Here is a 144,179-nt window from a genome sequence, read left to right on the forward strand (position 1 = left end):
AAAATTCCAGTGCCGGTCCCCAGCGACCGACGCGGACCATACGGAAAGTTCACTGCCGGTCTCCAGAGACCGACGCCGGCCACACGAAAAGTTCACTGCTGGTCTCCAGGAACCGGCGCCGAGCTCAACGTGTTAACCGTTTCGCTCCCGTTACCTATATGATCTTCAGGTTGTAGCTTTCCCGCTATCAGTAGAAATCATGCACGTGGATATCAGTAAGGAATTTATATTTGAATTTTTCAAAAAATAAATATTAATAATTCTACACGGTTTTAATTTTAAAATCATGTCATCTGTCTTACAGTTTATTTCGCTTTCTTGCTTTCCCCGCTAACAATTCTTACTAAAGCCGTTAGCTGTCGCCGTGTTCGGTTGTAGGGTTTATATTTATTTTAACTAACATTTATTTTAAGCTATCTTTCCTGTCAAGCCTTTACTTTCCCCTGGAATTGCCAATGCCAGAGTACGTAAATTTTAGTAGAACGCGCAGAGTATTCAAATTTTCAGCAGAAGTAATTTGAGTTAAATAGAAGGGAAACGAGATTTGTAAGTGTGTGCTTCTAGATTCACGAGCGTGAAGGTTGCTAGGTAGAAATTTAAGAACCGCGCGTTTCGGCCTGTGTGCCTAGCATATTCATAAAGCCTACAGACCATTTCTCTACGGGCTGCTCTCATTGGAGGAAACATCTGCTTGGCGGTCATATTTGGAATGGCGAGTTATCGCCCTGTAGGCGTGGTAATTAACGCAAAACAAACGTTATTTCATTCGAAATTTTTTTAGTTTATGAATGAAAGTTTAGATGAATTGTGTGGAATATATTTTAAATAACCTACTGATCTTATTAATAGTTTATTTGCATTTGAATTTACACTTTTAAAAGTACGTAATTGTTTTACAAGAAAAAGGTATTTACATGGAGATAGCATATGCACGTTTTCGTCATTTCTGTTGTGTAAATTTCCATAGCGCATTAATTTACACAAATAAAGGATTATTAAAAAATTAACCAAAGGAAAACATTCAGAAAACATTTAAGGGCGTCGGATACCTATTCTTTTTGTATAAATTATGAGTAAGTTTAACTAAAATTATATTTTATTCCATTATGCGCTATTTCTATTGAAATGCTTTTCGAGATCTTGGATAGTAATCTTGCTACTGGTACCTACTACAAAGAGTACAAACCAGTAAATAAAACTAAGAAAAATTAAAATTAACAAAAAAATAGAAATATTAAAGGCGTTTAATTTTTAACACCACACCCGAAGGCGAAAAGACAAAGTTATTCAATAAAGTTAAAATAAAAATAGATCTGTGCAAAGCAGAGTTTACGAAAGCTACGAGCGGGGATAAAACCGGCGATCTAGAAATCTGAGATTTTTTCTCGCGCTCGTTACCGCTGAGCTGCGGCTTCTCCAATGGATTATGCCCACTTTTTGATACACGACGCTCAAATACAAATTGTAAAGGCGACGAAGCAAAAGTCGCCAGCCAAGCACTAGATTTTGTAACCCTACGTTTCCTGTTTTAACCACTCGGAGCAAACAGCAGCAGAAACGGTCTGTAGGCTTTGTGAATAAGCGTGTGCCTACTTCAGCAGTTAGTTGAATCTTTCAACTTCTTAATCAGAAAGTTTGCTGACTCTCAGCTGTATCTTAGAACGCGGTTAAGATAGTTACAGTTATAGAGCCTCGTAGATAGTGACTTCGTTAGTTATTCATCCTGTCATTCATTTTTAGTTGTACTTTCCTATTTTTGTTTAACCGCCGGGTCGGCGTAGTTTGTGAGCGTCGAGTGAACGCAACTGTGACTTCTAAAGTGAAATAAAAAGGGAGTTAAACCCTTCTTAAGAGTCTGTAAATTTTCAGTTCATAGCAGTCACTACTACTGTTGCGGACAAGTTGGAGCCACGCAACATCACACGGTTACTACTTAGAAAGTATAGAAGTTTCCTGTACAATATAAGAACATATAAAACATAATTTAAGTGCTCTCTCTATCAGTTTTTGACGAGTGTTTCGAAAACGGTGAAGAAATAGATCAAAGTAAATACTTATTTTCCAAAACAGAATTTCCGAAAAATGAAAGAATGGATGACAAAGCAAGTAGTAGGTCATACCAAAACCATATCGCGATGCATTAATTCTTATTTATCTGCTGATTTATTCGAGCTTGGTGGGTTTTTTTTTTTTTTACTTTAACAATAAACCAAATTAAGACGAAAATTATTGTCTACCTCGCTTCAGTCTCCATCGCTTCAAATGAAGCTCCTTCACTCTCGGTAAAGGCTGGACAAAGCCTGGTAATTCGGCTAGGGCTGCATAGTATAATATAGCGTGGTAGGTATATTGTTGTGTCATCGGTCATCAACAAACTGCTTTACAGAGATGGGTATAGAGTGGATGAGAAAAAATAGGTGTTGGGGCAATAACTGCTTGCTATTCCATGAGTAAGGATGCGATGAGGTGCGTTTGAAGAGAGCAACTGGACGCGCCAGTATGCCCTGGCAGTTTCTATGTTTAAGATGTGACTTTGGAGTCAAGAAAGGACTTTTAAGAGTTTAAAACAATGCTTGGCTGCAAGTATAGAATGGTTACTTTTTTCTAGTCTTGCATAAAAGCAGAATGTTTACCCATAAGACTAGAGAACACTTGCAGTTTGTCTTGCATAATGGCCACACAAGTTTGCTTATGGAGAACATGAAAGGTTTCTCCTTCTCGCTTTCAAATGGCAAGAAATTTGCTACCTGTATTGATAGTTTGAATGGGTGAGAAACTACTCTTTTCTAACATCTATCAAAATCTTGAGGAGATTTAAATAACTTCTGGTTAAAGATAATGGCTAGATATCTTAACCTCTAGAATGTAACTGACATTCGCCAGTAATCCTATAATATATGTCCTTCTTAATATCAGTTTATATCAGTGCACTGTACAATCCAACCAGGTAAGTTATTTTCAGATGTCCACAATCCATTGTTCGGACCTGCGCATCCATTTATATCTCAAAACCTTTGCAAACAGCTTTCAACAAGGAATCATCTTTTAAGATATCATCTTCTAAGATATGTTTCCCTAGATTCTTAGATATGTACTGTCGTTTGAAAAGGAATGTGTTTTAATCTCTATCGACATTTCGCTAATCTTGTCTCGTTGTAAAACTGTCTGCCATTACAATGCATGCCACATTTTGATATCACCTATCTGGGGACGTCATATTTGAGAACATCTTTGACTCTCGTCGGTTAGGGGTTAAATGTTGAATGTTGTGTCTTCAGAATTCCTTGAACGACCCACTTCTAAGTCTAATACCCACTATATCCAAACTTTAGTATTTTTCTTAAGATGAAGATTTCTTAGCTGAATTCAGGAATCTAGAGCCGCCTAACTGGGATAGAGGTTAACCACGCTGACTGCAGTAACGAAGGTCCCCACTTCGGATCCCGGAGAACGCCAGGTTGTTGTAAATGCATAGTGTCTGTGCGGCATGGAGTCACTGTAAATATGCGGTGAGCTGAAAGTACTCTCGAGAAGCTGTTGGTAGGGAAAGAGGGATGGAAGACCTCGGATCCGTCCCGTCGAGATGCTTTCCATCAAAATCGGGGGGCGGAACTGAGCAACGTCATACTTTCGCCTGTATAGTGCTCAAAGCTTTTGCCTACGACAGGCGCAGTCTTGCATTCCTTGCCACTATGAATTTCATGGGCTAATTAGCCTAATGTTACTCTCAGACAAGTATGACAAGTCACAGCGACAACAGTAATCTAGTGTTTTGATAATAAAAGTTTTTTTACGGAGCAAAAAAAAAATCAAGTAGTCAATTTTTACTTTTCATAATTCTTTAGTTCTCTTAAATGCCTGACACGTTTGTTTAAGGTGTGCTATTCACCCTAAACTGAAGTATATTCTATACTGAATATAGTCTATACGGAATTATACTCGTATTTAGTCTGCTGAATAATAAATGACGTCATTTATTATTCAGCAGCAGGCTAATTTTTTTGAGTGAACGAGTTCATTTCTGTAAAGAAATAAAATTTTAGCTTTGAATTCTAGCTCTAAATTCAATCTTTCATTAATGTGAACTGCAACTATTTATGACGCATTTTAGCATTTCTTAGTTTAAAGCTGCAGCGAGGGGGAGTTAATTACAATATCTATACACATTTTGAATTTTAATTGTTTATTAATTTGTAACTTCGCAAAATTTCGCAATTACGGCTAAGATTTTGAAGAAACCAAAAAATTTTAGATATCCGATTTGCAATGTTGATAAATAAATCAGTAGTTCTCAAAGTATCTTTTATGTTTGAATCAAAATCTGCAATATCCCTGAGGAAAATGTTTTAAGATAACAAACTGAATTTTGCGACTTTTATTTGTCTACCGGAAAATACATTTTAATAAGCAGATTTTAAATAATATAGGGTTATTTTAGAAATAATACGTTTATTGTTTAACAATGTTACCTTTTTAGGAATTTCAAATTATAAGGTATTCTCTCTATCCTTTCTGTATGTCTTCGTAGCACACTCGGCGCGTATTCGAGGGACCCAGGTTCGAGTCACGGCGAGGCCAGTGCTCATTTTTCATGTCTCCTGTTCCAAAATAAAATTAATGCATCTACAGTGGCACTCGATCTAAAAGAAGTTGGATGATGATTTTTCACGTCCAGGATTTGGCGACTGAGTCTCTTAATTCCCAATCCGCCTTTAAACGGCTACGGACCTCCATCAGAGTTTCCTCTGGCCTAGTGAGTGAGTGAGTGAGTGCACCGCTATGATGACTTCCGACCACGGACATAAACCAAACGGAATTATATATACCATCACGGCGGGAAAGACTCCAAAGTAACAAGGTTGAATATTACATACGAATAACAGTTTCTACAGTTTGATAATTGCAGTTATCTGTTTTAACTAACATTTATCTGGTCACTAAGCGTGGTTATCTGTTTTAAGTTCAGAACATTTGAAACATAAATACTATTCACGGTTGTTTCTGCTTACGCAGTGTCTTGAGATTTTCTCTATTTTACCAAGAGCTACTCTGTTTTTGAGTGTCTTAGACGTCCACATTGCCCAGGCACAGTCCGGTGGTTTCTTCAAATGCGAGGTTCTTGTATGTACACAATAAAAGTAATAATGGTTCGGGTAGCCTTCCTCTCCACATTCGCAGAAAGGAGTATCCCTAATTCTGAATCTGTTGAGGTTTACTGGGAAGGATCCGTTATCTATCAAGAAATGTGTTAGGCTAGCACAGTGGGTCTTTATTTCCATGTTAACCTTTGGAAGTAAGCGAAATGTCCTTTGTTCTACCTCTGCCTCTGACCATCTACTTTGCCAATTTTGTATCAGACTTGTCAAGGTTGTTCGCTTAATGTGAGACCAAGGAAATTTTGTTGGTCTTTCTAATATATCCGTGCAGTTGGCTGCCTGATTGGCCTGTAGTTCAGTGGCTTGATTGCCATCAATCCCTGTGTGAGCGGGAACCTTTTTTAAATTGGGTCTTTTCGAAGTAGGCTTTGCCAGAAGCTGTTCCTGAATTCGGTATACTAAAGGACTCCGGCTGTTTTGACCTGCGACAGCCGCCAGACTTGATGCCGAATCACTGAGTATGGATAATTTCTCCTGTTGACATGTGTTCGCATATCTAATTGCAGCACTGTTAGCTAGAAGCTCTGTTTGGTATATCGAGTTATTCAAGCCTTGACTTCTTTTCCACTCGAATGTTACAACTCCATTTTCCAGTCTACAGAAGGCGCTGCCCGTTCCGATTTCCGTTCTGGAGCTACCTGTGAAAAGGTTAATGCTGTAGCTCTGAATTGGTTGGTCGTTTACGCTGATACCGTTGGAGAGATTAAAAGCTGCTGGATGAAAGTTATTGCAGATGTTTTGCTCTTCGTAGTTCGAGTGGTAATAATTATAACCCCAGAGTGTTGAAGTTTGACCCAACACTGGTAACCCTTACGATAGCTGCCTCCCTTTCTACTCTCAAATCTAGGGAAGGAATTCCTGCCAGTTTTTGTAGGGTTAGTGTTGACGTGGCACGGTAGGCCCTGCATTCATAAAGTAGCTGCTGTCTCTGAATAGAGTGCAGGGATCTTCTCATATGAGAAGTTCACCACCTCAGATTGCTGTTCCGTAAGTTAGTACTCTTTCTGTAATGGTTCTATGCCAAATTTTTAGTAGCTTATAAGATGAGATATCCCATTTATGTGGAGTCATGCTTCTCATATTGTTACTTTGGATGCTAATTCGAGGAAAGTCTGTTGTCGAGTAATAGCCCAAGATATTTCAATTGGGAGAAACATTTTACAGGTATAACACGGAGTTTAATGTTTGGGTTGCATCTAAGCTGCTTACTGCGTCCTATGAGTAAATCTTTAGTTTTCTCTGCCGAATCTAAAGCTTATGTGTTCTCGCCCATCGAGAAAACAGATCAAAACAGTACAAAGATCTCATTTCGAGGTTGCTCCTTCCTGCCACAACTAGCATATAATCGTTCGCATAGACTATGATTCGAACATATTCTACGCTCTCGAACTGATGAAATGCCAAGTTTGCCAATATATTCCACATGATTGGTCCAAGGAATGACCCCCGTGGGCACCCTCCAAAGACATTTTTGACATAAATGCCGCTGTCTGATGTTTCTTGTACACTTCGATCTTGAAGGTACGAGCGAAGGATGGTAATAATGGCTGTTGGGCAGGCCATGTTGTGCAGCAAATTTATTACATCTGGCCACCAAAGGGCGTCACATGCTCCCTTGACGTCAATGGCTATTGCCATTGAGTGCAAATTGTTGCGCAGGAGTTTTGCCAGATTTCAGGATAACGCCATTTCTGCCAAATTCATATTTTTAGGAAAGTGCTGATGTTTTCAGCAAGTTGAATTTACCGCAAAGAATAGTTTTGAGAATTCCCGGTGTATCTCTCTAATGATGATATTGTCAATTCCATCCTGACCTGGAGCTTTTTTGGGTGCCAAAGTACGCATGATGTTATCGACTTCCATTTGAGTAGGAGGGGGTTCGTTTCTTCTGGTAACTTGGCGAAATTTTATACTGTAGGTTTTTCTCGCTTCCTCTTGCTCCTCTAAAATATCCTCTTCATCATAATCAGGAGAAACTGCATTAATGATCTCAGTGATCACTCAGATGTTGGATGAAGCAGTGCTATTCACCATAGGCGTAAGGGTCGTAGGACGAAACACCTTGTTATCTTTTGAGCAGGTCCAAAGGCTTTTGTGACATTAATACAGTAGGTACTCCAAGAAATTAACATGGCCTCTTTAATTCATCTTTTATATAAAGCTCAGGCTTTGTTGTATGTTATCATTCTGAGTTTCCGTAGATATGGATCTACCATGGATTGTGCTTTTCTGCGAATTGCCCGAACTCTGCTTCTCTCTGTGTTAAGCTCTGGTGACTACCAGGATATAGAGTGTCTTGCCTTTACAGATTTCAAACGATATGTTTGTGAATGGCATGCACTACCTCTGGCCTAGTATTCTCTCCCTCCTGTCTGCATTCCTTCATGGTGTAATGGTTAGCTCACTCGGCGCGTATTCGAAAGGTCGAGGGTATTGCTCATTTTTCCCACCTCCTGCTTAAATTAACCCACTGACACTGTAAAATGAGTTAAATCAAGTAATATAAAAACATTTAAAGTCAGTTCCTACTTAGGTCGGTGGTTTTTATATTACTTGTATTAATACAAGTAATATAAAAAATGTATTTACTTGTTTTATATTACTTGTATTATACAAATACCAAAATATATTACCTTTAAAATATACATTAATATATACTTTTATAGATAAAATGTTTTTATATTAATTAAATTTTATAGCACGGGAGAATTGCTAATAAACGGTCATTATTTTAAGTCTTATAATATATTTAAAAACAGCATATCTTTAGTTCCGATAAACAGGAATAAATAAGTAGGAATTGACTTTAATATGTGAAGAAACTGTATTAAAATCAAGTGTCATCTACTACAAGTTAAAAAAAATGTATTTGAACTTTAGTGGATAAATAAAATGTATTTGAAAATTTGAACGAGATATAGATAGAGAGAGTGTAAGCTAATAGTAGGAATAAAAAACTAGGAAGAAAAGTTTGCATTCGCATTATTGCTCCCTAGAGAACTGCTTTGTTGACATCACGAAAAATAATAATTTATTTTGGATACGCAAGGAAAAGTAGCCAAAAATAATTTTGAAGATTCCCAGCGTAACTATAAGTAGTTTAGTCTAATATTTTGGCAATTTTTTAGTTTGATTGTTAAAGTCTGTTAGTTGTTTACTTGTGTTAAAAGAAAAACATTGATAAATTTTGTATCGTAAAATAATGTAATTATTTAAGGATTTTCAAACCCTTAAATAATTACATTATTTTACGATACATTTGATGTTTGATTAACAAATTTTATATCCGCATGTTCATTAAAACGATTTAGTAAATAAATTTCGAAAACTAAATTATTTGAAATGTTTGCAAATATTTCATATCTTAGATGCGACTGATTATGTTTGTACACGTGTAAGTTTAATAATTATGAAGTTAAGCTAAATTTAATAAACCGCGCATACTTTAGGATAAAAATATTTTCAGGGCTAAATGCGTGCTAGCTATGATAATAATCATGTATTGTTTTTATAGTTATAGTGCTTTTGCACTAAACAGAATAGAAAGAAGTTGGCCAGACACCATGGCTTTGCAAATGGGTTATAAATACAGACCTGCAGCTCTTGTACATTTCTGTCCCAGCTGTTTATGTACAACAAGACTCTAGAAACTTTGCAACGATTAGTAATGAACGACAAGGGACGTTCTCTTCTGGCAACATTTATGGATTATATTTACCATAATGAATCAGAATTGTATTTCTAAATTGTATCTTTCCTTTGAAATATCACTGTTCTCATTTAATGTATTTCTTAATTCAATTAATGATGTATCATTCCTATATTATTGATTGTAACGATCAATGTTCAATTATTTCTAGAATGTACATTTAAATATTTGATATTTGTCCTAATACTTTATATATATATATATATTTTGTATTATGATTCAATATACTCTGTAATGTAAACTTAAATAAAGATGTTGGCGAGGCCAACACATCTCTTAGTCAGAGGACCTAAAAATTCATACTAGGTATTTTTAAATTTATGATTTGGCTATAGTATATTTATTGAGCTTTTGCTTTTAATAGGAAAATTTCTTAGCCTATGGCTCTGGTGATACCTCTGCTTAAGAGGTGCGGACCAGATACTCCATTTTCATGTTGATGTACAACACGCCAACCTTACTACTACTGAACCTCTTGATAAGTCTTTCTCCGGGTCAGTATTTTAAGTGTTTCTGTGTCGCAAAGATATTAAACAGGTGCAAGCATCCAAATCTTCCCTGGGGAATGAACTCTGCCCAAGGATACAGCAGCCAGCGTCTCTAACCGCTCTACCAATAACGGCGGCAACACACAAAGAGAGAAAAAACTTTAAACACTTAATTGAAAAAGCAATATTTACCACACAAATTATCTAGCAGAAGGATATTTGAGTTCGCTTCTGATAAAAAACATTAATGTAATTAGAGATATTTTCTTAGTTAATGCTCAGTGTTACCTTCAGGAATACGTTTCAAAAAACATGGTTGAATTGTAATTCATAATCCTAATTCTTGACAGGACAGAGAATTGTACCTCTCTTCTTACATGACTTTCTGCTTAAGATCATTCAATTACTAGGAGACATCGGTAAAGAAAATTAACCTGATCGGTCCTGGAACTCATACATTCTATCCAAAAAATAAGCTTAATCATTTTAGCTCAACTGTAAAAGCAAGAAAACGAGACTTTATTTTACAAAGCCAAATAATTAAGAAAGAGATTTCGTGTTAATTGTTCCTCTGTTTCGTATAATAAAACCGAAAGTAATTTGTAATTCCAATACTTTGATTTTATGAAACAAACTTATCTTCACGTCTTTTGCCAATACTACGTTCATACTGTTTTAACCTTTCGTAGAAAGTCTTCCTTTAAAGAATTTTATTAAAGCAAGACAGAAAATATCAAGAAATAAAAGGATTTTTTTATTTGAGGAGAAAACACCTTGATCTTAAAATTTTCACCATCGAATTTGCAAGTCACAGCTTCTGCAACATCAGTGCAAACATCAATGCACTTTTCAATTCTTTATCACTATTTCCGAACTTAATAAACTGCAAATAAGAAAATAGTTTAAATCCTGTTATTCAACCTCAGAAATAGGAAATCGTGGTATTTATCTAATTTTATGGAAAATAACATAAGCTTAATAGTGTGGAATTTTGATTTGTGACCTAAGCAGAATTTTGACCTCTGTGTTGCTGCTTGTCTGAAGAGCCAATAGTTTGAACGCTTGGCAATAGCCGTGCTCGGTAAGTGTAGAAAATTAGTTGTATGTCTCCATCCAACTCGTTCTAGAGAGTTTAGTTAGAATTATAAGTCACACCATTTACTATAAATAAGACAAATGTTGTCCTCAATGAGAAGACAAAATATGCATACTTCCTGTTATTTTAGGTATAATACTGTAACACATGGAAAATTTTGTATTATGTTTATCTTTTGATATGTAATGTTTTTCCGTAGTAAGTATTAGGAGTGGAGGTAAACCGCTTGACGTTAGATTTAACATCTGAAAGTCACTTTTTAGGTGCATAGTTAAGTAGCTTAATTTTATGTACTGGATAATTCGGGGTGTACATTATTTCCTTAACCCTTTCCGGCACGCTAATCTTTAAAGTTGGAATTTTACCAAAAATTTTTGTAGGCAGTCTATTTAGGCCTTTGTGTACATAATATTAAACTTGGAATTACCGGGGCCTAGGAGTGTATAATTTTACAAAGATTGCACAAACCATTTCCATTTTGTGGGTGTGTCCGAAGCAAACACACTGAGACGCACTAGCTGCGATAGGTGAGCATACTGTGAAGCATGTATAACAGTAAAATACTTTGTCTATGATTTAAAAACAGTAGAATCTGATCTGTGTAGCATATTTAGCATAACCCAGTGTGCACCACGGCGAGGCCTATTACTCTAGACCCCCCCAAAAAAACCGGGTAAAAAAAGGAAATCGTCATTGCTTCGGCAATGCGGAGGCCTCTCCGAGCCATTTACACAATTTTAAAATTTATAAGAAAAATAATTAAACCATTATAATATTTACAATTAATTATTGACTAGAAAAAATAATTATTAAATATACATACAAATAAAAATCTACAGAAATCAAAACTAAGGAAACTAAGCACGATGAAAGCAAGAGAAAAAAAGGGTCTGCTTTCGCTGAAAATTAAATAGCTAAGTGAAAAGAAAGCACCGGGGTCTTCAAAACCAAAAACAGAAAAGAATAAAAACAAATATAAATAAATCTGAGCTCTCAGCCTCCTCGTGTTTGAAGCACGAGACCAGACTCTGTGACTCACTCCCACGTGACAGGCGCTACCAGTACAGTGGGTTCAGTCCGAACACACCATACACTGAAAGCTTCACTATACGCAATATTTCAAAGCTAAAATTAAAAGTAATACAGAATAGGCAGATTAGCATACGAACAGCAAAATTATATTAAGATTTTTTTATTGATAATCTTTATATTTAAAAAAATCTGAAACATTTCTTTGAAAAATCAGTGTTTTTAAAAAACAGAATACATCTCAACGTTAATGATTTGCTTGTGTGGTGCTGACATCTATTATTCATAAAAGAGATTATAAAAGTAACCATTAGTGTAGCTTTCGTGATGTTTATCAATTATTTTCAGTCTCTAAAGTGGGAATATTTTTGGTGTTTTCACACCGAACACACTGCGCCGGAGAGGGGCAGTGAAAATCCCTGATTTCTTCCAATACAAAAATAAGCGTTTCTGGCATTACCTTATAGAATCATTAGGTTATTTTGAAGCATGAGATGTGATAAATGTGCAATGCCTTGGCCGAGACTCGAACCTGGATCTCCCCAAAACGCGCCGAGTCTGCTACCGTTATACCAAGAAGGCATTCTGGAAGGAGGGGAAAATACCTTATATACTCTCCCCCTTTTAATGGGCAACCCAGTCTCCAAAACCTGGTGGTGACGAATTATTGTCCATCACCTTTTGGTTTGGACTCCATTTTAGAGTCATTTTGGTTATTTTAAAACAGGAGGCATGAAAAATGAACGAAGCTGTCGACGGAACTCGTACCTGGATCTGTCGAACTCGCGGAGAGTGTTACTGTGACACCACAAAGACGTGCTGAAAGGAGGGCAACATTACCTTATAACCTCTCAAAATGTGTTAGCATCGTTTTTATTTACTTATATTATGATTCCTACAGATGACGGAATAACATTTCTGCTTGCAATATGTTTCTTAAATGAAAACAAATAGAACCCTTGAGCAAATTCATTGTTTAAAAGACTTATACTTTGCTATCGTGTTTAGCGAGTTCCTACAAATTATTACAGGCTTAATAAAACCATAATACAATACTAGATCTTAAGGTCAACACTTTCAGTGTTCATGATATGTGAAATCTGCCGCGCCTCCATCTGGAAACGAAAATAATTTGGGACAAATGTTTAAAATGGACATATTTAAAATGGGAGCCAAAAGAGCTCACAAATAATACCTATGTTGAATACATCTTTAAAGTAAATGAGGGGCAGCAATGCGTTAAGTACAAATGGAAGAATATAGACAACGACAGAAGAACAATAATTGTGAACCTCACAAGAAAGAAAATATACATTAACATAAATGGAAATTCTATTTCACCTGCACCCGATAATCTGACAAACACAAAGATGTGGATATTTTAAGAAATACAGAAAATAATAGATTTTGTTTTCGACCAAACAACTCAGGAAACACCTCTTGAAAAAACTTAAAAGGAAGTATAAAAATGTGACATACTATTCTGAACAACCTGTGAGAAGGAAATTAAAACTTTTGCTTTTACAGCAAATGAGACAGCTACTGCAGAAGCTGAAATTCGTCTTCCTGTATACAAGAAAAATCGATTAATATAAAAAAAGCGCACATAATTACAGGGAATCTAACAACTACATTTTCAGGAAACGAGAGGCAATGAACATAGTTACTAAAATGAATAAAACTTCATAGGCATAACTTTCTCTTAAGCAAAAGAATCTTCTACTGCGAAAACTCAAATCCTTTGATTTCTGTTGCAATATGATGTTGAAAATAACATTGGTCGTTGAAAAACGTGTTTACTCATAAAGGTCTTTGCTGATGTAAGAAGACTTAATTTTTGTCCCTCGACAAATTGTAAAAGCATTTTTACCCTCACTTAGTATGTGTGTGCTCAATTAAAATAGGCCTTTGATTAATCTTTTTGTTTAATCTCATAGTTTTCGATATCATAAATTATACGAAAATAATTTACATTATTATGCACTTGTTGAAAGAAATTCTTAATTTATATGGTATTTTCTCTCTTTTTCCAGCAGCACTTCGTGGTGTAACGGTAGCATACTCGGCGCGTATTTGAACCAAAGGTCCCGGGTTCAAATCTTGCCGAGTGCAAGTGCACATTTCTTCAGTTTCATGACATGAAAATAATTCTAATGTCTTTGCAAGAGGCGCCCGGATTAAAAAAAATAGTGGTGGACGGTAATTCATCACTACCAGGATTTGGCAATTGGATGTTCCAAGTCGCCGTTTTAAAGTAGAAGTGTATAGGATAATTTCTCCCTCTTTTGCGCATGTCTTCGTGGTGTAATTGGAAGCATACTCGACGCGTATTATAGAGGTCCCGAATTCGAGTCCCGGAGAGCATACTGCTCGTTTTTATGTATCCTCTTCAAAGGAACCTTATGATTCTACAGTGGCGCCAGAACTAAAAAGGGGATGGACAATAATTCGTCACTCCCAAGATTTGACGATTAGGTCCCATCATGCACAGTCTCAATTTAAAAGGGAAATTATATAAGCTAAGTTCTCTCTCCTTCCCCCCTATGGCTTTGCCCTTTTCCCTAATTGCAGTGTAAGTGGAAGCATACTGGATGCGTATTCGAGAGGTCCAATTCTAACCTTCTTGCTCCAGACGGGCCGAGAAGGACAGACCAGAGGAGACTGTCATGCACCCTGTAATTTATCAAATCTCATCACATTTTTCCTCATTTCTTTCTAGTTTTCAAGGACCTTCATTAAGAAAGGGTTTCGTTCCAGTCCCTTCCTCGTCTCTGCGTTGCATTCTACTTTTCCCTTTGCATCCCTCCGAGCTGTAACAGGGTACAATAGGTTTACTTCCTAGCCTAGTGCAAACACTGAGAAAAATGTAAATTTATTTGGTTAATAATAATTTGAAGTGTTTAAATATGCTGACTGACTAAAGTTTTGTTGAATGATTTGGTATTCATACAGTTACCTGTGAATGAGGACGAAAGAGTACTTTATAACAATGCTAATTTTGTTACCTCATAAATTCCTAATTTAAACTGTGGCTGAAATTATAAAAGGTTTTAATTCTTCGGAACTTTTATTAATGTTACTAAAAATTGATTTATTTATGTTTTTCAGAAAATTATAATTTAAACTTGTAAGGATTTTAAGTTTTACTAACTTTTATTTTATTTTGAAACTTCGCTATCCTCTCTTATTATCCATTTCCGGCCAAAATAAGCGCAAGTAGAATTGTTTATGCTAATGAGGTTACAAACATTGTAGGTATTTAGGATGTGGCTTTTAGCCAAGAAAGGAGAGAGAGACTTCATGTTGCCTTACTAGGCGCGTGCTTTTCAGACAGTTCCTGTCTGCCTTTAAGGCCAGAACATATTTTCTGCTGATATTTGTAGTTTTGCATTTCGCTCACTGCATACGTAGTGTTAAAAGGCCAATCTTCGCGTTACTAGTCTCTATAAAGCATCTAAGTTTAGTTCTTATTCAGTTTAGTTAGTTTAAAGAGACATTAGGATATTTGGAAGCAAGAGAGATAGAAAAATATGCAACCACCTTCGCCGGAAATCGAACCACGGACCTCTGGTATACCGGCCCAGCGTGCTACCGTTACACCATGAAGGCACTCTAGGGAAGTGGGAGAAATACCTTATATACTCCCCTTTTTAAAGAGCGACTAGGGTTTTAGGTGACCTAGTCGCCAAATCTTAGGTGAGGAGAATCATCATCCAAAACCATTTTAGTTCGGGCGCCATTTGTACAGTCATTAGGTTAATTGGAAGCAGAAAAGATGAAAAATTAGCAAAGTCTTCGCCGGGAATCGAACCACGGACCTCTGGAATACCGGCCCAGCGTGCTACCGTTACGCCACGAAGGCACGCTAGGGAAGTGGGAGAAATACCTTATAAGTTTATTTCTTATTTTCTCGTCTTAGATTATATGTGCTGGTCTCTGTATCTCGAAGTGCGGGAACGGCTGTACGCTGTGAGAAGAAAAGGGTAAAGTTAACCCTTCTTAGTGGTGTTGCATCTCCTCCATACACACGAGCATAGTTTCAGTAAGCTCCCTGCTCCCATCCAGGATTAGTGAATGTTTCCAAAGGCAATTAGAAGGGTCAGCAGTCCTACAATGGCGCCCGAACTGAGAGAAGTGGTGAATGATGATTCTTCACCACCAGGATTTGGCGATTGGGTCACCTAAAACCCCAGTCGCCCTTTAAAAGGGGGGAGTATATAAGGTACTTCTCCCCGCCTTCTTAGTATGCCTTCGTAGTGTAGTGGTCAGCACGCTCAACGCGTATTCGAGAGGTCCGTGGTTCTAGTCTCGGTGAGGGTATTGCTCAATTTTCCTGTCTCCTGCTTCGAAATAACCTAATGTCTCTACAAACTTATATAATTTCAAGAAGGGGGCACCCTTTTATCCCATTTGGTTTTTGTCTGTACTTTGTTGGAAAAAAAAAGTACGTTATTTACTCATTCTACAACCAAAATATGATAGAATCATGCCACCGAACCATGTAAATCCCATCTGTAACCTTGATGAAATAATTGACGTTTTAATAAACGTTAGATATTTAATTTTACTTAATTTGTTTGCTTTATTTACACTGGGTAAACTGGACTAAATTAATTTATACTTGGTTTATATTTTTTCACAACACAAATGCATTTAGTTGTTGGTATATAGAATAATCTGGTTCCATCTAGGATATCATTGTATTGCAACACCATTTGCAAATTTCTGATTATGTACTTTATGACAAATTATACAGCATTTTTATTGATCATGAATTTGATTTACTTTAGTGGGACCTATACGGAATTTTTTATTTATGTATATAGATAATGGATAATAGATATAAACATAATGGATAATAGTTTATATCAGGGATAAGTAAAAACTTTTCAAACTTTTAAATACAGAGATAAGCTGAAATGAAACGGCTGAGATAGCCAAGTCTTGATCTCGAGCCTAGTTGATGTGAAAAATATTTCATTCAAAAATAACTGATACACACTGATGATTTTGGTTTATCTGACAGGAACCAAAATTTTATTTTATACATTTTCTGTATTTAAATATTAGTACTATCAAAAACCAATCTGAGTGTTATAAAGTATGCAGCATATTTTTAGAAGCATATTCAGACTCATAAACCATCGAGAAATGGGCATGAAACTGTAAAAGGTTTAATCGTAAGACAAAAAGTGTTGAAAAGGAAGTGGATGTCAGATATAAACCGTTTTGGATCGCTGCTTATATATTATATTTATAAAGAAACCGCGGCCCGATTTCATTATGAATGATATCATATTCCATAACGTGTGTCTGCTTAAAATGTCTTCAACATAGTTTCGATCAATTTAAATAATTAAGGCAGAAGCTTATTTCTATATATGATAAATGGCAATATTGACATCTTCCTTAAGACTCTCATAGTATGAATGAACAGTTCCCTAATTATCTAAACCCACACTGTTAAAAAGAATTAAATGAAGTTGTTACTATTGTTCGGAAATTTTAAGGTGCAAGATTTCTTTTCAGGATATCAAAACAGCGTATTACAATATGGCAACAACTGTTCTATAACTGTTCGAAGAAAATTAATTTCTATCGTATTTACTTCGTGCCTTATGTTCAATTTGAACCTGATTTAAGCTAAATGCTTTTAATGCTGATGAAAAAGTTCAAATCGACTTAAACAGTAAATATGGAACCGTGTATATTTAAATTACTAAACGGCAGAGGAGTCAAATTCTGTTAACTACTTAGCCTTTTACTACTTTTTGTAGCGAACGAAAATTATGGGCCTATGCTTTGATCAACGAGGAGAAAAACTTACATTAGTGTTTTCTTGGGCAGGATATATTGCATAATGCTAGAAATTGGCATGTTCCGGACAATTTCGAGCACTCTCATTTTTCTACGATTTGAGCTAGCGGAGATATTAATTTAAAAACTCTGAAAATGCTAATTTCCGCATTCATTTTTTCCGAGTGGCAACAGTCTTGCGCTCTGGGCATTAAAAAAAAATCTGTCATATTTCAAAAAGCGTTTCCACTGCTCGCTTTCAAATCGTACAGCGAGTTATAAAAACTGTTTTCAGTTTTACAAAATATGAAATAAAAATAGCATTGCCAAACATTAAACCTGTGTTATATAAAGTCATATTCTGACGTTGAAGAAAGCACGCGATTGCATGAGACGTCATTGTATGTCGAAAATGTTTCGTTAATGTCAGCATTTTAAGTGAATAGCTTCTGTTGACAACTTTTCTGTTTCATGTTATGACAGCTGACAAGACGTGTTATTGACACGTCCATTATTTTAATGATATTGGGAAAATTATTATATTAAATTTAAAAAAATCTTGACGTCATCCGTGTACCTAAAGTGTTATAAATTTTTCTTTCCTTGCTTTCAGACAAAAAAAAAAAAAAAAAAAAAAATACGAATTGGTTATAGCTTGGAAAGAATGAACTGATTTCGTTCCTACTGAAAAGATTTCATGCATTTTCTTTTCAGGTCTCAACAGAATATATAAATTTTTCTTTGGCCGCAGCCCACTTATCTAGCGGTGTTGCCCGCTGGTATTAATTGTAAGGCGCACATTCCAGACATTAAAAGTGAAATCTCAAGTTTTTTTTTTTTTTACTCTGTTTACATAAATACCAATGCCTAGATGATTTCTTCGTAGATATTTTACTTTTTAATTGATTGAAAAATTGTGCTAAATTGCAATAAATTATAGTTTGGCGTTTATGTGAAACATACTTTTGTAGGAGCGGGCTAAATTTTTATTCAATTCTTGAAACGGCTGCATTCCGTCTTGGATATTTGACAACAGATTATGAAACAACAAGTAATTCAACAAAATATGTTAAATGTTATATATGTTCGATATTTATATATAATATATTATTTCGATACTTACATTATATTATATTGTTCGATTCATTATATTATATTATATTGTTAGAATTTTTTTTTATATATTATATTCGATATTTGTATATATTGTATTCGATATTTATATATATTATATTCGACATTTATATATATATATTTATATATATATATTTATATATATATATTTATATATATATATTTATATATATATATTTATATATATATATTTATATATATATATTTATATATATATATTTATATATATATATTTATATATATATATTTATTATTTCTATTTTACAAATATGTTCGATATTTAAATAAAAAAAAATCCCTTAAAACCATTCTTGTAAAATATTACCAACATTTTGAATTCTTTACTTTGAAAATTGATTTGAAATTATTGATTTCTTATGAAATTTGACAGTGATTGTAATTCGAATATTCTATATAAAAACAGTATTTTTCCTTCCATAAAATATGAATGCCCGAAACCAATACTTACTAATTAAGAAAACCGTGTAACTCTGGAGTTAGCATGGGAAATAAAAGCCTGAGAAAGAAAATGGAGAAATGTCTTATATAAAAAAAACCCTTAATCTGAATGAGAAAATAATTATGAAAGTGAAAAATAATCTATTTTAGGGAAAGGAAAAAAAATTAAAACAGAAATGCCTGTATAGAGAAAGTGATGAAAAAAACTGAGCTTTGAGAAATGATTAGGGACATGGAATAAAAAAAGAAGGTCATTAAAATTTCGTTTTTTGATAGTAATTACGTTTAGCGTATATAAATTTATCTCCTCTGGACAGGTTAAAAAACTTTAGTTCGCGCATGTATTGCCATTTTTCTCTGTTTTCATAATAGTGTAAAAGGATAAAGTTATAATAATATCATAAGTAAATTAAATTTTGTCTCGTTCTAGGTGGCATAAATATCCTAAATGTCTCAGATAAAATGCATATTAGATTTCAACACTGATTTATTACAACATATCTAATGATCATTTTTTTTTTCTATTTCATGTGTGCTTAAACCTTTAGATATATTTAGAATTATATGTTCGCTTTAATTTTTTGTCCGAAATAATGAAAATGGTGCAACTCCTTTCTAAAAAGAATTATGAATATATTAAAGATTGTGATTATTGCATAGTTGCTCCTTCAGAAATTAGATAAAAGGACCACCAATATCCGAGCGGTAAATTCGCTGAATACTGGTAGTTCGATTTGGGTTCGAATCCCAGGCGAAATCCCTGGCTGCATGGTCATTTTCGCGATTTTACCCATGTGTAACGTGTATGCGAATCAGTTTCTATTAAGAAGTCCTTCCCGAAGGCATCCATCCTCTTAGGCAGATAGCCCTTGTGTTCTTTACAGTAATTAAATAAGTAAGTAAGTAAGCAATTCGTAAAAGAAAGAGATAATATTTCATATTTTACTTTTTTAGCAGTTCTCTACAGGAAAAATGGAATCTTATGGTTTGAAAGGTGAAAGTTACTTCCATGCTTCAACAAAATCTATGCAGTAAATGTATTACATCAGTTGTGTTAATTAATATATAAATATATTCAAGCACTTAAAAAAACCTGCTGTGAAATGAAAATTTAAATTATTATTGGCCTATTATTGGCAGGAATATTGTGCTAAAATTCTTGCATATTTTGTCTGTGTATTTTCTCTATGTAATACTTTGTCTGTACCTATGATTTTTAAAGAGCATAACCATGATACCATACAAGCATAAGAGCAATATTTATTTCCACAATAGTTATTTAAGAGAAATAAAAGACATCATTAATTAAATGCAAAAGTACTTGAACACCAGATGTCACTTCTTTTGATACTTGAGTGGAGGCAGCGTCTTCTAGACAGCAAATCTTGCTTCTATGTGCTAACCTGAAATATTTTTCATAATAAAATTAATACGAATAGATTTGTAAAAGTAAAATAGCTGATAAATTGTAACGCAGCATTCAAAACAGAATTTAAAAAGCTCACCGAAAGGAAGAATGCAAAATAGATGTAATTTACATGTAAATATGTAATCTGAAAGTGATAAAAAAAGTTCGGAAATATTTTGCTATTCCACGTAATTTATTATGTTTATTATGATATTATTTCTAATTGTAAATAATGTTCGTAGATTACGAGGAAATTCTTAAGAGTATCTACTTAAAAAAATTTTGATTTTCTTAAACTGCAACAGTAACCATATTTTACGACTCTCTTATACTAGTGAGACTAAAGCCTAAAGTCCTGATTATAATGTAAAATGTAAATTTCCTGTTACACATTTTTCAGCATTGTCACTGATAGCAAATTTGCAAAAAATCGTAAAATCTCTCAACACAATTTCCAAGCAATCAGTCTTTTTACTTCCTTGTACGAAGTAAAAAGGAAGTATTGTAATCGCGAAAAGTTTCAGGCAGCATATTTCAACGAAAATATCCATTTTGACCGCTATCGAATGCAATTTAACGATGTTTTTGCGTGATATCTGTACGTAAGGACAAAATAAAAACTCGTTTCCTCCAAAAAAATTATAAAACTGCTTTAAAATTAATTCTGAAGAGAATTTTTCGTGCCGTCTGTACGAAAGTATGTACGTACGTGCCTACGTACGTACGTATCTCGCATAACTCAAAAACGAGTAGGCTCAGAACGTTGAAATTTTGTATATAGGACTGCTATAACATGTAGATGTGCACCTCGTATTTTGGTTGCAATCGGCCGCACCAAACGTATATAAATACTATATTTATATATATATCCACTCTGTTACTCGGCACAGTGATCTTAGTTTCTTTACTTTTATATGTTTGTAAATTGTACATTTTTTTGCTTTAAAAATGATTGAATTATGTTGTCCTTATCTTCCGGTTAAGTAAGCAAAGTAAGTAAGGGTAAGTTAACAAAGTAAAGTAACAAAGTAAAGTAAGGTTTTTATGCCTTTCGTAATTCTGGAAGCAATATTTGTACAATTATCAACAATTTAAAAGCTGTTTAAGTGCGGTTAAGTTTTAAATAACATGGCGGACATATTTGTTTACATTTGAAACAGCAGAATTGTAGATTTGTTGCCAATCTAGAGAGACTAAGCTTCGCAACAACAAAAATAACGCCTTCATTTATTATTGCGAATTCAATCATGCTTAATCCTTTCTGGAATTTTTTCGAGGAAATAAGTATTTAAGATTTACTTAATTTTTAATAATTAGTAACTAAATTTTTAATAATTAATAATTTTAATACAGATATTTTGAGCTTTTATGTATTTTTGTCTTGTCGCGAAGTGAAATCTGAATTAATTGAATGAGAAATACTCAATCGTCTGTGAAAAACTGTTTCTTTTTTGTTTTGTTTGCTTAATTTCTTTTTTACATCGTTCTAGCTTTATTATAGTATTTGAAAAGAACATGTGGCAACGATTAGATAATTCTTTAAATGATATACATTTTGTGCATTCTGAGTTATAATATGAATGAAATATAATACTGTTAAGTGAACCTAGTGCCAGAGTGTCGCTATGTTAAACAAATACAGTGAATTTTAAAGAATGCCTTTATTCTATTGTGGTTTATGCGATGTCGGCGAAGTAGATTTAATTAAATCGAATAAGTTTAAAAGAAATGCAAGAAACAAATGCGTATAATTTAATATTCCGTACAAGGAAATCATGTGGTGTACACATCAGATTTTTTAAATATAAAATAATTTCTTTCTTTATTGCACAGGTATAATCATTTAACTAATCTTATATACTTGAAAATTTCTTTATATTAAGCAATTGTGGAACTTGGCTGTAGTAGCTATTCCCTTTTTAAGAGTATAGTAAGCAAGTATTTTTTAATTCTTGTTAAACTCTTCATTAACATTAACTAGTTATGCTTAAGTTATCGAAGTACTCTTTTATTTTATTTGCCAAAAGAAAATAAATATTTTTGTATCAAAATAGCGGTTTATTTTATATTAGCAAGTTACCATATAAAGCTAATTTAGCACATATAAAATGCTTTTAATGTGACGCAGTTTATAGCTGTACTTAATGTGAACCTGTTATTTAAGGATTTCCTTTTAGATCACATTTTGGTAGATTTTAGGATTGACACGAGAGCTAAAACGAAGAGGTGTATTTCACCGAGCAAACAAATAGTATTTCGTGATAAGAACAAAATAAAATCAAAAAATAACATTTGTTATCATATAAATTATACATGAAATTAAGAAAAGTTAGCTTCAAATTTGAAATAAGCACTTTTAAATAATACTGTTGGTTATGAAGTTCATGTGCAACGTTGCAAACGTACTCAAAATAAGATTCAGTAGTTTATAAATAAAGTTTGAGTACTGGAGGGAAAATAGCTCAATAAACAATGAAACATTAATTCTTTCCTTGTGGTTTCCGCTGGACAAGAAGTTTAATCATTTAAATACGCATTATGCTTACGTAAATTAAATACATTTCTATACACAGTTTGCACATTCATTTCGCGTTTCACAGGTTACTGCAAAGGTAATAACAATCTCTGCCTACCTAACATAAAAACTATTCTTCACCAAATAGGAACCAAAATAGGAACTTTTATTTTATAATTTCTTTCAGATTTAATCAAACACGTAATCACATTTATACATGAGATGTGCGGCAATGTAACCTACGTCAGTAATACGTGCTCTTTTGACCCTTAGCACTCGATGTAACCGGCTTTCTTTATACGGCAGATATCGATGCATAACTGGAAGGACTTACCAAGTCTACTTACTATATTAGAAAATTTGCTCTTGCACGAAGTCACAGAATTCTAGTCTATTAAAAGTAGCTTCTTTTCTACTCACTCCATTTTAGTCTTCGTTTTTCCCACTTTTGTAAGTAAGTGACGTCAGCACGGTCAAAAGCCTAACCTTGTTTCTTTATTGACCTTGTGATTTAATTGGACACATTAGGAAGCTAGCTAGTGTTACAGTGAATAAATACAGCGATAAATACATCTTTTAAAAAGAAAGTTGTCTGTCTCATTGCCAGAGGCTATTATTGCAGTATTTAGCGATAATACTTAGTCAAAATTTCCTAAAAAACCGATCGTATTTGTGAGAAATATCTCTATCAAAATGTGGCAGCAATATAGAAAGGAAGATCTATGAAAACAATAATTAATGCGTCACCCATTTCAGTCTTAAATTTCAACCCCATGTTACTGACATCTAACTTTAGGAGTCGTTTTATTTTGAGTCCTCTGGTTTTCGCCTGTCTCTAGACATTCGCCAAAGCTGAGTACCTTGTAAGTTTACGTTTTCAAGCATAACGAAATTGGATAACCGTTTATTTATTTGCTATGAAGTTCTAAAATAATTCAGTAAAATAATTTTATATTATTAAACTGTTGTTGACATTTTACCAATTGGATTCTTATTGTATAAGAAGCTTACAAAAGATATATTTTTGTATTAACAAAGTCATTCTGCTCTGCAGCTCAAATGCTTATTATATTCTTTATTTTTAGGAACTTTGTAATTATAAGCGTATTTCTACGGATAATATATTAAGAAATAAAGTATGTAGCTTAAGAAGTCTGCATTACGTAAACACCTGTATAATATGAGGAAGAACAACTAGAGAAAAACTATAAAGAAAATAATTATTGACGCACTTTTAGCGAACTTAAGTATTCAAGGATTAAATAAAATACAGATCTCTAATATCATAAAAATAAGCAAATTTTGCTGTTTGTCTCGATGAAGTGTACACGTTTTTCCTGTACATCTCTCACCTGTGACTATAGTAGGTATTGCAGGGCTCATTATAACTCCCGTATATGCAGCAAGCATTCTATTTAAAAGAAATCCTTAAGTAGGATATTATATTCCTAGTCCTAGATAAAACGTTTAAATCACATCTAGTATTTTAGAATATACAGTAACAAAAAATAAAACTTTAGAGACATTCTATACGATTATATCACTTAAATTGGTAAATAAATAAACATAGGATTACATACTTGAACTAAATTTGTATCCCTCTACGTTTTAATATATCATTTAATAATATTTCTTATTAGATTCTCAAACTTCATAAAAGAGATAGAGATCAAGCAAGATCGTTTACATCAGCTAAACGATCTTGCAATTAATACTTTTAAGAAGAAACTATTGCATTTTGAAAATATGAATATAGAATGCAATAAAACCACATATCAGTCAGTTGAAATACAGCCTAAATTTCTGCAAATAACTTACTGATTTTGCTCAGACCTAGTTCTTTCACACAGATGTTCCATCGTAAATAGTTACTAAGGTGACCGTTTTAAACATTCAAAATTCATTTGGAAGTGCTTTTGAATATCATAGCCGATTGTTATTCTGTTTATAAAATATATACGATCATCTACTTTCAAAATGTAACCTAAAGCAATAATTTTGCTTCAGTGATTGCGTTTCAACGCTGATTTTTTCACTTACAAACAGATATTTACAGTATAGATTTTTATTGCACAAGTAGAATATTTTCTGCTGGATTTTAGAAATGGTATTGATGTTTAGAAGAGTATGCGCTTTACTGGAAAAGGAAACTTTACTTTCTTTTACGCATCCGATATCAAACAACTCAAATAAGAAACAAAATATTATAATTAATGAATGTAATTAACCTCAGGCTTTTATTAAATGGAAACACGAACAATAAATTAAACATTTATTGGATATTCGGGGAAAAAAGGTTTGCCTTTCGATCCCAGTGAGAACATGGGAATGCTTTTGTTTCGTATTTTTATTTATGTTTTATTCGATTACGTATGCGTTTGGGTATTTACTTTTCATTGAACCATGAGTATTTTCTTATTAACTATTACTGCCCTTCTCTTGCTGTCTTCTTTCTCTCCCTGGCGGTTTTATGGAAAAGAAGCCATATGCCGTAACTTTGGGCCTACGACAAGACTCCTGAAAAGGCATGGATAAGTGAGCAATTTCTTTACAGCAAGACAGCATTTAAAATATTACTCATTTGACAGTCCTCCCAAAAAATTGAGGGTAAGGAGACGTAGAGACTCTGGAACCCAGAGTGTTCTTCAAAATATGGATGGAACATCTCTACCTTTGAGGGTATAAAATAGGTCGTCAAGTCTACAGAAATCCCGATGATATGGCGGCTGAATAGCCTAGAGGTTTGACTGTAATATTGGCGAATGATTAAACAGCGAATGTCCAGGCTTTAGAAATATTATATTCGAAAAAATTAATACCTATACGGTCAAATTATTTTGAGAGTCATTTTACTGTGAGAACATACCAGGAAACGATAACAGTTAAAAACGATTACAATCGTAAAATTTCAGATTATAGCCCAACGCACAGAATTAATTACCATAAAAATTTTAAAGGATTAAAAAATAATATTTTACTTGCTGTTGAAATGAAAATGTAAACATCATGCTCTTAAATACAGTAACAACCAAATTAGTACCATAAAAACAAAACAATGACTTACAGCGTCGCCCCATACCTATGACTGAACGCAAAAAGAGAATTTTTAATTGCAGTTCAAAGATAATTTACTTTATGCATAACACGCGGATTCAACAAAATTTCAAAAGCTGCGTTCAACATTATAGTTGGAACAACTTCTTTACACCTACAAGCAATAAATAAAACTATTTATGCAATAGCCGTGCAGTTAAAACAGAACATTTCCCTTAACGACCACCGTTACAAAACTAAATAATACGATTGTCTTCGCTCACGCTAAAATAAACATCTACTACCCGTATACAAGGATAAAATTTCAGCAAGAAAGAGCTAAGTCCTTCAACATTAAAAGCAGTACGTTTAAGCTGCATGTAATTGCTATAGTATACATTAGAGATGAATTGCAGACATTCACATGCCTCCCAGACAGTATAGTGCCAGGAAGCGGGAACAACATATTTAACTCTCGAGCGATATACTGAATTAAGAATATAAGCAAAAACGTCAGGGTGCCAGTGGTCAGAAAAATGAAGTACCTTCCTTAGCTGGGGCATCAGACATTTCATTACCACTGAGGCTAATGTGTGAAGAGATACATTGCATGTGTACTTTATGATGGTTTTAAAAGTGTAACTTGCATATAATACCAAAGGTACTCAGTAATAATACACAGGAAAGTTGAAAAATGTCATCAGATATAATGTGTATAAGTAAAGAATTATTAAGTTGCAAAAGAATGCCAGTGTACCAAATAATACTGTAGGTATGGCCAATAACACTGTATTTCATCAAATTTAAAAAAAATGTATGTCAATATCAATGGTAATGTATACGTATAAATCAATGATAATGCAATAAACAGTGATGGGTTGTAAATCTTAAAACTTCCTAACGAACGTAAGTACAGATGTGAAAAATGTGAATTCGTCAGGTAATACTGAGTGTATGAAACATAATATGGCATCTTAAGTTCAAGGCGTAATGTACCAAAGCTATTGTATCCAGATACCAAATACCAAATACCAAAGCTATTGTATCCAGAACGAATTAATCAAGAATGATGCGGAGTAAAGAATTTGCCTCTGTATTGATTGTATAGGAAGAAGGAATTGATATATAAAATAATATGGTATATAGGAAACTAATGCAATATCATTAAATTTAAGATTAATATATACATGAATGGTATTGCACACGAAACGGATGTACTGAAATGTATACATGTCATCGAATTAAGAATATATATATAGAGGGAAAAATGAATGGAAAATATATATGGATCGAATAATACTGTATGCATCACAAACAATGCAACAATTACAGCATCAAGTATTTGTATGCTATATCACTGTACAATAAAAAATATGATGTGTACACCACATGACTTCCTTGTACAGTCACGCATTTTTTCATTAAATTATACGCATTTTTTCTTGTATTTCGTTTAAACTTGTTGGATTGAACTAAATCTACTTCGCCGACAGCGCATGAGCCCCAATAGAATAAAACCACTCTTTAAAATTCACTCTATTTGTTTACCATAGCGACACTCTGGCGCTAGGTTCACTTAACAGTATTATATTTCGTTCATATTATAACTCGGAATGCACAAAATTTATATCAGTTAAAGAATAGAATTACCTAATCGTTGCCACATGTTCTATTCAAATACTGTAATAAAGCTAGAACGATGTATAAAACAAATTAAGCAAACAAAACAAAAAAGAAACAGTTTTTCACAGACGATTGAGTATTTCTCATTCAATTAATTCAGTTCCCACTTCGCGAGAATGCAAAAATACATAAAAACTCAAAATATCTATATTAAAAATTACGAAGTAAATCTTAAACACTTATTTCCTCGAAAAAATTACAGAAAGGATTAAGCATAATTTAATTGGCAATAATAAATGAAGGCGTTACCTTTGTTGTTGCGAAGCTAAGTTTCTCTAGATTGGCAACAAATCCACTAGTCTGCTGTTTCAAATGTAAACAATCAATGGCCGCCATAAAAAAAAAGGCTTAGCGGCACTTAAAGAACTTTAAAATTGTTGATAATTCTAAAAATATTGCATACAGATTTACTAAAGGCATAAAAACCTTAACCGGAAGATAAAAACAACATAATTCAATCATTTTTAAAGCAAAAAATGTACAATTTACAAACATATAAGAGTAAAGAAACAGATCACTGAGCCGGGTAATAGAGTGGACATATATATAAACATATTTATATACGTTTGGGTGGCCGATTGCAACCAAAGTACGAGGTGCATATCTACATGTTTTAGTTTTCCTATATACAAAATTTCAACGTTCTGAGGCTACTCGTTTTTGAGTTATGCGAGATACGTACGTTTGTACAGACGCCACGAAAAATTCTCTTCAGAATGCATTTTAAAGCAGTTTTTAACGTACAGATATCACGCAAGAAACATCGTTAATTTGCATTCGATAGCGGTCAAAATGGATATTTTCGTTGAAATATGCTGCCTGAAACTTTTTGGGATTACAATACTTCCGTTTTACTTCGTACAGGGAAGTAAAAATCGCACTTGGAAGCGGTGTAACACCAGGGTGCCTGGGTGAAGGACCCTACCCTTTGTCGAACATGTAGGTTGTTCCGAATGCTGTCATGAGTAACTAACATAAGATGTAATTTTTGTTTATAAATTATGATCATATTTTTGAGTAATGGGATAGAAAGATATTCTCGCAGAAGAATACAATAGTCATGCGCTACAAAGAGTAGTTTTTAACGGAATAAGGCACATACTATATATATCTGTACGTAAAGGATAACAGTTCCGAAGAAATGTCAATACATTAAATAATACTGTATATACTGCAAATATAATGTAAACTTAATAAAGTCACAGTCAAGTGAAGCGGCCGTTTATTTGGCAAAAGTTAACTTTAAGTACAATTAAAGACTATGTATTCAACAGGAAGAAACTACGAATTCGGTGGTGACACAAAGAGGTTTTCGCAGACCAGACTATTTACAGACTGTGTCAGCAACTGAAAGCCACTGCCGCTGCATTGGAGAAGAAACACTGCATCCATTAAGTGTCCGCATAGTTAAACAGTAGCGACGGACATCAAAGAGCATTGCTTTAAAACATTAGACAGAAATTTGTTTTTTAATAAAGGAAATCGTATTATATACTAATTTCTCTCTCCTTTCCGCATGCTTTCGTGGTGTTATTGGAAGAATACTGGACGCATAGTCGAGACGTCCCGGGTTCGAGTTCCAAAGAGGTCAATTCACATTCTTCACGTGTCCAGCTAAAAAAAAAAAAAAAAAAAAAAAAAAAAACTAATGACTCTACAAGTGGCGACCGAACATAAAGGTAAGCGACGATAATTCATCACCACTAGATTTGGCGATCAGGTCCCCTAATCCCCAGTCTTCCTTTAAAAGGGGGAGTACGTAAGGTATTTTCTCCTTACTTTCTGCATGCAATGATAGTGTAATTGGAAGCCTACTCGACGTGTATTCGAGAGTTCCAGGGTCCGAGTCCCAACAAGAGAGCATTGAACATTTTCTTCACGTCTCCTGCTTTAAAAAAAAAAAAAAAAAAAAAAAAAAAAAGACCTTATGCCTCTACAATACACAATTTTAAAAGTATTTCGTAATAACTATGAGAAACGGATATTAATGACAATGTCTAAGTGTATAGTCAAGTGTAGGAGAAGTACTTTTATTTCGTACGGGAGAAAAAGAATGTCATGTTATGTAGTTTTGACTGTAGTTAGACATGATTAAATTTAGCATAAAGTTCTGCAATTAGTTATAGAATATAAAATCAAAATATACGAACTGTCTTGCAAATCAGCAACTATATGGTAAACATCTACCACTTCAAATGCATTAAAAATAAGATAAAATATTCCTCAGGATATTTCATGAAATTTTCGGAATTGTTGATAATGTTTGATTGACTTGACAGTTTGGATATTTTCGTCATTTAATGAACAGTTAAATTATTTCTTATCTTTTAGAATTAAGGAATTAGGAATTTTCAATAATATTGTTAAGAAATGTAAATGCGTGCTAAGATAGCTTCCCCGCAAATCAGTTTTAGGTTTGCCATAAAATATCAGGAAGGGCAGTGTTGCCACATTTGGAGAAAAATCGCCCATTTGGCGACAAAATAGGCGATATACCATGGACGGTTGGAGAACCTTCTGGAACGAATTCTTATCGGTTTAGCCCAGTATGTTCTCGAACACAAACCAAAAGCTATATAAACCCTGCTGGTCCGCAGTCAGTTAGTGTGTCTCTCATCGAGAGTGTGTGTGCCTCGTCTAGCGAGTCAATCCCTACGGTGTCGATCGAGTTGACAGCCGGGCAGCGAGTGCCGAGTGAGTCGTCGAGTCCAATGATGTAGTATGTTAGTGTATCGTGCTTAGTGCATTGTCGAGAGAGCGTGTTGAGCTCCGGGAAAGACTGAACCGAAGAGTCAGGAGCTGTGCTCGTGTGTCGTCCAGTGCATCGCGAATTGTAGAGTGGAGAGTCTCGAGAGTACGTGGATTTCCGAGAACGACCAAGTAGAGTCGGGAGCTGTACTCCGAAAAGCAGAGTCGGCTGCTTTGCAGGAAGCTGTCTCCACCGTTATAGCCTGATAACCTGAAGGCTGTGTCGCTGATCGTGTCAGCGTGTTTATAGTAGATCTTCGACGACTGCAAAACGTGTTTTGGAGCTGTCCTGACAATACTGGCAAATAAAGTGTGTTTCGATACTTCACCAAGTATCATCGTTATTCACTCCAAACCTACACGAACCCCGTACGAACGTGAAGGAAGAAAATAGCGCAACAACTGGTGTCAGAAGAATTAGAAATTACGTAACAATATTTATTTTTACTGATATTGGATAATTTAACTATGAAAAGAATCGAAGTAAAGAAGAACAAGATTTAAACAAACGAAGTGAGATGAAATAAAAAAAAAACATGAAAGCTTTTCAGATTTTAAATTACGTCCAAAGAGACGTTTATTTAATGTTCTCTGTGTTAAATATATTTATTAAATATTATGTTCTTCGCACTTAAAGCATTCAATTCAATTTAACAGCAATATCAAAAAATATTTTTAAAATGAGCATATCTTTAGAATTTCCGATACACAGCCTAGAGTGCTGGAGAAAAAAATTTTTATTTTTCCGTACAGTGTTGCAATTACTTGCTTTGAAATCGTTGAGTTTGTTAATTACAAATTCGTAAAAGTATTACTAAATATGAAATCGGAAACAAAAAAAATTTCAAATTTGATGGCTCTAGGTACAATTGTTTTATTACAGTGCGAGAAAGATACATACATTTATGCAGATGCTTCATTATTTAATTTCTTTAAATATAAAGCATGGTGATAACATTTGGTGGCAGCAATTTGAAAAGGGAAACGGATATTTAAAGTTTCCATCGCAAAATGCCGAAACGAAATTAATAGCTCTTCTGGGCTAACAAAAAAGAAATAATGCGCATCCATAATAAGAGTTAAAATTTTTACTTAAACCAATGAAGCTCCATTTCACTCTTGCCGGCAGCGGTCACTATATGTAATCCACTCTATTGCCCATCCTTCTATTAAATACAGAGATTCTAAACTCCTTGCAAAAGACATGGACGTTTCCTCTGGCGCATATTAGTTCGCCATTTGATGTGAGTCTAGTGATTGCTTCCTAACTACTGTACTTCTAAAGCTAAAAAGAATGGAGTACAATATTGAAGATAAGAATGTATTTCCAGCAACTCATGAGGGCTATTCATCTGCGTTTCGTCTCAAAAGGGCTATCAAGTGTTGCATGTCCTCGATTGGTCCAAGCTTTATAGAGCGCTTTGCACGTTTTGTAAAGCATTAAAGGTTCTTCTATGTAGGCAAGGTTCTCACATGTGTTCCATATTGTCCCCAGGAGGTAGATAAAAGATTTCCGAGTACAGAAAAACGATCAGCGGTAGATTGAGGTCATCTAGATAATCCTGATGATGATAAGTACATCCAAACCACATTTTTAACAGAACATGTGTGTCAGATACGCATAATCTTCTTGAAGAAAAGTTTCGTTCTTTTAGGTTATGGATCGGAGAGGAAAACAAGAATAGATGTGGAAGCTTTAAATTTTTCAGCAAAAGAATAATAAAAATTAGTTTTTATTTGAGCTACGTGGAATTATAATGCATAAGAAACGATCACGCGAGACCAGGGCGCCTGCTTAAGGGCTAAACAGAGCCTTCTATAAATGTCTAATTTTATTTTGTTAAAATTAAATTAACACGGCTGAAACGCAGTGCATTTTTAGTTTTGTTACAAGCAAAGCGAATAAAAGATTCTGGAATTAAAGATATGATTATTTATGAAATACCAAAAATGCCTTGAAATACCAAATATTCAGAAAAGATTTCTGACATAATAATAGTTTAAAAAGAAAAAAAAATGTAAATAGCGAAAGGAGCATGTATTCGTTTGCTTTTGCACGAGGGGTTTTGGACAGATATTCGGATTTAAACATCATGTCAGTTAAGACACAATAACACGCCGAATAAATACTATTTCAGAAGTCAAACAACAAAAATCAGCGTTATATTTTGAAAATATAAAATAAAACGCTGATTTTTGTTGTTTGACTTCTGAATCATGTTAGTTTTTAATCAGTCACAGGGATAAATAATTGAATTGTGATTCCGAATTTACTTCTTCGTACTATCTTGCTAAAAAAATATTGATTTATTAATCGTTCTGTTTGATAATAAATAAACTTCTCATTTGGCTACCCGCTGATACTTGAAAAAAAAAGCTGTGCTTATGTTAAAATATAAAACTTCTCATTTGTATGAAAGTAAATTTTATTGTAACAGAGAAAAGAATAAGTGGCTGATTATAAAACATATGCAGAAGCACATTTTAAATAAAGTTACACAATCAGCTATAGTGTTCTCGTGTTAGCCGTGGTTTCAAACACTAAACGAAACCACCACTACAGCTTTTAAATCTGTTATTTTAGAATTACCACCTTGGGTATCGTGGTATTCTTTCAACTTTAAAGTAGAAATAATTTATAAAAAACATTTTTTATAATTTAATTTTTACTTCTAAATTTAAAAAAAAATTTAATTGATGAGTTTTAAATGGTATACAATGCCTCATTTCTTTTATTAAACGTTTCCTCATCGTTTTCGTATTTTAAAGCAACTGTAACAGCATAAAATTAAAACAATAAGCGTAACATGTTTTGGATTTAAGTTTGATTATTAATTGAATCCACTTCTGAACTGATATTTAATTAAGTAACACATTTTATTTGCTTTAAATTCCATTATTTTGTAAAGAATATTTGATAAAATTTAACAAGTCTAAAATAATGGTTTTCACACACGTACACATATACATTGAGACACTGTCACACATTTATATCTGTACATAAATTAAGAAATAAAAACACAAATTGATAATTTCTTCACTTCCCCTTGAATAATCAAAAATGAAAAGTTTGCAACAAGGAGATACGATATAAAATTATAAAAACATTATTTGAAGTGTTTATATATTTCAGAACCGTGAATGCAATTATAATACCTTAGACATTTCTTCTTAAGAACCCTGACAAAAGAATTTCTAATAGAATGTAATGTAAGTATCGATATCAGATATCAGATATCAGGGATAATATACAAATAGAAGGTCTACGAATGAAACATGTAGAAGGTTTGAAAAAAAGAAGTTACGACTTTTAAGTTCGTAAGCTGTTGGACAATGAAGATCATCTACTGACTGCTTTGGTGAAACTAATGTGCCATATTTACTATTCACCGTGCCATAGAAAGTGTCAAACGGAAAGATTACCTAGAATTCAACGTGTGACTTGTTTTGACTAACTTAATAAAGCATTGTCTCCACTGGCTTGTGCACTAAAGAATTTGTACTTTGAACTTGTCACCGACGAATTATGCGTCGATTATTTAGATGAATTATTTAGATTATTTAGATGATTACATAAATGATTAAAGTCCCTGGGACTTTAATTGGGATTGTAGAATTTCCAAAACGCAACTTATTTTTCGAAAGTGGGACATTACATTCATAACATTTTGTATGCCTGAAAGTCTCACTGTAGAAACAGAAAAGTTAGATCAGAGTAGTAGGTCACTAAGACGGTAGGGTGGTTAGTGAGTTTGACTGGATTCTGGATTTTCCTTACTTTTAGCACACAGCACTAAGCTCTAAATGTAATCAATTCCTGGAGGACACAGTACTAAGCTCTTTATTTATATTTATTTATTTATTTACTTTTAATTGATGGTATCCAGCAGGCTAAACACTTTCCAGCACGCTACCTTTTAAAGTTTGATTTTTGATTTAAAAAAAAAGGTAGGCAGTCTAATTAGGCCTACAGGAGTGCACAAGTAAAATTTTGTGAAGATAGCACTTATCGTTTTAATTCTGTGTGCCCAAAGTGGCACACTGATTGAATAGAGCTCCGAAAAGAGTGCTGAAACGAGCATTGTTGTCAATGACCTGACCGATGAGATGCGGAGAAACAAAGAATACAGACTCTTAGTTATCCTAGATTATCGGTGAGCCCGATCTGGGCACACCTGGAGTTCGCCGTTTGATTTTAGGCAAGATTTCAAGGTAAAAATTTAAAACTAATATATAATAAGGAGATTAGCATACAGCAAAAAATAACTATAAATTTCTTTTCAGACAAATCCTTTTATACCCTAAAAAAATTGGAAGATTTCTTTGAAAAATGAGGGTCTTAAAAAACTAAACATGGCTAAAATATATGGATTGGTTTGTGTTCAGCTGCCATCTACTATAAATAAAGAAGGTTCAGAGTAACCTATAGTAACTTACAAATCCTTTTTTCTGTGCGTAGAAAAGGAAATTTTTAGGTGTGTCCAGACCGGACACACTGTGCCGCAAAGGGTTAAAAGTACCTTACACAGTGGGCCAGCTGTTCCGTCGATGGTGAAAAAGAAGAAAGTGAGTCTGAATGCCGTACCAAAGGGTCAGTGTTCGAATCCCGGAAAAGGCATAAATGTAAATTTTCTGTCTCTTCATGAGAAGTAAGGGTGGTCGTTTATAAGATGCCTCCATAATAAAATGAACACCGCTTCTGGCCTTTGTAGCAGCCAAAGCCTAAAATGTCTGTTGCCTGCAATAAAAAAAGAGAATGTGAGAGATAAGGGTTGTTCATATTTAATGAATGTCTAACTCACGGACTGCGTACTGGAATCATTATATTGCCAGCAGATAATCATCTAGCAGAGTAGCGATCTTTTGGAGATAAAGCAGACCTATTTGGAAATTGCCATCCCGATGAAAACTGTGATTTTCTACAATAAGAACAATATTCATATTGAATCACAGTTATGACTGGCACGAAATGGTCCTTCGCGTTTTGAAACGTAGCTTTGTTTACTAGTTTGAGTTTTCATGCATAGGATTGGCTACTTCCCACTTACTTCTTTCTTGAATTAGTACGCTTGGATATATTTTGACACAAATTGAATTGATGGCTTTGGCTATAAATACTAGATACGGTTATTGATTACATAATGGTTTAGTCAAAACGCATGTTATTTTCCGTTTTGTATAATTTTAACAGTGAGTCATTATCTAGTAACAATATAATTCATTTCTATTTTGTCATCTTAAAACCAAACTACCAGATGCAAGCAGTTTGACACTAAAACCTCGAACCGGATTTAAATCTCAGGGAAAGGTTTTTTTTTTTTTTTTTTAAATTTTGCAATAAATTAAAAATCTGATATGTACACCACATGATCTTTCTAGTACGGTATATTAAAATGCGAGCAATTTTTCTGCATTTCCATTAAACTTATTTCCTCGAATTTTATTAGAGATGTATTTCTCATTCAAATAATTCATTTCTCACTTCGCGACAGGGCAAAAATAAATAAAACTTCAAAATAACTTTATTAAAGATTGGATAATATAAAACACCTAATACAGTTTAAGGAATTTAAAACCATTTTTATAACTAAAATTAGAGTTTCTACTCAAAAACAAGCAATTCGGCCAGCGCGCAGGAGGGCAGATTTTTCGGTGCACAAAAAATGTTTGCGTTTGGTCCCACTTGGCAAAAAAGGCCCTGAAGGCGCAGAAACTGACTTAATTAACTATTCTGCTAAGTTTCAAGTGTAAACAAATATGGTTGCTACGGTTAAAAATTACGCCCATTTAAACACTTTTTAAATTGTTGATAATCTTCCAACTACTGCATGCAGATTAACTAAGCACATAAAAACCTTAATCAGAAGATAAAAACAATATAATTAATCATTTTTTAAAGCGCCACTAGCGGCCGAGTCACTGAACCCTGGTAGTTCGGTCCGAGGTTCGAATCCCGCGAACGGGCTGGCTGCATGGGCGTTTTCGTGGTTTTTCCCATGTGTAACGTGTATACGAGCCGGTTTTCCTTAGAAAGTACTCCACGAAGGCATCCTTTCCCTTAGGCAAATAGCCCTAGTGTGCTTTGCCATAATTAAATAAACCAACCAAACCAACCAACCATTTTTAAAGCACAAAATGCACAATTTACTAACATATAAGAATAAACAACTGAGCTCAAGGAGCCGAGTAACAGAGTGTATATATATAAATGTATATATACTTTTGGTGCAACCGATCGCATCCAAAAAGGGAGGTGCACGACTACATGCTATAGCAGTCATATATATAACATCTGAGCGTCTTGATGTTATCGATTTTGAATTATGCGAGATACATACATACGTACATACGCATAGAGGTCACGAAAAAATCTCTTCTGAATCAATTTTAAATCCTTTTTCCAACCCTTTTTGGAAAAATAGAGTGCTTTGTTCTAACCTTACGTACAGATGTCACGCAAAAACATCCTTAAATTGCATTCGATAGCGGTCAAAATGGATATTTTCGTCGAACTATGATACCCGAAAATTTTCGCGATTACAGTACATCCTTTACTTCGTACAAAGAAATAAAAACGAACCAGTTTTCCTTAGAATGTTCTTCACGAAAATATTCCTTCCTTAGCCAAGCGTCCTTCGTGAATTTTTACTCCATCAATTAGTTATCCAAAGATTTCAAGCAGAATATATAAGAAATCTTATATGAATTTCGCTACACAAAATGTAATTTTCGCCATATCATTTTTAATGGTTGAATTCCTCATTAATCACTTGAGATACAGCGCGTTAATTTTAATAATAATTGTTCATCTATTTCCGTTCAGAATTTACTATCGAAGCATTGAGTTCTAGTTGAAATACTTACCACACAATTCACTAAAAATCGGGCATAAAGTCTTGAGCTAGAGATGTAAGTATTGTTTAAGGTGCGAATTTGCTAATTAGCAATTCCTTTTTATAATACATCATTCGCTTTTCTTCGTGTAAAATTTGCATTTCACAAAGTTAGAATAGTTATCGCAAAGCTATTTTTGATAAATGCGTTTAATTGAGGGATTAAGTTTAAAGTTTAGCTAATTAAGAATAATCTGGTCTTAATGATTTAATATTTAGCAACTCAACCATAGCGCTTCGAACATTGAATTCCACGCATAATGCTTTAGTAAAAATTAATTGATCATAAACATTTGCGTAAGAAACAAATAGCGAAAATAAAATTTTAATAATTATTATTAATTTGTTAAATCAAAATATGTATGCTTTTGATACAAAAAATATGGGAGAATAAGATTTAAAATTATATTTAAAAATCTGGTGTAGACTCCACATAACTACCTTGTATAGCCTATTAAACTCAACACATTTTTGCTGCGTTTCATTTAAACTTATTTCCTCGAATTTCATTAGAGATATATTTCTCATTCAATTAATTCAATTCTCACTTCACGGCAAAGCAAAAATTCAGAAAAACTCAAAACAGCTTCATTAAAAGTTATAAAATGCAGAAAAACAAAACATGAAATACAGTTAAAACAGTTAAAAAATCATTAGGTTTTTTAAGCAGGACATACGAAAATGAGCAATGTCCTCGCTGGGACTCGAATACGTGTGAAGTGTGCTACCGTTACACAACGAAAGCATACATAAAGGAGGGAGAAAATAACTATGTAAATTTTTACAATAAAAATTAGCATTTCTACGCAAAAACAAGCAATTCGGCCAGCGGACAAGAAGACAGATTTTTCTGTTCTCGAAACTGAATGTTATTCTGGCAGTTTATATTATCAGTGAACATATTACACATTGTTAAAATGCAAATTAAGGAAGACCGATTTTTCGATGCACAGAATTGAAAGTTTTCTTTTGGTCCAATTCGGCAAAAGGACACTGAAGGTGCAGATATTCACTGTTCTACTGACTTTCAGAACTAAGCAAATGGCGGATCTTTAGGCTCTCCACTTTAAGTTTTGAATTCTTGATATTCTACAACTATTGCATGTAGATTAGCTAAAGTGATATAAACCTTAACCGGAACATAAAAACTACATAATTAAATCACTTTTAAAACAAAAATTACACAATTTACCAACATATAAGAATAAAAAAAGAACTAAGCTTATCTAGCCAGTTGACATACGACTGGTGCAGCCAATTGCAGCGAAACAGGGAAGTGCACAACTATATGTTATAGCAGTCTCATACAGCAAATTTCAACTTTCTTGCCTACTCGTTCTTGAGTTATGCGAAATACATACTTACATACCTACATACAGACGTCAAGAAAAAAAATATCTTTTGAATCCATTTAAAATCTATTTTACAGTCATTTTTGGCGGTGACGTTCCCCCCCCCCCAAAAAAAAATTAAAAAAATAAATAAAAATTAAAATTTAAAAAAAAAATAAGGTTGAGAACCTGAATACTTGAAATAATTAAAGAAGCATAATTTATTTTTTCAATTCACGTTGTGAACTTGAGAGGAAATGTGTGATCTATTATTATTTGCTGCATATGTGACTTAAATTAAATTTTGACATTTAAATAATTTTAAGACATATGTATTATATTTAAATCAGAAGTAAATTTCAATAATCTATCATTGGATTGTGGTGTATTTGATAAGTATAGTGTGATTCTAAGTATCTAAATGATATGATAATTGATTAAGAAATTATAAAAAAATTGTTATCCTTGACAATTGCCAAAATTATGCATGTTAATAAGTAAATTTATGTATGTTACAAAATTTAGCATTAACTTCAAAGTCTCATCTTTAAATGACTACAGAAAGAGAAAACATTTAACTCCTAATAACCCGAATTCATTCAGTTTCGAAGTGCTCTACACTAGCATTCTTTTGGACACTCACCCTCTTTGCCGGAATGTTTACTCCCTCAAGCATTTAACCCAAGCACATACAGTACTTCTAATCGCTTATCAATGCGGTTTACCATTGTTCCAAAATTTAGGACAGATGTTTGAAAAAGTGACCTCAAACGATAAGAGCATTGCACATCTATCTTTTAGGTTTCTTCGTAAAGAATTGGGTGCGCGTTATATGTCGAATATACATAAAAATTAAAAAATTAAGTTTGATATTACAGACGTTATACACCGTAAAATAACGTATATATTATATATTATATAAATTACAGAACTCTCATTCGTTCAAAGAGCAAGAACAACCTTATAGCGTCGCCAATATACTTATATAAAAATTTACCTTTCATAGAATGTCTGGAAATGTTTCCTGTAGAAATACATTAAGTAACATAACTATGTAGGGTTATTAGGGTTTTTTGAAGCAGGAGACGTGTAAAATGCGCAATGCCCTCGCCAAGACTCGAACCTTGGATCGCTCGAATACACGCCGAGTAGGCTACCACTTACACTACGAAAGCATGCGGAAAAGGGGAAGAAAATGCCTTATATACTCCCCCTTTTAAATGGTGACTGGGGATGAGAGGATCCAATCACCAAAACCTCGTGGTCACGAATTAACATCTAGTACCTTTTCTTCGGGCGCCACTTGTAGAGTCAATATGTTTTTTTGATGCTGGACATGTGAAAAATGAGTATTGCCCATACGGGACTCGAACCTGGACTTCTCGAATACGCCCAATGTGTAAACACATTCAGATGAAAAGCATAATTTAACACATGGATGGGTCTTTGAAAAAGGCCTTCATTCATGGCTAAATTTGCCCACCACCGGCCGAGCGGTAAAGACGCTGAACACTGGTAGTTCGGTCCGAGTTTGGAATCCCGCGAACGGGCTGGCTGCATGAGCGTTTTCGTGATTTTTCCCATGTGTAACGTGTATACGAGCCACTTTCTCTTAGAAACTCATCAACGAAGGCATCCGTCTCTTTAGGCAGTTAGCCCTCGTGTTCTTTGCCATAATTGAATAATCCTAATCCTAATCCCGTGGCTAAATTTTGTTTCGCTTCCGATTCAACTTCAGCACTTCTAAATCGAGTCATCGCGTTACCACTGGGTGTTGCCAGATAAAAAATGCAAAATAATTACTAACCCCTTAAAGTCTTACTACACCTTTATATAAATTACAGACCCTGTTTTATTTTTTATTGTCACATTTGCGGCCATGTAAGTAAGACAGCTGAGTCCTAATAGTTTGTTTCGGATCCTACAACCGGCGAGAGGGCTGATTAATTAAGCAAATAACCCGAATATTCTTTGCCACAACCAAAATTGTGATCACTAATTGTTTTATTTCTTTTAAGAAATGCATTAAAAATAGTGTAGAATATTTTTATTCCGGTAATTAGAAAAAAGTATTTACGTATTAAAGCAAGCACCTCAGTAGAAATCGTCAAAGTTATCAAAATACGCCAAACTCTGGTAACCAGGTACGTAATAATTATCTAAGCAACCATGAGCTTAGCAAATATTCACTTTCTAACATCGCCATTTTCTTATGCATTCCTTTTGTTGTATTCCAAGTACCAACAGCTTTTATGGAATAATTATGATTATTTGTTTCTTAGACTCGATTTTAAAATTTGTGCTTGTGGTATTTTCCTTTGATACAAGAAATAGAAGTGAAATTTCTGCAGGAGTACAATATATGGGCGAAAAATCAATAAAGAAACAATGCTTCGAATCCTTTCTCAACAAAACAAAACCCGTTTGTAAATAGGTTTGCTGTTTGTCTTTTGGAATGAATACGTACTTGCAACGTAAAATATGTATGCATGTAATATATATTTTTTACTATAAAAGTAATTGTTGTTTTTGTTTCGTTAAATTTGCCAGACTGTGCCAAGGTGATTGCGATAAGGTCTAACTACCTAAAAAAGAACTTACTTCGCTCCCAAGAATAGCACGGAATTTTTAGTGAAAACGTTGGCAGCCTAAGGTGGAATTCTACGTAATGTTAAATATTATTTTGACTTATTCATTTCCTGCGGTTTTTTTTTTTTTTTTTTTTTTTTTTTTTTTGAGTAGACACAAAATTGACTTTCTGTAATGGCCTATTAAATTATATGCATATTTGCCTGCATATCATTTAAAATCATTTCGTCAAATTTCATTAGAGATATGTGTTGCATTCAATTAACCCAGTTCTCACTTCTCGGCAAGGCATAAATACATAAAAAGTCAAAGCATCTTCGTTAAAAATTGTCAAATGCAGGAAAATATATATAAAAAAAATACAGTTAAAATATTTTAAAAAAAAATAGAGTTAAAATTAGAGTTTCTACGCAAAAGCAAGCAGTTCGATCAGCTGGCAGGAAAACAGCTTTTTTTTGGTGCACATAATTGAAAGTATACATTTTGTCCCACTCGGCAAAAGAGTTAATTGGTGCATAAATTGGTGCATAAATGACTTAATTCACTATTCTACTTAAAATATCAAATGTAAACAAATAGCGGCGACGTTAGGCTTAGTACCACTTAAATTTCCATGGTCTGAGGCTACTCGTTTTTTGACACATACGTACAGGTGTCAAAAATCTCTTCTGTGTCAATTTTAATTGCATTTTATAATATGTTTTGGAAAAGAAGAGTTCTTTATTCAGTCCTTACGTACAAATGTCTCGAAAAAAAAATCTTTCAAATAGATTCGAGAGTAGTCAAAATGGATACTTTCGTTCAAATAGGTACTCGAAATTTTTCGCGATTACAATACTTCCTTTAGTTCATATAAGGAAGTAAAAAAGAGTTAATTTAGTATACTGCTTCATATCGGTATAATACTCACTAACAATTTTGCACATATAAAAAATAAATTATTCAGTTATCTGAGTATTGAAAATTCCTACAAAGAAGTTGTGTTCCTTATGACTTACTTGCGGCATTTGATGCGTTTCGAAAATATTCACAAAACCGTAGACCATCAAGTTGCTCTTCCCTTATTTCAGCAGACTTCTTTATACTTATACTTATGTCTGGTCCTTTCAATATGTTATATGGGTTTTCTTTAATCTTTTATTTTCAATTCCATGAAAACTACTTGCATTTTTTGATTCAACCACTTACAATAGAAGCTAGAAAGGAGTTCGGTGAAAAACTTTTAACAGCTTTGCAAATAGACGAAAGGTATTGAAAAATAGCATATATATATATATATATATATATCTGTATTCTCGTACACCTCTTGATAGTATTTTACATTCAGACTAGTACAAAACATTTTTTTTCGTTTTTTCGGCACACATTTGTTTTCGATTGGTTACACCGAAACTCTACTTACTCATTGATTTGAAAAATAACTGAAATCATGCTAATAAGAGAAGGATAATAAATTATATTATTATTTATAACAATATGCTGATAATAATTCAATCCTTACCTTCTGGGCTGTCAGTATGTAAGCATGCGTAAATTTATAATTTTTCTCCAGTTTTTTAGAATTTGTTCTTTTTTTTATGCAAATATTACTAAGGAATTTCTTTATTGGAAATAAGATATTTTTACTTAAATTGGGATATTTGTGGGTCAAGCTTTGCTCGGGATTGTGGAGCTCATCAATATTTAAATTTCTTCTCACCAAAAACTGTGTTCAAAGAACATAGCAAGGGGTGGAACGGTATCACATCCATGATAATGAAGCGCAGACAATTATAATCATTTACGCTTTCTTCAGGTATCTGACTTCGATATAATGATTACAATGGTTTGAAAGCGAGTTGTGGGAAGACTGAACGAGATAATGCATTTTCATCTCCAGCGCGACGGAATGTAGATAAGAAATTCTACAGATATGCTGTTTTTAAATATTTTGTGACTTTGCTATTAAATTGAATTTTATGTCGCGTAACTGTAAAGAAAATTAATTACTGTAAAGATTGTGCAAAGAGCAATAATACTTAGAATAGAATTAGTGCGATAGGCTTTAATATTTAATAAATAAAATTAACACTAAATAAATAAAATTTACACTCAAAATACAAAAGAGTTGTTTTGAATACCATCTTACTATGAAAACAGAACATTGATGTGATAAACTATATAAAAGACTGAAAAAAAAATAGAAAAAATGTGTGGCGAAACTTCACACTGCGTCGGGAATTCTAAATATATGCTGCTACGATGCTTTTAAAAACTGCGAGCTCAGAGTAAGAGTAAAAAACGCTAACAAATCTCTTTGGATGATGTTTAAAATACAAACCCTTTAAGATTTTTTTCCTTTTTTTTTGTATTCATTTTATTTATTTATTTTATTTAGTGAATGTTTGATATATATGATCTGCATATGCTCTCGAGCTTTGATATGGCTTTACTTCTTATTTGATGACTTTTATCTATGGGATTTTAGAGCCATAGTGGCAATGGATGTCTCACAAACTACGTGAATAAATTTCAGCTAAGTTACAATGATCACACCTATTTAACCTCTCTCGTCTGCCATCTTCTCAGATTAACCCTCAACTCCAGACGTAATCGGGGCCACATGTCTTATGATAATTAGCAGCATCTTCGCTGAAATGGGTTCCTCGTGTTCCTTGCCATATTCACGACTGCATCATCAGGTCTAAGGTTCAGGCATCATCACTAGCGACTTTCGAATGGATCAGTCTTTGGATGGGAAGAAGGCAGATCATTATAATTTGACACTCGGGAAGGGGAAAACGAAACATTCATCCAGTACCTAGTTTATATATATATAGTTGCTCTTTTTGTAGCTAAAATTTATTCTTAAGGTTTTTTGAAACTCTTTCTCCCTCTCTCTCTCGGCAATCAACTGTAGCCATCATGAAGATTAAATATTCCATTTATTTTCAGGATGTAAGCAATTCTTTAGAAGCACATTCTGCAGACATCACAAAGCACAATGGGTGAAATCTGCAATCCACAGTTTTATATAAAAAATGTTATATTCTTAGCAGAATAGGTGAAAAACTGTAGAAAGGCGAATGAGCTTAGGTAGGCGCCAGTAGGCGAGAAAGTGATGCGTAGTAAGTAGGTGGCACTATTTAAAAGCCTGAACTTTTTTTTTTTCAATCATGAACAATAAACTCAATCATGATTGAGATTACTGTTTATGTAATCTCAGTCTTTTCTCAAGTTTATCACACCCATGATCGTCTGGAGTTGAGGGTTAATCTGAGGTTAATCTTTTGTTTCAATCATGAACAATCATGAACAGTTTTGTTCAATCATGAACAGTAAGCAAAAGCTTTCTCACTGCAGACAAATGATGACTCAAAAATGATGCAATATGGAGTCGTGAAGAGGGTATGCACTCATAGCAATAATTATCAAATAAAGCATAAATTATTTTGATAATAGCATAAATTATCAAATAAAATTGATAATAAGGTCTGTATACGAGTTTGTCTTTCCTGTTTTATATCTAATATACATATATGTATATCACAAATTTATTAAGAATTAAATCTGCGTGATGAATACAAGGTCCAGAAAGTGTAAAAAATAGCAAACGAACTAGAATATTACACGAAACTAATAAACCATGCAATTCATCAAGAAATAGTTCCAATCTCGAAACCACCTATTCCGCGACTAAATGAATAAAAAACACGAATGGGTAGTCTATACCTAAATAATGGGCAGAAATATTATCTCAAAATAATAAAATTAATCCAATAAATATAATACGAAAAATAAACTCGGGAGAATAAAATAACTGAACTATAACTAAAAGAGACTGAGCCTCTGTGATGTCATAAACATTAGAGAGAGAGGCAGAGATGGTTAGATAATTGTGAAAATATATAAATACATAGGTATACATGGCGGATGTTGGTATTAGGTATATCTTATTATGTTTTCCAAAAGTGCTTCTAGGGCAGTTTTATTTGCAGTGCAGAAATTACTGTCTACTCACCTTTGTAGCATTAATTGGAAAGTACACATGTAATCCAGTGCTTCTGACATTTCTTAAGGAATTGGTAGAATAGGTTTATATGTTAATCGTCACGAAGTGCCTATCACGTTGTTTTGGACTCCCGTAATTGTTTGGAAACATTGACCCTAGTCATCTTGATAAGCGAGAAAAAACAACTTTGGGATAAACGGGGCATAAAAGGATCAGCTTTTAATCAAAGGAATCCTAACTTCAGTGCTCGGACAGCTTTTGCTCAAAATGCATTCCTCAAGAATCAGAACATTGCTTTACTCCATTTGCACTGCAACACGAATTACGCTGTTCCGAATGAATGATGTTATTTTCTTTCCTCTTCACAAAGAACGTTAAATTCTCGAACGGATAAATTTAATTATTGTTAGTTGATGCTTGTTGTATGGTTCTTTTTCATAAAACTTTTTAACAGAATAATATATTTCCAGGTATGAAATTTTTTAAACAACATGCAGAACGCTGCAGAAAGTGTTTTAGCACTAAGGGTAGAGATATTTCTGCAAATATGTCTAATGCTTTATATTTTCTCTGTAGGTCAAATTTTCAAATAGAGCATATACTACTAATATATAAACAAATACGAAACTCAAAATTCGGGCTTGCAGGTCCTCGTATTCGATTGGAGGACTATGTTATTCGGAATCTGAAGGCTCTAGGTCTTTTTTTTTTTTTTTACGATGAGAGAAACATACATATATTAATGCAGATTCACCATTATTTAATTTCTTTAAATATAATACAGGGCAATAATACAGGGAAATTTGAAAGTGATGCAACGCTTTCAATGATTCCGCGCAAAATGGAGTTTCGAGAGTAATAACGCTTCTGTGCTAACGCCCCTTTGGCTAAAAAAAAAATAAAAATAAGAAAATTAAATGTTTATAGTCTAACACAGTGATGTACTTACCATTAAACTTTCGATACTTGAAGCAAAATAGATATTTAAAATTTAATTATAAAAATATCATACGATTTATAAGAAACCTGAAATTTGATCTTAATGTGGAAATTGTTATTTAACATTTGAAACAATTTAAAGCTAAGTAAGATACAATAGGTTTTCTAGTTTAAGATACAGTTTCCCAAGAATTAAAAATACAAGTCATAAAATATAAAATATTATAGTTAAATGAGGGGCTCCCAGACGGGAATGTGGTTAGTGACTCTGACTGCCGTACCGAAGGGCATGGGTTCGAATCCTGATAATGCATGAATGTAATTTATCCGTTCCTTTATAGGAGACAATGATGGCTCACCTGTTAGGTGCCTTCATAATAAATTGACTACTGCTTTCGGTCTTTAATGGTGGCCAATGTCTATGGACGGTTAATAATCGCCATTGGAGGGGGAGGGATAATGAGGAGGTGAAAACAGCAGTGATAGTTTGCAAAACAAATAATGCTATGCCAGAATTTCATTGTAAATATACGTAGCATGAATACTTGTACCTTAATGATTTTTTATAAAATTTTATAGTCATAAAATGTTATGGTTTTGTTTTAATAGATCGCTTGCTCCCGAGATTAATAATTTCTCTAAATAATAATCTTTTAAATCTTCTGAGGACGCCTAATTGATTACTGAGAACAATAAATGCTTTGGATTTTTCTTGGAATCGGTAAAAACGTTAAATTTGAAAGTTGCAGTGTTAACCCATATAATTAAAAAGCCTTGAATATTTTTGTGAAGGTAAAAATTGTTGACAGATTTGAGCAACACAAAAACCGAAAAGACATAAAAAATGCATGTCGTAAGTTTACATATTTTAAGTAATTAAAATATTTAAATTTCATACAACAGTTAGCATAAATTTAAAGTAAATTTATAAATTTGACCGAGAAAATAAATGGTAAAGTTTAATCAAAATGACTTGCTGAAATTTCTATTTAATAACAGTCTAAGTATTTAACTAAGCTATATTTTTACAACAGTAAGCTATGTAAATACGTATATAGTGAAGCCTCTGTATAATAATGAATTTCAAGAGACCTGAAACAATTAAGTCAAAGAATATGCGAGGCTCATTCATCTGGTAGAATTTAAGAAACAAATAATAATTTCGTCCCTAATTTGTCCTACCTGAAGTCCATTACGAATGAATTCATTTTCCCCCAAGACATGTGTGACCTTAAATCAAATGTCAAAAGCTATGTTAAAAGCCACCTTGCAAATCACCCCCCCCAGTTAGAAGGCATAATTTTTAAAGCATCTTAATACTTGAACAAATCAAACCGGTAACAAAAAAAATTCCCCCAAACACGGATCAATTATATAACTTCACGCTCAGATATTTGTTTAACTCAATATCTATTTATAACTATATTTATAAGTATTTATAGATCTGTTTATAAGTGACTATTTTAGTTCCTTGAGCAGCGAAAATTTCAAAATTTGCATCCTAGCATCAACCTTGAACAGATCTTTGTTTTACAGCTCGATCGAGGAAGCTGAATGGAATGACATAATCCATTCATCATCTTTAACTCAATGGTCATTGCTCGTACAACAAAATGGCCTCCTAAAGTAGGTTATTACATACCCTAATTTTTTCGAGGATTATAGTTGCTTTGCTTTTCTCGCATAACCTTTTCTGAGAATGCAGATAGATGTGGGGTTGAGTATTGTGAATCTGGTGATGATTAAAAAACTAACTTAAGGGGTGTTGGAAGCCAAATATCTTCAAAAAAATGGTGATTTTGTTTCTTTTTCCATTTTCAAATTCCCCACACTTTTGTCTTTATAAAAAATGTCATAGTGCAATCTCTATGAAAATTAGAGCTGTAAAAATCTAGTTTTAATTTGTTATCAAATGTTTTCATAAATGAGTATTTTTTTTATAAAAAACGCATTTTTCTGCAAATGTAACTTTTTTTAATACTCAATGAGTCTTTTCTCAGAAACAACTGCTCACAGAAATTGAATCTTTTATGGTTTATTTATTATGTCCGTTAATGTTTACTTAAATGAGCTTTTTGTAATAAACTAAGGGGAAAATCCTTTTTTTTTTTTTTTTTTTTTTTGTGTGTGTGTGTGAAAAAAGTGCTAGATTTCATAAGGCCCAATACCAATAGTCTACAAATTTTTCTAAAACATAAAATTTTTCAGATGCTCAGTATAATCAAAAAAGGTTACTCTAGTTACACAAAAATTTTTATATGTGTATCTCTAGCAGATTTCGAGAAAAGGTTACAAAGTCTAATTCTCTAATGTTGAATAATTTGAAATGTTGTAGATTAGCCTAAAAGCTCACGGAATAATTTAACGCGCAGGAAAGGCGCTCAGGTTTGTAGAAAACCGGCGAGACAAAGAAAAATGGTTAGAAACAGTCAACGCCACTGAATCAAATCGCTAATAATCATGACACAACACTTGAAAAACGTAGACATGCTCTAAAAACTTCCGAAACTCTTGTTTAAATAGCACCTCTTTCTACCTGAATTTTAATAAACGTTCGCTATCTCATTTACATTTTGGTATGAAAAGCGTGGGTGAAAAGAGAGTAATATGAAAGTAATGCAATTTTAAATTAACTGTTAGTTAAAAATAAATAGATAAACCTCACAAGTTACATTGAAAATAGCCAGTTTAAATTGGTCGGTAGAGGGCGTCCCGACTCCCCTTTAAGGTAATTTTCGCTTTATTTATTGCATATATAAGGATGAGTTTAAAGGTTAGTAGATTATCAGTTAAGGCTCGGTGAAATTCTGAAAACAATTACACAAAATATTAAATGGCATTTCATTCGAAGATATCCACAACGTACGTTATATCCTATTTTTCATAAGTTTGGAGGTTGGCTGCAAACCTGTCAAATGCCATTTAAATTTATAGGACTTAGCCTAGGACGAAACGTTCGTTCTTTCTGTCCGGGAGTACCATCATAGCGGAATTCGACTGTTATTTAATATAGCTTGGTATTTTTTCCTTGTTTATGCAGTTAGGGATGGCAACTGACTATTCTTTCACCTTTTCGACATATTTCTCGTTTTTAATTCCAGCATCATTCAAATCATGCCATATATAATTGAAAAAAAATAGTTCAAGTTTTTTTTAACAATTAGATTTCTAACCTAGGCTCTAATTTCAGGTATGAAAAAAGGCGAAATTCATTCGTAATGAGAATATTTTCGCTTTTAACAAGAAGGAATTACGCGATGCACAGCTTTCTGACTTCGGTTATTATTGAACCGACTGAAAAAAAAAAAAAAAAAAAAAAAAAAAAAGAATTGGATTATTTATTAAAATTTAAGGCGAAGTTTAGAGTTAATCTCAATAATGAAATATATTAATCACTAAAGCTCATCTGCCATTCAAGACGAGCAGTGTTTTAATATTTTATGGCAGAATTTATATATCTTGAATGGCGACCCCTGCAGAGTATTGTTTCAAATCAATAGTTATATATTATTACCGACGAGTTATCCCATACGTTTGAACTCATTTAAATATTCCATAAATCCCATCAAGCTGAACATAAACAAATTATGTGAAGTCAGAAAATTGGAGAACCAATTTTGGTTTGCACGTCAAGATTTAATACGGAAGCGAGTTTTTAAACTATATTATAAGTTTTATTATGAATTTCATTTTGTTACTTACGAATTATCCCCTAAATTTAGACTCATTTAGAAATTTCTAAAATCCCATAAATTTGGACATAAACAAATCATGTGAAATCAGAAAACTGATGAAACAATTTTGGGTTGCACTTCAGGATTTAACATGGAAGCGAGTATTTAAACTATAAGATACGTTTATGAACTTTCATCGATTTGCATTAGTATTGGAAAAGTATTCAAATCCAAGACCTTTATCAATCAGTAATTGACGAACAGTAAATGACAGTAATTGAACTGTAATTACGATCAGTAATTGACAACCCAAAATAGATTGCTCGATACGTTATTAATAGCAGTTATATGTTTTCAAATATAAAGAATAACTGTTGCGTAATTTTTTTCCATTTTATTCGTAGTTTTATAATAGTAGTAACATCTGTTGCTGAAAATATGGGATAAAATTTATTCTTTCAGGAAACAAATCCACCTGTGTAAGAAGGTTATAGCTAGAAATAGCTCTCGAGTAGGCTAACATATTCATACAGATTTTTTAAAGTGTTCAAATTTATGGAACAAGACTTATTTCAAATGTATAATTATGCCCAAAACAAATTTGTATTGAAGACTGGAGGAAGCAACATTCCTGTAAATAAAAAGGTCGTATTATTTGAATGATTACTCACACAAATTGAGAAATAATATCATTTCACTCAGTGCAGCCAACTAATTATCGAGAAAAATTGAATTCGCTTTAAGTAGGTATTGATTGCATTTAACAATTCGCTTATTTTTACATGCTTGTACGAAGTAAATAAAGAAATGTAATCTCTAAAGAGTTCGGGTATCACATTTCAACGAAAACATCCATATCAACCGCTCCCGAAACCCTTTGAAGTATGGTTTCGCATGACATCTGTACGCACGGATATAATAAAAGACATTTTTTGCCAAAAAGGGATTGTAAATTGGATTTAAAATGCATTCTGAAAAAAGTTTACTTCACGTTTGTACGTAAGGTCGCACGTACCTATGTATGTATCTCTCATAACTCAAGAACGAATAACCGTATATCGTTGAAATTTTGTATATGGGACTGCTATAATGTATAGTTCTTTACCTCCCTTTTCCGTTGCAATACACACACACACACACACACATATATATATATATATTCAACGGAAAGAAAAACGTATATATATATATATCCCACTCTATTACCCGGCTCGGTGAGTTTAATATTTTAATTCTTATATGTTGTTATATCGTGCATTTTTTTTCTTTAAAAGCGATTGAATTATCTGTCTTTTATGTTTCGGTTATGATTTTTATGTCTTTAGTTAATCTGTAGGCAATAGTTGTAGAATTATCAAGTGGCGAGTTAAGCCTAACGGACTGAAACTAGTTTACGTCTGAAACTCAGTGGAATAATGAATTAAGCTAGTTTATACCTTTTCAATATCTTTTTGCCGAGTATGATCAAAGGTAAACTTTCAGTTTTGTGAATCGAAAAATCCGCCTTCTCTCCCTCTATCCAAATTGTTTGTTTTTGCTTGGTAACGCCAATATTCAGCTTATAAATTGTTTTTTTAAATTGTTTTAAGCATAATTGCGTTATTTTATTGTCAATCATAATTATCATAATTGTTAATCATAATTAATTTGCATTTTTCTGTATTTTGCAGTTTTTAATGAAGATGTTTTGAGTTTGATGCATTTTTTCTTTGAACTGCATTAACTGAATGAGAAATATATCTCTAATGAAACTAGAGAAAATAAAGTTTATATGAAATGCAGCAACAATGTATATAATTTAATAGATCATACAAGGAATTCGCCATGTGGTGTCCACGACAGATTTTTTTTAATTTGATAAACTACAAATGATAATTGCAAAAATTACCAGTTTTCTCAGAAGTCTCCTCTTTTAGTCAAGAGCTTCATGTTTTATTATAGAAAATACGATAGAATTTTAAATATCCAAATATCCTAATTAGGTCTACAATAATCTGGATATTCGCAAGTCCGGTTAATTGGGTTGTAGTATTTTCTAAATGTACGGTTTCGGCAATAATGTACAAAAATTATATTTAGTTCGTCGTTATTATATTAGTTATTATATTTTATTTTCTTAATTTATAAGTTAAAATAACATTTATTCTTTATTTCTGCAAGCGAAAATGTGAGATTCAACTTTTTTAACGAAAGAGGGGGAAAAAAGTAATTTTCATGTAAATTCTAAATTTAGCACACTGTGTTGTTGCTTTTATTTTATACTAAAATTATATTAAAATAATATTTATCAAATACATAGCGTGCTTTTTTCTTTCCGTTGCGAGGAAGTTTTAATGACTCTCTTTTTTATTAACATATGATAAAATAATCTTCAAAATAAATTATTATTAAATTTTTGCTCTTACAATTTCCTGGCTGTAGCTGATATTTTTTATTGAAAAAGAAAACTTCTCGCTTGAAAAGAGAGTTAAGATAATATGATCAGGATTATTCGGCTTGTATTAAGAAGGAGAGCCAATGTTAGAGATAAGCAATGGCTTCTTAAAAATATCGTTTGACTTACGTATTTATGGCACTTAAGCAAAAGAAAAAATTTAGTTTGCTAGATATTAAGTTACTTGGCTCAGAAGATAAAAGAACAAGCAAGACAGATAGCTGAAATCTCTGACTTCTAAACAATTATATTGGTTAATGTAATTAGTTTAATACAATTATACTATTGGAGTTCCATATTTGGAAAGTTCTATCTAGCTTTATATCATTTTTAATGAGAGTAAGGATTTGTTACTCAGAAATAATTATGAAGATTCTATAAAGCTATGGGTTTACAAATTTTGGGAAATTGTGTAAAAATGTCTTCATTTAACTCTCGAAACCATAATTCTCAATTACTAAATGATAAAATTAAGAAATAAGTACCATGATTTATCGATATTAAAACAATCTCTATTTTATGATAAAGGTAAAAATCATAAGTATTCCATAAAAGAAGAACAGACAAATTAAAGATGACAACAGTGAAATAAAAATAAACTCATTCTCTGATTACATTTAATGCAATAAGAAGATATTAAAAAACTGAACTATATCTAATCAAAATGTAATGCACTGTAGTTTAAAATTATTAATTTTCATTCTATTTCATAATCTGCCAAAGCCCGGACAGTTTTACTTGGAAGATTCTCCTTTAAAATCTCATTTACATACAGTTTTCAAAAATATTCTGCTAGCTGTAATATCTGTAGCTGTCAATTTAATTATTTTATTATAATGTTATTTATTAAAGGACATATAAATCGTATTTTGGTATATAATTAATTTTAATTTGATAATGAGTTTGTTGAGACATTAGGTATTTTGGAAGCAGGAAAGGAGATGAAAAATATGCAGCGCCTTCACCGGGAATCGAACCGCGGACCTCTCAATTATGCGGTGAGCGTGCAGACCACAACACCATGAAGGCTTGCTAAGAAGGCGGGAATAATACCTTATAAGTTAAAATAGCCTAATTATCATATAAAAAGCTCCTCTTGAAACTCCTCTTAAATATTCTTTCATAATTTCATACTAGTCATATATTAAAATCTCCCAAAGTTCGACTATTATGTTCTGTTTTATGAGCTGATTAAATAATTAAGCGATGATAGATGTATTATGCTGTTACTGGAAAGGAATTTGGAGAAATTTAAAATTCGAGCTTTTAAAATGAGAGTCCATAAATACTTTTACCAAATTTTCCAAAACCTTCAAAGTACGTACAAGCTCTCAGCAAACTCAAACATGCGAAACGCGAATGGTTAAGACAAATTTGAAATATTATTTATTATTAGCTTGCGATTACGTTGTTATGCCTCCAGTTATCATTTCTAGAATGGGGGCACAATGTCTTAAAATATCTTTAAATACGGAATATGGAAACTTGTTTTTGCTATCGCTTTTTCCATACTGAATTATATGTCTTGGTTACATGTCTCAACATTGTCTGAATAGGAAGGTTTAAGAGAACCCGTATCATTGGCCCAGAAGGGATATTAATTTCGTTTTGGCGTTTTGCGTCATTCACTATAAAACAGCGTTTCACTTTTCAAAACAGCGTTGCCACCAAACATATTACAGCTCTGCATTATATTTAAAGAAACTAAATAATGAAGAATCTTTATGAATGTATGTATGTGTCTTGCAGTGTGAAAAACAACGGCACCTACAGGCATCAAATATTGAATAACTTTGTCCTCCACTCGAATATAGGCATCTGGAAGCCCACATTTTAATTTGTACTGCTGTTGAACTGAATTTTATGGTTTAAGTGCGAAGAACATGATATTTAAAAAATAAATGTAACACGCAAAACGTTAAAAACACCCCTTTGTCTCTAATATAAAACTGAAAGATTAATTTTTTATGTGTAATTTTATTATTAGATTCTTGAAACTTACCTGTTTCGATTACAGATATAATTCTGCATATTTTAAAGGATATCCAAGGTTATTCATAAAATATTTTCTTTCCCCATTCAATGAAAATAAGTGTTTACTATAGGAAAAGAATACGTTGCCTAAACTTACTTTTAAGAAATCTGCTCCCTGCGCAAGAGTTTTCATTTATAAACCTGTTTAATGATTTTTTAATTCTAACCATGAAGATTACTTAATGCATATCTACATCTATATCTATCTATTGATCCATAAATACTTATATATCTATCTGTATGTATGAACATTGTTTTTATACAAGGTGGATTTTCAGAGGATTTTGAAATAGGTATTATTTCGTCCCCTTTTTTTACATTAGACTTTTACTTTAGAAAAAAATACTTATTCATTAATCCAAAGAATGATGTCTAATTTACTTTGATTATGTTTCAAGTTTCATCTGCATCTTTAATAAATCAAATTACATTTTCTTTCATATACAATGTTAAATCACATTTTGATTTAAAATAAGTATCTTATTTACTTTTTATGTAATATATCATGAATTTATCATTTGGCTAGGTGAACTATTCCTTCATCTTTCAGGAGTATGGTATTCATTTAAATTTTAAATAATAATACATATTATTTAAACTGTATGAAATGAGTAATCATTTGATTCTTAATTTTCACTGGGGCCCACCAGCGGCCGAGCGGTAAAGTTGCTGAACACTGGTAGTTCGGTCCGAGGTTCGAATCCCGCGAACGGGCTGGCTGCATGGGCGTTTTCGTGGTTTTCCCCATGTGTAAAGTGTATACGAGCCAGTTTCCCTTAGGAAAGTCCTCCACAAAGGCATCCCTCCTCTTAGGCAGATAGCCCTCGTGTGCTTTGCCATAATTAAATACACACACACTTAATTTTCACTGAAATTATCTTTATATCTATGTTGTTCTTAATTACAACAGTTTGAAACATATATTAAACAAAAATCGTATTTTCATAATTAATTTAGTTTTCGAATTTTTTTTATTATTGTATTGACGTTTTGAGTTATTCTCATAGTACTATGGAATACCTTTTTCAAAAAACAAATGTTTTTCTTCAAAGAGCACATCATATTGAATAAAATTTATTTAATGAAATTATGCAATCAATAAATAAGCAGTTTTTCTCCAGACAGAATTTTGTCTTACTTATTGATCCCTTCACCCGCCTTCATTTTAGTGTTCTGCGAAGTGAGATTTTTATTTTGTTTTATTGCTTTAATCATTTAGACCTTCTTCCCAATACGTGTTTGACAAAAGGATATAGTTGAAAAAATTCTGCTAAACCTTCGAATACTATAATGTGAAAAATAAAGAAAAAACATTTTAACAATATTTCGCTATGTTAATAAAGACAATTTAGTAACATTTTTTTATTGAAGTAGCTGTTATTATTATTAAAATAATAGAAATTTAGAATATAAACTCTTCCATAAATCATAAAATAAATGCACTTTATGAGTTCTTGAAAACAACCTAACGTAAACTTTTCTGAAATCTTAAAAGAATTTAGAAAATATATTTAAAAAAATATCATTCATACAATTTTCCATTTTAGTAGTTCCTGGGGTTTTCCTGCATATTTTATTATATTTTACCAACGCAACTCTACGTAATTAATAATCAAGACAGCGTAAATACATATTTAAAACTTCATTGAATAAATAAAACCTATTACTAACACGTTAACATATAAATTTACAAATATTAAAGTTACTGTATTTATAAACTTCAGAAAACGCTTGTGTTCTCTTGAAATAAAGTTTGCTAGTTCGTAGAAACGTTAACTTCACTAACATTTTCCATTTAAGTAATCAATTTAATTTCAACGATTTAAATGAATGTCTCTTCATTATGGTTCATTTGATTTATCTTTAATTCTTGAAAATTTTAAAAATTGAGCATTTTAGGTAGCTAAAATATGTAAATATTTTTATCAAACTTCTTGCAATTAAATACGTAGCATATAATTATGATTTAATTCTTTTATTACTATATCCTTAATAGTTAATTTTCAAGGATTAGAACGAAAAATAATAGAATTTTTAAATAGTATTATTAAATTATTTTAGCAATTCAGTGCTGTTTTCCTCAGTTCTTCAACTTCTACTTAAAACTTTAAATTTTGCATATTAAACAGGTTACTTTTGTATGCGTTCCGCGAATTGTGCTTTATTAGAAGTAAAAAGTAATATGAAATCATTTTAGAAAAGATATTCTTACATTGCATATTAGCATGACACTATCGTTAAACTGCCGACACTCCTTAGGTGTTAAATTAGTTGCCAGTATTATATAAATGTCATATTTTCACTTTAAAATACAGCAGACAATGACGAATCATTTGTAGTTCACTTTCGTATAAAATCAGTAGCGAATAATAAACAAGAGATTTTAAAAATAGTGAAAAGACTGTCTGGAAACTTTTATGAAATTCTCAAGATATTACACGAAAGGTTTACGTGAATTTATCTTGAGCGTCTCTAAATTATGTGCAGTTGTTTTACTGCAAGTTATATATTGTTCTTCTTCTCATAGCTCGTTCATACATGTACTAAATGCCAGTTACCAGACATATTTTGTTTTAAATTTCAATGCATTTTATAGCTATTTATTTTATTTAAAAAATCTATTCTGTATTGAAAAACTATATAAATCTGAAGTGACAAAACCAAAATCTAAAATCTAAAATTGAAATATTTATTTTTAATGCTTTCACTGCTTGAAGTTATTAACTCCTAGTTTAAGACAGAAAAGTAAAATGAATCTTACCTTCGTAAGAGGCACATTACTCTATCTTCAGGACAATTTGCTGTTCAGAAGACGAGAGCTGATCTCCTCGTTAAAATTCCAAACGGATTACAAGTTACTGGATTGCATCGTACCGTTTGGTGACAATGATTTTACCCTTGTTGTCGGAGGAACCACGCTGCGCAAAGTTTCAGTATGTGTCACCTGTAGAGTACTTGTAAAGCTTTGGTTCTTAGTACGGCGAAATCCACAAAACATGTGAAGAAACATCTTCTTGAACTTTTGACCAAAAATACAATAAATGACGAAATTTATAGATGAGTTGAAGGTAACCAGAAGATTAGACACACGAACAAGAGCTGGAACTACAAGATCGAAGCATTCTAGAATGTTTATAAGAAGGGCTAATATATTGCAAACGAAGAAAATGGCTACTACGCAAATAAGCATCATTGCCAAACCTATTTCTTTCTCTTCCCTTCGAGTCAAGCGTTGTCTGTCCTTATTTGCATGCTGGACTGCACGCCAGATAAATATATTAAGCACAGCTAGAGTCAAAAATGGAATAAAGTACATAACGAATAGATAAAGCCATATGTAATAGACTTTATAATACAACTTATTCATACGGAACTCACTTGGGCGAGCAATGTACATGCTCGTGTTAGTCATCGGATCTAACATTTCACGGACATCAATTTCCCAAAAGCGTGGTATGTTGTAGCATACAGCAAATATTACTATCAGTAAATTGAACACCCTAGCTCTTCTGTACGTGCAAAGAAATCGAGCCTTCAGCGGATGGCAAACTGCAACGTATCTTTCCACAGTCACTCCAACAGTTGTCCAGACTGATCCAGTCTGTGCAATGAGTCCAATAGGATAAGCCACCATAACTACAAAGGGAAATACTTCAAACGTATATTTGTACAGAATAACCATTTTATATCCTAGCTTGTGAAGACCCAACATTGTCACCGAAGATATGAGTACAATTGTGTCGAAAAAGGCGAGACCTTGTAAGCCGCAGTTCACCGAAGATCTCATTTCTGGCCTAGAGAGTATAATGAGGGAAATAACGTTCCCTATAACACCCATAATACCTAGAAATGTCAAAATAACACCTTCGGTTATGAATTCGAATACGGTTATATCTGGGAACACTATTGTTTCATTATCGAAGACGTATGTTTCGTTTTCCTCCATATTGATATATTCCTCTGTGTTGACTCTTCAGTTCAATTAAAATCACTGATTGTACAAATGCACTGTTGTTTAAGAGTTAATAAGAAATTATTATTACAATTATATTATAGTTAACAGATGTTACCAGTTCATATTTTGAATTTTAAATCATAAAAATGTCACAAATCTCAGGGATACATTGATTGGAATTGTTCCTCTTGACAATCAAATTGAATTACATACCATCTACGTTAATCGCATTTCGCATACATTTTTGTAAATACTTGTAGCAATTACGAAGCTCTTACGATGAAAGTAATTAATTCACAGAATGATTCTTTACAATAGGTTTTTCGTCAAAACAACCTGTTGAAAATTATTGTTTCAAGCTTACACAACGAACAACGAAAAGAATAAAGATTTCACACTTTCTAATATTCAAAGAAATAGTTTCCATTCGTACTTATTATAGTTTTTTTTATTTTAAGTAATTTGTAAATTTTTTCTTTAGTTCAGAAGACTAATGTATCAGCAAAAATGTATATATATAATGAAAACAAGATGCTTTCAAAGCAAGCAATGGGTACGTGGATAAAAGTTACTATCTATATTTCACTTGCTATTATTCTTGCAGAATAGGCTTTAAAAGTCTATATTTTCAGTTCAGATGCATAACAATACATTAAAATGCTAAAACATGGTAGAACATGGATATCTATACAGTTTAGTTTATTAATATGTGTATATGATATAACTTGAACTTCCCTCAACGTATTTTCTGCACTTACATTTCTCAAAGTTTCTGCTCTAAAATATTTATTACAGTGCTTTACCAAACAGTACATTTTCAAAATTGTAAGCATTAAGAATGATTTGTGAAACTATGAACATAAAATATGCTGCTTCTAAATCTAAGATATATTCACTGGCACATTTTTTACTAATAAAATCTACAGATATTTTCGCTAAACACAACTTTTCTTTTAGCAGTTATCTAACAACTACTTAAAGCTTTTGTACTTAAAGGAGCTCCTTCATATTTAACACTAACTCGTACGAGTTATCGACATATTTTTATTGAACTATCTAACGCAAAGTAAAACACTTGTTAGATTATATTTAATTTTACAAAAGTTTTAAACACATCTGCTATTTACATTTGTGTGTCTGCTAAAGAAATGAAAGATTATCGAGCCTATTAAAATACATCAAGTTCTGATATTCTCGAACTTTAGTATAGAAATTTTCTGAATTAAATATATTAATTTTTTTTTTCGGTAACTGTTAAGAAAATTATTTTTGAAAACTCGGAACACTAAAAATTATAATTGCATGTGAAGAGTGCTATTTGTTTCTTCTTTAATTTCTTCTTTAACGTGACGTAAAACTCATTATTGTAACCCTAAATTAATTAAATTAGTCATTTCCTCATCACCTACGCATATAAATGTTAAGGCACAATTACACACATTTTTAAGTATACTAATTCAGAAAATATAGGTATGAATTTTTATCTGTTGAAGCAAAGAAACTTAAATAACTTAAACCAGTTATTTCAGATGATATTCAAACTAGAAATAAACCTTACGGTGTAAGAAATAACGATAATCCCCTTCAAAATAAGCGCTCTCAAGATTTATATTCACAGAACGTATTTTTCACACTTGTCGGAATATCATATTGCTTCAGGGAAAACTTTCGGCCACAAAACGAGGACAGACGACTGGCGGAAGCTAGCCTGCGAATTCCTGTGATCCTTTTAGCGGAGAAACAGAGAAACTATGTGAAAATCGACCAGTAAAGGTGGCGCTCCAACCGCTAAACTTTTACGACATAGGAGGAAAAGAGTGAAGTTGAGAGAAGCTTATACGATCAAACAGACACATCGAAAGATCACATCTCTGTAACTGCTATATTTATATATATTCATAAGTAAAACTATTTTTAGATCTTGATGGGCGTAACCCTCACAGCACAATTTAAGGCAATGTAATATAAGTAATGTGACATACTATTGCAAAGTAAATTGTCTTAAATTACCAAACTTCTGGCTTAAGAATAATACTGACAAAAGTCTGAGTGGTCACTTCTTCGCTAGTTTAGTTAAAATAGTTAATCACAAATGGTTCATGAATTTAATATAACGCACAGGAACAACGATTTGGATTATGATCGCAAAACGATCTTCGGCAAAGAGAACTGTGTTCTAAATTACGTGCCTAATTTATCTGAACTCGAAATACGCATTTATGTTCGAGTGATTGGGACCGGCGATTAATAGATGCGTCCCAGGCTTGATTCCTGACAGCTGAATAAGATAAGCATGTTCCCCATATACATTATGATTTTGCATGTGAAAGTCGGTAATGATCTAGTATGCAATCTACCGCTTTTAATTAGTTATATTTTAGATTCCACCTTAAGGTATGCAACTACGTTCAACATCCAAATTTTGGAAAATAGTGTAAATAAGCCACAAGCCTATTATTGGCTTTATTTATCAGAATAGTACTTAAAATGATAGAAAAAGGTGATAAATATATTGTTCAAAGTATAAATTGTGGGTTCTTACTACTTTATGGGTTTTAATTATGTTAAAATTCAGTATTATTTTGTATTTTTCCACAAAATTATTTATTAGTTAGGTATTTTATCTTTTCTTTCAGCATGCCTTCGTGATGTATGTTCAGGTTCGAGCCCCGGCGAGGGCATTGCTCATTTTTCACTTCTTCTGCTTCAAAAACGCCTAATGTCTCTAAATTAGCACCCGAACTAAAATGTGGTGGTTAATAAATTGTCACCATCAGGATTTCATGATTCTGACCCCTAATCCACAGTCGTCATTTAAAAGAAGGGTGTATATTAGGTGTTTTCTGCCTTCTTTCCGCATGCCTTCGTGGTAGCACACTTGGTGCAAATTTGAGAGATCCAGGTTCGAGTTCCGGAGAGTGCTAAAACCAACTCATTTTCACTCTCTCCTGCTCCAAAAATAAACGTAATGATTGTAGAACTCTTGTTTTTGTTATTTATATTTATCACGCTGTAAGTAATTAAATGCTCAAAATTATATGTGGCAAAATAAAATGTCCATTTAATATAGATGTTTGAGTACATGCAGAGTTATTTATCGAGAAATATAGCTCCTTTCATATACAAAACTGTCTGAAGAAATTTTAGATATATACATAAACATAAACGTTTAGTCTATTCAATTCCCAATATGGCATAGAATGTTTCATAAAATTACTTAAGTAATATTTTAAGTTAATGTTTTACGTAATAGAAAAACTGAAAAAATTAAAGTTTTCCAAAACCTAGGTTTAACGTAATGCAAATACAAATAGAAGGAAAAGAGAATTTTTGCCAAGTACGAAAATTAAATTTCAAAACTAATCTTGTCCCAGAGCACTTAAGAACAAATAGAAAATTTAAAAGTCAAATTTAGAAGATCACCAAAAGTACTCAAATGAAAGATTTTCATTTAAAAAGAATTTAGTGTATTCTGTGTACCCTTAGACATCAACTTCCGGGGTCTTAAACATAAGCTTTTGTTCTACGATGTAGAACTCTTTTTTTTTTTTTTTTTTTTTTTTGTTCTACGATGTAGAACAAAAAAAAAAGCCATAATTCTGCTTCCAATGAGAGACAAACTAAAGTTAGTTTCGAGAATATCGCTAGATTGCTTAAGTTTTAAAATAGAGTAATAATAACATTTTGATAAATTTCATTAAAACTGACGGTTAGAATATTGTTGGATGCTATAAAAACGATACTTTAATATGAAAATATTGTACGTACAAATAATTAAAAATACATAATTAAAAATGATTCCATTAATTACTTTTATACCTCGTTAAAGTTTTAAGTTCTACAAAATTTAGATTTCGTAGAATTTTACAAATCTAAAGCGCTAATTGTCCTAAAAACTGAATTTTTTATGAATCAGTCAGTGAACCAGTCCCCGGTGACATCATTGTTTCCTGTGAGAAAGGTAATTTCTCACACCACCCAGTTCATCATCCTCACAACTTTAATTGTAATCGTAGAACTGCACGTACACATATAGACACCGGTCAAACTGTTTCTTTCCCTTTTTCCTTCCCGCTCTTGCTTGTCTGACGTCGAAGTCGTACGACCTTTGCCCTTGCATATCTCCCACATGTAGTGTCGTCCTTTCTGGCATATCTCTCACAGGTAGTGTCGTCTTTCCCGCATATATCGCTCATGGAGTGTCGTCATTCGTTTGCATGAAAAGTAGCAGTAGCTAAAATATTGCAAAATTTAGGTGAAAATGTTTAGTTTGAAAATAAATCTGTCTTGATGCGGTGATAACGTTCTAAAACACCGCAAGAGTTCATCAATGAGTGTTCTCATCAAGAAAGTGCATTGTCAGCGGTATGTCTCCACGTGGTGATTTCCTTGTGTTAAACAGAATGTGAAAGTAAAAAAAAAAAAGATCTTGCACGTGTGTATAATGATGTGGGCACTGTACGTAATTAATATGAGAAACTTCCCACGACATAGATGAACGATGCGAACACATTGTGATTGGTTTTCTAATTTTCACTTTATGGCAACTGTCTACTGTTCCATTTTTAAGTTCTCACGTTTTGTCTTTTAAGTTATTGTATTCTGATGTTTTTTATATGCTATGTGATCAGTGTTATATATTTAATTCAGAGAATGTTTTTGATAAAATAAATGTGAGATTAAGAAAAAGAAATTTGTCTCCACAAGTCTCATGCATGTGGGTTATTGGGTAAATGAATTATTTGATTATTCTTGATACTAAGGTTTAATAAGCAATGTACTAACCATTTAGAATTCAGGCCAGCAAATATTGGGCACGTGTAAATCGATTAAGGACTTCTAGGTATATATTTAGATAGACTGTCACATTACAACACCACCTAATGGTGTGCATCACAATATAAATGTTGCCGTGAGCATCACTTCCCCTTGAAGTATGAGTTGATTCCCAACAGGATTTGTCTGTGTTGTAAGGTCCGAATTTCAAGAAAGATAAGTGGCTGGTAAATTTGAGATTCCATGTCCTATCCAGCTGCTTGCGAACAGTCCATTCAAGCATTCAAGCGCCGCAAGAGTGGAAAGTGGGTGTAATATATTTTGGGCGTCTTTATTCTCTTACCCATCAAACATGTTACGTGGCAACCCTGTTAAAATTCACGCCAGGAACAGTGTTGTCATATGAATAATCAGGATGGGAGTAATCGTATCAAATTATTAAATGTCTTACCATCATGCACTGTTACACACATTTAGTTCAAGTGTAGGGAGATTTTTCTAGTCACACTGAATAGTAACGAATTCAGAACACTTAAAATTTGGGAATATTTTCTGTCAACGTACACTGCGCATAAACGAAAAAACACTTCTATGTTTCCCGTTCTACTGGGCCGATTGAGAAATTCAGTTTGCATTTTTCATGTCTCGAAATCGCGACTTAGGATATGTATTAGAATTATGTACAGCACTGTTTTAATATAGTTATTTTGACAAAAATTCGGACGTTTTCTGAAATGGCATCCAATGTTTTTCCATATTTCGATTCTACGACACAAATTATGCCAAACTGCGAAGTTTTGTAAGAATCGCAGTAGATGTTTTTAGAAAATTAGCTCTCAAAATTTGTGTCAAAATGCCTATGTTATAATAATGTTATATATAAATCTAGTGTGCATCCTAATCGCGCTTTCGAGACATGAAAAACGCAATTTGAATTTTGTCAATCGGAGCAGTAGAGCGCGGGACATACAGAACTGCCCCATTTCTTTTTCGTAGTGTATCTAATAATTTGCAAAGAAACCTGGCGAAGTGATTGCTTATTATTAAATTGTGAATGTCTTCTGATAAAGGATGTTTACTTAATGAAAACACACATAGAGAGAAACTTAAACATTATGCTGTAAAATGTCATTCATGTATAGCATCATTAACGGTTAATCAAAATAAAATGTATCATTTATATTTGCTTAAAAGTAATGCATAGACAGCAAGACGCTCGTAAGCGTAATGCCGTGATTAAATATTAAGCTAACCACCAAAATGAGCAATAATGTCTTTCTTTTACAGACACTTCAGAAGCTCAGACACATAAACCTAACTTATCCTGCCCACAAACGCTGAATTCTTACGAAGTGTTCAAGTACATGAAATGCTGTAAACGTGTAGATTTTGCTAAAAACGAAATTACGGAAAATAAATAGTAGAAATACGTTTTCATAAAGTTTCCTTATCTTCTAAGCAGAGACATATTGTTGCGGTTTTTTTTTTTTTTTTTTTTTTTTTTCCTGTCACCAGTTCGTACGGGGTTCGTAAATTTGGAGTGAATAACGACGACACTTGATGAAGGATCGAAGCACACTTTATTTACCAATATTAATCAGATAGCTCTAAAATCCCTTTTACAGTCGTCGAACTGTTATAAACACGCTGACACGTTCAGCGACACACCCTTCACACTGTCAGGCAATAACAGCGGAGACAGCTTCACTGCAAAGCACCCGAGTACAGCTTCCAACTCTTCGGTTCAGTCGTTCTCGGAACTCCACGTATTCTCGAGACTCTCCACGCGATGCACTCGACGATACATATGAGCATAGCTCTCGACTCAGCACAGTCTAAGACAAAACTCGACGATGCACTAATTCGCAATGCACTAAAAGACTAACTCGATGCACTCGAAAAGCAACTCGGCGCTAGACTTCGAGACACTTGCTCAATGACTGAGTATCAGCTCCCTAGACGAGACACACGCACTATCTGACTGCAGACCAGCAGGGTTTACATAGCTTTCGGCTTGTGTTCGAGAATATTCTGGGCTAAACCGGTAAGAATTTGTTCCAGAAGGTTCTCCATCCGATGGATGGAGAATGAAATGGACGATTTCGCGCCAAATGTGGCAACCCTGTTTTCCTTTGCCATTTTATGGCAACCCCAAACCTGCTTTGCGGGGAAGCTATCCTACCGCGCCTGTACATTTCATAACACTGCCCCCTCCCAAGAGCTGCACGTCCCAGGCAGTACTCCCCGTGGTCAGAAGCCAAATTCGATTCGCACAAAACATAATAAAACAAGCAAATAACATAACTAAAGAAACAAATATTTACACTATGTACAAGTTATGTACACAAATTAAACACTTAACAATTTTAAATTATACAAATTAAAGTTCTGAATGTATTTCAGTCTCAGTCTTTTCATTAATTTATACCCGAGTCAAATACTTTTGCACTGCAGTTCTCAGATGTATTCAGTTGCGTATCACAGTCTGAAGATTCAGTTCTTTCAGATTTTTCATCCACAGAAAAATCTAAAACAATTCGTACACCACTCTGTAGATCATTCGCAGCATGCGTATAGTTCACCTCGGTATCATTAGCAGATGGTACATGCTTATTTACCTCTATTTCCTGAAAACCAGTTCCGATGTTTGCACCAGGGTCATGAATTGGAACCGATCCTTTACAAGCAGAAGTATCCGGGTTTAGAACAAAGTCCTTGTCTGCAAAACCTGCACTATGAGGCACGCACCCGAATTGTGAAGTGGGTGGATTTTTTTGCAATACTGGAGCGCACTGCTTAAGCTGCATTTCAGCCATTTCCATCTCTGCATCACATGCACTTTCAGATGGTTCAACACTTACTGCCTGCGATTTCGTAATTCACTATCCGTTTTGACGAACTTAGCAGTCGCATTTTCACTTTTTTTCCACTTCAGGCACTTGTGAATCAAAAGCTTCTTTCCCGTCTTGGATTTCTTCATGTTTTCGATATCTGTTCATTTAGGATCTTTCTCAGACATTCATTAGCTGCTTCCGTCATTTCTTCATCTTTTGATTCTTCAGATGCCACTTGTCTCATTTCTATATCGTCTTTTATGCCTCCAGTTTCTTCTGTAAGCTCTACTTTCACCTGTTGGTGTTGCTTTAGCATCTTTTCTTGGCCGCCATTTATTTCTTGTCGTCGGGCTTTCTTCTCTTCCAGTCCGGCTTTCATCTCTTTCAGTCCAGCTTTGATCTCAGCTGTCATCTCTTCATATCCAGCTTTTATCTCATCATATCCGGTTTTAATAGCAGCCAGTCCGGCTTTCATTTCAGCTCTCATCTCGGCTAAGAAGTCCATCTCGGCTAAGAATTCTTCGTTTCTTCCGCCATGGCTTTTCTCTGCAGGCGAATCACTAGCATTCACTCGCAAATCCCACTTCTGACACCAGTTGTTACGTTATTTTCTTCCTTCACGTTTTTACGGGGTTCGTGTGGAATTGGAGTGAAAAACGACGACACTTGATGAAGTATCGAAACGCATTTTATTTGCCAGTATTGTCAGGAAACACGTTTTACAGTCGTCGATGAACTACTATAAACACTCTGACACGATCAGCGACACAGCCTTCAGGTTATCAGGCTATCACGGTGGAGACAGCTTCACCACAAAGCACCAGAATACAGCTCCCAACTCTGCTCGATCGTTCTCGGAACTCTACGTACTCTCGAGACTCTCCATGCTACAACTCGCGATGCACTCGACGACACCCGAGCACAGCTCCCGACACTTCGGTTCAGTGGTTCCCGGAGCTCAACACGCTCTCTCGAAGATAGACTAACCGCGATACACTAAGAGACTCCTTCGGTGCACTCGACGACCCACTCGGCACTCGGCTGTCAACTCGATCGTCTCCGCACGGACTAACTAGATGAGACACTCTACGAGGCACACACACTCGCCCGCTGGATGAAGCACACTAACTGTCTGCGGACCGGCAGGGTTTATATAGCTTTCGGCTTGTGTTCGAGAACATTCTGGGCTAAACCGGTAAGAATTCGTTCCAGAAGGTTCTCCATGTGTCCATGGTATATCGCCAATTTTGTTGCAAACGTCGCCAAATGGGCGCTTTCTCGCCAAATGTGGCAACTTTGTCTTCCCTTGCCGTTTTATGGCAACCCTAAACCTGCTTTGCGGTGAAGCTATCCTACCGCACCTGTACATTTCGTAACAATATGTTTATAGTAAAGTTTTCCTTTGCCTTCCATTACTTTGTATTCCATTACATTTGTATTCCATTATTTTCTGTTCCATTACTTCCAACTTTGTATTACTTTAACCAAAAATAAATTATTTTAACTTTGTGCCAATTATGGCAAGAAAATTATTCTTCAAAAATATAAAAGTAAACATAAATTAATCCACCTCAAAGAGAAGATTTAGAAATTCAATGGAATATTTAATTTCCCATGAATGCAAACGGAAATAAAATCAGTTTTACATGTAGTTGGGAGATTACAAAAATAAATGTTTACTAAAACAAAAAAAAGACTTCAATTTATTTAATCCTAAAGACTTATTACATTTTATTGTATTCTTATAGATAAATGACGATATTTTCGAACTCAAAATACTTTATTCTTAATTTTCCTGAAAGAATAATCATTTTAAATTTTGATTTAGTTTTTAACTTTCCTTCAAGGGATTTTTAATATTACTTAAATTTGCTTTTTATTCAAGAGTCCTTGTATGGATAATATTATTTTATGCAATGTTATATATTTGTAAAGAAGAGGATACTTAAGCTACTCCTCAAAGTTATTTTTGCTAAAGTCTTTTGTTTACATCATAGCAAAAGAAGATCTAATTTAAATTTATGATTAATATTATGCAGCGGTGATAAAAGAAAGTTTAATAGTCTAGTGACCAAATGTGTGATTTTTGACACATCAGTAATTGAAATTGTCGAGTTGAAATTGAAAAGCCGAAATTCCCCTCGAGGTGTTAGTGGTAGGGAAAGAGGGGTAGGAAACCCTCGGTCTCGTCCACCCCGGGGTGCTCTCTATCAAAATTGAGGGCAGAACTGAGCTAAATCGCACTGCCTGACTGAATATAGGTCAGACAAGTGAGCATTAACAACAACAAGACTTAACAAACTTTACCTTTAACGGCCTCACAGGTTCTTCTATAAAATCTCGTGTCACCTTTCCATCACTCAGTGATTTTTTTTAACACAGAATATGATTTTAGAAATGCAATGAATATAAATAGCACAAAATGCATCAATTTTTGTATTATCTATACATGTGTTAAATACCATATTTACAAAGCATTTCTTTTTGTCTAGTCAGAATTTCTTGCATAAAAATGTTGCTGAAAATGACAATTTCTATTCTCAGAAATACGGTGCGGTGTTGAATCATCGTATAATATTTGATAATAATACCATCGGGCATTTCAGGTCATACATATTTCATTTGAATATATCATAATAAGACACTTTCACGAGAGTTTATTTTGCCTCTCGCCATGCTTGCTACTTTTGACTAAGATTTCCATATTCTGTTGCACTGAACATTATGTATAAATTTCCCTAAGTGTAAATTAAAATATCTGATGTGGGCTCCACGTGACTTACTTTACGGCCAATCAAATTGCACAGATTTTTTCCTGCATTTCTTTTAAAATTATTTTCTATTTTCTCCAGTTTCATTAGTCATATATTTCTCATTTTATGAATTTAGTTCTTACATCGCAGTGAGGCAAAAATAAAAAATAAATCCCTCATATCATAATGTCTTCTTTAAAAATAATAAAATACAGAAAAACATATAATTCCAAATACAATTAAAAGGAGTTAAAAGCAATTTTTTCAACTAAAATTAAAGTTTCTACGCAAAAAAAGCAATTCGGTGAGTAGGCAGGAAAACAAAATTTTTGGTGCACAAAAGTGTACTTTTGTCCCCAGTGGGCAGAAAAATACTGAAACTTGTGCACTACTGACTTAATTCAATGTTCCAGTAAGGATTTCAAATATAATCAAATGACGGCCTCGTTAGGCTTAACTCCACTTAAATTTTAAACTGTTGATAATTCTAAAACTATAGCATTCGGATTAACTGAAGGCATAGAAACATCAAACGGAACACTAGAACAAGATATGCCAATCAGTTTTAAAGCAAAAACTATACGACTTACCAACATTTCAGCTCACAAAATACCTGAGGACACTATGTATGGTAGCAGAGTGGCAATAATGTTTGGTGTGGCCAATTGCAACGAGAAAGGGAGGTGCACAACTACATATTATAGCAGTCATATATGCAAGACTGTAACGTTCAGCGGCTACTACGTACGTAAGTACAGACATCACGGAAAAATATCTTCTGGATCCATTTTATATCTATTTTACAATTCGCTTTGGAAAAAAAGAGTCCTTTTTCTGTCCATACGCACAGATGTCACGCGTGGAAAGATCGTTGACATGGATTCGAGAGCAGTCAAAATGGGTATTTTCGTTGGTATATGATACCAGGACTTCAGTTTGTACAAGAAAGTAAAACTGCTCTTATGTTGCAATCAATTCCAATGATATATGTCTCAGATACGCATTGGAAAATTAGGCAGAAATGTAAAGAGAAATGCATTTATATAAAATTACACAGAGTTCAATATTGAAATGCGTAAATGTTTTCAAAGAAATGAACAATTTTTCTTCTTAGTTAATCAGATAATTTATTTTTCAAAAGATTTGCTTTTATCTGCCTCCTAGATTTGATCTCATGGTCTTGTCGCCTTCTTACAACAAACTAGGTATTGCCTTAAATTTTATAAAACAGGAGAACTAAACTATTTATCAGATATTTTGAGACTAAATGAATTAGTTTTAGTAAAAACTGAATTAGTTTTTTTAAAAATTCTTATTATAACTGATGGCTACTAACAGGATTTAACATTAGACGAACTTTGCTGCTGTTTCCACTCAAAAATTTTAAAAGGGGAAAAAAATTAAAAATGCATGTAGCTTTCGATACTCTATCAGACTTTTGTACCTCAATTTTTGGAACAATTCAAGACTAGAAAAAGACTAGACGCAAATCCGATAAAATGTAACAACATGCCACTGGTTTCTAAAAGCTACTCACTTCCAATGGTTGCGTAAGTTGTAACGAAGTTTCAAAAATCTGATTTAGGCTGAAGTGGCTGAAGTAAATTTCAATGCAACACTTTAACGGTGCTTTAAAGTTTATTATATATGCACTGTAAGATATTTAAGCTAAAAGAAAAGCAAACAGTTGCGCACATCACTTTTAAAACTGCGAACAAATTGATGTATATAAATATTGTTTAAAAAATGTAGAATTTTGTACATTAAAGTTTTTTTTTTTTTTTTTTTTTTCTTTTTTTTTTTTTTCAAAATAGTATTTATATCAAAATAACGACGCAAAACTCGTTCACTAAAAAAAAAAAAAAAAAAAAAAAAAAAAAACTCAATTCTTCCGACTTATTCTGTAAATTTATTTATGGTAAACTACATCAATTTATTTAACTTACTTACCTAAAATTTATATTAAGATTACAATGATGAATAACGTGTTATGAATCTGATAAGATTAACCTATGTGCAATATAATAATATATTTCAATGTATTAAAATATCAGTCGTATATTAAAATTTTCATGCATTTTTATTGACAGTATGAATTATTCTTCTATGTTCCCTGAAGTACGCATATTCCTTCTTATTTTAATAGAAGTTAGCTGAGTTAACTTAGTTTAACTAAGTTATTTATAGACATTAGGTTATTTTTAGGTAGGAAACGTAAAAAATGTGCATTTTCTCAACCAGAATCGAAACCTGAAACTCTCGAATACGCGTCGCGTATGCTTTCAACTACACCGCAAAGGCATGCGGAAAGTAGGGAGAAAATAGTAGCTTATTAAATTTCATTCTCTTTCCCAAGTAACGCATGACGTAGCAAAAACGTTGCAAACTGGTCCGAGAGGTTGCAAAGTGGTCGTGGTAACTTTTACGACGTATCGCAGATGAAAAATATTTGCCCTTGCATCTTGGCAAATTTTCGACATCGCTGAAACGTCATGATATGACCGCTTTTAGACGTGGTCGTTTTACCATCTTTTTCTTAGTTCATCAGCGTTACTTTTAGAATGAAAAGAGACTAAATCTGCCCTTTCAAGAATTTGAAGTTCGCAAAAGCTTTATTTTGCAATGTTTCATTATTTTATTTCATCTAACTATATTAATCTAAGGTAGATTCATGTAATGAAGTATAAATTTAAAATAAATACTTAAATTATAAAATTTAATTAGTACTAGAAGTACGTGCTAAATTGTTGTTAAAATTTTTTTTAATAATTAATATTTAAAATATTTTTATAAATATTATAGCAAAATATTTAAAAATGAAAGTAAGTTATTAAGTGGAAGTATTATTAAGTATTTTATATATTTTAAAAAATCATATTTCCGAAATCAAAGCAAATCGCATGTTAGCAATTATTTCACTGTTTAAATATGACTTTATATATTAGTTTTGAAGTAAGGACGAAATTATTTGAATTAATATGCTGACATAATATGAAACATTTTACCGCATAGGGTGCAAAAAGTAAAATTTTTGCGAAGATACGAGTGTGCGTAAAGGTGTTTTCGCGGATAAAAATAGGGCGATTTTCAGAATTCTGAGAAAACGTCCAATGTTAAAAGACGATGCATAGCCATGCTTATTTAACGGCTGTCCAATATATATGAAGGAAAACTCACCGAGATTCAGGAGAAGCAGAATGGAAAAAATTAACAGTAAAGGAGAAAGAAATATTAACACTTTTCACGGAAAACGACAAAATTAATGGCTTTGATAAATTACCAATAAATGTTAACATCAAAATTAGAGAAACCACTTTCATAATTGCTCAGTCTAAAGAGAAAAAAATTATTATCTTCTGGTTTTCAGGAAATGATAAAATATTGAAACTTTAGAAAAATACATGGAATACAAAATTTTAAAAAAGAAGAAAAATATATTTATAAAGTTTATATTTCTGCATATATCAATGTGTAACACAATAACGACGTTTTCACTGTTGCAAATGACGACAAACGTCCTGATACGATGCTTTCACAATCGAAATATAACCCGAGAAAGACGCAATAACGGCGTCTATGCAACAAAAACGTCATCTGCAAAAACGTAATAAAGACGCTGTAACGGCTGCAAAACAGTGGAATTACGCGGTGTTGGTGTATTTAATTATGGCAAAGCACACGAGGGCTATCTGCCTAAGAGGAGGGATGCCTTCGTGGAGGACTTTTAAGGGAAACTGACTCGTATACACGTTACACATGGGAAAACCACGAAAACGCCCATGCAGCCGGCCCGTTCGCGGGATTCGAACCTCGGACCGAACTACCAGTGTTCAGCGACGTTACCGCTCGGCCACTGGTGGGCGGAATTACGCGGACATCTGGGTGTCTTAAAGACGACATATTGCAACGTTTTTGAATCATTATGGACGACGGATTTGCAACGTCGTTGCGGCGTTGCCGTGCTACTGGGGCTGTACTGTAAAATCTATTCTTTGCATGGCTTTTGATTCTGACGTCTGAAGTATTTAATATTCTCAATATTGACTTGCTATAAACGTGAGTAAAGGTCTCTAAATGGCTGTCTGAGGAAGCGTCGTCCATTTCTATGTTTTCTATTTTAGCCAGTCAAAATCTGTATCTCCTATTGTCCAGTGTGATATAATGTTTTGCATTATGTCTGTCCTTTCTTATTACCTATAAGTGTATATTCAGAGCATTTAGTTTTCCTAACAGATAATTCTGAGCCAGCACTATGCACAGTAAAAATTGCATAATCTATCAGCTGAATCAGAAGTCCTAAAAAAGAACTTCCCGCTTCTGGCACGTCTCCATTAAAGGCTGTCGGTGAATTGTTGAAGAGCTTTTTTCCCTGATGTCGGACAAAAGCCTTTATAGAAGTTGGCCAGTACTAAGGCCGGAAGCGGTGGTCGCTTTTTTTTATGGAGGAATCTAATAGGTGGGGCATCGTTGCCTCCTGTGAAGGGATAAACAAATAACATCCATGCCCTTTTCCGAGATTCCAGCCGAGGCCCGAGGCCTTTCGGCGTTAGAAAAAGCTTTCTTCAAATGTTTCAAAACTTCTCCTGGATACTTTTAATGATCTGTAGAACGATTCGATATCTGATTTTGGAGACCTCGAAAATGAATGATGCCTTTCCGGGGACACGAATCTGGAAGGAGGGAGAAAATACTTTATATACACTCCCTTTTAAAGGGCGACTAAGGATGAGAAAAGCCAATCGTCAAATCATGGTGGAGACGAATTATTGTCCACCGCCTTTCTAGTTCCGGCGCCATTGTAGAGTCATCAGGTTTCTTGATGCTGGAGACGCGAAAATTGAGCAATACCCTTTCCGGAATCGAATCTGGAGCTCACGAATGCGCCCCGAGTGTGCTGCCGTTACATCACGAAGGCCTGTTGGAAAGAAGGAGAAAATATATTTTACATCTCTAAGTGATAAGACAAGATAGGTTTTTGAGATTTAATGTAGCAAGGCGTTTAATATACAATCATGAAACTACGTTTAATTTTAAATTTTCTTAAAATATTTGACATGTACCCATTTTATAATTTATATGTAGCAATAAAAATGTTACATGTACCCATAATGCTGAGCAGAAAATTAGCCATGAGGAATAAATTAATTAATTATTTCAGAAACTAAAAGAAGCAACTGGATAAAAATGATAATTGTAAGGAAAAATTACATAATTATCATTTTGAAGCCCATCGTGTTTTCGAAAGCAGGAAACCCGAAAGATATGTTGCACTCTTGCCAAAATCGAATCACGGATCTTCAACTAGTGACCTAGGTGTGCTAGCTCCAAGAGCTCATTGCCGATAAGCAGCAGTTCCTTGCATAATTGATGTATTTAATTATGGCATAGCCTCGAGGGCTATCTGCCTAAGGAGAGGGATGCCTTCGTGGAGGACTTTGTAAGGGAAACTGGCTCGTATACACGTTACACATGGGGAAAACCACAAAACACCCATGCAGCCAGCCCGTTTGCGGAATTCGAACCTCGGACCGAACTACCAGTGTTCAGCGACTTTACCGCTCGGCCTCTGGGCGGCCAGCAGTTCCTTGCAGAATGCAATGATGTGTGCAACTCATCTAATAATACCATCAACTAGTCAAGTTAAGCAAAAAAAAAACAATATCATGATTAAAAGCAGTGGAATATCAGACACCAAATGTTTGAGCAGGAAAACTGGATATATTTACTGACGGTTCGGATTACGAAAATGGAATTGGTGCAGTGTATGTGGTTTACTTTATAGGGCACAGAAACAGACTACGGCAAAATTAGACTTGAACTTTCAATTCGGTTTTTCAAGCCGAATTGGTTGCTGCAATATCTTAAATGGATTGTTGACAACCTGACTGTAAAAACTTGTATTAATGTGTATACAAACTCATTATATGGTGTGGGAAGCACTGATAGATACTGTAATATTTTGGTCTCATATATATCCTTTTAAAAGTTGAGAAAATACATTAGATGAAAACTAACTGGGTAAAAGCCCATACTGGTGTTATAGGCAATGAGGGGACCGACATGCTGGCCAAAGAGGCTGTTTGTGGGTGATGCCGCGAGTACGTTCTGTATTCAGGCATCAAAAATAATTTTTATTCGTAAAATCAAGGATTTCTATTATGATTGCCAGAAAAAGAATGAAACATTCGGGAAAAAGGAAAGATTATTTTATTGCAATTTGAAGTTTCTAAAAATCTGAGAATGGTATGTGATTTTGATTACAATCAAATAATTACTGGATTCGGGCGGTTCAACTGGAACTCGGCGTACCGGAACAGATTTAATTTGCAAAATAATAATCTTTGTAATTTTTGTAGTGCTGAAGACAATGCTCGACATATCGTCGAGGACTGCGTATCATTGCAACATGTTAGATAAAAACATGGTAACTTAAAGAATTCTCTTGCAGAGGAAAGAATTTAGATTTGCAAAGGATCTGATGAACTTTGCAAATGGATATAAACAATATTGGGAATTTAGATTGGATATTTTTAACTGTATTTATGTTTTAATCTGTGCTGGGTATGCTGCGTTAACTATGAGGCCGATTATTATCGGCCAAGAGGGTTGCAGCACACTCGTATATTACATTACATTACCATGATTATTTATATAGTGGCGCTTAAATACAGACGGTAAGAATTCCTCCCAGTAGCTACATATAAATATGAAAGGTTTCCCAGAAAAAGTAAGTTTCCTGCTGCTTTACAGATGGATTTTCAAAGTCTGAGATTTTATATACAAAAGAAAATCAGGACGCTACTCTCTTTTATAATCCAGGTAAAATAAATATATTTTAAAATCTCCAGTAAACATATAATGCATAATACATATTTCATAAAAAAGAAAGCAATATCGTAACAGGGCATATTGGGAATTTACAAATATATTATTTATCGCCCTTAAAATATAGGTTGTGATAGATTAGATATCATTTTTAAAAAGTATAAAAACATTTTGAGTTGATAAATACAAAAACGAAACTCGTAAATAATAGAAATATTTAAAAGTCTGCTTTCCTGGGGGAAAAATGCCAATATTTCAAAAAATTTAATATGCAGTTTGGGAGATTCCTACAATTCTGTGAATTTACTGATGCTTTCCATTTTGTATTTATTCTGCAATATTTTAGATATTTCCAGTTCAGGATATCAGTTTCTCCTAACAAGAAGACTAAAAATTGGATTGTTAATATTAAATTCCTATTTTTGATATTTTATTAATTTTTTTTTACATATTTTCAGAAAATATTTTACATTTTTACTTTACTATGTGGCATTTCATAGCCAAAATTAAATGTGGTTTTAGTTTAGAAGATTCAAAGGCATTTTTATAGCGATAAATATTTATATCTCTTTTTAAATTCGTTTCTTAGGTGTTTTTCATTGAGGATTAAAAATATTGAATTCCAATTAAATGAAAAGGTATCGCTTTGGCTCAATTATAATATTCCATTTTTAACTTATCCTTCGAACCTCCTTGATCCATACAGTGGTAAAGGATGCTAGCTGCTGTGTCGGTGGGGCCAGCTTCGAATCACAGAGAACTCTTGCACTTTTGCTAGCGTACAGTGTCTTTTCGGCATGAAGTGCTCTTGAAAGTCCTTTCGAATGATTTGGTGTAGGGGAAGAAATGTGAGATAGAACCTTGTATGCATCCTCCAAATCAGGGCTGGGAGGACGTTGTTCAAAATATATACTTAGAAGTTGATCAAGGTCTATGACAATGACAGATGCTCCGTTGCACTTCTCGCAGCGACAAAAGTGGTGGACATTGTTCAGATGTTGCCGCCAGAGTAATGAAAGACGTTTCAATAAGAAGTATCCCTCGAAATAACAAACTAACAGACTACCGTTTACAAAATTAATAAGAGTAGCGATAATAATATTTTAAAATTAATGGTAGGTTAAAACGAATGAACCGATTTCATGGAGCTATTTGCTATGGAAAAATAATATAGACTTCTAGCAAGGTAACAGCCCTGTATTGATGGAGAATTGATGGAGAAATTCAATTTCTGCGGAACGTTTTGCCATCGAGGACTCCTTGGCGTTCTCCATATATAGAATCCAGTAATTTATATGTTTAACATCGAAACCCCGTCGACTGTTCTGTATTTAATTCTGTAATGTCTGCTTGTAGAGACATTAGGTTATTTTAAGCAGGAGGTGTGGAAAACGCGCAATTTCCTTGCCGGGACTTGAACATGACCTCTCGAAAATGCGCCGAATGTGCTACCGTTACACTATCATGGCATGCAGAAAGCAGGGATAAAATACCTTATATCCTTCCGAGCATAGGTAAATAAATAACTGAGTGTTGAAGAGAAACGATGTATCCTAAAGACAAGAAATCACCCAAACTCTGAAATATATTCTTAACTCTTTCACAACCAATCCGCCCGACACGGTCCTACATTGAAACAACCAGAACCGCTTGAAAACAGCCGAGATTGTAACCTTGTTTTCTTTCCTCCTTCTAAGGTATGCAGTAGCAGGTGCAGTTTCCCCAAACGCATTGTATCAGTTTACTGCAGACAGCTTGCCCTAAGAGGTTTCTTATCTTTTGCTTGCTCGTGACATTTCGTTGTTGATTCTTTTGTGGTACAGAGTGCTGTCAAGCTTTAAACAGTAATAAAATTGCAGTTTAAAAATTTAAGGATTATATTTCTTTTTAATCAACTTATTCCTTGCTATAAAAATAACGGAAATAAATAAAATCTAAGTCATGATCATAACAAAGCCATAAAGCTTGTTGGTCTGACCTTCAGAATAGTTTTATAAAGAACGGGGTCAAAGTCTAATGGAATCTTTGTTAAAAAGTACAAAGGATGTCATTCGAAATCTTCACACCTATTTTCTGCGTTAATGGACGGGGAGGGGAGGGATTGCTGTGAAACTGGTAAAGTATTTTGGGCGGTTCGGTATTTTGAGAATACAGTTTAGGGAAGGGTCTGGATTTCAAAGAGTTAATGATCAGTGTCAGTGCTTAAATTGAAGTGGAACCCACAAGAGTCTGGCTCGGCAACAGTTTTAGTTGTTTTAATGAAACGTAATTCTAGCCGGAGCGCATTGGAGCCCAGTTTTTGAAGGAGATAGCCACACTTTCAGTGACTATTCGGGTGAGTGTTATAAACTAGATTATGAAGATATGATTATTGATATGACGGTCAGGTTGAAGTCTAGGATGGTTGTGTCAATTAACTTTGGACAGACAGTTGATAAATGAGTTCCGAAAACAGGCATAGCAGTAGAAAGCCAAAGAAATTCGAAACAGATTATAAACAAAATATTCCAAACAACTGAATTTATTTCTAATTTATGAAATGAAAACTAACTGAAGCTTTATTTGAAAACGGGAACTTAAATGATGAGAAAAATCAAAGTAGCACCAAATAATAGAAACAAAAACGCAAAAGAAAGAAAAGCTTTCAACACAGGTTTGTTGATGCATCATCTAAACAGGAAAGACCTTTCTCAGAGAAAACATTCTTCGATTAAAGGGGACATTTTGAGCTCACTGTAGAATACAAAAGATTTGCTCATTCTGAATAAAGGTTTACCGTGTATGGTACCGTCTCTTAAACCCCAATATAACGTATTTCTAAAAATGTTTCATTAATAAATTCTTTTATCCTAAGGGAAAAAAATATCTTTCGTTCAAGAAGTTCCCGTATGAGAAGTTTAAGACAGTAACTACTTTGCGTTGCTGTGCTATCAAATGAATATGGTTTGACAAATGTAAATGTTCTTACACTTAAAACATACTTGCTTGAAGATGCATTAAAGATCCTTGCGCTGGAAAGATCTTAATTTTTGAAAGTTTGATGATCAACCAAAATGGTGAAATTCTTTAAAACTTCACTACATTACTTAAAACTCTCCGATTGGCAAGGCTGTGCATATATTGCTTAGAATACATTTTGTAATGTCTGTAACAACGTATATATACGTGCATCTTGAAATGTGTCCGGGGCATCAAGGCAATATACTACAAGTAAATAAATCTAGTTTTAAAGTACTAAGGGTTACAAGTACTTAAAATTGAAATAAAAAATACCTCTTTCTAATTTCAGTCTTTTGGAAATTTGGACTTTCTAAGTGAAACCACGTGCCGGTAAGTACGTTAATTTTATATTAATCAGAGTGAGAATTAAATGCATTTTCCTGGAGAAAACATAAGGAGCTTACTCGTGTAGTAATATAATATGAAGAATTTTTAAGTGAATACTAATTCCTTTTGGTTAAGGGTGGCATAGTGAGCCATTATTGCATAAATAAGTATGTTTAAAAAGAGTATTTAAAGATAATGGGAACATTTTCGATACTAAATTTGCATATCAAGCATTGGAAAGATTAATACACTTTAATAAATTCTTAAATATGTGTTTCTTTAAGTCTGTTATACATATAAATCAAAAAACGTACCAATTTTTCATTAGTTTGATCAATACAGCCTGCCCTACAAATAGGACAATGGTATAATCCACTGCTAATCATTCTTACTTAGATGAAATGGGAGAAAGCATCTTAATCATAGTCCATCGTTACACTTTTTATATATAAAAGCTGGTTGGTTTTATTGCGCAAGTTTGCAGCTAGCATTTTCTTCGTCTATTTTATGACTTTCCCAGAATAACATTTTCATTTTGAAGCTTTAGAAAACCTTCATTAGCCAGTCGAACACCCAGTTTCCTACAAGATGGTTTTCTTGCAATATAAATTCCCAAATAGGCAACTGTTGTGTGTCTGCGAAAATCTAGGAGGTTCAGACTATCATCTCTAATTGATTTAACTTCCATGAAGCAACAAAAGCTGTTTCAAACTTTCAAACGCATTAACAAATAAAGGCCGGTACCCTTTTGTTTCTTGAATTGAAGTAACATAAGCTGCTGCATGTTTATCGGATAGGTCAACTCTGTTTTTATATTTATTGTAGGATGCAATAAACATTGGTATTTTGATTTGTTTTCTGCCGCTCTTCTTTCTACGGTTGTTACCTTTTTAGAGGCTATAATTAGGTATTTAGACATCTTGTGTTCTCTAACAGTACCTACAGCGAAGAGGGTTTTTTCGCAAGAATGGATAATAACTCATGGGAAGTAAAGAAATAATCCATATTTCTTTACTTCCCATGAGTTATTGTATCTTAACAAAACAAGTTTTGTAATTATTTACAGCAAATTCTGGACAACTTATGAGATATTGGCTCATTCACGATTATTGTAGTTGGTTTCTTCTTTTGTGTCTGGATTTTTTATTCTTCTCCAAAATTCAAGCATGCAAAAACGAGAGATTTAGTCTACTTGGATGCATTTCAGAATACGAACTGATTTGATGAGTCAATTGTTGAAACATTTACTTACCCTCCTCCCCTACATTTCACACACCTGACTGTCAAGTGATGTGCACCTGCCGGCTACAGACTAAAGTGCCTGTGTTAGTTGTAGAATATAGCTGTGTTTGGAATGTAACATAGAAGGAAATGATTATCTCCGTTATAAACTTATGAGGATTTGGTAGTCGTCCTATTTTTAGGAAAATTTATCTTTTAGGTAAACCTTTATAGTAATGTTTTTAACTGGCATTAAAGTACGGAATATTATCTTGAAAATTTATATGTATGTTTTCCTTAAAGCTAAAAATTTTAACAAACTTATGCATTGAAAAAATAAACAAAAAAATCTGCAAAAATCCCTATTTTAAAATTTAATATAAAATATCTAAATTAATTCTAGAATGTGATAAAGACAAATACATAGTTAAATGACTCTTAAATAATAAACCATCTTTAATTTGAATTAAATTATTTCAAATATTTTATACGAAGACCATTTATGTGTGCTGTCCTATTTTTAGTACGATGAGGAAATATGGGTTAATCCATCGATGACGCAAATCACACTGAAAAGTATGAAAACATATTATGTGGTATAAATCGTCAATGAGGAACCTGAAAATAAATCATTAAACTCTGTTTCAAAAAGATCCAAACTCTATTTTTTGTTAAATTTCAATCATTTTGGGAAGTCTCAAATAATTTAATAAACTTTTATTCAGCAGTTATGCAATATGCTTAGAAGTAAAAACACTGATCACGCTATGCTTAATTTGTGCATTTCCTAATATTAAAAATAATTAAGAATATCAGTCTTCAACTTACCTCTAAGTTGTTCTTGCAGTTTGTCCTTATTCGTCATGACATATTTAAAATTATACATTTTTAAGCAGTCCATAAAAATATCATACAACCGAATTCTATTATTATGTTTCTTCATGAATATATAAGGTATCCTCTCCCTCCTTCCCGCATACCTTTGATGCGGCATACTCAACGCGTATTCCAGAGGTCCAGCGTTAGAGTCCCAGAGAGGACTTTTCACATTCTTGATGTCTTCTGTTTCAAAATAACCTTATGACTCTACTAGTGGCTCCTGAACTAAAAAGTGGTGAATGATAATTCGTCACCACCAGAGTGTGGCAACTGGGTTCCGTAATTCCCAATCGCCCTCTAGTAGGAGGCGTATATAACTCGGTATCAACGGGTATATAAGGTATTTTCTCCTTCCTTTCTGCATGGCTTAGTGGTGTAACTGCAAGCATTCTACAGGCATATTCGAGAGTTTCAGGGCTCGAGCCCTCGAGAGTCCTGCACATTTTTCACGTCCCCTGATTCAAAATAACCTAACGACTCTACAAATGGAAAAGAATATCATTCTCAAATAGGCAATAATATAATACTTTTAGTTGTTGTTAGTCCAAAGAGACTTTGTCCCTGAAGGACTATTGTTTTAGTTTTGCGATTTTGCATTGAATCACTATAAATGTATAAATGTCCGCTTCACTTTTCAAACTGTTGCCACCAAATGTTAGAGTCCACCATTGTATTTGAAGAAATTAAAAAAGGAAAAATCTGCATAAATGCATGAATATTTCTCGCATTGTGATAAAACAACGGTACATAGAGCCATCGAAATGTGAATAACGTAACCCTCCTACGAATACGGGCATGTGGAAGACCAAATTTGAAATTTGGAATTTGTTTTATAATCGATTTCATATTTTGTAAAACTTTAACGCATTTTTGATTAACAAACTGAAGGAGTTCAAAGCGAGCAATGACAACAATCTACGGAGAAAAAAAAAAAAAAAAAAAAATCTGAAATTTTTCAGATTTTAAATTACGTCCAAAGGGGCGTTTTTATAACGTTTTGAGTGTTACCTTTATTTATTAAATATCATGTTCTTTGCACTTAAACCATAAAATTCAGTTCAAGAGCAATATCGCAAAATAATGTTAAATTAAGCATATCTTTAGAATTTCCGATATACACAGTCTCGCGAGCTGGAGATAAAAGTATTTTTTTTCTATATAACGTTGCCATTTCTCGCTTTTAAAGCATTGAGTTTGTAAATCAAAAATTCGTTAAAGTTTTACAAAATATAAAATCTGTAATAAAACAAATTCCAAATTTGGGGTTTCAGATGCCCATATTCGCAGTAGGATTTCGTCATTCAAAATTCGATGGCTCTATGTACCATTGTTTTATCACAATGCGAGAAATAGACAATCATTTATGCAGATTTTTCATTATTTAATTTCTTCAAATATAATGCAGGACTCTTAACATTTTGTGGCAACAGTTTGAAAAGTGAACCGACGTTTATAGGAGTCCGACGCAAAATCGCAAAACGAAAACAATAGTCCGTCAGGGACAAAGCCCCTTTGGACTAAAAAAAAAAAAAAAAAAAAAAAAATCTGAAATTTTTAAGCTTTTAAATTACGTCCAAAGGGGCGTTTTTTTAACGTTTTGAGTGTTACCTTTATTTATTAAATATCATGTTCTTTGCACTTAAACCATAAAATTCAGTTCAAGAGCAATATCGCAAAATAATGTTAAATTAAGCATATCTTTAGAATTTCCGATATACACAGTCTCGCGAGCTGGAGATAAAAGTATTTTTTTTCTATATAACGTTGCCATTTCTCGCTTTTAAAGCACTGAGTTTGTAAATCAAAAATTCGTTAAAGTTTTACAAAATATAAAATCTATAATAAAACAAATTCCAAATTTGGGATTTCAGATGCCCATATTCGCAGTAGGATTTCGTCATTCAAAATTCGATGGCTCTATGTACCATTGTTTTATCACAATGCGAGAAATAGACAATCATTTATGAAAATTTTTCATTATTTAATTTCTTCAAATATAATGCAGGACTCTAACATTTTGTGGCAACAGTTTGAAAAGGGAACCGACGTTTATGAGACCGACGCAAAATGCCAAAACGAAAGCAATAGTCCTTCGGGACTGAAATCCCTTTGGACTAAAAAAAAAAACCTTTTTATCTCCAGCGCGGAGAACTGTGTATCGAAAATTCTAAAGACATGCTCATTTTAAAATTATTTTGCGACATTGCTATTGAACTGAATTTTATGGTTTAAGTGCAAAGAACATTATATTTAATAAATAAAGCTAACACACAAAGCGTTAAAGAACGCCCCTTTGGACGTAATTTAAAATCTGAAAGTTTTCAGATTTTTTTAATGTTATGTTCTAAATCTGCAAAAAAAGTCAAAATATACGATAATATATAAAATATACGATATATATGACGCACTTATTCTAGATGTCGCTAATGTAAATTTCTTCCGCTAAATGATTTTATTTTAATATTCCGTTTATTTTAATTTTGACATTCTTCCTTCTCTCCTGTTCCATTATCACTTCATTTATTTCTTTTTGTTTTAGTAAGGCCTCATCAACAGATGTACAGGTGCATTTCGGAAGTACCCTTTCTTAAAGTGTTTGGTCAAGGAGCACTACTTCATTTTTCTCATTCCGATAATCTACTTTTTCTTTAAATATTTTTTTTTTCTTTTTTATCAAATGCTTCCTGTCCACTGTGAGATATAGAGTATATTTACACAGCTATCAGTCTGTCTTGAAGGAGATATATTAATAGTACTCCAGACTTTTTGGAATGGAACTTTACAGCTATTCTTTGACGTTTAGAGAAGAGCATTGTGTTAGCATCTAGAAAGAAAACTTTGCATTTTTAGGAATTTCTTCATGTATTAAGAATGAATCTTCAATAAGTTAAAGGTTTTACTGAAACTATAATTTAAAGGCAAACACGCAGTGGAATATATATATATATATATATATATATATATATATTTGAATTTTGCATACATATATATATGCAAAGTTCAAAGAACAGACGAATACGTTGATATATTTTTCTCTTAGTAAAGATAAACTTATATGGCACTTTATAAACGAGACAAAAGTGAAAGCTTTACAAAATTGTGCGAATAAATCATGAGTGGTATTTTGATTGGACTAATCTTAAAAAAATAAAATCTGAAAGTTTTCAGATTTAAAATCACGTCCAAAGGGACGTTTCTTAACGTTTTGTGTGTTATCTTTATTTATTAGATATCTTTTCTACATACTCAAGCCATCAGTTCAACAGTGATAGCACAAAATAATTTTAAAATGAGTATCTATTTAGAATTTCTGATACTCGTGCGCTGGAGATAAAAACTTTTTTTCGTACAGTGCTGCCATTGCTCGCTTTAAAATCGTTTAGTTTGTTAATAAAAAATTCGTTGAAGTAATAGAAAATATAAAATTAATAATAAAACAAATTTCAAATTCAAATTATGGCCTTCACGTGCCTATATTCTATGGAAGATTACGTTATTCAAATTTTGATGGCTCTAGGTACCGTTTTTTATCACAATTCGAGAAACATACATTCATGCAGATTCTTCATTAACTTCTTTAAATATAATACAGACTCTAATGCAGGCCCTTAAAAATTCTTGAACATATTAGTTTTCAATATGATTAGTATATATGTTTCATTTTGTGATGCGCTAAAAAAAATTCACATTTAATATTTTGTTAACACATCACATCAGCTGCAATATTGCCTGATGCTGTGAGCAGCATGTGTACGATGCACAATCATCACAAAAAAAGAAAGAAAATCTGAAAGCTTAAAGATTTTATATTACCCCCAAAGGGACGTTCTTTTTAACGTTTTGTTCGCTGCCTTTATTTCTTAAATATCATGTTCTTCGCACTTAAGTCATGAAATTCAATTTAAATGCTATATGACAGAAAATGAAACCTCACACATAAAATATTCGTACTTGAAAATGCACGCGATGTTAATGAACGCTTTGAAATCGTTGACTTTGTTAATCGAAAATTCGTTCAATTTAAAGAAATATGAATTAGATAATAAAACGAATTCGAAACTCCAAATTTTGGCTTCCAGATGCCCATATAAGAGGATTACGTTAATTAAAATTTGATGGCTCTAAGTACTATTGGGTTTTTTTACAATGCGAGAAAAAGTGCATACATTCATGCAGATGCTTCATTATTTAATTTCTTTAAGAATAATGCAGGGTATAATATTTAGTGGGAACAACTTAAAAAGCAATTTAGACTTTTATAGTTAACCAACGCAAAATGCCAAAACGAATTAATAGCTCTTCTGGGAAAATTGCGGCTTTGGGCTAAAAAAGAGACAGTTCTATATTTTCCGTTCTACTGGGCCAATTGACGAAATTTAACTTGCGTTTTCATAATTCGAAAGCGCGAATATACGCATATATATATATATATATATGTGTGTGTGATGTACCAGCTTTAGTCGTAGCTTAAATTATCAGACGATAAGTTTAAAAAAAAAAAAAAACAGGATCCATTTATTATTATTCAGGAAAAATAGCAGTTCCAAAATCAGATATCCGGAGTAAATAAAAAGAATTACTAATAACTTTTTGTATGAAGTTTACTGCATCGTGACATTTAAGAAAAAGCCCCGATATTCTTTTGCGAGTCCTTTTATAGCCTCTGGAAAGGCGGAGCTTCCAAGAAATGACGTCAGCCTCGTCAGCCAATTCAGTTCACTTTAAATATTTCCAGAACATTCTATAACTGTACGTGTAGAAAAGGCGGGAAAAACAACTTGACTATGGGGCTGTGGATTTAGTTCCACGTACTTTCGAATAAGAGAACGTCGCCATTAAAAATGAAAAGAACATACCGTTAGAATTCTAAGTGTATTCTTAACTAAGGAATTTTATTATTACACACACACACATATATATATATAGCCGTTGTTCTAACACAAGTATTTCATCGCAAAATCTGAATTTTTCTGAAATGATATATAGATTTGTTACCATATTTAGATTCTACGCCTCAGCGTAAATATAAAATTTTATGATATTTGATCAGAAACTTACCGAGAAATGTTAAAATTTGTCCTGGCGCACTTCTTTTAGTTTGAACCAAGAATGATTCACTTAACACAATTCTTGATTTATGGTAACCGGTTTTCGTTTTTCTTTCACTGCGCACGAGGCGAATAAAAGGTGCATCGTTCATTCTTTCAAAAATTTAATCAGAGTGCGTTAACCATATTTAGCGTTATTATCGCTTATAACAAATATGCCATATTAAGATACAATAAAACGCCGAACAAATATTAATTTAGAAGGCAAAGAACAAAAATCAGCGTTATATTTTCAAATTTTTACAGGACAAGTTTCGATGGTTTTACCGAACCATCATCCTAAGCTGCTTCTAATTAAATTCTTTGACTTCTAATTTAATAAATATGCCATATATCAAAATGCGCTAATAAATAGATTCATGTAAATCGTGGAAATTTTGAATAAAAAACTCCTTTCTTTCTCAGGTATGCCGATATATGATGGTAAAAGTTTTATACGTTATTATTCAAACGTTTTTGGAAAAATTTATAAAAATTACTAAAAATACAAATTTTAAAACAAATCAGAATATAATCGCGAGTTGTATTTGGGTTTAACAACTAAAAACTTTGTACTGAAAAATGTTTACAAGCGGAATAACTTTGGAATTTCTGATAGACAGTCTCGCGCCCTGTGGATAAAAATATTTTATTCCGTAGAGTGTTACCACTGCTCGCTTTGAAATCTCTGCGTTTTTTATAAAATTAAACAAAGTTTTACAAAATTTGCAATAGATAAATAAAACAAATTCGAAATTCAAAATACGGATTTCCGGTTGCCCATATTCGGGTGAAGGACTAGGTTGTTAAAAAGTTATGGCTCTAAGTAACGTTTTTTCACAGTGCGAGAAACGTTCATACATTCACAGAGTTTTAATTATTTAATTTTTTTAATATAGTACAGTGTAATAATATTTGGTGGCAACAATTTAAAAAGTGATAGTTTTTAAAGAAATATTTAAAGATAATAGTCATTTTAAACATTTTCAGTGGTATTAATAAAAAGTGCTGAAAAGGGCGAACAGACAAATAAATTAGCTGAACCTGAAACATTTCGGGAGACAAAACGCTAGAGATATATAACATTTCTGTTCAATTACTGTTCTATTGTTGTTGTTGCTGCTGTTACACTTGTATCACGTAGACAGCCCAAGCCCACGAAATTCTTCTTGGCAAGGAGCGCTAGGTTACGCCTGTCGCTGGCAAAAGTCTTGAGCATCTAACAGGTGATAGTGCGATTTGGCTCAGTCTCTCCCCCTCCCCAATTTTGATGGAGAGTACTCTGGACAAAAGGACGGGTCCGAGGGTCTCCCTTTCCATCAAACCACATGACAGAACTTTCGGTTCATCGCATATTTAGAGTGCCGCCATGCCGCAACGCCATTATACATTTACAAACATCCATGTCTCCTCCAGTATTCGAACTCGGGTCCTTCAGCACAAGGCTAACCGAGTATAACGGTTGACGACTTCAGTCAGCGACGCTAACCACTGTAACGGTTGAGCGGCAATTACTGTTCTAGCAACCTGTACTGATTGTTGCCCCCTATGTTTTATTTCGAACAGCGGACCTGAATGCCTGTATTTGTATTCTCGATGTTTAACCTAATGTATTTAATGTAGTTTATGCTTAGTGTAATATGTTAAGTGTCGCTTATGCTTAGTGTAATATGTTATATATACTTAGTGTAATATGTTAAGTGTCGAACAGCGGACCTGAATGCCTGTATTTGTATTCTCGATGTTTAACCTAATGTATTTAATGTAGCATATGCTTAGTGTAATATGTTAAGTGTCGCTTATTCTTAGTGTAATATGTTATAGTATATGCTTAGTGTAATATGTTAAGTGTCACTTATGCTTAATGTAATATGTTATATATGCTTAGTGTAATATGTTAAGTGTCGAACAGCGGACCTGAAGGCCTGTATTTGTATTCTCGATGTTTAACCTAATGTGTTTAATGTAGTATATGCTTAGTGTAATATGTTAAGTGCCATATTCTAAGGTATTTATTTTATATAAACAGTTATTTTATGCTAAGCGTCTTTACTATCATTATTCGCTTCCGTTTTCCTGCCAGAATGCTAATTATAGTTCGTGCGAATTCAGTTAAGGTAGAAAGATATAGTATTTAAATTAAGCTCTCAGTTTACTTAGTCATAGAGTGTTCCCCCTGCTGAAGGCTAGGTTACTAGTTGAAATTCTACGACAGCTTTCTGTCTGACGCTTTGCATTACTCTTGCCACGTCTTATCACGCCGGTATAGGTTTGAGTCAACTTGAGGGGTTTTATTTCTGTGGGCTAACTTAAGATTCATTTAGTTTTAATTTAAATTCCTTGCTTAAGTACTGTGCAAGAAATGCTGGCTAGTTTTGTAAGCACAAGGAATGCTTTCTGTTAATTAGTGCCTTCTGTTCTTAATTAAAGTGACTTCTATACCCTTCTTACGTCCCCTAGTTTCTTTTTACAATCCATTGCGATAATTCGCTTTAGTCTTCAAGAGTCTAAACTTGGTGTATGCTTAACATTTTAACTCTAAACTTTTAGTCAGAATATAGCCTTTCAACGGATTTGTTCTTATTCTTATAGATGGGAGGTGTTTGCCAAAATAATCCAAACAGCAAACCAAACAAAGCCTATTTGACAGGTAACAAAAATAAAATGCGGATTTTATTCAGTTACCTCTCTTTGTAGAATGATTTATCCTTTTCATAAACTGCTTCTTTCTATAATATAGGTATAATAAAAAGGTGGCAACAGGTTTCATTTTTTTTTCAATATTCTATGTTCATCCTTTAATGATATTAAGTTGGATTTGCATATTTCCCTAAAATATTTAATCAAGGTCTCTTTAGGTGCTTTCATATTAAACATTTTGTCATGTACCATGCTATAGGGTTGTCGCCCTTGATAAATGTTTGCTCTTAATTAAATATTTCACAACAATTAACTGCTAATTAAATGCACGAGTGAAGAGAAGTTTTATCAAGAAACCTAGCTAAATATTAAGAAAATTGTGTTACTAAAAACAAGGAGGCCACTTTCAGTGAAAAAATACAACCATCGAAAATGTTTGCTTGCAAAATAAGTGAATATTTTCATCGAAAAAATTGTAGTGAATGTTTAATATAGCAAGTTAACAAATAATTTCAAGAGACATTTTTACACTGTATGCCGTGACTGAATTTGTTGGAGAAGAAAATTAAACAATAATTATACTAACACGCTGTAAATTATGTTTTCATTTAGACTATGCCATCGCTTCTTGAAAATCAATTAACCATAAATTTATTTTATACATAGCTTAGTATTTAATATTATTTTAAAATCTGAAACTAAATTTTTATATAATCAAAGGTTTATGCAATAATGATTTACATTTAATTTAATCCACAAAGGAAACGAAACATCACGTCAGTAGTTAGAAAACTTTTCTGCTTTATGCACCCCTTTTACCAATGCTAGTTCGGTCGATCACTATCGGAGCTCAACACACGTAAGAAACACTTCACGATAACACTCACGTTAGAGTCGACGATACACTGCTATTCCGCGTACAAGTAGGGTTTATATAACTTTTGACCTGCCTTCGAGAACATTCTGCTCGAGAATATTCTCGCTAGCTATTATGGCATGAATTAATAAATCTTATGACGTATCACTAATTTTGTAGCCAAATGGGCGATCTCACGGCATATCTGGCAACCCTGCTTTTTCTTACCATACTACTTTCTGGAAACCCTAAACCCGCTTTACGGGAAAGCTATCTCACCGCAACTGGGCATTTCGTAACAATACATTTATTTAAATTTAGATTCTTTTTAATGCGTTTTAGAAATTTAACAATAAAATGCATAGAAATATTCATAAGGACTAAAACTTGAATAAAAGTAGACTTTTATATTCATAAAACAAAGTTAAATACTTAAAAGATCAGGTGTCACGATTTCACTGCTGGAAATAATAATTCATAAAGGAAACATTATGAATCGTTCCGATAATATCTAGCTTACCAGGCACAAAAAGATACGTACAAACATCAGTTGGTCAAGAAGTAAGGTCGTTTTGGAAAAAGGGAAGGATTACATTATGCTCATAAAAATGCGAGATTAGATTCGCACAGCATATAATAACAATATATGCGTACAAGGTACTAGTATCAAAATACATAGCATCAGGAAACAGTATATCCGTAACAATGTAATCATACGTGTATGTAACTAAATGCTGTAGTATCTATTAAAGTTACACTTAAGAAATTTACATTTTCGAATCATTTAAAATCCGAGTTACGTAAGGGCTTATAGGACACACTGTTTGGGTAATTTTAAATACTTATTGCTACGCGGTATTAACGTTAACCCAAAGAAGCGTTAGCTCAGAACGGCTATTAATTTCGTAATTACATTTTGCGTCGTCCACTATAAAATATGTTCACTTTTCAAATTGTTGCCACCAAACAACTGACGCTGGAAAAGCAACACCAAGAACGATTGGCCAGAAAGTGATGAAACTCGGCAAACAAAGCAAGACAGCAACGAACAGTATGTGATCTTTATTTCAAAATGATATGCATCGTACAGAGCGAGAACAGCTCGGTTCACCAGGTTTGGCACCAATGTGCAGGCTTCCGACCTAAGGTATAACCTAACGGAATGATGCCTACACGGTAGAAGAAATCTACTACCAGCTACCGCCACTACGAAGTTAGGATCTACAGATCAGCGGCATTTATTGTTCGCAGTTCAAATAATTTTACAGTCACAAATTATAAGTACAATTTGCGCTTTGCAGCTGAGGATGAAGATTCGGTAAAACCATCGAAACAATGTCCTGTGAAAAATTGAAAATATAACGTTAATTTTTGTTGTTTGACTTCTAAATTAATATTTGCTCGGCGTGTTATTGTATCTTAATCTATCCCTTATTTGTGAATCATATTGATAATTATATGTTAACAAATATGTTATTTATCATTGTCTTTGTACTTAATACTCGATGGCAAAAAGATCTATCACTTGCATATGATGTTCATTATTGTAATAATCGCAAGGTCTTAGCTAATATATATTTCGAGGTACAAAATTCAACTAAATGTTGCTAAATATGTATGGCATGGTAAAACGCATTTCCAAAAAAAAAAAAAGTAGAATACAGATTTTCTAAGTGATAGCACATATGCACCATAAGAATCATATTACATTAATTCTATTAAAAGCTACAATTTGTAAATGACATAGCTCGTAAAAAGATCTTCAATTAATCTAAATTTCAGTAATACAATAGGCATTATAAAATATAAGAATTTTCAGGAAGAATAATAGCACACGTATATAACAGCAGTGAAAATATCAAAGTAACATTCTAAGAACCGTAACAATCAAAGTACATCATTTCAGCTAAACGTTTAAGATATAATGTTATACTAAAATATCAGTAATGCAACTGACGTAGTAACACAATAGAGATATTCTAGAAGAATGTAATATTTTAACTCTTCTACCGGCTTTAATAACGAAAAGTCAACAATGTAGCATTCTTTATAAAATGTGCATATCTCAAGGTGAAGTGCACATGAAATAATATTTAAATTAGAATTAGTTAAAACATCATTGTACTGATTCACAAACCCACACTCAACTATATTAAAGTATACAAGCAACAAAGGATTAGTTAACGCAACAAGTGAAAGGGAATGCCAATTTACGCTCATTAGGAAACCTTGGGGACTTCGAGAAGTGGCTTCAGAAGTGAGAAATTTATATAAATGGGTTTTATGAATAATTCTTAAAGTAATTATAAGCACATACTGAAATTTAAACATTAGTTGTGTTACAGAAGTGTAAAATGTTCACTAGTTTTTTATGCGCACTTGCATGCTTCATTATATGCAAGGTCCATTCCTTCCAATATTGGTCTAAAGGTTTGCGTAGCTGAAAAGGGTTAGTTGAAGTACATGTGAAGTGCTCTGGATGGCTTTGTTGCTCATGCAGCCAAATGTCTGTTTCTGTTCGAAATCATGTAAATATGTAGAAAAAGTCCATGATCTGTTAATAAAGTAGTAAGTGCTGCAGAATAAGAAAGCATATCCATTGTTATTTTTGGTAGAAATTCAAAGGTTAATTTTTCTGTTGTCGAGGTGTTCCAACGGCTTTTTTGTTGCTTCCTAAAATTTTGCAAGGTAATGTTTTTAAGGTATGAACCTGGTAGTGGAAGTGAGTAAGAAACTTACCCGATGCAGCTAGTTTTGCTAGTGAGTCAGCATACTCATCTCTCTCAATTGCAGTGTGAGATTGTATCCAATAATAATTTGGTTTTGATTCAGAGGAAAGATTAGGAATCAGTTTTTGATTTTTCTGCAATAGCGTTTTATAGCTGTTAAACTTGATTGTGAGTCGCTGCAGATTTTCATAGGATAGGAGAAACGGTGTGATAAGTTGGATAGCTTTCTTTAGTGCAACAATTCTGCTTGAAATATTCAGTTTTCATTTTGCAGGTTTCTTCATTGAAATATGTTGTTGTTTTTATAGCGTTTGCATAACCCACATCCAGTTACTATTTCTGTGTGAGAACTGTTTGTATAAATACCTATATCTTTATTTGAGTCAGGTTATTCATCGGTAAAAATATGTTTCTGTAGATTAAATTGCGAAGGTTGATACAAATATTCAGATACTTTAGCTTTAGAGTAAAGGAAAGTAGTGTTTCATAGTTTGTAGTCTGTTCTAATGCATAGAATTTTTGTTAGGGTCTTTCGGCCATTAAATCTAATGTCGGAAGTCCTGTAAGGATTTGCAATGCTGAAGTTGGTGTTGTTCGGCAGGCCCTAATAATTTGGAGAAGATGTGGTCTTTGCAATGAGTTCAATATACGGTGTTTCATGACTTGTCATTGCTGTTGCCCAAATACTAGAGCCGTACAGAACTACCCGCTCTGTAGCACTTTTGTACCATTCTTTAAGAAGCTTAGAAGAAATTCGCCAGGTTTTATTAGTAGTGCGTTTCATGCTACTGTTAAAAATATTTGTTTTACTTTTTATGTATTTAAGATGTGGTATCTAAAAAAGACGGTAATTAATAAAGAGACCTAAATATTTTAGGTTTTCAACGAATTTAATTGGTAATCCTCGATATTTAAGAGGAGGCTTCCTTCGCAATGGTTTTGTAGCTCCTATGATCACGACTTGCGTTTTTGCAACTGAGATGGTGATTTTATGTTCACATATCCAGTTACCAAATTGATCCACATGATGTTGCGCTCTTGATTACAGGGAAGATTTACCTTTAACTGTCATTAAAAACTCATCAGCGTAAGCATTAAAAACTCATCAGTGTAACAATCTGTAAATTTCTTCAATGTCTAAGTAGTGAGTCTGCAATGATGGTTCTAAGACTTGTGCAAACATCCAGAGTATCTACAATATGCTTCAAAATGGAGGTAGAAATGACCTGCGTGTGCGCCACTGTTTGTCGGCGGATGCGTCGATCCATGCACGCTGACGTCACTCTAGCTGCACCGACACCCCTTAAACATGCCACATTGCCTTATTCCAACTATCTTCGTTACAGCTGGTGCATTGTGGACACGTTCAGGTGTGTGTCAGCTGAGATTTGTCGCATGGATCAACCTGCCCTTCTCAGTCCGATCATCACGCCCCTTGTAAAATGTTTACTAGAACTAAACTTCGTTAACGACGGCCTGGCATTCTTTGCTATTTTATGCGTCCTCAGAGACAAGAACAATATTCTACAATGATTTCCGTAGCAGAAATAAAGGCACGAAATTTGAACAATTTACAGAGTCCTTCCACTATACTTCTTCAACGTGCACTGGAGAGCTGAGCATTTCACATCATTCGCAGTAGTCGGTGATGTGCGTCTACCCTGAAATTTGCATAATTTTCGTGCTGCTCCTTCTTGGTGTTGCATTTTCAATGTCAGCCAGTGTATTAGCCCTGCATTATATTTAAAGAAATTAAATATTGAGAAATTAACATGAATGCACGCATTCTTCTTGCATTGCGATAAAAATTCCGTACCTTGAGACATCAAATTTTGAATAACGTAGTCCTCCAAACGAATGTAGTCATTAAGAACAAATTTAGATTATTTTATTATCTATTTCAAATTTTGTAAAATTTAACGAACTTTTGATTAACAGTGTCAACGATTACATTAATATCGCGTGCATCTTCAAGCACGGATGTTTAATGCGCGAGTTTTTTTTTTTTTTTCTCATATTGTTGTTGAATCAAATTTATGATTTAAGTACGAAGAACGTGATATTTAATCAATATAGGTAACACACAAAACGTTAACAAAACGCTCCTTTTGGCGTAGTATAAAATTTGAAAGCTTCCAGATTTTATTTTTTAAGACCGAAGGGGCTAACTACCCAGAATTATTATTCATTTCGTTTTGGCATTTTGCGTTGATTCATTACAAGCGTTGTTTCACCTTTCAAATTGTTGCCACCAATATTACCGCCCTCTGTTATATTTAAAGAAATTAAATAAAGAAGAATCTGAAACAATGTATGTATGTTTCTTGCACTGAGATAAAACAGCGGTACCTAGAGCCATCAAATTTTCAATAACGTAATCCTCCTGCAAATATGGGCATCTGGAAGCTCAAATTTGAAATTTGGAATTTGCTTTATTATCGATTTCACATTTTGTAAAACTTTAACGAATTTTTGATTAACAAACACAAGGATTTCGAAGCGAGCAAAGGCAACAGAAAAAAGCATTTTTATGTATAGCGCGCGAGACTAGGTATCAGAAATTCTAAAAATATGCTCATTTTAAAATTATTTTGCGATTTTGCTTCTGAAATGAATTTTATTGTTTAAGTGCGAAGAACATAATATTTAATAAATGAAGTTAACACAAAAATGATAAAAAAACGCCCCTATGGACGTAATTTAAAATCTGAAACCTTTCATATATTTATTATTATTTTTATTATTTATATATTTATTTAAACTTTTACACAAACTGATGTTGTAGCCATTACAAAATATTAGTAAGACCATATCAGAAGTGCTTCGTAACACACTTATTTTCGATTGTAAATAGGAGATGAAAATAAAAATACAGTGCATAAAAATAGAGGGAAAAAAAAGATTTGAAAAATGTTGTGAAAACATAGCATCAATAAATAATTTTTCAGAGTGAAATTTGTACTCATTATCTCATGAGAATCTATTTAATCTGATTATCGTAAAAGAATTTGTTATATGTTTAGTTTATATGCATAATCAGTCCTTGAGAATAAGTTCTATTGTATCATCAACGATTTTTCACGATTAATAGCATAATAAATGCAGACTCCAGAGAATACACAATAAAATTATAAATTAATGTACTGTAAGCAAAATATTACAGTTTAAGCAAAGCAAATTTTCTCATGATTGTAACTTCAGACACTAAATGATTGATTATCTTTCTAACGAATTTCAAATATTATGTAAATTTGCGTTTATGGTAGCTTATTTTTTATTGACATAGGTAATTGGCCGAAAATGCTTTTGAATTGAGCCCCCGGTGCTTGATCAGTATTCCAGTGTGAATGAACTTTCATTCTGAGAAATGTTTAGCCATACCTCATCAACTTGATGTATTTGATCAGCACGATTTATCATATGGCTGAAAAAGGAAAGGCGAGAACTATGTAAACTCAACTGGTGACAAGTAGCGGCCAAGATTAATCATACTTTAGAATTAATCCTAAATTTTGCGATTCAATAAAGGAAAAAAAATGGCATGTTTGTACACACACACACACAAAAAAAAAAAAAAAAAAAAAAAAAAAAACTGCCAAACAGAAATAATATAAGTCAGGAACTGCTCATTTTAATAGTCAATAGAAAACAAAGAAATGCTTTGTGCGTTCTCAGCAAGAATTGAGCAGAAATACTTTGCGCGTTCTTAGCAAGAATTGAGTAGGTATTGCCGATAAAAATGATTAGCATTTGTATTCATGAAGTGTAGATCGAAGTACTCTGGTATGCATGATATTATGAATAACCAAAGCAGAGTTTCAAGAATACAGACGGCTAAAATAAATATTTTAATGCTGAGAAGTGACAATCTAGTTCTCTCCAAAGAAGACACTATCTTATTTAATTTAAGACACGTCCATAAAAGAATGTTCTCTGTGTATTTATTGGTAATCATATCTTTTTTTTTACTAGCCACGGACGTATGCATAGCTGTAGAACATCTATAATAAATAATTCTGTTAAAGCAGTAAGGTAAAACGAAGTAATTGTAAGATTTTCTCATGACTTAAGTTTCTTCAACTGAAAATTCCTTAATTGTTATGAAAGATATTAGTGTCCAAAGAAACCAAGAAACAAAGATAAGTGACTTAAATATTCAGAAAGATGAAACTGTAAGCTGTATGCTTCAGGTAATATGTAGGTTGCATTTATTACAATTTGTAGAAATTTTATATTGTTGCTTTTATGAGGGTTTCGAGCTTGCTTTTTTTTCTGGAATGTCATAAATTTAACCAGAACAGTTAAGGATAGCAGTTGTATATAAATTTATATAATGAGTACTTTCTACATTTTTTTATTGTTTGAGTTTCTTTTCACAGTTTTATATATATCACATTCCTAATGAAATGCATCGGTGATGGCGCACTTTTGTTCAATGTTTCATTATTTCCTAAATGTGTCGAGCCATATGATAATGTAATTGAACCAGAAAACAGTCTTTTAATTATACATAATCTGCAGACTGTTTCTTTACCTGTATTAAATTTATTATTTCCATAAATTTATGAAACAGGCAGAAAATTTCACTCAAAAATCTTACTATATAATATTAAAATTTTAAAAGGTTTCTATTTAAATCTAAAATATTTTAGTTAATTTATCTAAAATGTGTTTTCTTGTGAAAATAGAAAATGATAAAAGTTTAATTGCAATTCCCAAAATCATTTAGTTATTTATCTACACTAATGTTCGTAATAATCGCAACGCAATGAAGTAATTATGCAAACTGAACCAAACTTACAAAAAACGTAAAGTTAGGTAAAACATGCGAATGATTAGAATTACAAAACGATTGCGCATGGTGCATGCTTGTTTCATCTTTATAGAGAACTGTGAAGTTGCAATAAAATTTGTTTATTGTCCTTCTATCAGCGGGGAACGTGTAATTACAGGTTAATACGCCTCGTGAACAGCGAAAGGTACTACACCAGCAACTAACGGTGCTCAAATGAGGCCAAATCGTCGGTATGGGAGAGGGGGGACTTTCGTACCGAGCAACCGGAGCGGACGCGCAGCGTAATGTCACAACAGTGATGCGGAGAAGAGAACAAAATAAGGTTAGTGGGGAATGCAATAACACAACATGACGGGACAACCGACACCTCATCTGCGGGGCTGTGAAGAATCGTACAGCAACCTCTCGTGTACTAACACAAGTTTGGAGCACGGTTACAGATCTTGTGTTGCCTAGCTTCAAGGTTCGTCGCCATCTGCTGCAGCATGAACCGTGCAAGATTTCCTTTACGCAATATTATCCTTTCGCTGAATCACAGACACCTCTGACTTGGCAGTGGACACAGCAACACAGTGCGTGGTATGCCGTGTGGTAGCAAGTTACTTTCTCCGATGAGTCTTGCTACAATCTGGAATCAAATAATGGGGAAGTGTACACGTCGCACATTACAGAGGAGAATGTTTCCTCCCACGGTGCGTTATCCAGCGTCATAGAGAACAAACACCTGGCATCATGATGTGGAGAACTATTGGGTGTAATTATCGATGCCGTGTAGTGCAGATTGTGGGAAATATCAAAAGTGATCGCCCCATAAGGGAAATTGTGGAGCTAAAGGTCCTCCCCATTCTTCGACGCATTCAGGGCGCTGTATTTCAGCAAGATAATGCCCGTACATATGCTTTTCAGACTGCACAAGCCTTCTTTCGGAGACTTCTTCCATGTCCTGCTTATTCCCCAGATATGTCGCCCATTGAGCATATCTGAGATTTCGTCGGCCGATATGTCGATATGGATATGTCGATAAGCCATATGGAATGGCATTTCGCAGGATTACATTCAGAATCTGCATGATGCAATGCCACAAAGTGTACAGGCTGTTATCGCTCAGCGTGGCGGACACACAAAGTACTGAATTCCGATGTTTGCTTTATTTTATTTTATTTTCTGTCTTGTAAATTCAATCTTTTATTTCTACCACTATCAGTAATATATGGAATAAATTCCATTCACTTCTGACAAATCCTTCATGATGTTGCATTGCATTTCTCACAAACATTAGTGTCTATTTGTGTTGTAATTTTCAGATTCAAATTTCTAACTTCTTTAGTTCCAAATTTCATTTTGCGGAATCTAATATTTTACAGAAGATAAGCTGAAAGCTAAACTATGTAATCATTTTATAAGGTATTTTCTACTTCCTTCCATTATGCCTATTTGGTGTAACGGAACAACTCGGTGCGAATTCGAGAGCTCCAGGTTCGAATCCAATCGAGGGCATTACATATTCTCACATCTGCATCAAAAGAACCTAATGATTCTACAATGGCAACCGAAAAGGGACTCGTACCTAAACCTCACGAATACCCGCCCAGTGTGCTACAGTTACACCACGAATACATGCTGGAGGGAGAAGATAATACCTTATAATTTTACATTGTATTTATTTATAAAAAAATGGAACTATTTAGAAAATAATGGAACTTATTATTTAGAAAAAATGGAACTAGTTAAAATAGTGGTTTACTTTCACTAGGACCACATTGCTCTGATCATGTGAAGTGCTTGAATAATTAATTAAGCCAGTTTCCCTTAAAAGTGCTCCACGAAGGCATTCCTTCCCTTAGAGCGACAGACCTAGTGTGATTTGTTATAATCCACTAAACCAATTTAAACTAAACCACCCTTTAATTATTATGAATACTACAGGCACTTTACACTGCTCATTCAACGAACACAAAAAGAATATAAAATGCGATAAAAAACTCGATGCCAAATCCCATTTGGGAATGTTATATCTGATTTTTTTTTCTTTTTTTAACTTTAAAATTTGAACCTTGGTGCCGGACAAATTTAACAAAAAAAAAAAAAAAAAAAAAAAATCAAATATCTCAAAATTCACATTCAAAATCTAAATGCATTGTAAGGATCTTAAGTTTTACTAGCGTTTATTTTATTTTAAATCTTTACTATCACTTCTTATTTTCTACTTCCGGCCAGAATTAAAAGCTTTAACTTATTTATGCAAATTTGTCTGGCGAACGCCAAGTACTTAAGTTGTGGCTTTTTGTCAAGCGAGAGAGAGGAAGGAGTTAGTAGAAGCAGGCCACTTGCCTTAGCAGTTTTAATATGTTGCTGGTTGCCTTCCAGGCCAGAGGTTTAATCCTCTTAATAATTTTAAACGTATTGTAGTGTTAACAGTTCTCTGTACTACATACGGCTTCCTGTTAATATACGGCCAATCTTCCACGCAGGCCCTTGTTTATTATTCCAAAGTTAAGTTAGAGTTTAGTTAATATTTTTATGTTCTTACGTTCAGACCACAAGTCGTTGGTCTCTGTATTCCGAAGTCCGGAAATTATTGTAAAGAGTGAAAAATAAAGGGTTTCATATACCCTTCCTGTGTTTCTTGTCTACTTCCCACATTTATTGAACATAGTTTTAGTAAGCTCCCTGTTCCGAGTCAGGTTCTTGAATGTTCCCCAAGCAAGTAAGGCGGAACACTGAACCTGATAGCATAATATTCATATATCATTTCGACATTCTGATAAACATTCGTATAGTAAATCTATCAATCAAGCGTATAGTGGTATAGTACAATTTACTTTTAGGTCTCCGTTGTGAGTAACCTATGCCAAGGAAAAATCAATAACTCCAAATTCAATTAATTACTCCATGCTTCTTAAAAGCCTTCCGGCTCAAAGAAATGGAGGGACATGACAGACCACAGTAAAATATACACAACATAAACACACAAATGCAATTAAATTTTAAACACACATTTATTAAATTATTCAATATATTATATAATTAAATAATGGATAACTGATCAGCAATACATATTTTTCTAAGCAAAATAACACATAATACTACACCCAATTTACAGCTTACATTAATTAAGATTAACATTTTTTTTTTTTTCAAATTAAGTAGGTGTAACAAAATTTAATCCTCCTAAAACTGGCATTCACTTGAAATTACAAATAACTTCTCAATTTTTCTAACTGTAATAATTAATTTATATAAGCAATAACAATATACAGGTAGATAAATCATTATTAACTGTTCTGCATTCGGGTAAACTAAGAGAGAGAGACAGAGAAAATATACTAAAAATTTCACTCACAGATGGAAAACAGTTTTTCCTGATTAGCCGGATCCTTAGTGTCCAATCCACATGGAAATGAGCCAAGCCCATTACAGTCTAATAATTCTTCAAACAGCCAGGAATCGCTTTAACTGTCCATTAGGTGGGAACCAATAATCCAATTTAGAAGGATCTTTTTTCTGTCCATTAGGTGGGAACCAATAGTCCAATTTAGAAGGATCCAAATTAAAATACACCTAAATACAAATAAAAATATTAGAATAATAATAACTTGAAACACATATTAATAATAAATTCGCGACATGGCAGGAACTATAATTTATAAATGAAATTATACTTCCTATTTTATTAAATGTAGAATCGTTCAAGAAAAGTTTGTTAACTAATCAAAAGTTTTTGAAAAATCCTAGTGAAATAGAACTTGAATAAATCATCGACAGAACAGCAGTGATAATCAGCAATGAAAACTGCATTTCTTCTTTTCCATACTTACGTTTAGGAGTAATAAAAATTAAATTTAGAAAGTGACAGATGCGCATTACACCGCTCTTACTATAAAAAAGCTATGAATTTCCATGGCACTTATTCTTGTTTCTATGAACTGTATTAGGAATATTGTTAATTCTACAGTCGACAAAGCAGTATGCATGTATACATTCAAATACTTAACATCCTTTTAAATATACATTTACGATGAAGCTGTTGCGTCTGACAAAATGACAGGAGCATCTTGGAATTATAGTAAAAAAAAACACCTATAACCTCCAGAACTGTGAGATTTTCTCACTAACACTTTGGTACTTTCGAGAAAAGAAATAAAACTGACTGAGCTGAAATATTTCAGAATCCAGGCAATTTTGTATTTAATAGAATTGAAAATGGGAAGATAACAAGATTATTTTTATCGGAAGAGGGTCGTCTACGAACGATAATGGAAAATTTTTAGCAGCTTTAAAATTGGCTTTCGAGGAACTCTTCTCTCCATATCAATTTATTTTACATAATTCAGTTCCTTAGGAAAATAGTTTAAATAAAATACAAACCGAAAAAGCAAAGAAAGAAGCAGCCTTTTTAGTTAACACTCAGATAACACGTTTTAGTTAAAGATTTGCCTTGACAACAAAGTCGAATGAGACAAGGTTTAGAGTATATATAATAATACTAAATTTCAGCTTCAAGTTATTCAAGCTATTCAAGTTTTACGATAATGAGCTAATCAAGGTATTCATGTTTTATGGTAATAAATATAACAACCTCCATCATTGTCATAATAGCTGAAAGATATACATTTATGATGGTTTATTTAATTTTTTTATCCAGAAAATTCCCTTATGTCTCTGTTTGTGCAACGTTTGAAATATTTAATTATATTTTATTGTTCTTCCTCCGGATATAACAGACGTGTGACGGTATATGTAACGTAGCGTAAAACTACTCCTCTTTAATAATGAAACGAATGCGATCAGGAGGATCTATGTACAGATAATTTACTTTTGGCGTTGGGTATGACTACAATCGTGTGAATTAAGGCAGTGATATGTCAATATTCACAGATTCAAAGCATTTCGAAAGAACAACTTTTCGGAGCAGTTTTAGAAAAGGCCATAATTTATTAGTATTTACAGAGAATTTAAAGCCTTCCAGATGGGAAAGTGGTTAGGGACTTGGACTGCGAAGGGCCTGAGTTCGACCCCCGGAGAAGGCATGGATGTAATGTATCCGTCCTTTCATAGAAGGCAGCGTTGCTCCGCTTATTTAGTGGCTCTATTATAAATTGATCACGGCTTTTGGCTTTAGAATTGGCGAGCGTTTTTGGACGTCTTGGAAGCGTTATTCGAAAAAAAATAATTTAAATGATAGAAGGAGATTAATTATAAATATCATAAGCAGCGGTCATTTCTGTTTCCGTTTGTTACTGACTCTGCTTCTATCTCGTTTATTTCAGTCTCCAGTTAAATTCAGTTCAGGGATGAAAACAGCTTAGACCCTAGAGGCTGGCTTAGCAGCGAAACCAAGGAACTTCCGTTCAAGTTCCTCAGCTCGACGATGTTAACTGATTGAATGAGAAGGCACTATTTACAACTTTTGGGAGAAGCCAGGTGAAAATCACGAATTTGTTTGTTTTTGATCAAAGACAAATCTAGGAGAACAAATGTTAAAAACAGTTGTTGTTGTTATTAAAAACAGTTCTTATAGTGCCTTTACATTGATAAAATTTGTGTTTCCAATACATTTATCATCGATGCTGCTTCGCAAATTGTCAGATCTCTGAGATGTTGACAATATGCTTTCAAAGAGATCTTCATTTTATTTTTAATTAAAATAGCGCATTGTTTAACCAACTGAGTTAATTAAGAACACAGGATCCACATATTAATAGTTTTTTTTTTATTTATTTCTCATAAATCTGTCATTCATTTGATTTTTAATCTATAAAATTTATGCGACTTATGACATGTATATATATTTTATATTTTTTTCAAATAAATATTCAATATTAGCAGTTACGCTGCCAGCCTTCGTCTGGTTCTTAAATGTACCGCAAAAGTGCCTGAAGGGAATACAAACGTTAAACTTACAAACTGCACAGAATTTACTCTGCAGAACAACTTCATCAAACATAAAAAACAAAAACCGCACAGAATTATCGCCGTCATTTTTCCAAGTAGAAACAGTGCTGATTTTCAACAATCAGCAGTCCAATATACAATTGAATGAAAAACTGTTGCAAAAACCACAATCCTAAAAGAATGAAACTATTCAAAATAATGCGATAAAATCGAAAAGATAAAATAAAAAAAAATGATTCGAATTTTGAAAATATCTCTTCGAGGTCTAGATCGCTCTTGTCTAGATGCACCTATATACCAAATTTCGTAGCGCTGGGTCTATTAGCTTACGCGCAGCACGACACAAAGAAATTGAATAAAGAACACAAAGACTCTTTTATCATATATAAATAACATAAAAGAATGCAAAAAACAAAAAAATTTTGAAAAGTAAAGTATAATTAATGACATTTTATCTTATATTTTCAAGAGAAAAAATTACAATGAAATAAGCTATATACCTTAATACAAATATTAATTATCCTAATAAAAAATTAACCAACTTTCTGTTAAAGAAAAAAAAATCATGCAAAACTTTTTAATATATTACAAACTGTGAAATAAGCAAAAAAATAACATAAAAGAAACTCAAAAAGGAAAAACTTCCGCTCAGAATTTTACTCTGCAGAAGAACTTTATCAAAAAAAAAATCAATAAAAATGTATTATATATATATTAAAAAAAAGCAGTGAAATATGTCAATCTCTTAAAAACAGTAACATAAGAAATACGATGAAAAATTGTTGCCAAACCCATATGTCTAAAAGAATGAAACTATTCAAAATGATGCGATTTCATCAAAAATCTATCAACAACAATAAGAAAGGAAAATTGTTGCCAAAATCACATTTGTAAAGATGTGAGATGTGAGAAGTGTACTCGGAAGCTTCATTTTAAACATTTTTTAAAAGTGGAAAATATTATTTTTTCAAAATTCTTTTCGTATAAGCAGTCGCAAGGATGAGATTTTAACGTGCCTAAAAATCAAAGAAAAATAAACTGTACATTTTAGAAAAAATCCCGTTGAAAAGATGTTAAGCTCACTGTGTTAAATGAATTCGTATTTAATCGATCTATTGAAACACGAAATTTATTTTAAGTTCGTAAAATAGCTAAGTGCCTACGTTTCATGATGATGTGAAAATGGAATGTGTAGAGTAAAATCTCGCTTTCCTATAACCCATTATATCTCAAAATGACGCGATTTCGTCACAAAACATAAAATAAAAAATTAAAAAAAAAATTCGAATTCGAAGTTCGAAAAATTCGCTTCGAGGTGCACTGGTTCTTGTCTAGATGCACCTATGTACCAAATTTCGTAGCCGTGGGTCTATTAGCTTACGCGCAGCGCAAACGAAAGACACACACACACATACAGACTCTTTCTTTTATAATATATAGAGATCAAATATTCAATTTCAAATATTTATAGTTTTTCCTAGTATTTTAATTTAGTTAGAAGTTGAGCTTCTAACACCATATGTACTTCGGTATACAATAATACTTTAAGTGCCAAGAAACTTGAATATGTCCCGATTACAAGGATCCAAAAGCATTTATTTTTAGAGTTTGTATTAAAAATAATGCATTATAAAAACTTGAAAAGGAAACTGAAAATTCTTCCCTTCTTTAATCATACACTTTGGGAATAAACAGTTTTAGTTAGGATAATGTGTCTGATATATAGTTCTTCATCACATCGCCTACCAGCAAGTCGCAAAAAACTGGTAGTTCGGTCCGAGGTCCGAATTTCGCGAACGGGCTGGCTGCATGGGCGTTTTCTTGACATGCGTAACGTTTATGAGAGGCGGTTTTCCTTAAAAATTCTCCACGAAGGCATCCCTCCCCTTAGGCCGATAGCCCTCAAGTATTTCCCGTAATCACATAAACTAAACCAACTGCGTAATAAATTAAATATATGAAGTTTAATTTATATACATTTTATGATATCATTAAAGAAAATTATTTTAGTATAACAGTGTACCTCCTTGCTTCACTCCTTATAAAACCATATTATTAAATTTTTCTCTTATTTTTTTTTATTTATATATTTTTATTTATTTATTTATTTATTTATTTTTTATTTCGGAGTTTAATGAAAACGCATGAGTTAAGGATATATCAATGCTTTCATTGCATGGTTGAATTCTGAAAATATTCATTTAGAATGTTGAGGAAAGCAATATCAACAAACGATGTTTTAAACAAATAAATGAGATTATTAAAAATCTCATCCATTTTAAAGTAATTAACGGATAGAAAAAAAGGAACAGGGAAAGCACAGTTTTCCTTAAAAAAGGGAAATTTGTTTAATAATGTTACGAATTTGGTATTTAAAAAGCAAATGTTAGTTCAATTATAAATTAAATGGTTTTATTTCTCGCGCAGTGCAGCGCGTGACGAATATTAAAAGAAAGCTAAGCCGGAAAAATTAAAAATACAAGAGCGCGTGCGTTAAATAAATAAATATCTCTTTTTGATTTCGAGAAAGTGCTGGAAAATTCTAGCGCGTGATTTTAAAATCTTATAAAAGGAGGAAAACATCTCAGTTTGTAGTAGTTGCTTAGTTTGTTGTTGTTTAGAAAACTACTGTTGTTGATTGTAGCGAATTCGCGGATTAGCGTTCTTTAGCTGTTTTGAATTACGTTCTATTGGACATTTGAGTAGTTAAAAGAAAACTACTGTGAGATATTGTAATACTGCATGATAATTTGAGGAAAATTTAAGCATTTTTTTTGTTGTGATAATAATAAATTTTTGTTCATTTTTCATCGGACTTGTGCATTCATTTCATAACGAACCCGTACGCACGCAACAATTTTTGGTGTCAGGAGTGGGGTTTGAATGCCAATCACAAGAGCGATGGAAGAGCAATTAAGACAGCTGATATCAGCGTTTGCCTCGTTTAAAGCAGAAATGAAAGCAGAGATGAAATGCAATCAGGAAAAGATTGAAGCAGGACAGGAAAAGATAGAAGCAAGACAAGAAGAGATGAAAAGAGAAATTACCAGCGTAATAGAAAACAAATTCGAGGTTATGGAAGGCAGAATTGACGCAGTTGAGAATAAAGTTGGAAACTTTGAAGAAAACGTTTCTTCGGTAAAAGAAGAAATAGAAGAGAGAGTTTCTGCCGTGGAACAACAAATTAATGATAGAGTTTCTGCGGTCACCAAAGAAGTTGATGATTTAAAGAAATTCGTAGCGACGGCAGGTAGCAATCCGGAAGGTTTCAAATTTTTATCGATGCCTGCTCGTTCCGTTCTGAAACTATCTACATATGATGGGAAGACCTCCTGGCAGGTGTATAGGACACAATTTTCTATCGTTGCGGATGCGAATGGATGGGATTCCCAAGCTAAGGCCTGTCATCTCGCCGCTTCTCTGAGAGCAGACGCAGCGGATATCCTGCAGACGCTTCCCGAAAATCAAAGGCTAAATTTCGAAGCTCTATCCGGCGCTTTGGAGCTGCGCTTCGGCGAGAAATGTTTAAAAGACTACAGCAGGCTCCAATTAAAATCTCGTCAACAGAAGCTCACCGAAACGCTTCAGGAGCTCGCCACGGATGTTGAAAGGCTGTCACATCACGCCTTTTCGGAGTGCCCGACAGAAACAAGGGAAATCCTGTCCCTGCAATATTTCATCGATGGTATCCGGGACCCTGAAATACAGAAAGCACTGCGAATGGCGGATGTTAAAGATCTGAAAAGCGCTTTAGTGTATGCCATGAAATTTGAGGCAGCCCAGCAAGCCACCCGTCGAGACCGCCATCCAGTCAGAGCTGCTCAAGTCCAGGAGCCAGGGGATCAAGTCACTGCTCGTCTAGACGATTTAACTAGACAACTGAACGCCTTGAGACAGAATATTGGTGACAAGAAACTGACCGTAAAGTGCTGGAACTGCGGTGCTGAAGGACACATCCGACGAAACTGCAGAACACCCCAGGGCACGGATGCTAAGACCGCTCCTAACAAACAGCAGGGAAACTAATTAGTGGCCATCTCGCGGGGCGGAGGTTGCCAGATCATGAAAAGCCCCAGTTTAAAGCGCTTCAGATTTCTGCAGTGAGAGGCGGCAGTAATGGACTTTTCATAATAGGACATATTAATGGAGTTCCCTGCAATATGACGATAGATACAGGAGCCAACGTTACCATCATCCGAAAAGATTTGGCTCAACAACTGGGAAGCAAACTTATCTGGACGCCGCCCTGCGTTACCCTACAGACTGTGTCCGGTGAGAAGATCAACATCGATGGAAAAGTAAATGCTAACATCACGTTTGGAAGTCCCGCTTACCATCACACGGCATATGTAGCAGAGATCACTGATTCTTGCATACTCGGATTGGACTTTCTAAGGAAATACAATTTTTCCTTGGACTTTAAAAATAACGAATTGCATTCTACATCTGAGGACATAGCGTTATTTGGAGTCAATGATGAAGTTAAATCTGTCCATAAAATCATAGCACAAGACAATATCACAATACCGGCAAGAACAGAAATTTTACTTCCTGGATCCATAGCCGAAAACAGAAATTTCCGCTACGGCATCATAGAATATCCCAATAACTGTAATAGCCCAAAAGGAGTACTAGTAGCCTCAACACTCGTCGAACTATCCAGAACGGTTATCCCGGTGAGAGTCGCCAATGTAACTGAGAAGGGGAGAATTATTAAGAAAGGTGAAGTGGTTGCAATATGTACTCCAGTAACCACCGTTGAAAGAAAGAGTAACATCCAAGAATCCGTGTCCTCAGAGAGAATTACATCGGAGTTATTGCAGAATGCGCAATTAAACGATAAAGAGAGGAATGCTGCCGATCGCGTCATTAAAGATCTTCAAGTTGTTTTCTCCCGCTCGTCTTCTGACGTGGGTCGAACTAGTTTGACACAACATAGAATAGATACCGGCGATCATCCCCCGATCAAGCAACATCCAAGACGTCTACCGTTTGCTAAACAGGAAGAGGTGCGAACACTGTTAAAAGATATGAAAGAAAGCGATGTCATCGAGCCTTCAGTAAGTCCATGGGCATCTCCCATCGTCCTAGTCAGAAAGAAAGACGGCTCAACAAGATTTTGCGTCGACTATCGCCGGTTGAATGAGGTTACGAAGAAAGACAGTTACCCTCTTCCTAGAATTGACGACATTCTAAACACTCTTTCTGGCAGCAAGTGGTTCTCAACACTTGATTTAAAGAGTGGGTATTGGCAGGTAGAAATACAGCCTGAAGACCGAGAAAAGACGGCATTTACTACGGGACAAGTGCTTTGGCAATTCAAGGTGATGCCGTTTGGACTGTGTAATGCGCCGGCAACATTCGAACGTCTTATGGAAACTGTTTTGAAAGGCCTTTCCTACGAAGCCTGCCTCATATACCTGGACGACATCATCATCGTCGGAAAGAGTTTTGAAGAACATTTAGAAAATCTTAGGAAGGTGCTTCAGAAACTGAAAGAAGCCAATCTGAAGCTGACTCCCGCTAAATGCAAATTGTTTCGAAAGGAAGTGACTTACCTGGGACATGTCATCTCTGCAGAAGGTGTGCGCACGGATCCTGAAAAGGTATCAGCGATTAAATCCTGGACGCGTCCCGAAAATGTCCATCAGCTGAGAAGCTTCCTAGGGCTTTGCACCTACTATAGGAGATTCGTGAAGAACTTTTCTTCCATCGCAAGACCACTTCACAAGCTGACAGAGAGCAAGCAAAGATTCTTGTGGACAAAGGAATGCGAGGATGCATTTAACAACTTAAAGGAAGCTTTAACATCTGCTCCAATCCTGACGTATCCTCAGCTCGACAGACCATTTATTCTCGACACCGACGCGAGCAATGAAAGTGTCGGTGCTGTTTTGTCCCAAGAAATAGACGGCCAAGAACGTGTAGTAGCTTACTGGAGCAAGTGCCTGTCTAAACCGGAGAGGAATTACTGTGTCACAAGGAAAGAGTTGCTCGCCATAGTCAAAGCTGTAGAACATTTCCATCATTATCTATACGGGATAAAATTCCTCCTCCGCACGGACCATGCCTCATTGGCCTGGCTTTTAAATTTCGAAAATCCTGAGGGTCAAATAGCCAGGTGGATACAGAGACTCCAAGAATATGACATCACTATCCGTCATCGTAAGGGATCATCACACGGAAACGCCGACGCCCTGTCTAGAAGACCTTGCCAAGGAAGCTGCGGATATTGTTCCAGGGTGGAAGCGAAATACGAGCTGCTGACTCCGGTCGCAAGACAAATTACAACATCAACATCGGCTGATCGAGACCCGTGGAGTGATGATGAAGTCAGGAAAGACCAGCTGGAAGACCGCGACATTAAACCCATACTTGATTTAATAGAGTCATCAAACAGAAAACCTACATGGCAGGACATTTCTATCTGTAGTCCTACAACAAAACAATACTGGGCACTCTGGGATTCACTTCACATTCGAAACGGCGTCTTATACCGGAAATTCGAGTCGGATGATGGAAAGACGTTCCGATGGCAACTGATACTTCCAAGATCCCGGATTCCTGATGTCCTCAAAGAACTACATAACAGCCCTACAGGAGGTCACTTTGGAATTATGAAGACCTTACAGAGAGTTCGTGAGCGCTTTTACTGGAATAATGCAAAGAATGACGTGCAAAAGTGGTGCCGATCTTGCGATGCCTGTGCAGGTCGGAAAGGACCGAGGAAACGCAGCCGAGGCAGACTGCAACGTTACAACGTAGGTGCGCCTTTTGAACGTATCGCCTTTGACATCCTGGGACCTCTGCCACGAACTGCTGATGGCAACAAATACATACTCGTTGTCATTGATTACTTCACCAAGTGGCCTGAAGCTTATCCTATTCCTGATCAAGAGGCAGTCACAGTAGCTGAGGTAATGATACAGCACTGGATTTCCAGGTTCGGAGTGCCTCTTCAGTTACATTCCGATCAGGGAAGGAATTTTGCCTCGGCAGTAATCAAAGAACTATGCAAACTACTTGGCATTGACAAAACTCAAACGACGCCATTGCATCCCCAGTCGGACGGCATGGTAGAGAGGTTCAATCGAACCATCCTTAATAACCTCTCATTAGTGGTTTCCAGAAACCAACAGGACTGGGACAAGAAATTACCACTCTTTTTACTGGCTTACCGCAGTGCTGTCCACGAGACTACCGGCTATTCTCCATCACAGATGCTCTTCGGTCGTGACCTTCGTCTGCCTTGTGATCTATTGTTTGGCCGCCCTCCGGATGCTCCTTCATCGTCTGAGGAATATATTCAAGATCTCCAGGCCCGGTTTGAAGTGATGCACAATTTTGCACGAGAGCGAGTCAACTTGGCGACGGAGAAGATGAAGACCCGATACGACACAAGAGCTACTGAACATCAATTCCACGAAGGAGACAAGGTGTGGTTGTGGAATCCGACTCGACGGAAAGGACTTTGTCCGAAATTACAGTCACCTTGGGATGGGCCGTACACAGTCCTAAACAGGCTGAATGACGTCGTGTTTCGGATTCGTAAGTCTTCGAACTCTAAACCTAAAGTCGTTCATTACGACAGGTTAGCTCATTACTATGGCCATAGTACATAATGTAAATAATTGTAAATAGTATAAGACCATGGTCCTTTTTGTTTTTAAATGTGTATTTGATTTGATTTGTATTTAGTATTTGATTTGTATTTAGTATTTGTTTTATATTTAGTATTTGATAGCATTTGATTTGTTCAAGTTAGTTATTGCATTTATTGTTCATGTTGTTTGATATTGTAATGTAATGTTTATGCCTCAGTTGCATTTATGCAACAGTTGTAAGTTTAGCTTCCTATCCAGGGATTGTACTGCCCGGGACGTGCAGTCCTTGGGAAGGGGGCAGTGTTACGAATTTGGTATTTAAAAAGCAAATGTTAGTTCAATTATAAATTAAATGGTTTTATTTCTCGCGCAGTGCAGCGCGTGACGAATATTAAAAGAAAGCTAAGCCGGAAAAATTAAAAATACAAGAGCGCGTGCGTTAAATAAATAAATATCTCTTTTTGATTTCGAGAAAGTGCTGGAAAATTCTAGCGCGTGATTTTAAAATCTTATAAAAGGAGGAAAACATCTCAGTTTGTAGTAGTTGCTTAGTTTGTTGTTGTTTAGAAAACTACTGTTGTTGATTGTACCGAATTCGCGGATTAGCGTTCTTTAGCTGTTTTGAATTACGTTCTATTGGACATTTGAGTAGTTAAAAGAAAACTACTGTGAGATATTGTAATACTGCATGATAATTTGAGGAAAATTTAAGCATTTTTTTGTTGTGATAATAATAAATTTTTGTTCATTTTTCATCGGACTTGTGCATTCATTTCATAACGAACCCGTACGCACGCAACAATAATATTGAACTTAAAATCCTACTTCAAAATGAAGTGCGTAATTAGAAACGGTAAATGACATTATTTTCTTAAAAATGTCCTAAATTATAAAAATTAGTTTTCAGACATTGTTTAAATAATGGTTTAATTAAGCAAGTTGTGCATATGTGTTTGTAAGAACTTCCTAATATTTAATTTGATGTTAATATATTTATGATTAGACTTGAAATTGGAATTGTTCATTATGAAAGCATCAGCTTTGTTTCAAACTCTAAATATTTACTGTTAAATACATATTTGATATCATAAATTGTATTAAAATTACGAAAGGTGCAAAGGTTTTCTTTAAATGACCGAAAAGTACACTCGTTTTACGCTACGAATAATCTGGCTCTCATAATAAATTTAATCTCTTGAAAATGTGATCTCATTTGTTAATTAAATATATTTGCAAATAAAAGCTTATATTTGGTAACTCGTGTTTTGTGACCTCTTATCAAATATACATCTAAAAATTCCAGAATTTTTCAGGCTTTAAATAATAGTAAAATATTACACTTTTCAATTAAATAAATGGTTTTAAATTTTAACTACAAATGAATTAATGAATTTTGAAATTGACTTTTAACAGATACACAATTTTTTCCATGAACCAAACAAGAGCTGTTTTCTATGCTGAATTATACAATGTTTGCCCTTTTTTGCAATTTGTAAAAAAAATTCTGTATTCGCATGACCAGTTTTAAACGTGTACTGTGAGAAAGATGGAAGTGTTTTAAGAAAATTCCTGCTTACCCAGCTAAGTTTGTCAAGCATAAGTAAATGAATACCACTTAGTTCAGTACTGATGTATGAGAAAAATCTCCCTGAATCTCTATGGTAATATTATCAGGTTCAATGTTTCTTCTAACTTTCTTCGGAAACATACAATGACCTGACTAGAACAGAGAGCTTACTAAAGCTATGTTCACTAATTGTAGTAAGTGGACAGGATACAGACGAAGGGTATACAAAACCCTTTATTTTTTTCTTTATATACAATGACTTCCGTACTTCGGAATACAATGACCCTCCACTCGGGGTCTAACTTAAAAGATATCAAAATAAAACTAAACTCTAATTTAACTTTAGAATAAGATTGGCCTTATAATAACAGAAAGCGTATGTAGCACAGAGACTGTGAACACTACAATACGTTTAATTTATCAAGAGGATTAAAACCTCTGGCCTGGAAGGCAAAGTAGCAACTGCGTAACTTCTAAGGTAAGCGGCCTGCTTCGAACTCACGGCTTCCTCTCTTCTGCTTGGCAAAAAGGCCACACTTAAATACTTGGCGTTCGCCAGACAACTTTGCATAAAACTCCTTCACGCTTATAATTCTGGCCGGAAGTAGAAAATAAGAAGTGATAGTAAAGATTTAAAATAAAATAAACATTAGTAAAACTTAAGATCCTTACATACTTCCCGCCAGAGTTAATTAGTTTGAAACTGAGGTCTAAAACGACCTTGTTGAAAACTTTTAGCTCTAGAAACTAACGCGAGGCCAACCTTTAACAAAAAATGCTTCGCTAGAAACTAGAAAAATTTAAAAGAAAGAAATTTGTTACAATAGCAGCTCCCGGAATATACAACAATCTTTTTTCTTTTTCATCTGTACTGCATCAAAACAGGAGCTTTATTCAATTCTGGTTCCTTCCAGAGATCTGGAAGGAAAACTAGTTTAATGAAATGTTACAGAATGACATTGTAAATAACATATAGAATATACTTTTCTTAACATTCTTATTTCATTCATGACTATTTTAATTATCTCTCCCCGTGCTCTCTGACATGTGTTGTAAAAACACCAAACACGAATGTGTTTCTGTCTATGTGTTCAACACTTCCTCCTATAATCAAAACACTAACGTGTTAAAATTCAACATACGAGACCTCTTAACACACCCTAATTTCAACTCTAGACCCTGAGGTACTATTCTGAAAGTGGCTAACTCTAAAGTGTAGCGTCAGAGAGCCTAACTACATCATTCAACCTTTAACACATATTCACCATGATTTAATCTTTACAGTCACACGAATAACAAATTTTTTAACATTACTTTCACTTTTACCATATCACGGTATTTCTAAACATTCAAAATAACAGTTCACATGTATACAAGAACATATCAAGATGCCGTTAATTTTACACATTTGAAAACATACATTAGTAGTACATTGTTAACTTCTATTCTTTTCAAAGCAAGTGCCAATTCTTTCTACATTGAAATAATAGTACATTTCAAAAAGTCTTTCAGACTAAAACTTCTTTCTTGTTAGAATGTTTTAAATAAAATTTATACAATAACTTTTTTCAATATTTAAGTCTTTATACAACGCTATTATACATCAACTTTAGTTTTACGCGCGAGTAATTGAAAAACATAATAAGAAAATCGGTCACAACTCATTTCTCGCCCTTTTGGCGATAAAGGTAGACCTCGCATGAGGTAAAACTTCTTCAAATCTGCCACTTGCAGTAAGAATGAAAGATTAACTTAAGTTTGTAAAGTAACACAAAATTTTACTTATCTTTGTAATATTCCGACATCCTTTTCTGGGCCCAGTCTTTAAAGGTGCTGCAAACCGTAGCTTGGTTGATCCTCCTTCTTGTACGGGCTCGCCCTTCAGTGCTTTCCTCTGGAAGCTTCCGTTTTTCACCACTACGGCCACCCTTGAACATCTTCCTTCTGTCCTCTGCTTGTGGTCTTGGCCGTTTGAAGGCAGCTGGTCTTGGTGGAACCGGGAAACTTCTGTCGTGATCCTGCTTGGACCTCGTTGTTGGCCGTTCAAATTTTTCTTGTACTTTTTCCTCCGCCGCTGATGGCCCTTCCGCAGTTCGGCGACTTTTGCTGCGGAGAGTTCTGTCGGATGAGTCAATCTTCCGTTTCACAGCCGGGTTATAGTTGCCGTCCTTTCTCCCGGTCTTTTCCACATACGTCGTCCTTCTCCCTTCTTCATTCTGGGGGTGTTCGTGAACTCTGTTTTTTGGACGGTGGAACGACTTCTTTTTCTTTGTACCTTCAATTTTTCCGCGGGGCAATTTTCTTTTCACTTGCTTCTGTCTCTCATTGGCTTGCCCTTGTACTTGTCGTTTTCCCACCTCTGGAACTTGTACCTGCGGTGTCTGCCGTACCGGATCCTGCAAAAGATCTGAAAAGATTTGCATTTTATTACGGTCATAGAATGGTTTTATCTGGTCAATGTTTGCGGAACAGGTTTCGCCATTTCTTGCCTTTAATACTACAACAGCGTGAGTTATTTTTTCTATAACATATGGTCCTTCAAAGCGTGGGAAAAATTTGGCAGTTTTATCTTCTGGTGCTGAAGAAAGTGAATGCTTAATTTTTAGTACTTCATCCCCTACTTTATAAGTTACTCCCCGTCGTTTCAAATCATAATAGAGCTTCTGTTTTCTTTGTGCTACTTCCGTATTCTTCTTTGCTTCCTTAATTAGTTTTTCTATATCACCCATTTTAAATTCTGGGGCTCTTTGTTGCACATAAAATAATTTATCTAACGGTGTTATAATCTTTCTGCCTAGAAATAACTCAGCAGGAGTTTTGCCCGTTGTATCATGTTTTGCGGTCCTAAGGGCGAAAGCAAATTCATTGACATAGTTATCCCAGCTTTTATGAAAATTTTTAACATAACTACGGATAATTTTCACTATATTTCTGTTGACCCGTTCCGCTATATTTGATTGCGGCCGATACGGGACCATTTTTAAATGACGTATGCCCAGTTTTTGGCACATGTCTTCAAATATATTACTTACAAATTGAGGACCATTATCCGATATAACTTTTAGGGGCGCCCCGTATTTTAAAATATATTTATTTAAAATAGAATCGGTAACTAATTTCGCGGAGGCTCGTTTTAAGGGAACAATTTCGGTCCATTTACTAAAATGATCAACTATAACAAGGAGATAGCGACTTTTGTTTAACTGACTTTTTCGGAAAGGGCCCAATAAATCGATACCGATTATTTCATTTGGAAATTCGGATTTAATACTATTTAGAAACCCGGCCGGGCGGAAATTAATATAATTAACGGCTTGACATGTTGGGCAGGACTGGACATACGCCCTTGTTAACTTTTGCAGTTCAGGAAAGTAGACTGCCTCGCGTACGCGTTGAGTAGTTTTTCGAATACCAGCATGAGAAGCTAAAGGGCTGTCATGGAGCTCTTGCAGGATATTTAATCTAAGACTAGCTGGGATAACAGGTCGAAATTCGTTGTTGGAATTCGTAGTTTTTGTATAAAATAATAGACCATCTATTAGTTCGTAATGGGCCGCCCTATTTCTTATCGCCACAATATCTTGGTGGCTAAAATTTTCAGGATCCTTCAAATACTCATAAATACTTCCAAACTCAGGATCCTTACCCAGTTCGGTTATTACAGTTTCTCGGGAATTTATTGTACACGCTGTCAGCATTGCAACTTTTACGGTATTACCCTGTTCGTCTAATTTAATTCGTGACAGGGCATCTGCTACGATATTTTCCTTTCCGGGGGTATGCTTGATTACCAGATTATATTCTTGCAGCTTGAGTGCCCATCTTATTAACCTTGGGGATAAATTTTTTCCAGAGTACAATCTAGTTACCGCCGCATGATCAGAATATACTGTTATCGGCGCCTTTCCAAAATAGACTCGGAACTTTTGCACTGCTAACAGAACTGCAAGTGCCTCTCTCTCGGTCGCGGAATAGTTTCTTTGTGTTTGATTTAAAGTTCGGCTAAAAAATGCTACTGGCTGCTGATTTTGCGAAAGTACCGCTCCTACCGCATAATCCGAAGCATCCGCTGAAATTTCTAAATTTTCATCCTTTTCAGGAAATTTCAACACAGGGGCTTGCGTTAATGCTTGTTTTAATTTTTCGAAAGCACTATTGGCTTCGGCCGTCCACGAGAATCTTGCCTTTTTCCTTTTTAATTTTAACAATGGCTCAGCGATAGCCGCAAAATCTTTTATAAAGGACCTATAATATGAACAAAGTCCTAGAAAAGAAGAGAGCTTCTTTGCCGTGTTTGGAGTGGGATACTTTTGTACCGCGATTATTTTTGATTCATCTGTCTCGATCCCTTTTTGCGATATTTTGTAACCTAAATATTTTAATTCAGGGGCTGCAAATTTGCATTTTTCGACATTAACTTTTAGACCGGCCTCATTTAATAAAGAAAACACCTGTCTTAAATCCTGTACATGTTGGTCTAGATTATCACTAGTAATAATGATATCGTCTAAATAGATAAATGTGGACTTTCCGAGAACAGGTCTTAACACAATGTCCATGCATCGCTGAAATGTTGCTGGGGCGCCTGAAAGGCCAAACGGCATTCGCAAAAATGCATAAGTGCCAGACTTGGTTATAAAAGCAGTCTTAGGCACGTCCTCAGGCCTGATCCCTATTTGAAAATAACCATTCGTTAAGTCTAAAGTTGTCATAAATTTGGTTGATTTTATGTTCCTTAAAATTTCTTCTATAATCGGTAACGGATATACCGGATATTTCGTTATGGAATTTAATTTACGGTAATCAATAGCGAATCTCCACCTTTTTGGATGCTCCAAAGGATAATCATTATTTTTCTTACATAAAACCACCGGACTAGCATAACTACTTGAGATAGGCGTTACGATCTTTTTACGTAGCATATCGGTAATATGCCATTCTATAATTTTTTCCTTATTCTTATCATACCGGTATGGTTTTTGACGAACCGGCAATGCATCTCCGGTGTCAATACTATGGTTGGTAACCTGGGTAAATCCTGGAATATCACTAAATAAGGAAGCAAATTCACTTACCACTTGTCGGATTCTATCTTGCTCGTCATTAGGCAGGTGGTCGAGATTTACCCTTGGCGGTTCAACCTTTTCTACACGCACTGGTTTCATCGTCAGTTTAAGAGACGCTTCATTAAAATCCAGTGTAGCTTGTGCGTCTGAAAGAAAGTCTATTCCTAGTATTAAGTGTGCTTGCAAATTCTTTACTATAAAAAACATCACCTTTACTTGTTCGTCCTTGATACGGATGTACAAAGGTACTTTACCTACGCACTTACATTGTTCTCCTTGCGCCGCTAATACTGTTGTATTATCCGCATTATATATGCGGTATTTGCGAAAATACTTTCTAAAAAAGACTTCTGCCACACAGGAACACTGCGCGCCGGTATCCAGGAGTGCGGTGGCCGGGATATTATTTACCAAGACTTCAATCTTCGGAAGAGTTAAATTTTTCACCATTACTGTATTTAACTTGTAGGAAGAGGGGTTTTCGTGGCCTTCGGATTTCCGCACCCTCTCGTCAGCAGAAATCCGTTTTAGTTTAAATTATTTTTTCTTTCGGTGCTTTCCTTCTTTCTCCACTGGCCTTGAGACTTTTTTCCTGGGTTGCTATTGAACTGTCGACGTTCGCCGGCTGTTTTTGAATGCTCGGGTTTCCTTGCCCACTGATTCGCTTTTTCTCCGTAGCCATGTGCTTGAGTTTGCTGTAGTCTTGGCGTACCAAATTGGTTTCGCTGTTGATATTGGCGTCTTCTTTCGACGTCCGCCGTTCTTCTACTTTCAAACTGGATTGCTAGCTCAAATAATTTTTCCAGTGTAGTCGGATTTCTCAATTCAATAAAGTCTTGCACTTGGGGTAGTAACCTCGGCAAAATCACTTGAATTATTTCAGGATCCGGACGGTTTCCATACAAGAGCTTCAAAACGTGAATTTTTCTTAAAATAAACCTGGAGAGGTTTTCCATTCTTTGTTGATATATACTGAACAGTTCTGTTTCTAATTTCGCACGATCCCTTACAACAGGGAAGGCTTTTAGTAGGGCAGTCTTGAAATTTTCGTAGGTATAGGTGGGACTTCCTGCTTGACCCAAGAGACTTCTGCCGATACATTTGAACCAGTTAAGCGCTTGGCCCCTCAAAGCGCTGGTAGCTAAGGTAACTTTTTGAAACTCGTGCACGGGGTAGAGCATGAAGTGGTCATCCAATTTTTCCAAAAAACTGGTTACCTGTGAGTTTCCATTAAACGTTGCTTCTGGTTTTATCGAAGCGCGCATGGTCTGGACAATATACCCAAATCCTTCCAGGGCGGCAGCTGGCATTTCTGGATTCTGAGCTGTTTCTGCAGGCAGCACAGGTTCTTCTTGAAACTCGGCCATGGTTATTCTTCGTCGGGCGCCACTATCAGGTTCAATGTTTCTTCTAACTTTCTTCGGAAACATACAATGACCTGACTAGAACAGAGAGCTTACTAAAGCTATGTTCACTAATTGTAGTAAGTGGACAGGATACAGACGAAGGGTATACAAAACCCTTTATTTTTTTCTTTATATACAATGACTTCCGTACTTCGGAATACAATGACCCTCCACTCGGGGTCTAACTTAAAAGATATCAAAATAAAACTAAACTCTAATTTAACTTTAGAATAAGATTGGCCTTATAATAACAGAAAGCGTATGTAGCACAGAGACTGTGAACACTACAATACGTTTAATTTATCAAGAGGATTAAAACCTCTGGCCTGGAAGGCAAAGTAGCAACTGCGTAACTTCTAAGGTAAGCGGCCTGCTTCGAACTCACGGCTTCCTCTCTTCTGCTTGGCAAAAAGGCCACACTTAAATACTTGGCGTTCGCCAGACAACTTTGCATAAAACTCCTTCACGCTTATAATTCTGGCCGGAAGTAGAAAATAAGAAGTGATAGTAAAGATTTAAAATAAAATAAACATTAGTAAAACTTAAGATCCTTACAATATGAGCGAAGATAACTATCAAAATTTCAATACTAATATTTTACCTGCAAATACGAAGGAAATACAATGGTTATCATAAATTAAGGAAAAATCACAAAAATAGCGATAACTCCCTCAAAAATAAGCCAAACCGTGTAAAATTTGAATATGTTGCCAAGTAAGGGTAGCTGAGTAAAACTCCAATATGCAAATTAGTGGCGCTGCACTCGGAATACGGCATCTGCGAAGAGCATGAAAGTCCATGTTTGAGAGCAAGCCCACATATTTCACTGTGATAGTGACATGAGAAATCTGAGATAGCCAATTCGTAACAATGACCTCCAGCCATCATTTGCCTGCAGAACTACGACAGAAGGCCATTGGGAGACTGGAGGCAGGACAAAGTCAAATAGAAGTGGCCAGATGGCTAAATATGAGTCCTTCTGTGGTTCATAGACTTTGGAGACAATCTCAGGTCACAGATTCGGCACCTAGGTGGTTCAGTCAAGGACGGCCAACTGCTACGACGAGCGCCGATGACCGATATTTAAAATTATGTGCACTCAGGAATAGAACCGCTACTCCGACTCTTTTAGATCCTCCCTTGGTGCAACCACCGAAAGGTTGGTGTCAACGTCAAATGTGCATAGAAGGCTTCACGAAGGTGGTCTGTATGCGAGGCGAACAACCATTTGCGGTACTGCTGAAGTCACGCCATAGGAGGGACCGTTTGCAGTGGGCACGACAACATCTCCACTGGACGCCTGAGCAATGGAGGGCTATTCTATTTACTAATAAGTGCAGGTTTATTCTAGAACGCGATAGTAGGCATTATTTGATATGGAGAGAACCGGCAACCCGTTATCATCCGTCAAACATCCGTGAAAAAGATGCATACGGAAGAGGCAGTGTCTGTGTTTGGGGTGGCATCTCTTAGGGTGGACGCACAGACCCACATGTTTTTTCAAGGGAAACCGTGAATGCTCATGTTTATAGAGATGACATCCTTGATGCTTATGTGCGCCCATATGCCAGGGCAATAGGTGATGCTTTCCTGTTACAGGACGACAACGCAAGACCACACGGGGCACGCATCGTAGATGATTATCTTCAACAGGAAACAATTATGCGCATGGAGTGGCCAGCTCGATCCCCGAACTCCTATCAAGCACGTTTGGGATGCTTTAGGGAGACGTTTAGCTGCTCTCAATCCGCCCCTTAGACCCTTGCCGCGCTTGCAACTGCTTTGCAAGAGCAATGGCTCTCGCTTCCTATGGAACTGATAGACCGCATAATTGAAAACATCACACATCGCTGAATGTGCTGTATTGCTTCTAGGGGCGATTATATTCCATATTGAAGGTACTTTTACTATAGCAAACTGACATCTTCGATTTGTTTATTTTATACATGTGCTAATTTCTGTACTACCATAATTGTCTGGTAATTTCTTTTTATGTTATTTGATACCTTATTATGTGTTGTATATTGTGGGTAAATTTCATAAAATTCTGCATGTAAGTTTTCAGTAATCGTGATTTTTCCTTAATTTATGATAACCAGTGTATGTTAGCAGGTATATCAGGCTGCATATTAGAATACATTCTTGCGAGTATTGTGATCCTGTAGATTGCCTTACATCTACACAAAGTACCGGCAATATAATTTGGTTGCGAGACAAAGTTAACGAAATCTGTGTATTTAAATAGACATTTCAGCTGCGGGATAATTTCCTTTTAAAATAGTATTTTCTAGTCACATTCAGGAATAACTTAACATCACGTGAACAGCATCTAGTCAGTATATGCAACAACAGTAATAATCCAGAAGATCTTGATACAGCACAAAATGCGTTTATCAGCTCAAACATGTCAGTCTGTAAGATGATTAAAAGGAAAAAGTACGTTACAATCTCTCCCAGCAGAATGCACTTGGGGACTAAAGAATTAAGAGATGGAAAGTGAGAGCTCTTAGTCTCAGAATCCAGAGCTGTCACGTTAACGAAGAGCGATCATACTAAGCAATTATTTTTAAAAATCACAAACAGAACAAACAGGACAGCAATAAACAGAGTATCTGCAGCGACACACGTAATAAGCATGGTGCTGTCTTTAAGGTAACCCGTAATAAGGTGTACCATCTATTAAATTTGAGTTTTAATAGCTGCTCATGTGCAAGCTCCAAACTCAAGTGGTCCAGCATATTATCAATGATATTTTGAAGCACGATATCACAATAATGGAGACGAGCTGCAACAGGATATTACACCTAGTCTGGAGCAACATCAGCTCTTCCGTATACAGGGCACAGAATCGATAACAACAATAAGAGACCTCATAACTGCCATAACATCCTTAAATTCTTATAAAACCTAGGGACAGATGGGTTTGATCATAATATAATTTATAATATATATTATGCACTTTCAGTAATACTAATGGCATATATTATAACGTGCTGGAGAAATAAGTAGTTTCCAGCAGGAACAAAGCCAGCAAATGTGGCATTTTTTAAAGAATGGGAAATATGCTATAAGCAATGTACTCGAAATGGCGGTGCTCCAAAGATTTACGTTCTTTATAAGCACAAGACGTTTTCTGAACTCCAAAACAAATTAGCTTCCCAGCTTGTCTGTCAGTAGACCATACCTTAGAGAAACGGCCTCGGTAATTATAAATAACAAAAAGATAATATTCACACATTCATATTTCAATAGAATTACAAAGGGCTTTTGATTCGTTGAGGTGGCCTTATTCGTTGAGGTGCACTGAACAACATGCTAAAAAATCGGTGTCATTTACTGAAGATCTTCTTGACCAATAAGGCAATAGATACCCTGGAATACCAGGGGGCTGGAATATACATATCCAGCACGTTTACTACTTTAAATGTATCTTGAGAAATTTCAGTAAATTATGGAAATTTAAAATTTGCTCTTTGATATGGAATAGGAAGTGTAAGACTCTGTTGATTTGCTTTACCGCTCCTTGCTATAAAATCAGACGACTGAAGAGACTTAATACATAAAACATTTATTATTATAGCTCGCAGGAAAAGGTTAAACAACAGATACGTCGAAGACACAACTGGCGAAAGATTCTACGTAACTCCATCAACAGGGGCTGACTATAGGTGTCTTGGCTTGAGCCATTATTATAGAAAAGAATAGAAGACTCCATCTTCGTTCTATTTGAGAATGACGAAAATATAAACACACAGGCAGATGTCTTTCTGCTAGTTGGTAAAGGTCGTTCAATATCAGTGTATGAAATTCAGTCCAACATGCAGTAACTTATTCACAAGCTGCGTAAACGATCCTAAGCTTACTATATCTGCTTCTAAAACTCAAGGATATTCATTAGGTCAGATCGAAGACATACTTATACCCTTTGCAAATAATGATTGAAATATCATAAAATTGTGAGTCACATGAAATACTTTAGTGTTTAAGTTAAAAACCGGCTTACGGGGCATGAATGTATTGCACAAATCAAGCACAATAAAATACGTTTTAATTACTGCAGCTTTGCAGTCAAATAAAAATATTATTGTTTCTATTTATTTTCAGATTATTTTTTTAATATCCTTTAAGTGTTCGTTTCATTTTTATGTTCTATAATATAATTTTATGTAGTGTACTTTATTTTCGGATCTAAGATGGATCACTTGAAATTATGAAATGTGTCACTCGGTAATTCGAATGTCGTAGGTTGCCGAGACCTCATCTATACCAAATAAAGAAAACATGGTTTCTTATTTTTTTACCATTTAAGAATTAATTAAATAACACTAACGTGTTAAATCTTTAATTATATCTTACCATTAACATTTTGAATTTTAAGTAGCGTATATTTATGAGTTAAGTTCGATGTTGTTATCACTAGTCAAGGAATTATTTCAAAAAAATTAATTATAAACTGAAAGTAACAATAATAATAGTTAACACTAGAACACTCTTAGATGACATTCGATTAAAAATTTATTTTACTTAGCCTTCGATATTTTTTGAAGAATTTTGATCAAATAAGGAAAAAAAAAAAAGAAGAATGGACTTAAGCTATATAATACTATATAGCTGTATATAATTATTGTATATTAGCTACACGTATGTCACGCGCTCTCGGAAGTCATCTACATTGTTTGTTTACATTAGCTATACGTAAGTCACATGATTTCTGAGGTCATTGTTCTCAGTCTCAAGATCACTGTTTGTTTACATTAGCTATCCATAAATTACGCGGTCTCTGAAGTTATCTACTTTGTTGGTTTACGTTAGGCATATATAAGTCACGTGATCTCTGAAGTCATCTACATTGTTTGTTTACATTAGCTAAGCATAAGTCACGTGATCTCTGACGTCAATGGAATGCATCTCATTACCTAAACAGCACGCCACAGATATGTTTATCGTACATCTTGATTTGAAAGAATTGTGATGATAACTTTAAAGTACGAGAATGTCCTTTAGACACCATTTGTCTTTATTCCATTTGTCTGGAATTCTATTAAATATTTGAATGGGACTTTATATGTTATACCTCGTCTTTTCAAATACTATATTGTCATTAATTCCCTTTCATTTTTCTCAGCATTATTGCTTCTTTCTAGTTAATGTAATGACACGTGAAACATGCATGGAACAAATGCAGTCCGGAAGTGCTCTTCATCAAAATAGGGGGGCGGAACTGAGCTATAGGTGCTCAAGCTGTGACCAACGACAGGCGTAAACTTGTGCTCCTTGCCACGAGGGATTTTGTGGGCTTGGGCTGATTATATGTTAGACACGTGAGCATTAACAACAATTACAGAACCTTAATAGCTTCCGGCCGTAAACATTTCAGCTATACACATTTTTTTTTCAAAAAAAGATTGGATTAATGCATATTATGGGAAAATGACAAACAGAATTTGGAGAAGGTACTTTGTGCAGATTGTTGATATAATAAAAGCGGGATAAGTACCAGAACCACGTGTAGGAAAAAATTCCATAAAAATGACTAAAATATGTTAAAAATAAAAAGCAATAAATGAAAAGCATACTGAAGGCAACTTGTAAATAAGATGCGAATACTTTAAATAATATTACTTTAATTAATCTTTATGTCAGTTTGGATATTATGTTGTTAAGACGAGATATGAAGCTCTTTAATTCGGGGCTTTAGTCTCGAATGAGATATTAGTCTCGAAACGGTATTTTACATTGAATTACTATAAGCAGCATATCACTTTTCAAATTGTGGCCACCAAATATTATTACCTCGTTTTGCATTTAAAAATTAAGTTATGATGAATCTCCATTTATGTTCTTGCACTGGGAAAAAAAACGGTACCCAGAACTATCAGATTTTCAATAACATAGCTTTGCACCTGAACAGGGAGCCGCTGGTGCAGGAGTGCTCGTTTGGGGTGGAATTATTCTGGGTTTCAAAACTGACCTGCATGTTCAAATTGGAACCATGACAAGCCAAATCTATCGGGATGTCATTCTGGAAGAACATGTACGTTTGTTTCGGGGCGCCATGGGCGCACAATTTGTGTTTATGGATGACAACGCCCGTCCTCACAGTGCAAACATCGTGAGCGAATGCCTTCAATCGGAGGATATCACCCATATGGACTGACCAGCGTTCTCACCGGACTTGAATCCAGTAGAGCACGTGTGTGACTTGCTTGGCTGATGAGTTGCAGCACGTCAACCTCCTCCTACATGTCTACCGGAACTTCGGAGAGCATAAAAGTCACGTAATCTCTGACGTCAATGGAATGCATTTCATTACCTAAACAGCACGCCACAGATATATTTATCGTACATCTTGATTTGAAAGACTTGTGATGATAACTCTAAAGTACGAGAATGTCCTTTAGAGTTTTGAGTGGTGTAGTTTGGAACATAAATTCCTTTCTTTCAAACTTCCGCATTATTTAGTTCAAATTTGCATTTCAGATTAATGAATAAGACCTTACGACTAAAAATAAAAACAAAAAAAAAAATGTAATTTTTGTAACTTACGATGAATTACCTAGGTAATTTATTTTTCAAAGATTGTTGATGCTATGAATAAATCATATTAATTTACAATAAATTCACTTGAATAAATCCCACAAACGATCCAAAAACTAATGTTGAAATGTCTGAAATCAAAATGTTTTAAGAATTATTCTGTTTTCAATGATTTAACATCGCTTATTTTCGAACAAAATGAAATAAACTTTTATAAGATTACACACCTTTCAAAAAACTCTTTTCTCAGACCTTTTATATTCCTCGTTTTCTCAAGTCCCATGAATATATACATTCAATGAATTATTTTTATTCATTTCAATTTAACAGACCTCCAACTGAAGCTAAATTGCCTTGTGATTAGGCATAAGTCAGGCTTTTTCTTAAAGAAATAAACGAGTTTCATTCCATTTAAATCTTAATCAACCAGCTTTAAGTGTCTCAAGCAAGAAAAATTATCCATACCCCTTTGCTGATAGAAAATACACTTATTAATTATCTTAATTAGAGAAAATAAATGTATTGAAATAAGTTCGGAAGATCAACTAGAACGGTAAAATATGTTTACATTTCTAATATTAAATAGGAGAATTTATTTTTACTTCGATTTCTGTTTATGGAATAATAAAACGCTATATAGCGCCATTTCTACTTTCTAGTATCAGACTTTTTTTTTGTTTTTTTGTTTTTGTAAGCTGAGTATTTTAACCACAACATTACTACGAAAACATTTCGTCTCCCGTTACTATATTTGCCTTATGTATTAAGGAGTGGCAGTTCAAAAATAGTTTCTATTTTTAGCCCGAAGGGCGTGAGCCCGAAATGGCAATTAATTTCGTTTTGTTATTTTGCGTTGACTCACTAAAAACGGCGATAGTCACTTTTTAAATTATTGCCACCAAATATTAGAGCCCTGTATTATATTTAAAGAAATTAAATATGGAATAATCTGCATAAATGTGTGCATGTTTCTCTCATTCTGAAAAATTAACAGTATCTGCAGCCATTGAATTTTGAATAATGTATATCTCCACCCGAATATGGGCATCTAGATGCCCAAATTTGGAATTTGTTTTATTATCTGTTTCATATTTTATATAGCATTTATGAGTTTTTTATTAAGAAACTCAATGATTTCAAAGCGAGCAATGGCAACAATGTACCAAAAATAAAACTTAAATGCAGCGCGCGAGACTGTGTATTGGAAATTCTAAAGATATGCTCTTTTTTATGCTTTTTCTAAAGATATGCTTTTGTTGCTTTGCTGTTGAATTGGATTTTATGCTTTAAAGGCAAAGAGCATGGTATTTAATAAATAAAGGTAACGCACGAAAAGTTAAAAGAAGGCAATTTTGGTCATAATATAAATCTGAATACCTTCAGATTTTTGTTTTAAACTTTTTTCTTTCATTTTTTTTTTCGTTTTCTTTATTTTGAATAAATCTTTTTATTGACGTTAAAAGGAACATTAGCAGAGTTTTTTGAAATACTCGGGCGTTTTGTTGCTGAATTTATAAGGTTTTATATTAATTAACCCATTTGCCTTATTTTTTTGCAAATAGTTTTAGTTGTACTTCTGTCGACTCAAACAAGAATGCAAATTACTTAAAGCATATAAACTCAGAATCTTTGATTATGGAAACCTTCAGAGATCCAGACAGTCATTCTCTTAGGCGCACAACCAGAGAGAGCCAAAAGACATTATGCTTAAATGCAGAATATTCGCTACTTTATTCGGAAGTTAGAATTGAAGTTTGGAAAAGAGCTCTTAGCATTCTTGTTAACCAACTATTCTATTGACACCTCCCTGTTGACAGTAGAATTGTTTAAAATGTTCATTGGAGCAGACTGGCACATTTGTGAGGGAAGTACTTATTCATCCTTTATATTGAAAGTACTAATTTCCTTTAAGCTTATGATAATTTTATTTTATTCATTCCTAGCTAAAGATATCTAATTCTCTGAACAAGCGAAGCTCATTTTTCCGATTACGGGGAGGAAATAAACAATATAACAACGGTAATATTTTATTCATCTACAATTTAATTAATCTTTAATCTTTACATATAATAAAAGAAAGTGTCTGTCTGTGTGTCAGTGTGTGTGTCTTTCGTTCGCGCTGAGCGTAAGCTAATAAACCCACGGCTACGAAATTTGGTACATAGGTGCATATAGAAAAGAACCAGTGCACCTTGGAGCGATTTTTTCGAAATTCGAATTACAATTTTTTTTTTTTATTTTATGTTTTGTGGCGAAATCGCGTCATTTTGAGACATAACGGGCTATAAGAAAGCGAGATTTTACTCTACACACTCCATTTTCACATCGTCATGAAACGTAGGCACTTAGCTACACTCATGTCCATAAATTAAGGATAATGCAAAATCAGGCAAAGGAAGAGTTAGAAGCAAAACAAATTTGACTTATTTGTAAAGCTTATATATTAAACAAAACATAAAGAGAAACATAAAGAGCAAAAAAAGATGCTATATGTTTGATATTATTAAAAAAATTTAGCGATTTTTTCTCCCTGGAGCAAATTACAAATAAAACCTATTTACAAAAAAACAATGTCAATTAATGTTCAAAAGTTCAAAGTTTCTAAAGTTTTCTATCAGCAAACATACGTAGATAAGCACACACACACACAGAAAAAGGAAAGATCTCACCTTAATCACAGGGTAGAGCACTTCCATCAGTCCTTACGAACAGATCCGATTGGATTCCGTCGAGGAATTAAGCTTGATAACTGATCAGTATCTTGATCGTCACCGTCATCATCGTCAGACCTGGGATCGCACCTCCATGGCTTCAGCTGGATCACATGAGCAGTGGTAGTGAAGTAGCGACCTCGATTCTTCACTTCTACTTGAGTTATTCTGTAGGTATCGCTAGATAATATTTCCGTTATTATAAATGGCCCTCGATATTTCGGCTGTGTTTTGGTAGGTTGACCTGTAGACTTAGGAGCACATCTCATCACAACTATTTCTCCTTGCTCGAATATTAGTGTACGACATCTCTTCCCATTGAATCTCTTTTTCATTTTCACTTGCTGTTCCTCAATTCTTCCTCCCTCTTGCTCTTGGATTTCTCGCGGGTCTTTCCATGCATCTGAATTTTCATCTGTTAACTTCCTAAGTATTCCATCATTAAATTTCGGAGAATACCTATGTAGCATTTCAAATGGAGTCTTATTCGCAGTTTTGTTTACCATGTTGTTAAGATTTCTTTCTGTCTCTTTTATTTTTGAATCCCAATCTCTGTGTTGTTTATCCATCAAACTTGTCATTATCGTTCCTAAAATTGTTCTGTTGACGCGCTCTATCATACCATTGGCTTGGGGGTGTTTGGCAGAATTCAAAGTATGATGTATTCCGTTATCTGTACAATACTGCTTAAATTAGTGAGAAGTAAAACAAGATCCTCTATCTCTTATTATTTTTTCCGGTAGTCCAAAATCATTAACAAAATTCTTCAAAGACTGTAAAACATTTTTAGCACTAGTATTCTTAACTGCAAAAATTCTCACGAACCTAGTCATGTTATCAATTATCACTAATAGTTCTTGATTACCTCTCAAACTCTTTACGAAAGGACCCAAGTGATCCATGTGAACAATAGCAAACGGTCTTTTACCAGGTTTTATGGGATGTAACAGTCCTTGCTGCTTGCCACCAGTCGCTTTATTCATAAGACACTCAATACATGCTGATATGTGTCTTCGTATATATCGTTTCATGCTTGGGAACAAATATAATTCCTTAATTTTGCTAACTGCTTTATCCACAGAAATGTTACCAAATAAATCATAGAATTTCACCACTACACTCTTCCTCATGCTTTCTGGAATCACATAGAGTAGTCTCTCCTTTCCATCCACTACGGTTTTCCAAAACAGTCTATTTTTCTTAAACACGTAATTCATAATTACGTTTTTCGTTCCTCTTGTTTCTTCTTGAAAATTTCGATAATTTTTTTCAGGTCTTGGTCAGCATGTTGTATCATTAGTATTTGCTCTTCTTCGGTTAGGAACTGGCAAATTTCAAAATTTTCAGCTATTCTCGTCATCGTGTCATCAGCTTCTGATACAGGACCTCTGCTCAAAGCATCAATGCTTTATCTCAAAATCGTATTCTTGAATCAAACTACACCCAACGGGCCATTGGAGAATTTGTAGGCTTCTTCGCATTCATATATATTAGAGCTTGACAGTCAGTAATAATTGTAAATCTTATGCTGATTAAGAACTGTCTTAACCTGTCCAACGTCCATACGATGGCCATTAACTCCAATTTGCTGGAATGATACTTTCTCTCTGCTTCTGTTGCTTTCTTACTGACGCAATAAACAAGATGCCATTTTCGATCTTCATCACGTTGCATTAGTATTCCACTCAAACCTTCTGCACTTGCATCACAATGGACTTCAGTATCTGCATGCGGTTAATAGTGAGCTAATATGGGCTTATCAGTCAGTTGTTTCTTCAATAGTTCGAACGACTTCTTTTGTTCTTGCTTCCACTCGAAGTCTCGATTCTTCTTTGTCAATCTGGTCAATGGTTCGCTCTTTAACGCATACTTCTGCACAAATCGTCTGAAAAATCCAGTCAGGCCCAAAAATCTTCGCACTTCGTGCACATTCTTTGGTTCTGGAATTCTGTTATGGCTTTTATTTTTCTAGATCCCGGTCTAATACCGTCTTCGATTATAATAAAACCTAAGAAATGTACTTCTCTTTTCTCAAATTCACATTTAGATAATTTCAAGGTATTCAGCAGGAGCATTTACTAACCCAAATGTCATTCTATCGAACTGTCCTGTTTCATCTGGAGTAATGAACGCCATCTTCAATTTAGCTTCTTCACTTAAGGGTATTTGCAAATAGCCATGGGCTAGATCCAGAGTAGTGAAAATTTTACATCCTCCTAAACATTCTAAAAGATCATCTATTCGAAGCAAAGGGAACTTATCCTTTATCGTCTGACTATTAATGCTGCGGTAATCAATTACTAGTCTGTATTCCAGTTTTTTTTTCTTTACTAGGAATACTGGACTAGAGTAAGACGATCTAGTTTCGGAAACTATCCCATTATCTTTCCATTCCTTAACAATTTCTTTTATTACATTACGTTCAGCTGCGTTCGTTTTGTATGGGCGAGAAGACACAGGCTTACTCCCGTCAATTTCTTTGATGTGCATTTTTATTACGTTCGTGCAACCTAATTCATTTAAATTAAGAGCAAAGCAATCCCTAAATTCATTTACTAATTTTAAGATATCAATTCTTTCACTATCTGTAGTTGCCTCATCAAATTTTATATCATCTATCTTTATTTGGTGAATATTTTGAGAAATGGAAAATGCATAGTTTTGTTCTTCATCTTTGTTTATATTGGGAGTGTCCACTTCCCTTAATTCCCAATTTTCTGTTATATCTATTACCCTGCTGCTACACTGATTTTCTTTTAATCTGATGTTATTGTATCCTATGTTCATAACTGAGACTGTTACCCTACCATTTGTAACCTCCATTACTGAATCCGGACTTCCATGCTTGCTTTGAAATAAAATCAGTCCATTATTTATATCTGGGGCTACAGAATGCACAAAGTTTATCGTGTTACTTTTTATTTCGATTGGTTTCTCAGAATATAATTTAGTGTGTTTACGTTCCGTTTCGTTTATCAATTGCGCGAATGGAATTTTATTAGCATACCATATATTAAACGAATCCCCTATTTTCTCATAAGCCAACATCTGATCGTTCAAAATATCTCTCCCAATAATTAGGTCATACGGCTGTACTTCATCATTTACGATAAACAAATTCGCGGTTGTTTGGATTTCGCCGACTCTAAGTGAAACATGAACTTTTCCCAAGGTCATTGTAGATGCGTGACTTACGCTCCCGATTCCAAACATTTTTTTTTTCTTTCCAGTTGCACTGGTAATCGTAATTTCGAAAAGACCGAAAATCTTTAATAGACTGACAGCGCTTCCAGTATCAATCAAACATTCGATCGGTTCACTTTCGTTAATTATTGCTTTCTTCAAATACTTTGAAACGTCGGATAATCCATCATGATTTATCGCGACACTATTTTGATCTTTCATTTTGTCATTCTTCATTTCTTCGCGACTCTCTGTCTGACGCGGGAGGCATTTGGCGTCACAAATCAAGCTAGAATGTTTACGCTTACATGTCGTGCAGCGCTCTTTTGATTTACATAAGCAGACCAGGTGATTTTTTTAGAACCATAGAAAACAACTCCCGTTCCGCGTTCCTTATCACAATTTTCGGAACTGTGCTCAGAATTATTGCAAAAAATGCAAATTTTCTGAAATGTGCTCAGTGCGGTTGCGTTAGGAATCGAATCTTGCTGCTTCCCTTTAAACTTCTGAAATCTATTTCTCTTTTCCGAAAATTTATTAACTGACAGTTTATAGTCTACGCTTTTAACTGATTCATTATTTTCTTTTGTTTGTCGAAACAAAAATGTTCGTTCTCGCGTTTCTATTTCTCTTCTAAGAAATTTTAATAATTCTGTTACATTCCAAGACTTGTCTCTTTCATGCTGTCTATAAAAATCTAGCACAATGGAATCTAGAATAAGTTTGGTTATTCGTGGAAACAACAAACTTCCATATGAATTCAGTTCGACACCAAGAGTTTGTAAACCCCGTACTTGGATTTCTATCGTATCGTATAACTCCCTTAACTGTTTCAAATACGAAGCTGATTTTACTGCATTTAAATTTAGCAAATGGTATTATTGGTATTATTCAATTATGGCAAAGCACACGAGGGCTATCTGCCTAAAGGGAGGGATGCCTTCGTGGAGGACTTTCTAAGGGAAACTGGCTCGTATACACGTTACACATAGGGAAAACCACGAAAACGCCCATGCAGCCAGCCCGTTTGCGGGATTTGAACCTCGGACCGAACTACCAGTGTTCAGCGTCTTTACCGCTCGGCCGCTGGTGGGCCAATTTAACAAAATGGTTCATATGAGATCTTACAATAATTTCTTTTTTCCCGTACCTTTCTTTAAGCAATTCAACTGCTAAATCATAATTATTTTTCGATACCAATAGTCCTTGAATACTAATTAAGGCTGGTCCTTTCAAGAAAGCTTTAAGATAATTATATTTATCTACTTTAGATAAGCGTTCTTTACTGTGAATCGCATTATCAAACTGTGACCAAAATTCCTGAAACTTCTCTAAATTACCCTCAAACGGTTCTACATGAAGTTTCGGCAAATTTATTCTGGGTTTATCTGGTTCACTATTCGAAATAAGTGAAGAATTATTCTTCAACGCCAAATCTGCTTTATTTCTATCTGAATTCTGAAGATAATCCTTAACTTTCGTTTTCGCGTAGATTATACGTTCTCTGTATTCCCGATTATTCCCGACTTCTGTTTCTAGATCAGACACTTCAGGAATTAAATTCTCAATTTCTAGATCTAATTTAAATATCTGATCTGCTTTTTCTTGTAGATTCATATCACATTCTTCTAATGATTTTGTATCTATAATACCCTCTTCCAATAATTCACATATTCTATTAATTACTTGTGTTGTTAACCTTCTTAAAGTTTTACGTTTCGTTTTTGTTTTATCTAAAGCTTTCTTTGTATTCTCATCCATAATATTACCTAATAATATAATTATATACTTTTAAATTCTGTTAGAATTATTCTACAGTTCGCATGCATTCAAATCTTTAAAAACGAAACTTACCCCTTCTTCGACGTTCTTGGTACGCGAGTCATTCAATGCCTGCTTGCATCAATCATCCCACTTCTGAAATGTTAGCTTTAATCTCCGTTATCAATCTCAAGACAGCTAGGGGTAAGTAGGGCTTTCACTTTTCATTCAATCGAGATAACTCTTGCTTTATAAATGCTTTATTGTTACAACAATTATATACATATATACATATCATTACGGAACATTCTTAACATTAATCCTATTCTCTCGCTTCCTGATTCTCGATTCATATCGTGCGCCCCTTATCGGCGGCTTTTCTACAATGCCATCTATCAGCTGATAACACACGTAAAAAATCATCCAAATGCGTCCTTTGTGTCATAACTATTCGGTATTGCACTGAAATGCTTATAAAGCGCCTGCGGACAGTTTTACTTCGAAATCGAAATCGAGTCAATGGCTAGGCGGCAATTAGTAGCCAACCGCTACTTTAACCGTCTCTGTTGGTAAATTGCCCTAAGGCGTTGGTACTTAAGTTTTTAACTAAGGCGATTTACGCCGCGCCAACTAGGCGAAACTTGTCAAATTTTTTTGAAATGTAGGGGGAGTGGAGGGAGATGATTGGCAGAAGCCAGTCACATAGGTGGTCACCCACCCAAGTTCAGACTCCGAGCAAAGCAGCTTACGCGTGCAATGAGAAATATTGGATATATTAATAATTATCAAGTTTTGAAACAGGTTATCTAGATTGAAATAATTAAACTAATATCGCGATCTAAATGAAGACAAATGGCACAACTAAGTGCAACAGATTAGCTAAACAAAATATTCAAATTCATCCTTGCTGTAAAACACAGATTGGAAGTTTTACTTCTATGCCTGCATTCCTTATATATCACTCTCTTACACTCTCGTCATTGTGACGTACCATCGGTGTCATCTGGTTACTTCCTGAAATTTGCATATGATTCTTGAAGATGTGTGTAGTGATTTTACAGGTGATATATTTATTTTAGAGTTCGATTTCCGCGTGATTCCGAATTATCTTTAATTTATGGATTATGAATTGTTAATGAGTGCATTTTACGATTTTAAAATAAATTTCGTGTTTCAATAAATCGATTAAATACGAATTTATTTAACAAAGGGAGCTTAACATGTTTTCAATGGGAGTTTTTTCCTAAAAAGGTTTATTTTTACAAATGTACAGTTTATTTTCCTTTGATTTTTGGACACGTTAAACTTTCATCCTTGCGACTTCTTTAACAAAAAAATTTTGGAAAAATGATAATATTTTGTATTTTTTTAAAAAAATTTAAATGAAGCTTCCGAGTTCACTTCTCATATCTCACATCTTTAAAAATGTGATTTTGGCAACAATTTTCCTTTCTTATTGTTAATAGATTTTTGATGAAATCGCATCATATTGAATAGTTTCATTCTTTTAGAAATATGGGTTTGGCAACAATTTTTCATCGTATTTCTTATGTCACTGTTTTTAAGAGATTGACATATATCATTGTCATTTTTTATAAGGTGTAATACATTTTATTTTTTATTTATTTATTTTTTTATATATATAAAGTTGTTCTGCAGAGTTAAATTCTGCGCGGAATTTTTTGTTTTTTGAGTTTCTTTCATGTTATTTTTTCCTTATTTCACTATTTGTAAGATATTGAAAATTTTGCACGATTTTTTTCTTCAACGGAAAGTTGTATAATTTCTTTATTAGGATAATTAATATTTGTATTAAGGGATATAGCTTATTTCATTGTAATTTTTTTCTCTTGAAAATATAAGATAAAATGTTATTAATTATACTTTGCTTCTCAGAATTTTTTCTTTTTTGTATTCTTTATGTTATTTATTGTTCATTTCACTGTCTTTAAGATATTGAAAAATTTTGAGAGATTTTTTTAGGAAACAAAGTTCTAACCTCCTTTCTACCATTTGAGTTCTTAAGATTTTGCAAAGCGATGTTGGTTAATTTATTTATTAGGATAATTAATATTTCTATTAAGGGATATTGCTTATTTCATTGTAATTTTGTTATACGTAATAACTTTTTTTTATGAAGTTGTTCTGCAGAGTAAAATTCTACGCAATTTTTAAATTTAACGTTTGGCGTTCCCTTCAGGCATTTTCCCGATACATTTAAAAGCCAAACGAAGGCTGACAGCGAAGCTGCTAGATTATAATATTTTATCCATTTACAATTTAATTAGTTTAATTTATAATAACAATATATAATAAGAAATTCTATTGTGCTGTTTAACACAAAATTATTATTGTTTTGTTCCTTCTAATTAAATTTTAGACGTTAAGCCTGCTGATAAAGCGAAGTCTACTTAAAATTTAAAAAAGCTCAAATTTATAAATAAAGAAAAGTTTTATACATCTGAAATAAAATATGTACAGCACTTTTGAATAGCTCATGGTATCACCACTTATCAGTTATCTGCGTTCTACAATTAATTACGCGATATTAATGTGTACTTTGAAACACATATTTAACCCTTAGATTTAGATTCGTTGAACTATATTACAACCTAGTCCCTTTATTCAATATCATTTCATTTTAAACTATTTTTCAAACTACGTTCAAACGACGGAAACTACGTTTTCTGGAAAGATATCTAGAAATATGAAAGCTAATATTTTATCTTATTAACATGTTTTCTTTTCCAAAATAATAAGAAATTCTCCTTACAAAGGTTCTTCTAACTGTGTGTTTCGTGACAGGAAATCGTCAGCAAAATAGAGGCTGAGCTGCGAATCACACCTCCAAAATCCTGGATAAGATGTAAAGAATAAAAGACCTCTTTTCGCTTTCTATGTTTGGTTGTAGAGAGAGTAAGATTGTTTTCCTTTTACTTAATGAGAACTTGGCCACTGGGTGGTCTGCAGGAAACGACGTTTTGATAAAGAATTCTTACGACCGTGATTTGGAGGCCTTGTAGGGAAAGTTAATATGAGTTTTGTTGTAGGTGGCAGCTTTTGTAAAATAAATCTTGACTTGAAGATAGGCGCCATTTATCGTTATAATTTTCTTGATCTGTGATGCAAATAGGACATGTAGATAAATGTATTAATCATCGTAGGAGATGCTTCGCCAGAATGGGAGGTATTTCGATTTTTTTCAAGGAAGAGTAAATTACCTTCAGGGTTTCTCATGCTGTTGATAAAGAAAGATCTGCGGCATCTACTCTTATTTTCATGTAGTTCAAATTGGCTCTGAAAAGGTCATGGAAGACTGAGATTGACCAATTAATTTGAGACGAAGTGCGGTTGCATCAGAAGTTCCTGTTTAATTAAATTTACCGAGGAGTTAAGAAAGGTAAAATTTTGCTGAAACGCGGGCTGTTCAGAGAGTTTTTCTTCAGGCTCCTTCACGTTTTCAAACTGTTGTGGATTTTTGGCCTTTTGACTTTTGTTGGATTTTGGTTTTACCTTTGTACTGGCTTGGCAGAAGTACGGTTGATATCTGATAGAAAGCTAAGTGTGAAGGGAAACTATAGACCAAAGTTGTGCTGATCGAACCACAAGAAAGTGCGAAATGAAAGAAAGATTTTGGAACATGTGTCATCTTCGTGCGTGATGACCAGCTGAACCTAAGCATTTGGCGTAGGTTTCGAGTAGAAAGATGACCTGTATCGTAATCTTCTTCCAATGTGTATATAGCTTAGATGATAATAAATTTATGACTCCCTGGAAAAGAACAAATAAAACTCCTGTCATGAGTATTATTTAATGAGGAGCAGATGAGAGTGAATGTACAAAATTCCAGACTTAGCGATGTCGACTTCCCGATACTATGTGTCCTTGGACGAAGATAAACGAAAAACCATTCTCGAGACTGTTAATGAATGACTAGGAAGGGTTGAGGATGAACGTGAAAAATTCCACGCATAGTGTCGATGAATTCCGACTTTGTGACACCTTAGACGAAGATCAAAGAAATCTTTTGTGATTGTTATTTAATGAGTGGTGGAACAGATGAGCTTGCAAAATTTCAGGCTTAGTTACTTAGAATATTGGCTCTCAAAAGTGTGATGTGGCACGATCCGGATTTTGAGGTTTATGAACAGGAGTTTAATCTGAATTGAAAAATTCAATAGTGTAGAACACACCTAAATTCGTCCACTTTCTCTCTGTGTAAAATTGATTTTCATGACTTAATGTTTTTAGATTTTTCTTTAGATAGGCAGTGTTTATAATTGTGGTTTCATTCTATATTTAATTTGTTGAATGCGGTACTATGTCTCTGGATTTGATCAGAAAGCTTATGCAATAATTTAGGGTGTGCTTTCTGTCCATGTCAGTATAGTTAAAATGTTGAATATTGTAAAATGTTGAATATTTTACAATATTCAACATTTTAACTATACTGACATGGGCATAACCTATATTATATATATATATTTAACTATATTATATATATATGTATATATATATATGCGTGTGTATTTAACTATATTATATATATATATATATGTGTGTGTGTGTGTGTGTGTTTATATTTAACTATATTATATATATGTTTCACTTTATTATATATATGTTTCACTTTAACTATATTATATAATGTTTCACTTAGATTGTGGATTAAAAGTACTTACTCTATTTTATAAATTATTATTATTCCTGTTTCATTGCACTAATTAAAATCTAATTACACAACAAAATTTACACCTTAAAAAATATGCTATTTAGGAATTTAAAATAACATGTCTTGTTATTAAAAAATCGGTAAATACATAAAAAGGTTATGAATGGAAAATTTAAGTAACAGAAGAAATAATGAGGAGACGAGGAATTCATATAATGAAAAGTTAAATATTCTATAATTTTCTTAGTATTTATCAGAAGGAAATGTTTTCTCGTTTAAATGTGTATCCCTTATGTTTATTGAAATTTGTGAAGCAATTTCATAATACCAAGGAGGTGTTTTCTGCGTAATGTACATTTAATAATGCGAAAAGTAAGTTTTTTCTGATCTCGAAGCAAGAAAGATCTCATGCAAAATGAAATCATAGACATAAACATTGCGGCAAGTAACACAAAACCAAATCATATCATTCATCGCCATTCGTTTTTATTTAATTATATATATTCAATATTTTGCCTTTAGCCATATATGAACATATGCGTTAGCTACTTCTTTGCTTCATTGTTTGTATAATAGTCATTCCACATGGTTTTTTCTATATTAATACATCGCAACTGGCAAGACATAAATAACATTTATTTAGCTGTAATGCATTAAATGTAACTAACACATTTTTCCAGTACATAAATAATAAAACATAATATTTATTAACTTTATTATATGAATAGCTTTAATCCGTTCATAACATACAAATATAATATTTGTTAATGTTATTAAATTAATATGTTTGTTTAATACATAACATAAAAACGTAATATTTATTAATGTAATTAATTTAATAATATATTTATTTAGTACCTATAATATAAATATAATATTTATTAAGATGTTAAATAAAACTGATATGCTTTTTTAATATTTAGTTTTATAATTATAAATATTTAATTTAGGTGTCTACAAAGTATCTTTTTGGTAATAAATTTTGTTATCATTTTATAATATATGCATTATAAATATTTATACGCCTTCCTATTTGCATTTTAACTGTAAATATGTACCATCTAATTTAGTTACTAGTAAAATTAAGTAATTGTGTTTGAAAATGATAATTTTCTTCAAATATAAACTGCGAAATAATTTATTACCAAAATTTGCATTTTCATGTATATTTGTTCCTTTATCTAATGGCGAATTTCAAAAAAAAAAATTGTGTCACAGGTCTCCATGAAAACCCTGTAACCGGCAATGTCGTATATATATACGGCTACTACTACTTTTTCTACTAGAATATTTTCCGCGATGTCTGTAAGAACGCATATACACTGACTACCAATAAGTATTTGACACCTGTGATAGAAAAGAAAAACTAACTTTATTCAAAATCAATAGTTGGTAGAGCCTCCACGAGAGGTAATTACAGCGTCGACCCTCCAAGGCATACTTTCCACAAGTCTTTGTATGACAGCTAGTGGTATTTTCTTCCACTCGGCTTGGAGAAGAAGTTCCTTTACCGATTTTGCACGGGTAGTGCACCCCTGAATTTGGCGATGCAACTCGTCCCCGAGGTTCTCGATAGGGTTCAGGTCTGGACTCTGGGCAGGCCAGTCCATTCGATGAACTCCATTGGCACCATACCAAGCCTTGGTTAACGTCGAAACATGACAACTGGCATTGTCGTCCTGAAAGTAACAGGGCTCCAACCTGTAAAACTGCCACAACGTAGAAACCACATTGTCATCCAAAATAGTGCAGTAGGCATCGGAGTTGAGCTTACCATGAATGGGGACCAAGGGTCCCAGCCCATACCAGGAGGAACACCCCCAGACCATAATTCCACTTCCGCCGAACTTGACTGTTGGCACAATGCATTCTGACAGGAGACGTTCTCCAGGTAGATGCCAGACCCAGACCCTGCCATCCGAACGGTAAAGGGTGAACCTTGATTCGTCACTCCAAAGAACCCGTTTCCACTGATCTACGGTCCAATTTCGATGTGCTTTGCACCACATTAACTGAGCAGCGTGGTTGGACTTTGTGATCAAAGGCTCATGGGCAGCAGCACGACCATAAAAACCAAGCAGATGTGCTTCCTTACGGATGGTATTCATTGAAACAATACTCCCGGATGCATGTTGAAACTCCTCGCGGATGAGGGCCATCGGTTGGGTGCGGTTCTTCCAAATTTCTCTGGACAGCACTCGTCGGTCTCTATCTCCCAGTTTCGTTGGTCTGCCGACTAGGGACACATTCCGACAATTACAGCTCACCTTCCACTTCTTAATCACATAGGCCACTGTCGATTTTGGGTACTTCAGATCGCTAGATATGTCCCTTAAGGATCGGCCACATTTGTGATACCCGATAATTATACCTTTCTCGAAATCAGAAAGCTCCGAACTGAGAGGCATCTTGCATGCGACTAAAGCCGATGCTGTTTCCTACACGATATATACGGGCGGAGTTCGTGACGTACCTTAGGACCGCATATATCGTCATTTGCATAGGTGTCCAAATACTTATTGGTAGTCAGTGTATACGTGCATCTTGAAATACGTCCAAAAAATTAAGGCAATATAATAGAAGTGCACATATACAGGTATAAAGTACCAGGGGTATTTTGGAATTAAAATCAAGAAAATAGCTCTTTCTCATGGCAGGTTTCAGAAATTTGGGCTTTCTTAGGGAAATCCTGTGCCTATCAGACGCTTAAAGTTACAGTAATTGGATAATCTTTGCCTGAATTCAGATAATCTTACGAAACTCTAATGTTTCGTAAGATTGTTTTATATATGAATGCACTCTTACTTTTAATGCTAAGAATTTAAGATTCTTACAGATTTCTTGACTTGAAAGCGCTTCATTCCTATCTTTTAAAAGAACGTATTCCATTCTTAAGCCACTTTTCGTATTAATCCACTTTAATAAGTCCACTGAAGCTTTAATAAATCCTGTGAAATAAGAAAAACAACCTTTTAAATAAGGATGAAATTTTCAAATATCTATGTGACTGTATGACTATTTTATTTCTCTATAAATAATAGAAACAAATAAGAAACTTGAATAACTCTAATGAACTTTTCAACAAATACCATTTTACGACTTCAGAATAGGGATTTATGGATTTATATTTATTCTTCCATTTAAAGAATTATTCTTAAGCCACTGTAACCACCATTGAAGTAGTTAGCAAATGAACTGAAGCTTTAAACTTCTTCAATGAAGAAAATTTATGTATTTATATCTGTTAAAATTTAAGTGTTTTAGATATGCAGAATCATGCATAAATTTTATTGCAGTCTTCTGTCGTAAAATAAAAATGCCTTTTTCGAGTCATTTAGTACTGAGAATGAACAATTTTATATTTTATTACGTATTGCATTTAAAAAGGTATGTTATGTTTAAAAGCGCTCTGAGGTAAAAACATAAGTGTGAAAACTTAGAAATTCGATGCATCATGACGAAAATTGTGAAGGATATGATTGAGACAATATGTAAAGCATGAGAACAATTTATGAATCATTATCATCATTAAGAGCAGCAAGAGCGGTCCAGAACCGTTGCAGATTAATATGGCACAGGACAACCGTTAGAGAATAATACGGCGCAGGACTTCTTCAGGCGTGTATGCATTTGTAAATGAGGTCTGACACACGCATACGAAAGTTTAAAGCGTCCTGAGGGATTTATCGCCAGATTTATTCCCATAGTACATCCAGATAATACATACTTTACAATGGATAAAGCCGAAGAATGTGCTCAGAGAAGAGGTTTGTCAATTTTTTGTAATTAGTCAAGGCAATTATTGGCTAATGTCAAAAAATTAGAAGTTGATTATTAATCTAGATATTTAGACACAACTAAGTATTCTTCATTCAGTGCAGCAAAATATCAAATACCAAGCATCGCTATTAGCCATCTATTAGGTTGACGAGCTAAATGGTTGTAGATTAAAACGGTGCACAGAGACTCGTATTTGCAATTACCCTAGGAAGTCGCGGTTACATCATCTACTGCAGCTGAATTCAAGGGACTTCGCCAGATCCAAAAGAAATCTAGATTATCGAAATCGGAATCTACGAATACATATCGGAAACAGTTTCTACCTAGGATGACTTAGTCAAGAACACGTCACAGAGTTTTTCGCTCAGTATTTAAATGATAGACTCTTAACAGACTTCTAAGCATACCGAATAACAGTACAATTCATAGTGGTCATTATTCAAGTGGCCAATCTATAGCCAGTTAATTCTCTTCATTCTCGGAGATAAAACTTAGACCATCCACCGCTCTCTACATTATATACTGAAGAATAATTTTCGAACAGTATTTCTGTTGATTTTTATTCAGGTACCTTTTACCTTCCATGTCAGCATTCTGGAATCTTAGACTATCTATAGTCGGTACCTTTAGTGATTTTCAGAACAAAGTTCTTTGTACTCCATAGCCTTCATACGCAAGTTTGCGTCAATTCAGGCAACACATCATATTTATTTTGATTCTCTTTTTCGATCCTCTGGGTTGCTATCGTTTTTCCTCGTTTTTTCGAAAATATCTCCATTATCGACATCTCCTAAATATAAATTAAAACTAAACCTGAACACATCCACGTCTCACGTCCTGTTACATTGGTGATGTCACATCCACTTTTTTAAGTCACCTAGGACTACGGAAGCAAGTACGATTTCTGCGTAGCCTCAAGAAAGGGACTAACATTTCTTTTCAATCTAACGCGCATGTACACGGCAGATAACGGTATGATTTGGGAGATTCTTAAGATTTAATTTGCCCCGCAGGAGTTTCTGTGCTTATTATTCATTCAAATTCCAAGAGCAAATCTAACCAAAATTGGCGCCAAATAGCATCAAAATAAAATATTTTTTTAAAAAAATTAATCACTTATATATCAAACACACAATTTTTCTTTTCATTTTTTCATATTCCCTAATTTAGCTAATTATTCAAAAATTCTGAATAGGGAAGTATTTTATTAAAATGCAGCTTTTATCTTTCACCAATCCTCTCGACAGCGCTTAAACGATTTTATACTTTAGAGCTACAGTGAAAATCCTCCATTACGCAGCAAGGACGTAAAAGTGAAAGCGTTTTTCAAGGCTCCTTTATTCCGAATTTTTAGTGAACATTTCCCCCTCCAGTGCTTGCAAGTATCTCCGCTATCAAGTCAGTATCTGCTGCGTTTCCTTCTAAGAGAATCGAAAACAGAAAACTTCACCTACCCTGAAGTCAAATTCCCACATAACACGATAAGGACGGGAATACATGAATTGTTATGTTTAGGCGAAAGTCTCCGTAGCGACATATGCTGCGTGTGGGAAGCCTTTTTCATGCTGATAGATAACACACGGTAGGACGTCGAAGTAATGATTCAGATGACTGAGAATTAGAAGCTAAGGCGTGTGTGAAGTATTCCGCTTCATTGCGAAATGGAGTGGAAAAAACTAGATGTCTTAATATATACATCAGGCAGTCAGTCGTCACAGAGATGTGCATAGAATCTGCAGAATGGGGGGAAGTGTAAGGGTCAGTATAGTCCTCATAGCATAGAGCACACAATGCTGATAGTATCATCATAGATATGTAAATCAAACCTCTGTTTTCTGTCACTGTCCTCTGCATACTGGTGGAAGGGGGCGTGTTAGAACCACGGCTTAAAACATCGTGCCAATATTTCGCAGCTTCGAGACCTTGCCTAGCGAGTAGGCGATATGAGCACACGGCTTCTTTAAAGTTATTATTACATCCTTTTCCGAATGAACACGACTTTGTGTGACTTCATTGCATGGTTTTTCTGATATATGTTTTTGTCATCGTTCGACAACTGTAATTCTCACAGAAACCAGTTTGGATTGTTAGGCGACCGACCATTGGGTCTTTTGTACTTCCCAGATTGCTTCGGTCCAGGTGCTATATAGAAGATATCTGTGCTTAGTGGCTGTGAATCTTTAATGTCGTGCATTTATATACAATAGCAAAGAAACGTAAGGAAACCTGTCTTGAAAATATGTTATTCACGATGCGTGGAAATTTCTTCTAGAGCGATTCAGAATATTTTTCTTTGGTAATATTGCTACAGACATATGCTCTAGGGTACGAATTGCTATTTTAAACGTATAATTTATAACACATATCTCAAAATCATTACTCACAAATATGTGAACCTGAATTGTTAAATTTCGTCATTTGTCGCCAAACGGAGTACGTTAATAAGTTATTGAACATTCTTTTAAAAATATTTCGCTAATTACATACAAAATAATATATTACGTAATATTTATTACGCCCTAATAGTATGGCCTTATTGAATCGAGAATTATTAATCCAAGTATAGAAAAAATATATAATTTTTTGATTGTCTTCCTGTTGCATAGTCAGAAAAATGTAGTAAATCATGTGAAAAATCACGTATTACACAAAACGCGTAGGAATGCAATATTACTGGAGTTTACAATCTAGGAAAATACGTTTTTAAACTAACCGTATGTTAGTCGGTCCTGATTCTTTAATTAGTAAAACATGCGAAACATTTTATTTATTTTTTTGTTTATTTCTGACTTGATTCATTACTTTCAACTACCTAACCTGAAGCTGGGTAACGCCCCTCTTTCGAATATTATTTCCGGAGAAGGGAGCAAATAAGCGTTCGACGTATATCTTTTTGTTATATATTAAAAGAAACTTTTATTACGAACCTTAACCTAGTCAAAATACAACAAACGCACGTAGAAGCACGAGGAAGGATTTACATACCTCTTAAAAATGAATGAAACGCATTCCATTATAGCTAGCTAAAGAACGAAAAGGATAACAATAATTGTAAAGATCTGACTTTTCTACTTTATATTACCTCGGTTGGTGAGATATAGATCAAGTATAGTGACGTACATATCATAAATAAACTTTGAATAGAACCAGAATTTTAGCATACGTTAGAGATTTAAAATGC

General features: G+C 34.0%; 1 protein-coding gene across 1 annotated transcript; it reads right to left on the bottom strand.

Annotated features, from left to right (window-relative positions):
* Nucleotides 1-20,102: 20,102 nt before the first annotated feature.
* LOC118184099 (FMRFamide receptor-like) lies at nt 20,103-59,810 on the bottom strand. Its single transcript, XM_035353751.2, has 2 exons — nt 56,901-59,810; nt 20,103-20,270 (listed from the first exon to the last, which is right to left on the bottom strand). The coding sequence occupies exon 1, from the start codon at nt 58,083-58,085 to the stop codon at nt 56,988-56,990; it is 1,098 nt and encodes a 365-aa protein (XP_035209642.1). The 5' UTR covers nt 58,086-59,810; the 3' UTR covers nt 20,103-20,270; nt 56,901-56,987.
* Nucleotides 59,811-144,179: the final 84,369 nt, after the last annotated feature.

This window comes from Stegodyphus dumicola, chromosome 3 (genome assembly GCF_044657685.1).
Source record: "Stegodyphus dumicola isolate Sdum_Otavi_A_Nest chromosome 3, ASM4465768v1".
NCBI classification, from domain to species: Eukaryota; Metazoa; Arthropoda; class Arachnida; order Araneae; family Eresidae; genus Stegodyphus; species Stegodyphus dumicola.

Excerpts from the sequence above, each read along its gene's own strand:
- LOC118184099 (XM_035353751.2), bottom strand. The coding sequence starts at position 58,085 with ATGGAGGAAAACGAAACATACGTCTTCGATAATGAAACAATAGTGTTC.